Below are 140,507 nucleotides of genomic sequence, written 5' to 3' on the forward strand. Positions count from 1 at the left end.
GAGAGGACAGGAAAGTAACGGGCACACTGCTGGGCACTTGGCGGGAGGGAGTTCCAGTGAGGACAGAGAGAGGGGGCCGCCCACGCCTTCTGGGGGTCTGGAGGCACAGCGGGGGGGGGGGGGTCCCAGCGCCCCAGCTCTTACCTCTAGGAGAAGAGGTCAGTGGCCGTCTCGCGCCTCAGGCTGGGCACGGTCGCTTGCTCTTCCTGGGAGGCCATCTGGGCTGTGGCGGCTCCCTGCTCCTGCTGGCTGACTGTCCCCTGACTCTGCCCATATGGACGAAATGCCTGGCCTTCGCAGAGAAGGGAAATTATCTGTAAGCTAAGGCCTTCCAGTGGGCCCCGCGGCTTTCGGAAGCTTACTCTGTGCCATTAATCCCTGGCTCACGTTCCCAGTTTCTGGCCTCGAGGATAGGGGGATGAGCCAGCCGGAGCCCCGCAGAAGACAGAAACCCACGTGGCGGAGGATCGAAACCACGGCAGGGGAGAAGAGACAGAGCGAGGATGGGACCATTTCTGGAAGGCTCCCCTAGGAACGCAGCTGTGGGAGTCTTGTGGGGTCCTAGGGGGTGACACTAGGGTCAGTGGGGGAATGTCAGGAAGCGGTTCACAAAGCAGAAGGGGAAAGGTCTGGCATTCGGGACTGGGGTGGGCTCCCCAAGTTTGGGAGTGTTGGGCACGCCGGTCACCGCACTGGCTTTACTGGGATGGTTGACCTGATGACTTGAGAGCCTGGGAGGAAGGGTGTCCAGGCTCCATTGTCACTGTGCGCCCCTTGTGAGCAGGCCGCCTGTGGCCTCAGGGAGAAGAAGCAGAACTCAGCACCCTGCCGTCGCCCCCACCCCTAACAATGGTGCTGGGAGAGGCTCTTGTGCTCCAATGACGCCGCCCACGTGAGATGCCAGACAAGCAGCCTCGGGGCAAGAAAGCAACCCTGACCCTAGCCCAGATGCTTCAAAGCCATGTAGCAGGCCAGACGAGAGCAGGCGATGGCATGACCTGCAGGTGGAGAGCTGCGAGGTCTTCACACGTGGCCGAGAGCTGTGGTTGGGGGGTGAGACCAGGCTGGCAGAGAGACCAGGGCTTTCCAGTTAGCTGATGAGACCCAAGTCAGCCCTGGCAAGGACGTTTGCTCAGACCTGGAAAACCCACCCGAAGCCAGCGCTCGCCCCAGTCCCAGAAGGGAAGGCAGGCCTCTTCCCCCAGCACCTTCCCCAGGCTTAGCTCTGAAGCCTTCTGCAGTTCAGATGGAAGCATCGCTGAAAGACTCCACTCTGACATCCCCCTCCACGCCCCCCACCCTGGAGTAAGGAATGTTCCTGCAATTAAAGCCCGGAGCCTGAGAGGCAGAGTAAACGGAGCTGGGTGTAGGGGTCACCAGTGCGTTCTCGGCTCCCATGCCAAGAACACAGCCGTCCCAGTGGGAGGACCAGAGGCCTTTTGCAGCAGGTCAGGCTGGAGAACTCGGGCTCTGCTCCGCTGGGCGCAGTCCTGGGGGTAACTAAACGCTGTCCACGGCTGAGCTTGGCCTCTGCCGTGTTCACCGCTCCCACGCACGTCATTGTGTTGTAACAGGGCTGAAGCCAAGGCCGCTAAGCGAAGGGGGCCCAGGCGCAGCCGGAGGCCGGAGGGAAATGACCGTGGTGGCACTTTTCCCAGACTCGTCCTGGCTTCTAGAATTCTGTTGTCGCCACACGCGTCAAAGGACATTCCTGACACTGGTCCAGCCCCTCTGCTTGGGATGGGAGGGCCAGACCAAGGTGGGCCGTCACGTGGGCCAGGTGAGGACGGCTCAGCTCTAACCTCAGACTCGTCCACGGACAGTGAGACAGACAGCCAGGCTCTGCTAGAGGAGCTTCTCAGACACACGTTTCCAGGTGTCTCCCTGCAGCATCTGTCTCTGAGGTTCTGACAGGTGCCCCCCAGGTGGCGCAGGAAGCTGGCACCATCAAGGGTATTTCACAGGAGATACCAGGCAAGATGGGCAGTGGGTGGGCATGTGCTCTCACATCCCACATTCTCTCTGACCACAGGGCAGCCCTTGCTTATTGGCGCAGAGGAGGGAGACCTGTGTGCATAGAGGAACACTTCCTTTTCCACGATTCACTGGAATGTTCCTCCTCGTCCTAAATGCCGCTCCCCTGCCCTCTGGAGCCTGTACACACAGCACCCACACTTCCTCTATGCTGGGCATGGGGCACACTGCCTGGTCTGGATGCTCGGGTATGTGAGACATCAGAGGCGCCAATGGAAAGGACGAGATAAGTCAGCGGTCACCCTGGCCCCCAGGCACGACCCCCGGGCTGACAGTTCCCGCCCCCACTGCCAGCCTTTGACCACCACCCAATCCCCGGACCCACAGGGCTGGGGGGCAGGGTGGAGCTGCAGGGATAGCCGAGCAACAGGGTGGTAGCAGCCAGGGATAGTGGTCTCAACCTGCCCACACTCCCGGTGGCTGGTCACTCCCTGCCACCACGTCCTGGCTCTGTCCCGCCTCCCTGGCTGCTCAGGTGGGAGGCCCACCTGGGATGCTTCTCTGCTCCAGCTTCCGTCCACCAGAGGGACGGCCCTTACCTAGGAACTCAAGCTCCTCCTGTGTGTTTGCGCACCAGCTGTGGCCTTCACCGCACTGAAGGGCCTGTGGGCGGGGCCCGCAGGGGACTCTTCTCTACGCCTTCTCTTCTCTACGCTCTCACACAGTGTACCGACTGCTGAGTAAAGGAAGGGCCAGGAGTCAGCTGGGTTAGAGGCTGCGGGGGGTGGGGGCGGGGCGGGGGGCAGCTCTGAGCACCCCCCCCCCGATCTTCCTGCAGGCCCAGGGGAGGTGTGGGGTCCACAGGGTGTCTGAGGCTCTGCCCGCGTGAAGCTGGTCTCAAAGGTGGGCTGCTTGGGAGACACATTTGGGAAGAATGCCAAGTGACTCCTTGCTGAAACTGGAAAAATACTTAATTTCCTTTGGGTCCCAGGCTGCTCCCCATCTGCTTTGCTCCCCCAGGCCCCCAACCAAAATGCACTCCCCTCGTCTCTGCTGCCGGCCTGCCCCACTTGCCCAGGTCCACTCCTGCCTCAGTTTCCCTCTGCCCGGATGTGGGTGGTGGCCCGGCGTGTGGCTGCGTGCGCAGAGCGTCAGCCGGCCTGGATAACCACGCTCCCGTAATTATGCGGAACGCCGCCCCTCCTGGATAATCCCGTAAGGCCTGGAGGAGCGGCGCCTTCCTCCTGGGGTTTCCGCGGGCGCAGAGCCTGCTGGTAAAGGCACCCCAGGGCTCCGTGAGTCTTGAGAACGGCCTCTTTGCCCAGAGGTAATTTAGCAGAGAGCCTGGCTGACCGCGGGACAGCCATTTTCCCAGCAGGATCTGCAAATGGCTTTGAGCTCCTCAAAGTGAGTGAGGCCGGCACTGAGTAAACTCCAGGCATTAGAGGTGATGGACAGAACAGCTGGACTCTGGAAGGACCAGCTCTGAGCTGCAGGGCAGGATGAGGTGGGAGGCAAGGATGGCAGAGGCAGCAGGTGACACCCACAGTAGTCTTCCTTAAGTCTCACGGAGGGACACGACCTAAGTAGGCGAGGAGAAAGGCACAGCCGAGCTCCTCAGACAAAGCACTGTTGCTCCCTATTGGCGGAGGCCTAGTATTAAAGCCGAGTCTCAGGAATACGCCAGCCCAGTTGAAGGAGCCACGGAGGCTGCTGCTCCTTCGGATGCCCGACACTGTCACAGCACGCGAGATTGTGCCGGGAGGCCCAGGACATGGGAGTTGTGCGCAGCGGGGGGATTCTGCTTCTTCACATTTTCTTCCCATGAAAAACTCTGTTTTCAATTTGCTTCTCCTTGATGACTTTACTTGAGCATATATATATATATTTTTTTAATTAAATTAATTTATTTAATATATCTATTTTGGGCTGCTCTGGGTCTTCGTTGCTGTGCGCGGGCTTTCTCTAGTTGCAGCGAGCGGGGGCTACTCTCCGTCGAGGTGCGTAGGCAGTGGCTTCTCTTATTGCAGAGCACGGGCTCTAGGCGCACGGGTTTCAGTAGTTGTGGCAAGCGTGTTCAGTAGTTATGGCTCGTGGGCTCTAGAACGCAGGCTCTGTACTTGAGGCACCCAGGCTTAGTTGCTCCGCGGCATGTGGGATCTTCCCCGACCAGGGCTCGAACCCACGTCGCCTGCATTGGCAGGCGGATTCTCAACCACGGCGCCACAGGGAAGCCCTACTTGAGCATATTTTTGATGTTACTGGCCATTTGGATATCTCCTTTTGGGAAGTACCTGATCAGTTGTGTTGCCTTTTTAAGAAAATTGGTCTGAAAATTTTAATATATTTGGATATATCGAAGTCTTTGTTGGGTGACTGTATTATAAATATCTTCTCTCGCTCTGTGACCTCCCTTTTCACAGTCGTAATTTTTTTTTAAAGAACGAAAGTTTTGATTGTAATGTAGTACAACCGATCACTTCTTTTTTTTTTTTTTTTTTTTTTAACAACTGATCACTTCTTTAGGTGTCCTGTTTAAAAATCTTTGCCAAGCCAAGGACGTGAGTATATCCTCCTGTTATTTTCTGGAAAGCTTATCATTTTACTTTTCATATGTAGACCAATAATCCATGAGATACCACTCCACACCACCAAAATGTCTCACATTCAAAAGACTGACAACGCAGTGTTGCTGAAGGTACGGAGAAAGTGGGGGGCAGATGTTCAACTGGTAACGTCCCCTAAAAAGCTGAACATACACACCCCGACAGGCTCACTTCCGCACATAATCCTGAAAGGAACGTGTATGTATGCGCACAAAAGAACAATACAAGAAAGTTAGGGACTTCCCTGGTGGCGCAGGGGTTAAGACTCCGCGCTCCCAGGGCAGGGGGCCTGGATTCGATCCCTAGTCAGGGAATTAGATTCCCACACGCATGCCGCAACTAAGAGTTCGCATGACACAACTAAGGAGCCCGTGTGCCACAACTGACGAGCCCGTGTGCCGCAACTAAGGAGCCCAAGAGCTGCAACTCAGGAGCTGGCAAGCTGCAATTAAGGAGCCCACCCGGTGCAACCAAACAAATAAATGAATTAAAGAAAAAAATTAATTGCAGCAAGATTTGTATCAGCCCAAGTCAGGAAAACCCCCAAATGTCCATCCACAGTGAAATGGAGAAATTGGGGTACGGTGATACAAAGAAATAACACACAACAAGGAAAATGCATGAAAAATTGCTGCCTGTAACATGAATGAATCTCACACACAATTCGAATACATGCTGTACCCTTCCATTTATATAAAGCTCAAAGACCAGGCGGAACTAACCTAGGTTTGGGCATGAGGGGCTCCTGGGTGCTGGCAGTGTTCTAATGTCCTATATCTGGAGCTCGGTGGTAGTTACAAGAGCCTGCACCTGCCCACTGTGTCCACTTTGTGAAAATTCACTGAGCTACGTACCTGTGATTTGCACACTTTTCTATACACCTATTATATTTCAATAAGTAAATTTTATTAAGAAAAAAAAAACTCTTGCCAAATATGTCTGAGACGGGAACATAGAGAACGTAGGATGTGAATATAAAGGGCAAACTTAACGGTTCTGGAAATGAAGTGATTAAATAATCCAGAAAATATCAATTACATTTCTTTCAACAAATTTAAATCTAAGACTTCAGAATTCAAAAATAAAGGACTGTAACATTTAGGGGAGAGGATATTCAGCAAATGGGGAGATTTCAGATGATTCTGCTTTTTCAGTTCCTACCTTTGTCCGACTTGAACAACAGCAGGTCTCCGGGGGTATGTCCCGCACACCAGGGCCTAGGACAGGGCCCTGGGGACACAGGAGGCAGCTGCACGGAGCACTCTTGGTACAGAGCCGCCTCCAGGAAGTGGGAAGTACTGACAGATTCCAGATATAATTTAAAGATTAAAGATAATCAACAGGTCTTCCTAGGTATAACTTGCGACGCAGGGAAAGTGTAAAATACTGTCCTTGCCCTGCCGTCCTGGGTCCAGGGGCTTGAGATGGCTCAGAAGCTGTGAGTCCGGCGTCACCTGCCTGCTTCCCGTTGCTCAAATGTTTACAGCACATTCATGCGTTCCGTGCGTGGCACATTTTAAAAGAGAAAAAAATCAAAGAGCTTCCTGCCGAGACAGAGTTCACTCAGGAGACCTCCCGCCACGGTGAACCCTATGGAATTGTGATGCTTGAGCTGCTGACCTGTTGAATTAGCAACTTCACAGGGTCGGCCTAACGGTCCGAGTCCTCTGTCCCTGGCTGAGTGTATACAGTGGGGTAAGTCACTTCAGTTCTGAGGATCTCTAATTCTTCACAATAATGCATGGATTCTGGTCAGAGCTCAGGGTTTTTAAAAGTATGGCCTGAATTACCTGCTAAAAACTGACTTTTGGGTCTGAAATCTCAATGAATTTGGATTCTCAGGGCCTGAGCCCAAGAATCTGCACAAATTTTCTAATAGTTTACTTGTAATTATGCATTTTACCTCTTAATTTACACTGTAAGCTCCTCAAATGTAGGCTTCCCACGCTTCCCACTTTGCATCTCAGTATCCAGGACATTAAAGGTCTCAGGAGATCCTGACGATGTGACAGCTTTCCGTCGCGTCTTCGTGAACAGGGGGGAATGGGAGGCTGGCAGAATGGTAGTGACTTCTAGTTTCTTTTGGGTTTTCTACTGTGAACAGACACTGATATCGTAGTAAGACAGAAACTGCATTAAGACTGGGGTGGGGGCAGGAGCGAGGCCAGGCAGCGTGGAAAGAGGAGGAGGGACACGGCTTCTCTGCCCCTCGTCTCCCAGGAGAGGCCCGCGCCCTGGGATCTGGCCGTAGGCGTCCTCAGGCAGTCACTTCTAATCCGGGCCTTGGTTCCCCACCTGTGAAACGCAGACCATAACACCCTTCCACTTCCTCGGGGCTGGGGTGGGGGGCGCGGACTGGGAAGACAAGTGTAAACGAAGGGTTAAAGAAAGGTAAGCTGCTGTTACTGCTGAGAGCAAATGCTTTTATTCACTCATTCATTCAATAAATCTTCACTGAATGTTTACGATGAATAAACACTTAACATCTTTCTTAGCAAAGGACTAAGTTGGCTTTTACCTTGAGGGTCAGTCTGGCCAACAGTATGTTGTAGAACTGTTAAAACATTTGCATCAAGAACCTTATTCAGCGTAGCCCAAACACATTCTACTAAGAGCTAGCACATGTATTAGTACCTCTGGTCTTCACAACCTCCCTGCAAGTAGGTGTCATCACCCTCCTTTTTCAGACGAGACCCGAGAGGTAACCCGCCCACGGCCACAGAGTTGAAGTGGCCAGCTGGGACCCACACCGCACACCGCTGCAGCCTAGCGCAGCCGTCTAAGAATCGGGGCGATGAGGCACTGCCCAGGCAACAGGAAGATCAGTTTCTGAGAACACCCTTCTCTGAGGAATGACCATCTCTTCAGTAGTGAGGTCAGCACAATGGAGAAGGGCAGCTGGGGGACGACAGCGGGGTCCACTCTACACACTCCACATAACCCTCAGCGCCCAGGGCGCACCCAGGGCCCTCAGCAAACTCGGGTGAGTGTCCTGTCGCGGGGCAGACTCCCCGACTACGGGGGCTGCGCTGGGCCTGAAGCCTTGTCCAGAGAACTTCACAAGCACAGGTAGATCTCCTTTAACCGCGCTTTGCAGATACTGCGTTTTTTAAAATTGCAGCTCTGTGGCAACCCTGTGTTGGGCAAGTCTATTGGCACCATTTTCCCAAGAACATCTGCTCACTCTGCGTTACACTTTGGTAAATCTCACAGTATTTCCAACTTTTCCACTATCGTTATATTTGTTATGGGGATCTGTGATCAGTGATCTTAGATGTGACTGTTGGAATTGCTTTGGGGCGCCACAAACCACACCCATGTAAGACAGCAAACAATCGATAAGTCGCGCGTGTTCCGACTGCGCCACAGACCAGCCGTTCCCCCCTCTCTCCCTCTCCTCGGGCCTCCCTATTCCCTGAGACACAACAATATTGAAATTAGGCCAATTAATAACCCTGCGATAGCCTCTAAGTGTTCAAGTGAAATGAAGAGCCGCACGTCTCTCACTTTAAATCAAAAGCTAGAAACGATGAAGCTTCGTGAGGAAGGCGTGTGGAAAGCAGGGCCAGAGGCCTGCTGTGCCAGCTATCTGAGTTGTGAATGCAAAGGAACAGTTCTCGAAGGAAATTAAAAGCACTGCTCCGGTAACCACACTGATGAGAAGAGGAAACAGCCTTACTGCCGATATGGAGAAAGTCTGAGTGGTCTGGACAGAAGATCAAACCAGCCACATTCCCTGAAGCTACAGCCTAATCCGGAGCAAGGCCCCAACTCTCTCCAGTTCCGGGAAGGCTGAGAGAGGGGAGGGAGCTGCAGGAGGAAAGTCTGAAGCAGAGGTGGGTTCATGAGGTTGAAGGACAGAAGCCGCCTCCGTAGCACGGAAGGGCCAGGTGAAGCCGCAGGTGCTGAGGGGGAAGCTGCGGCTCAGGTCGTCCACGAAGGTGGCTGCACTGAGCCAGAGATGATCACTGCGGAGGAAACAGCCTGCTACCGGAAGGAGATGCCGTCTAGGACTTTCCGAGCTGGAGAGGGGAAGACAATGCCTGGCTTCAAAGCTTCCAAGGACAGGCTGACTCTCTTGTTAGGGGCTAATGCCTAATGTTAGAGTGACTTCCAGTGGAAGCCAGTGCCCATTTGCCATTCCGAAAACCCTAGGGCCCTTAAGGACGATGCTAAAGCTACTCCGCCTGTGCTCCAGAAACGGGACAACAAAGCCTGGACGACGCGAATCTGCTGACAACACGGTTTACTGAATATTTTTAGTCCCACTGTTGAGACCTGAGGCTCAGGAAGAAAGGTTCTTTTCACAATATTGCTGCTCACCGACAATGCACCTGGTCACCCAAGAGCTCCGGTGGGGACGGACAACGAGATTAAGAGCGTTTTCATGCTGCTAATAACACAACTTCCATCCTGTAGCCCATGGATCAAGGAGTCATTTTGACCTGTAAGTCTTATTATTTAAGAAACACGTTTCTTAAGGCTCTAACTGCCACAGTGATTCCGCTGACGGATCTGGGCAAAGTAAATTGAAAACCTTGTGGAAAGGATTCACCATTCTAGATGCCATTAAGAACATTCGTGATTCTTGGGAAGAGGTCAAAATACCAACATGGACAGGAGTTGGGAAGAAGTCGATTCCAGCCCTCATGGACGTCTTTCAGGGGTTCAAGATTCAGAGGAGGAAGGAACTGCAGATGTGGTGGAAACAGCAAGACAACTAGAATTAGAAGCGGAGCCTGAAGATGTGGCTGAATTGATGCAATCTCATGATAAAACCTGAACGGATGAGTTCTTATGGATGGACACAGAAGTGGTTTCTTGAGATGGCATCTACTCCCTATGAAGATGTTAAGACTGCTAAAATGACAACAAAGGGTTTAGACTATGACATCAGTTTAGTTGATAAGGCAGGGTTTGAGAGGACTGACTCCTATTTTGAAAGAAGTTCTACCGTGGGTCAAATGCTATCAGACAGCATTACATGCTACAGAGAGATCGTTCACGGAAGTCAATCCATGCAGCAAACTTCACTGTTGTCTCATTTTAAGGAACTGCCACCGGCACCCCGGCCTTCAGCAACCACCGCCCTGATCAGGCAGCGGCCGTCAACACTGAGGCAGGTCCCTCCACCAGCAAAAAGATCCTGACTCGCTGAAGGCTCAGGTGATGGGTAGTACGTTTTAGCAATGAAGTATTTTAAAATTAAGGTACGCACATTGTTTTCTCAGACATAATGCTATTGTACACTTAAGAGACTACAGTATAATGTAAACATAACTTTTACATGCACTGGGAAGCCAAAAAATTCATGTGACTCTATTGCTTTATTTCGGTGATCTGCATCTGAACCCATAATATCTCCGAGGTGTGCCTGTGTTCGGAAACGCAATTACTTACTACAGGCTTACTGACTGTATCTGGAACTTTTCTCAGACAGCACGAAATACAGGACGCTATTCTGCTTCATATGGTAACGCAAGTTCAAGCCAAAGGTTTCCTCCACTCAAATCGAAGTGGAGCTTCTGCTGGCACTTGTCACACTACTTTGAAAGCAAAAGACCAAGGAAGACACAATTTTTGGCGGTCCTAAAGCTGGACTAGATCCCAAGAAGTTAATCTTCAAGGGAAAAAAAGCTTCTTAGAAGAATGGGGATTCGTTTTGGAGAAATGCAAAACTGGATCAGATTTTGCATCCCATTCGAGGAGATCGTAAGCATCTTAGGAGTAACAAGTAGTCAATGTTATGAGGATACAAATATCAAAGTTATCCCCTGGACGCGGAAGTGTGAACGAAGCCAGGTTAACACACCACCTATCTGAGAGGTGGCAGGAGGAACACAAACCAACATTTGCTGCCAGGCTTTCTACTGAACCGAAGAAAAAAATCTAATGCTTAAGAGGCACTGAGTTGATGGAAAGGCTAAAGAAATGTCAATTAGTAAAACGAAAGTCTATTTTAAAATTCAGCTCTCTTCATTAAAATTGCTAAAAATCTCCGCAGGGTACGGAGATGAATGCTCATAGTTATTTTTCTGGCTTCTACTTAACAGGATGTCACAAAGCAGCTACCGTGTTCAGACAGTTGTAATGCTAAAACGGGGCAGTTTTGGAAGCAAATATTTTTCTTTTGAAGGCAAAACAAAAAAGGTAGGTCAGAAAAGCTGAAAATGACTACACACAGGAACAAGAGTTTTCCAAACACATCAATCAGAAAAATGAGCTATTAAGTCAAAGCTACTTAGACAGAACTTTTTACACTGAGGAGTCTTAAAAATACCAGATGCCTGGAAAACTTCAATTACTCAAGATTTCTAATTTGCTTTTTATTCCAGGTCAATCTAATTTCATTAGAACTAGCGAAGTCAATTGTTCCTTAGTATACCCATTGCTTTCTGTCATTTACGCCTACCTTTTCACATTTAGTATCCTCAGTTCTTTTTTTTTTTTTGCGGTACGGGGGCATCTCACTGTTGTGGCCTCTTCTGTTGCGGAGCACAGGCTCCGGACGCGCAGGCTCAGAGGCCATGGCTCACGGGCCCAGGCGCTCCGCAGCATGTGGGATCTTCCCGGACCGGGGCACGAACACGTGTCCCCTGCATCGGCAGGCGGACTCTCTACCACTGCGCCACCAGGGAAGCCCCTAGTATCCCCAGTTCTTAAAGGCAACCATTAGACATGGAAAATGGCATTTTTACATAAACCAGTAATTCATCTGTCCCACTCACTTCATGATGGATAGATGCTATGGAAGACAGAAAAATGTCCACCAGGATTTTAAGCATATGGCTGGTTCTAAGGGGATATCGCTACACCACCCCACCCCCCGCCCTCCCCGTTCCCCTCCAACCCCTTCAGATTTAAGTAGGAAAGAGTTACTCAGGGGCATTTTGACGGACGAAGATCTCTTCAATGTACAAATATACTTTGTGTTGCTCCTTTAAGTCTTTTCTAGGAAAAGGCAGAGTATGAGTCCATTTCAGTGGCTAACTGACAGGCTCTCACTTTTATGCTGCGTGGGGAAGAATGAAGACTGTTCTTAGGGCCAGGAGACTGGAGGCTCAGAGGCCACACAGCAAGGCTTGGCGAGGTAACAGGGAGGGGAGCCCAGCCCAGGGCCTGGGGCTCCCCTCAGAGGCTTCTGCTGTCTTTACAAGCACCCAGGACCAGTTATCTGCACTCTGGAATCTGTTTTTGTTTTTTTCACAGATACGTTCCTCCCTTTAGGGTATTTAATATGCTTTCTTTTGAAAACATAAGCCCGACTCAGCCATGGACGGGGCGCCTGGTTCTAGGCTGAAATCCAGACTGGAGAACGGCACATGTTCCTGGGAAGGTGGGGGCATCAAGAACAAGAATTCCACAAAGAGGTGAAAATGAGGGGAAATAAGACTATCCTTGCAATGCCTCCAAAACTAGCCTTGGCCACACCTTTTGTTCCAAACCGCTCTGCCAGTTCCCCTTGACCTTGACCTGGAGGTAGCACACGTTCATTTTAATCCCAGGAAAAGAGAGCCTTTTCTTTTTCATTTTATTTTTATTTATTTATTTTTGGCGGCGTTGGGTCTTCGTTGCTGCGCACGGGCTTTCTCTAGTTGCGGCGAGCGGGGCTACTCCTCGTTGCGGTGTGCGGGCTTCTCATAGCGGTGGCTTCTCTTGTTGTGGAGCACGGGCTCTAGGCGCGCGGGCTTCGGTAGCTGTGGCTCGCGGGCTCTAGAGTGCAGGCTCAGTAGTTGTGGCGCACGGACTCAGTTGCTCCCCGGCATGTGGTATCCTCCCAGACCAGGGATCGAATCCTTGTCCCCTGCATTGGCAGGCGGATTCTTAACCATTGCGCCACCAGGGAAGTCCCAAGACAGCCTTTTCTGTGGTAAATGCTGGAGATAACTCTTTCTTTTTCGAAACAAATACAGACCCATCTGGGACGAGACTGTGCACTGCATTCCACTTGTGCTGGCCCTGGCGTCTAAGTCGAGGACAGTGAAAAGATAAAGTGTACCGATGCATCCATCACCCCTTCATTTGTCTTCCCCACGTGATTTAAAGTCAGCTTAAAAAGCCAAGGGCGAGCGGGATTTGAAGAAAGAAGAGAAAATCTGGTGGACTAGATAAAGCACATCTATTGTAAGCAATGCTGAAATGTTTCCTACTTATTAAGAGAAAATAGTGAATGCTGTGTCATAAACCTTTTCAATAGATTATCCGATTGTTACAAATTTCCTTCATGTAGTCCAAAAAAAGACAGTAGCAAAGGTACAGTTCTCTGAACTCTGCGTGAAATAATTCATGTAAAAAAGAAAAAGATGTAATGGAACCATAAAGTTTCCCCATCAGTTTCCTACGACTGGGTTAAAAAGCTTGACTGATTGTTTCAAGTATAATGATTACAGACAGTGCAGTATAAAACTCCGGGACCCTAAGTTTTGTTCTGCTTTTGTTGCTTCAAATACAAAAAAAATAATTGTTTTGAAGACATAAATTAGAACCATTTGGACAATCACGCAAGTCAGTCAGGAGTCAGGACCGATTCCTGCCTCTTTAAGATAATCTTAGCATGGTTCCACTTTTCCTTTGGTTCCACAGGTTTACAAGCTTTCTGGCTGAGGATTATTACACTGTGCTCCCACCCAAGCTGCCTTCCCAACAATGTTTGTTTTTACCCTTAATGATGAAGGTTTCTCTGGAAACTGTGGCATTATTCCCACGTGTAGAGTCGTGGCAGCTACGGAAGCCTGACAGTAGCGGGGGGGCGGGGGGCAGGGGCGTGCTGTTCGTAGCTGCTGACACCAGCACACAGCTCTCAGAAACTGCTTGGCACCCGCACGCTACGTGCCTGCCCAATCCCAGGTCTGGATGATATTAACTCAAACAGGATGAAAACTCACACGCACTCTCATTTGGGTATAAGATCTGGGCCTTTTTTTTTTTTTTTTAAAAGATAGTTCATAAGCCTTAAAAAGTATTCTCTCCAGGGCTTCCCTGGTGGCGCAGTGGTTGAGAGTCCGCCTGCCGATGCAGGGGACACAGGTTCGTGCCCCGGTTCGGGAAGATCCCACATGCCGTGGAGCGGCTGGGCCCGTGAGCCATGGCCGCTGAGCCTGCGCGTCCGGAGCCTGTGCTCCGCAACGGGAGAGGGCACAACAGTGAGAGGCCCACGTACTGCAAAAAAAAAAAAAAAAAAAAAAGTATTCTCTCCAGATTATAAAAGGTTAAAATCGTTTAATAGGAACAATCTCGGACAAGCAGAAATAGCTTTGATTTAAAGAATTATAGCAACGTACAACTGGGAAGGACTCCACAGGGATGGTCAGGTGGGACAGTCTGTGCCTGTTCTCAAGGCTCTGCATTAGAAAGACGACTGACGGGACACTGTGCCCTCTTGCAAGGCACATGCCACTTCTGAAAACTGTCAGCTTTCCACACGGGCTATGAGAGATTTTATTTACATTTAAAAATAGCTTTTCTTCTTCAGTGTAGCGGAAATGCCCAGAGGCCAGTCACTGAGATCCCTCCCTAACACAGGTGCAGAACAGCTTTATTGATCTCTGGGTTTGTCCAGTCATTCCGAATGTCATCCAGGTGATTATCAAAATCCACGAGCGCTTCATAGGACCGGCTTTCCAGGAGTGATGCCGAGATCCTCTGGGCCTCTGGCCAGTCTTCACAGTAATCGCTACGAGGTGAAACAGGAGAAATCAGCCTCTTAATGAAAACCGGCGGCTTTTCAATAGAGTAAACAGGAAACCAGCCACATGCAGAGTGGTATAAAGGAAGACAATACTGAACACTAGCAAACACGTACGTTTAAACACATGAAGATGTACGTAAGGAATCTGAAACGTGAAAGAGTCACCCTCCACATGAAATTCTGAAAAAGCTGGAAGTAGATGACTGATTACAAACAAACCGAGCCAAATGCCTGGAAAGAGGGTGTGGCTTGGGGAGGGGTGCCCTGGGGTTGGGGTGGGAAGACCCTCGAGTGACACTCAGGTTGTCCTGACTGCTCGGAAACCCTGTAGGCCTCAGCCCTCCAGGGGTCGAGGAACATGCATGACTTCTGTGTGAGGTCTGCACACTCCTCTGGGGAAGACGCTAACTTAAAAACGCTTTCCTGTGGGAGCTGGGTGCCCGGAATGGCACCAGCACACGTGGCACGTGGGCCATCCCGGGAATAGGGCACTCACTAGTGAGGGTCTCGGCAGCGCCATTTGTTTTCGTGGTGTTCGTACACATGGATTGTGGGTACCACGCAGTCCATCGTGAACTTAGTGTTGTCTACCTGCAACGAGACAAAGGACATGCTCGTGAACAGAGCCAGCACTTCTGCTGCAAGTCCGCAGACCCTTCCTCATGGCTCTCCCAGGACCAGTGTCAACACTGCCCGTGGCCGAAACCCCACCTCACAGCGCATGACACCACGAGAGCACGGCCCAGGTGCACTGTGTCATACCGGAGAAACACTAAGTACTTTACCGCTTTTTCACAAACGTGAAGCTTCCGAACTTTACTTCTGCCTTCCCTGTTAGAATCCCACCTGAACTGAGGTTTACAGGCTCTTGAGGAGAGCTACTCCCCTCCCTGGTTCCCTCCCCTGCTCCCTCAGCCGTGCCAGCTAACGTAATCCAACAGTTCTCACACTTGAGCGTGCCTGAGAATCATCTGGAAGCTTACTGAAACACAGACTGCTAGGCCCCTAGAATCTGCATTTCTAACAAATTCCCAGGTGGTGGTGGTGGTGCTGCCATGGGGACCCCGCTGTGAGACATGCTGAAGTGGAACGACCCCCACCCCTGGAACTCCGTGCGCCGGGACAGCAGTGGCGTGCGGTTGGGAGCAGACTGCAAAAGGGGGCCACGGTCCGATGAAGTACCCGCAGGAAGGAAAACCGCTGACATCCACAGATAGAGCTCCACGTCAGCAAGAGGACGCTCAGAAGCCACCCGCACACAGAAGACTCCAGAGCGAGCGAGAGCGACTTACCATGATGAGAGCCGTGTCGCTGAAGCCCTCGGCGATTCTGGAGGCCACCTTTTCTGCAACCTGGTTTGGACTGTGAGAGAAGAACCAGCGAGGTTACCGCATTCTAGTTAACGCCGTTCAACACTGTCTGCCTAAGGCAGAGTGGAGAGCAATGATACAGAGACCAAGGGCACCAGTAAGCTGCCCGAGCTTGTTACACCCGCCCGCTTAAGTAGCTTCTGGTGACTGCGTTCCCCCTGCAGTGACTGGTGAAGATGGGGAATGCTGCGTGGGCCATGTGGGGCCCTTCCCCCACCAGGAAGCCCTGGGAGGGGGTCCTGAGAGGGTGTCTTCTAAATGGAAAGGCTCCCTGGACCCCGGGGGAGAGCGCCACCCAGGGCCTGCGACAACGGTGCTGCTGAGAGCTGCCCCAGGCCAGCAGCCTCCAGGGCCCACCTCCTCCATCTTCGCCCTCAGCCGCTGGAATGGGGTCAGTTGCTTTTCCTTTTTTTTAGTTTTAAAAATTCCTAAGCCATTCCAGATCTTCTCAGTGCTCGTGAGCCTTCCCTGGCTGGCTCTGGCCCTGCGCCCACCGCAACCTTGATAAATGGCAACTTTCCACCTTACGTCAATAGGGTGACTTGGAGAGTGGGTCTCACGCGTCCCTGCGCCCCCTCCTCCCGCCCGCAGGCCCATCCACTCTGACCTCCCCCTCGGGGCCTTACTTAGCTCCCTTCCCCCATAACCAGCCCAGCTCTGATGTCAAATCTGAGTCTTTTCCTTTTTAGGACAAGAAAATTAACCGGTTCTATCCAGCCACGGTCCAACTTCTCTTCTCGCTTTCAACCATATTTCTTCAACCTCTTTAGTAAGCTGACGATCCTGTCCCTGTCACTCCATTTCCTCACTATGCCGTGCAGGCTGGCGTCTGCACCCTCACCCCGGAGGGCCAGCACCCCGAAGCCTCCCCACCGCCTGCCAGGCTCCCAAGGCCCCGCGGCTGGAATCTGGGGCGGCTGGAGTCCGAGGCGGGCAGGCCGCCTTGTTCCCAGTTTCTCTGGCTGAGGTGACCTTTCCCACTTCTTTCCAGCCCCGCTCCAGGCGCCTCCCCTTTGCCTCCTTCATTCTCCCTGCCGCCCGCCCCCTTCAGCCTGTCACCAGAGGCATGCGTTTCTAAAACTGCCTCCTCACCGGTCTCAATTTCCAGGCTCTTCTTAGAAGATAAAAGCCCCCCGTGCTCAGGCTGGCAGACCCAGCCGCTCTCGCCACGGGACCAGCTACCGTTCCCACCCCCGGAGCAACGCTGTGTGCCTTCCATCCCAGGGAACTGTCTGCGCGTCTCCTCCTCACACACCCCTCCTCCCGCTCAGACCTTTCCCGGTCTGGAATGCCCTTCGGCGCCCACCTCTGCTTACTCAATTCCCTCCATCTTTAATGCCCAGAAAACACCATCCTCTCTGGGACGTCTTGCCAGCTGCCCCAGATGAGGTCCATCAGCCCCCTCTCTGAACACTTAAGCCTTGGTATGCAGTTGTCTTTTTCCGCATCTTTTTTCCCTGCACAACTAGAGTCTCAGCTTTCCGAAGCAGGGACAGAGCCATAAAGAAACACACTACACAATTACGATCGTTTCTTTGTGATTGAGGTGAAAAAAGCTGGTTCAATGCTTTATAAGAATAAGTTTATCTAATTACGCTATTTTCACTTTTAAAATTGAGAATTTATAGAGATGTGTGATTATTTACCTGCAGTATCGTGTTAAGAAAAATGAAACAAAAAAACAGTTTCATAGAGAAAGGGCCTCAGGGATTCTTGTCCCTCAGGTCACCCCGGAAGGCCCTCAAAGTGAAGGCAGCGCTTCACAGGCGTAGCGGGACCTGCTGACTCACCCGCCCACTGCGGAGAAGGCGCACCGCGCTCCGAGTCTCTGCGGGTCCTCGCTCACTCACACCTTACGTGTGAAGGGAAACGAAGCCAGCGTTTGCTAAGAGCGTGATCTTCTCCCCAGGAGCATTTGCCACAAAGAAACTGGCAAAATACTATTATCCTAACGTTTATGATTATCACAGTGCTTGGTGACTTTTATTAGGAAGGGGATCGAGAAACATTTATTATGTTTCATTTCAGGTGCCCCCAAACTCACACTTAACACGTGTTCTTTTGAAACAACTTAAAACTTCCAATAGTTAATGAATTGCCAAAGTTTTTCAAAGAACTGCCAATTTTGTTTACCTCTTATTTGTATTTCACACTTAGTCTCTAACACCGACCTGCTCCACTCCTAATGTCAGACTGTCACGTTGTGACAGTCAGGTCAGTACTTTGTTTCCAACCCGGCTGCACAAGTCCTTGTTCCTGTGAACAGTCAGCTGCCAAACACAACAGTGGGGACCCTGGAGACGGAAGCCGCTTGCCACTCCCCCTTCCCAACCCACACAAGACTAGACATCTACCTGTGACTGAGAGCTCACATTTACATCTAAAAGCTCTTTACTGAGCATCTACCTCAGGCCAAGGCACTGGACCTGGTACTGAAATCTACCCCTCATGAAATGTTTATCATGAAGCAAAGCTCCAGCAATTATGAAATGATCAAATGAAACTTGATGGGATAACCTGAAGTTTTTAGGTTACAAACACCTTACAGTTCTTTTAGTTACAAACACCTTATAGTTCTTTTTCTCTGATTAAAACAGTGACTGAATGATCCTTTTTTAAAAAAGGTAATCGCAGGACTAGTAACAGGACCGGCCTCTACTTGGAATCAAACACAAAGTTAATAAGCACGCTGCACGTGGCTTCGCTCTGCCCTCCTCACTACCACTCTCCGAGGGATGAACTCTTTAGCTCCATTTTACAGACAGGACCACTGAGGCCAAAGTGGTGAATCAGTAAGTCACTGAGGACTTGAATGCAAGTCTAACCTGGCTCCAAAGCTTATGCTGTGAGACGATGTGAATCAGCTGATGTTTCTGAAAGAGGAGCAAAATTTTAGCTAGGTGAGGCTGAAGAGAGAAGGGAAGGTTTTCTAGGTAGAAGCAAACGGTACCGAAGAAGGAAGTCAGCATGATCCCAGCTTCTGAGTTTCCTGGCTGTGTGGCTTTGGTGCAGCGAGCGTCTCTGGCTGGAGTTTCTTCAGCTGAGTGCCCTTGTGAGGATTCGAAAGGATGACACCACGAAAGCCCCAGGCCAGGCACAGTGGTAGTGACTGGAGGTTTACTCCAAACACGCTGCGGGGGTGGATTAGATCCCGGAGTATGGCCGAGGCTCACGGGGTCAGAAGGGATCCAGAGGGTTACTGGACACACTTGTCTCACTGCCCACCACACTCTCTACAGATCTCACCAATGGCTGGTAGGCACTTAGACACTGGCTTCAGTGGGAGAATGAAGACCTCCTGAGCAGAGCAGGTGAAGGACCTGGGAAATTCTAGAAGGTGTGAAGAGCATGAAAGTGGTGTCTGAGCAAGATGATTCTAGGCTGGGCTGCAATGAGGTCCGAAGAGAGGCAGGACGATGAAGAGGCCATGAGCCAAGTGAGGCAGCGGAGGGGAGAGCCTGTGCGGGCGCGTCTGGGGGCGGGGGAGGAAGGAAGCCAGCGCCATCCCCTCTGGCCCGGTCTCCTCTCCTTCCTGCGAGAACAGCTGCGGGACAGGGAAACCTTCCAAGGACAGCTCCCCGCTGCTTACAAAAGAGAGAAATGCCTCACAGCCGTCAGGGTGGCCTCACCTGCTGGCGCCCCCTCTGTGCGTGCGCCCCACACTCCTGCCGGTTTCTACCTGGTGTCTGCATCACGCTGTTCCCGCTCCGCACTCTTCCCTCTGCTCTCCACGTCTGCACGTGACAGGACCCTGCTACGCGCAAGCATCCAGTTCAAACGACACCCCTCCCCGGGGGCCCCTCTGGTCACAGCAATGGACTCAATGCCTGCCTGCTACTGCTGGACAGCCCTCTGTACCGCCCTCCCGGCATGGGGCCTGGGGGCCTGCACCACAGGCCTAGGTTTCGGTGCCTTTTGTGTTCAATCCAGCAACTCGAGGGCAAGGCCAAGAGTCCAGCTTGGCTCAGCGCAGAGCTTGGCCCGGGACAGGCTCTTTGTGCCCTGCAGCCTCTTTCGTGTAACAAAGACCAAGACTGACACCGGCCATGAACAGGCCATGAATACCCCCAGCTCATCAGGACCCGGGAGGCAGGGGGGCTCAAGAGGAAGGCGTGGTCAACAAGAGATGCACCTGAGAGAGAGCCCGACCGGCAGCGGGCGGGAAGAGCGTGGGAGCCAGGCTTCGGAGGGCGCCCCTGCGCCGTGGCCCACACAGAGGCTTTCACAGGAGTCTGCGCCCGTGACCCTGTCTCCCTCTGAGTCCCGACTGGGCCCAGTCCTGTAGGGCAAAACGGCTTCCATCCCTGAAGTGTTTCATCAGCTAATTGTATTATGGCCCTAACGCTGTGAGTCCAGCCTCTTCTTGCCTTTGCTGGGCAAGTGGATGTGACTCCAGGAGACACTTCGGTCTGGGGTCCTTCACCGCGTCCCAGGCTGCCTGGCCACGTGAGGGAAGCGTGCGAGGGCACCCTGGCTTCTGCCTCTGGCTTTCGGCTGGTCAGGGTGCTGATTCCTCTGGGACTCGGCCTGTGAGGTCCCATCAGGCTGGCTGCTGGTCGTACCCCTCGACCAGAGGGCACTCTATCCTCGGGCGGGACGTCTTGACCCAACCCCCCTCACCCTTTCTGGCAGTGCAGGTACCAGCTTTTGTCACCAGCTCCAGGTGACTGCACCCCCCTCTCCTGAGTTCTCTTACATACCGTTCACACCTCTGGAAACAACCGCCTTATTAAGTCCTCCACAAATTATCCTAACTACAGGGTGTCAAGTGTTTTTCTGCTGGGACTTTGACGCAGAAATAAAGCAAAGACCTCAGCTTTGCTCATTAGTGAGAATCACAGTGGGTGCAAATAGCCGGATAAAAGAAACTGGAACCTAACATGAAAGCAGCAGCAAACACCGCATTTTCATCAAAGTATCAGACCTTAAGAGCACCACACCTACAAGTTACTCTTTTTTTAACCCCCCAAAAGAGCGGAGTTCTTTCCTAACGCTATGCCCCACATCATTCCCACCTTGGGAATGGGAAGCAAGACACAGCTGAGTGGGGACAGAAACAGGAGGCCCTGGACTGTTGCTTTCATTATATGAATTCCCTTCAAGCAAAATAAAGAAGATACAGAACACAACGTTAATATAAATGTTTAGAATTACTAAAGTTTAGAATTACTGTTGTTTGGAATTACCCATACCGCAGTCCCCCTGGAATATTATAAACAAGCAAGGAGGGCCCAGAGGGGTTCTAACAGATTTTGCATCCTGAGACCACAGAGGTCAAAACGTGTAGCAGAGATCATCTCCCTCACAGTATCATTCTTTCAGACCACAGAGGGGTTTTGCATGGACATACCTGGCATCCTTTACTCGCTCGTTAGCTTGATAATAACCAGCAATCACATAGCTATTATCTTTGCACCATGAATCAATCTGAAAGAAGAACAAAATTTGGGAAGAAAAGGTGAATGATTTTCCCTTAAATATCAAGTCTCAATAAACAGAGGGAACCCCCCCCCCCGGATGCTGGGACAAGTCAGATATAAGCCCTGTATCCTCCTCCCTATAAGAATGAAATGGGGGAGTTCCCTGGTGGCCTAGTGGTGAGGATTCCAGGCTGTCACTGCTGTGGCCCAGGTTCAATCCCTGACTGGGGAACTGAGATCCTGCAAGCCGAGCAGGACCGCCAAAACAAAACAAAACAAAACAAAAAAACAAGAATGAAATGGGTGTTCAGGGGAAAGAAGGTCACCCCAATTTGCTTTCCACAGTCCACGTGAGGCCAGAGAAAGCAAAGAAGAGCCTGGGCTCCAACTCTCACTGAGGTGGGGTGTCTTCCCACAGAGGAGGACCCTGTAATGACTGGGAAGGGTGGGGCTGGACATGAGGAATGACCTCCTCCCCCAGTCCCAGCAGAAGGCCCCAGTGCAGACATATATTAAATGGGTACAGTGCCGCGGGTGAGGTGAGACCAGAGTTACCCACCTTCTCTGACAATATGAAGCACTGAGGCATTCTGGGGCTTGAATAAGCCTTAAATCAATCCTTCACAGATAAGCAAACTAAAAAGCTCGGAGAGGGTCTAAGTTTGCACAGCCAGCTAGCACAGCCAGCCTGGGAATGTAAGTCTGTTTCAAAGCCAACTGCTTTAATACCGTATCTCCGTATTCCTAGCAACACACCACGAAAAATCCATCATGCCGGGATGCGGGGTAAACAGGCACGTGCGTGCACGCGCACACCCTTCTCTGTGGCATGTTTTTAAATGGGAGCATGGCAGCGGATTTTTAAAGTTTTTTGTTTTATAATGCCACTCTTCTCTCATCAGATTTAGCATCCTGCAGGTCTAATGCTATTATTAAAAGCAACAAAAGGTCATCCTGTTTTGCCATAATGGAATTTTAATAATACACTGCTGTAAATTCTATCCTCAGTCTGCAAAAGAAGAGATAAAATTGATCCTCGAGTTTTTCAAAGTAACTGGTTAAAAATGTTTTTCTTTTCTTTCTTATTTTTTTCCTTTTTTAAACATAGCTCTACTGCTCTTTTTCTCAAGTTCTGTTTTGGGTCTCCAACAGTCTCCTTTATGACTAAAAGCAGACATTACAGAATGGTTACAGACTAAGGTTCCCTCGCTCACACAAGGATTAGAATAATAATTCTGGCTTCCTAAGAGCTCACAAATTACCACATTTGGCCAAAACCAGGGCTCAGTGAACGAATTAGACGTTTTGGTCATCCACTCAAAAGACGAGAGCCATGTCTACAAAATATTTATAACGGCTCTTTCACTGTAACTTTGATGCAAATTATTCCACAATTACTTATATTTTGTTTCTATCACCTCTTCAAGGAATGAGTTCTAGAAACTCTCTCTTGCTGCTTACAGCAGCAAATTCTTTCATTTCTTTCTAAATGTATCTCTATGTGGTATCAAAGGGCATAGCCCTGTTCTAAAATTTGGCATTTGGTCCCATTCCCTGAACTCAAACCCATAAGTTAGCCCATCCTTTAGTGTAGCCCTCTCAGTCTTTGTTTCTGATCAAAGACTGGTCTCTTGAGTGTATCCTCACTTGAGGTGACCCTGCCCACTTGGGTGCCCCTCTCCCAGCCCTGTGGTGTGGGCTGTTCTTATAGCCAGAGTCACAACTACAGATGGTATCCCAAGTTTGGCTACTGTCCTGGCTTCCTAATGCCCTTGTAACAAGTCACAAAAACTTAGTGGCTTAATACAACACAAATTTATCTTACGGGTCAGAAGTCTAAAATGGGTCCGCTGGGCTGATTCCTTCTGGAGGCTCTAGGGGAGAATTCGTTCCTTGCCTTTCCCGACACCTAGGGGTCACCCTAGGTGTGGCTGGTGGCTGTACCACTCTGACCTCTGCTTCTGTCACAACTCTTCTCTCTGACTCTTACCCTGCTGCTTCTTACGAGGACCCTTGTGATGACACTGGGTCCATCAGACAATCTAGGATAATCGCCACGTCTCAAGATCCTTAACTTCATCTCATTTGCAGTCCCTTTTACCACGTAAGGTTACACGTTCACAGGTTCCAAGGATTGAGGTGTGGACATCTTGGGGGGCCATTTTTTGGCCCACCACAGCTACGTTTAATATAAGATAATTATTTTCTGCTGCTGCTATCCTGACCATCCCCAGCAGTAGTCCTTTTTTATGGCTATGCTGCGCCAAGCTCATGGCCATGAGCTTGCGGGATCTCAGTTCCCTGACCAGGGATCAACCCGCGCCACGGCAGTGAAAGCCCAGATTCCTAACCACTACGCCACCAGGGACTCCCACAGCAGTCTTTAGTGAGCAGTCTAAGCTCTCCCAGATCCCTTTCCTGGGCTGAAGGTATCGGTTCAGGACTCAATCCTTAGCAAACACATGGTGGCACCTTATACCTGCACTCAGAGAGCAGAGGAGTCACTTGACATGAAGGATGATTCTTGTGACACACACAATGCACACCTCAACTTACACTTTACCTAACGAGGGGTGAATTCCTGTATGTAAAACTCCAAGGGCCTAACCAAATTCCAGCAGAAAAATAATGTCAGGACCTTGAACTTCTAGTAGAACTCTTTTTTAAAAAAATTTATTTATTTAATTTATTTTTGGCTGCACTGGTTCTTTGTTGCTGTGTGCGGGCTTCCTCTAGTTGCGGGGAGCGGGGCTACTCTTCGTTGCGGTGCGCGGGCTTCTCATTGTGGTGGTTTCTCTTGTTGCGGAGCACGGGCTCTAGGCACGCGGGCTTCAGTAGTTGTGGCTCGCAGGCTCAGTAGTTGTGGCTCGCAGGCTCAGTAGTTGTGGCTCGCGGGCTCTAGAGCGCAGGCTTAGTAGCTGGGGCGCACGGGCTTAGTTGCTCTGCGGCATGTGGGATCTTCCCGGACCAGGGCTCGAACCCGTGTCCCCTGCATTAGCAGGCAGATTCTTACCCTTTGCGCCACCAGGGAAGCCCTTTTGTTTTGTTTTTGTTTTTTTGGCAATGCTGCATGGCTTGCGGGATCTTAGTTCCCTGACCAGGGATTGAACCTGGGCCCAGGCATTGAAAGTGCTAAGTCCTAACCACTAGACCACCAGGGATCTCCCTAGTAGAACTCTTTGAAGAGGCTGTCCCCAAAGTGAACCAGGCACAAAAGCTCTGGCTTGGCTTTAGAAACCTTTCAATGATTCAAAAAAGAACGACCAAGTTAAGTCTGGATGCCTGTTGACAGGCACGCACAGCCTGTCCGCAGCTGTCCAGATTCAGACACAAGTGGCCCACAGTTGAGGAATGGAGAACTGGCCATCAGAGCCCACAGAGGGGGCATAAACAAGTTTCAGTAGAACCAGACCTCATCGGTGAGAGTGACCCAGCGGGCAGTAAGAGTCAGGGTGTGGGACGAGGCGAGCAGTGTGGACAGTCGGGAGGGTGGGGGTGGGGCAGGCAGCTCTTGAGGGCCCTCAGAATCCTGAAGTCAGCCCAAATGGCAACTCGCTCCCTCCCAAGTGGGGCCGCACAAGGCAAAAGAACTGAGAAGCTGTCTGACCGCTGTTCTCAACGAATCCGCTTCCATCTTCCTCACCTTGCTGCTAAGATGCCCTACTCCCGTGATGCATCTTGTGAACGATCAAAATGAACAGGTTCAGGACAACACTCTGAAACTCGTCAAGTGACTCTGAACACAGGGTCCAAATCCTGCATTTGCTTATGTAGTTTCTTTTAGTTTTCAGAGGGAAAGAAGGACACTTTCACCTTGGCATAAGTCTGCCACCCTCTGTTCAATGCCCTTTCAGGCTCGTTCCATTCCAGACACATAGGAGAACGACTGAAGGCCCTGGGCCCAACTCATCCGTTCCCAGTTAGACTGCACAAAGAAAGCAGCTTCTCTCAGCAATCTCGCTAACATTTGCACGTATGAGGCACCTTGTAATTTTCAAAGCACCAGCACCACCTCAGGTGGCTATGTAACAGCCATGAAGTAGGCGAGGCAGGGAGCTGATAAGAGCCACCCCCAGCAGGGCGCTGCTCCCGTGTTTGCCACTTACAAGCCTCCCTGTCTGCAGCAATGAGCAGGCCCTGGCTTCTAAAAGTAGAGGGCTTGTTAGTTTCACGAGAAGAAAAGCTCCTTCTCAAGTCGGCTGCTGATCCTCCTCTGGCAGGAAAGGAGCTGGCTCCAAGGAGGAAAAGCTCTGGAGGTAAATGGCATGGGGACAGAGGGTGAAGGTCAAGGGCAAGAACTGAAAGGAGAACCCAGAGCAGCCAGCTTCCCTCTCCCAGGCCAGCACGTTTATGTTCTGGAGAGAAAAAGGGGCAGGAGGAAGCAGGGGGCTGAGCCAAAAGCCAGAGGGGCAGCAGCCTGTGCAGATGAGTAGAGAAGGCACGTGTGGAGGCAGCAGAAAGAATTCTAGACCCAAGTCACAGTGACTAGACCAACCGGCAAAGAAGGAAGTCCTGGAGCAGAATGTAATGCAGAGCAGGTCCACGGCACCAGGAAGCCACCGACCGGGGAAAAGGGCAAAGAGGGCTTAGGGAGACAGCAGGTTTATGCTCATTTCCCTACTGACATTTTATGGATTTTTGCTTTTAGAAATAATTCCATCACTACCTACGTCAAAGGGTTATAAGGATAAATTAACAGGCATAAGTACTTTAAAAAAAAAATAGAAAGCACCCAGAAATGCAAGGATTTTTTTTTAATGGAAAATTATAATGAAAAGCCTTGCAAAGGAATCTGAGGCTGCCCTTTGATGGACTGCATATCAAGTCAGTCTTTCCCACTTATCAAAAATAACTCGATACGAAACTCCCTGAACAGAAACAAGCTGCGAGAATGAGGCCTCGTTTACACAGTTTCATGGAGTTACACGCTTTATTAAAACTGCATCTTCTATAGCTGATAAACCATGGCTCCATACACGGAGATTTTTTCACTGCCTTCAGGTTATAAAGTTGCTAAGTCACAAGCTGAATGATATAAACTTAAATATCTTAATTGTAATACAAAATTTGTGGATGGACTCAAACTGCAAATTTTCCTTTATAACTTTATTTTGAAAGTTATTTAATTTGTACTCAGTTGACATCTTTCTCGTATTTTTCAAATTCTGAGTCTATGATTCAAAGTTTTGATCAATAGAAGAAAAGTAAGCACAAACCACCACTGCTTGGCAAGGATAAAACTTTGGCTGTTAGTTTCTACTGTTTGAAAAGCTAAGCGCAGAGAATCTAGTTTGCACTTAATTTTGCTGGACAGCAGACACAAACACTGAAGGGCACATTTGGGGACATGCTGGAAGGCGAGTCTGAAGTGCAGCGTGCAGTGATGCAGGGGGAACATGGTCAGAACAAGGCCTCAAGCAGTGCCCCTTAACAAGCTGTGGCAGTGGGCCTGCCTTAAGAGTCAAGGGCCCCTCTGGGCATCTTCCCTCCCCAGGTAAACGGTGGACACAGCCCTAATCCTTGGGGAAAATTCACGTAAAGGCGACTCCGAATGCAGCTGCTTACAGTTGGTATATTTAATTCGTTCAAGTATTGCATTTATATCTTGTAATAGGAACATAACCCTTTAACTCTGTAGAGCTTACTTAAGGATGAAAAGAATTAATCCTATTTTGACAATTCCAAGTGAGGCTCAGGTTTGCCTTTAAGATGCTCTTTATTTCTGATAGGATTTTCTAGGGATAAAGCAACACACCTTTTCCTCCTACCCACCCTGGCTCCACCTTGGTTAGTCTGCTGACTTCCCTCCTTCCACCCACCCCACAGAAGCTGGAGTTCCTCAGGTTTCTGTCCATGGCTCTCTACTCATTGCACATAGTCCCAGCCAATAGGACCTGCTCTCATGGTTTCAAAAGTCATTGGGAAGCTACTGGTCCCCCATCTACGTCTCCAGCCCACCCATCTTCTGAGTTTCAGACCCATTTTTCAGTCGTCAACCCTAGGTCATTTTCCCTCAATGAATGGTGCCACTGTCCTTCTGATGCTTAAGTCAGAAATAGAGGTGTGTCACCCTTGCTTCCTTTTCCCTATGTCCCCACACGATTAGTCACGGAATGCTGTGGATTCTCCCTCCTGGCTCTCTCTGGTCTGTCTCCTCTGCTTCCACAGTGCACTTAGTTTAGGCCACCTCTCTGCCTCTAGTATTATATATACTCCCGTTTCCAACATCCTCTTTGCTGCAGGCTGGGGCAATCACTCCAAGACACAAATGTGACCGTGCAACTCTCCTCCAGTGGCTTCCCTGTCCTCATGATGGAGCCCAAACTCCGCTGTGTGATCTGCAAGGTCCTCTAAAATGAAATCTGCCCACTGCTCACCTCTCTCCATGCCAGGTCGCTTTATACTCTACACTCTAGCTCCTCCCGAAATACCCCTCCCCCCATTTTCTCCCGGTCTTTGCACAAGCTACTCCCTCTGCCTTGAGCGGTTTTCCTGCATCCCCTGAAGGAAGGCTGGGTTACGTGAACCTTCCCCACTTTCTGCTCAACTCCTCATACGGCACTTATGCTTCGCTACTGTACTTGTCCGCTTGGTATAAGTTCAACTGCGAAGCAGGTGCAGTGTTTGATCCATAGGCATATCCCTCCCCCAGCACAGGCCTGACACCACTGGACAACTGAATAATCCTGCATTGATGCTACTGGTTGATCTAGTTCCCGAAAGGGAATGCACTTCATGTATCCAATCGCCGCGCAATTCCCTTGATAACAAAATAATCAAGACAGGTGGTTGAGAAGACTTGAAGTAACAGACACATGCACACCCTAGGGATGTATTGGTACTGACAAGCTATTTCTTCAGGAGCTAAAATGGTTGATTTTATAAATATCATTTACTTCTTATCTATCTCCTGCCCCAAGATGATATGAAGAAATTCAGACAATGACTCAGTTTAAAAGGCATTCAAAGATGTGCCCAGTAAGCTTAGGCGAGGACCGTTTGTCTAAAGATACTTTCTGCTCGCCAAGACTTTACATGGGGGTCATAATTAGGTAAATTACAAAATGGATTCATTTTACTTGTTGGGAGGTATAGAGAAAGGACTTCTAGCTACACCTTCTCAAACTTAACTAGTTTTTGCATAATCAACTAATTTTTTTTAGTATCATAGTTTATATGTATATGAAAAACTGCACCTCAAGCCAGGCAAGTCTGAGTCTACAGTTTATTTTTCCCTAAGGTTTCAACTCAAATTTATCGGTGGTCTTTTTTTCCTTTATGGGACACCATACCTCAACAAGCACTGCCTAGGATTCAATGACCAGCCAGTCTATCCCTATGCCACATCTTTTCTCACTGTACTTCAATAGACCGACCAGTCGTGAGCAGACCCACAGAAGTGTGCGGGCTGGAAGGTAAGTCTGCTCTGGCTTTTAAATTCCACAAACCTGCCATCTGCGGGTTTTAGCTTTTAAAACCACGGGTGCATTCTAGATGTCACTAAGGAGGACAGACGAGCTTCCCTTACAAAGCGCTCAGGCGCATTCTCGGGCCGCAGTGCCCGTGAGGCCAACGCTGCCTCTAAACGTGCCTCCACCCTCGGGGTCCGGGGCACTAACGTCGGAAGAACCGCAGCCTTTACACCCACGGCAGACACGGATCCGGCCCCGCGAAGGTGCGCAAAAGCCAAACCGCAGTGTCAAAACTTCTCGTGACTCGAAATCCCAAATACAAACGCTGTCAAATCATCGCTCAGTTAACGACGGCTTGTTTCTATAAAGGATACCGGTGTGAGAAAATTAATGCATTATTCGTCGCCTAAAGCGTCTAAAAACACCCAGGACGGTTAAGATCGCTCCTGCGGCCGCTGCCACTACGAGCTGCCATCTGCGGGGCCTTGCTAAGTGCAGGCAAAGGCCTATGCGCCCTCGCGGGTCGTGCGTTCGTGGTCACGGCTACCTCGGGGGTGGGTCTAGACTCCGGCTGGACCACTGGGAGCTTCCAGCTGGGACTGCTCGGAAGCTGATCGCCAGGCGGTCTCCTGCCCTGCTGATTCCGCGGCAGGACCCTTCCCGCGCTTACCAGGGTGAGGGCCACCTCCAGCATGGGGGCGAGAGCCAGGGTGCCGTGGAAGAGGGGTATACAGTCCACGAAGAGGGTGTGGTGGGCACCCGGGCCGCCCAGAGGAAGGTGCTCCTTGCGCGGCTTCTGCTTCTCGGCCACCAGCAGTCCGTTGACGGCGCAGTGCGGGTACTTGGCGCCGTGCAGCACCATCTTGCAGTAGGCCTGGGTGGTCAGCTTCACCCCGGGCATGCTGAGCCCGGGAGGGCCCCGGAGGCCCGGCGCCGGCCGAGGCCTGGATCCGCTGCCCGGCCGTGCAGCGCCTCGGGGGAGAAGTGGGACGAGGCGGCGGCTGCCTGGCGCGGCCCCGCGGCTGGCGAAGGCCTCCACAGGCCAGGCCCCGCTCGGCCTCGGCTCCTCTCGACGCCGGCTTCCCCCCGGGAGAGACCGATGAGCTCACGTCAGTCTCCCCTCACGCCTCTCGCCGGGCGCCGCCGAAAAGCTGTCTCCCAGCGGCCGCCGGAAAGCAGCCCGGCCCTGCGTTTTACGACGTTCGCGGCGCCCCCCGACTTCCGGTCCTGTGACCTCCTGTGCGGTCGGGCGCGGGGTGGGGTCCTCCTCGATCCCGTGGTGCTCCGCGGCGCGGCCTCGCTCTCTTCCGGTCGTGAGTACCCGGGGCGTAGAGGGCGGTCGTTGGCTGGCAAGGTGAGCAGCGGCTGGCCGGCGGCAGGTGAGGCGGCCGGCGACCGGTCTGCGTCGCGAGGCTGGTGAGGGTCGGGCGCAGGGAGCCGCCGGGCCTGCGTGCGCGCCGCGCGGCGCCAGCAGGAACCGGCGCTGGGCCTCCGGTCCCGGTGACATTGAGGCCGGCCGGCGGGGGCTCCGGGCTCCGGAGCTGCCCGGTGGCGGTCTCTGTGCCTCCCAGAAGCATCGGCCGGTCCTTGCCTGCGCTGCCGCGGCCGCGGGCTGGCTTCGGCTCTGACCTTGGAGCGTCCGCTGGCCGCGGGCGCGCACCCTAGGGCAGGTCGCTTTGCGGGCTCCCGGCCACCCCTTCAGACGGTGCTGCGCCACTGCCCCGGGTGTAACGGGGCTCAGGGGCAGGCGTTCGGCGTCCGCCCACGCGCGGGCCAGGCAGGTGGAGAAAACAAGGGAAACGGGAACGAGTTCAGCCCTGATTGTCATGCTTCTGCCCGTAATGGGTATTTTCTGAATGCGTTTGGCATCCTTTTCGTCATCGGTGGGGTCCCCTGAAATGTCCAGTTTTAAGGGAGGGGGAGGTAGGGGAGCTAGGCATGATTCAGTGAAGGCCCAGGTGAGAGGGGGGTCATCCAGGTCATTCGTTGTCCTGCAGGGTTTGGAAGTGGCCCAGGGCCCTGTTTGCAGCCTTTCTCCCGGGTTTCCCCTTCCTGTCTTGTGTACACATTAGGTCTTAAACCAAATAATGAATGCAGTGCGTGCCACCGTCCCTTTGAACTGTTGACTTTTTTTCTCTGAACAATGGAGCCCATCATAGCACATTCTAGCTTTTCCAGAGTCTCCTTTAAAAATATTTCTCTTTGCTTTGTAAGAAAGCTAATGTTTAAAAGACAAAAGCAGAGAAACGATATGCAAAATAACCCAAAAACCCAGTTTTCTCCGAATTGCCTTAAGTGCATACATATGGTGCTTGGTTTATAATGAAGCTCCGTTAAGACGTGCTGACTGCTGAGAAAAAAAAATCTCATCCTAGGTTAATTTGTGAATTCAGAGTCAGTAATGAAGAAGGGATCAGTTATGTTAGGGGGGAGAAGAAGAGAAAAGAATTGCATTGACTTCCAAAATGCATTGGGGCAAAAAGGAATCATTCCTAATAGGTGTTTACGCTTATTCATAGGGAAGGTACGTTTTTGTCTTTCAGAATGTTGGCTACCAGAGTATTTAGCCTAATTGGCAAGCGAGCAATTTCCACTTCGGTGTGTGTACGGGCACACGGTAAGTGTAACTTTTCTTTTTGCTCTGCTCTGTTTAAGGCCCTGTGCTGGAGTTTCAAACACAGAGGGCTGAGATGGCTAAGCTCCTGATCACGCTGTTGAGGAACTTGAGGGGAGGTATAAATGTGTTAATGGGGCATACTTCTAGATTAGAGAGTTATTTATGAATCATATTGAATTCTGGTCTGAGTCTTTGCTTAGACTGGTATTTTCCCCCTTTTCCTTCCCTTCCCATATTTTCAGGTTCAAGTTCAAGTTCCACCCCTTTTAAGAGATCCCCACTATACCTGACTTTAACACTCTCTCCCTCCGACAAAACTCCCAGCCACTTACCTTGAACATGGTTTACATTATTGGGACAATGGAAGGGAAGGAGCTTGGAGTTCCTCGCCTGAACTGGGTTCAATCTCATTTCTACCTTGGACTAGTTACTCAAGTTTAGGAATCTGTTTTCTCACCTGAAATATATGTAAACAGCTTAGTGCAGTGCCTGGCACATAGCGAGGTTAGTTTTGCATTTATCAAGCACTTCTTTGTACTTGTCACTGGTAGGCACTTAGAATAAAAGAATATGAGATATGAAATCATTCCCCAAGGATGTTTGCAGTCTGGAGAGGGAAGATACATGAAGGCAGCGTTTCAGTAAGAGATGGACCCTGAGGAGGAACATTTAGCCTGGCCTCTGGGGTACAGGGGAGGCTTCTAGAGGAGAGGCCTTGCTCTGCTGAAGGGCTAGTAGCTTTAACCTCACAGCATTCCAGTTGGAGGGAGAACAAGCAGAAGGAGGAAATGCAAGTCAGCATGGCAGGTTGTGTTACTGAGGGGTCGAGGGCAAGGCTTGAGTGGTGGGTGATAAAGTCAGAGAGCAAGGCTTATGTATCCAGGGGCTCAAAAGCTGTTGCCTGAGTTGCTTTGTGTGTGAATTTTTCCTTAAAATTGTGTCCTTTAATTGGCAGTACTGTTGTCTTACGTTTCTCTATATTGCTGGTATTGCTCAGGGTAACACGATGGACATAGACTCTAAAACAGATCATATTAGTAAGAGTATTATTGAAATATGTAATTTAAATGACTAGGTAATGAAAAAAATTAGTTGTTTAGTTAATACACGCAGAAAGAAGCACTCCTTCACTAAAAGCCTGGCAAGTCACGTAGGAGAGAAATTACATTTTGTTTCCATTTTGGTTTTGCTAATGTATTTCCTTAGCTTTTAGTTTGTTTGCTTAGTTTAGTTGGTAGTATAATTTACAGAAAGGAAAATTTATCTTTTCTAGGTGTTACGTTTCTATAGATTTAGGTACACTCACACAGTTGTGTAACAATGACCTCTGTCAGGACATACAATACTTCCGTCACCCCCAGGAGTTCTTTCATGTCCCTTTGGTCGTTCGGATCTTCTGTAAGAAGTCCACTCAAACCTCCCTCGGTGGCACTGGCCGTGACTTATTCTTAGGGTATTGCGTTAGGCAGAGGAGGTCGGATCTAGTCAGTCCCTTCTTGAAGCCCCTGCTGGCTTCTTGTGCCTGGAGTACGAACAGCGCCCAGCCTCTCTGGTCTTGTCATGTCAGACCCAGAGCGGCAGAGAGCAGCCCACACCAGCCCTTCCTGTGGGCTCAGGCTCCCAGCCCGTACGGGTGTGCTGTTCCCCAGATGCCCCGCGCGGCCCCCTCCTGCCTCAGCTCCACAGGTGTGGACGGTTGCTTCTTTCGAATCATCACCCTCCGTGCAGGTGTTGTTTTAGAACAGCCTTTCCTGACCACCTGTCCTGCCTTACCTTGCTTTGTGCTTCCGTAGAGACTGTGGATTTGGGGTAGTTTGAGTGTCGTCTGCTTCTAGAGCACCAGCTTTGGAGGCCAGGGACCTTACCGGGCTTGTTCATTGCCGCGTCTCCAGCACACGGTAGGCAGGTGGAGAGAACTGCAGTCCATTAGACAAGTCTCGTCCTTTAATTTTAAAGTTTTAGTTGTACAAGTCGCACACGAATACATGAACCGGTTCTCCACATAAAATAGCACAGTCTGGAGCGCCATTGGTAGCCCTTGTGGGAAGTTCGGATATTTGTGTGGTGACACGTCTGATTGAGAGGGGAGCTTAGATTCACCGGATTGCCTCAGCAGAGGCTCCCCAAAATCCATCCAGTTTGAGGATACACATGCTAAAACATGCACTAGAATGCAACGTCTTTGCTTTTCTCTCTTTAACAGGAATGCTTGGTGTGTTAACCTTTACGTGTCTGTGCTCCGCACTCCCCTCCCCGCCCCCACTTACTGGGGACCAGGCCCAAACTGCTGAAGAGCCCTTGGCAGCCCTGAGAGCACGGATTGGCCATTCTTGTTCTAGAAAGTGCAATTTCATGCTTAGAGTGCTTGAAGGTTATGAGCATTTACGTCTTTATAACAGCTTTATTGAGATGGAATTTACATAACACATTCCCCCACTAAAGGGTGCACTTGAGTCGTTTTTTTAGTTCATTCACTGAGTTGTGCCATTATCACGCAGTCAGTTGTAGAACATTCTCATGACCCCAGTTAGCATCTATTTTTAATAACTCATGTGTAACCTGAGTGCTTTGTACTCCACTCATCATTTTGAGAGTTTTTAAATTGGAAGGTAATTCTAGCCATTTTCATCTCACATCCTTTTGGGATAAGGTCGGGTATAAATATATAAGTACGCTAGGCATTTGCAAGTCACAGATACGCACCTAGAGAAACTTTACTGTTTTAAGACTCAAGGTTTTATTTCACTACTGTTAACGTGTTTGGGAGATTTTAATCATTGGGACTAAGCTAAGTAGAGGTGAAGCATTTTTGCAGGACTTCATACCTCTAAATCAGTTTGGAACACAACATTTTCTTGCAGATGTAGGGTAGAATTGAACACAGCTTTTTGCAGAGGGAAAACCCTAAATAAAATTGAAGCTATTCCTTTTTTTCCCTGCTGTCTGAACTTTTTTCCTCTCTACTGGAAGAATACATGGGGACACACCCACGTGAAGGCACTAAAATTTCTCACTTTTTGAGCAGAATCATCATTTTTGTCCTCTCCTCTTTCCACTGATAACAGCTTGGGTTTAACTTGCCAGGGGTTTTGTGTGTTTAGTTACACATACCTGTGAGTATCTACATGTAACATAGCTTTTTAAAAAGAAAACATAACCCTGATAGTGTTCTGTGACTTGGCGGGTACACAGTTGTCTTTCCATTTTGGGCACATGGATCTCTGTCATTCATTGTACTGTTGTAACTTGTTTCCTGCCATGCATGTACCACTGGTTCCCTTCCTCTGCTTGCCTTTTTCTTTTTTTTCCAGATCTCTCATTTCCCAACATGCTCTGTAGTTTATTGTTTGATTCCCACTTCTAGCACGTTGACACTGGTAGGCAGGAATGTTTGCGTTGTTCACTGATCACCCCAGGTTGGATCCACGCTTGGCATACAGTAGGTGCTTGGTGAACCGTTGTTGAACAGGCCAAATGGCTCCATGATGGCGTGTTTCTAAGGAGCATAGCTTCTTAGTGCGTCCTTGGTTGGACACAGGTTGTTTGGTACTTTGCTGTAATAAGCAGGGGTGCAGTAACCAGCTTTTCATACATCTTTCTTTCTGAACTTTGAACCTTGTTTCTTTCATGAGTTTTTTTTTTTGTTTTTTACGGTACGCAGGCCTCTCACTGCTGTGGCCTCTCCCGTTGCGGAGCACAAGCTCCGGACGTGCAGGCTCAGCGGCCATGGCTCACGGGCCCAACCGCTCCGCGGCATGTGGGATCTTCCTGGACCGGGGCACGAACCCGTGTCCCCTGCATCGGCAGGCAGACTCCCAACCACTGCGCCACCAGGGAAGCCCTTTTCATGAGTTGTATATTGTTTTTGTTCTTCCCTATTAGTTGGAGTCCCTTGCAGAAGGGCCTTCACTTAGTCGGTCTGCAGTCCAGTCCAGGGAACCTGAGCGCCCCCTCTGAGCTCTACATGAACACTGGTCGTTGCTGGAAGTGCCGCCTTGTTAGCGAGGCCCCTGGCAGGTTTTTGTTTTGCTGTGATGAAGAGCGCTGCTGTTACCCATCTGCCAGCCTCACTGTGCCGTCTGGGCCCTTCGGGACAGGCCTGCTCCCTGTTGCACATGACAGTCCTGTGGCTATTTGGAATGGTGGCCACAGCCCCTGGGGTAACTGAAGTTTTCAGGGTGCACATACACGTACTTACTTTGGTTTTTAGAAGCACCGCCCTGTTTGTAACTCTGAACCCATGTGAATTTTCAAATATTTATCCAATGCATGTTTTAGGAAGTGTTGTGAAGAGTGAAGACTATGCTCTCCCGAATTACGTCGACCGGCGTGACTACCCCTTGCCCGATGTGGCCCACGTCAGGAGCCTTTCTGCCAGCCAGAAAGCCTTGAAGGAGAAGGAGAAGGCCTCCTGGAGCAGCCTCTCCATCGATGAGAAAGTGGAATGTGGGTATTGAAGGGAAGCAAGGGCAGCTTGCGTTGGCCGGGAATTCTGGTCCTGGGCTGCTGCTCAGAGCGCAGCGTGCTGGGGAGGGTGGGTTCCTGTGGCTCTGTGGGGCTGTCCAGGGCCCAGGCCCCTTTGTCCAGGCTTGTTGGCTCCAGCGCCCCCGGGGAGGAGCAGGAACAAGGATGCAGGGCTCTGCGGAGGGCTTAGCGTATGAGAGTAGCTTCTCGGGGCCTCCCTGGGTGGGACTGGGTTGGCTGTAAATTATTGATGGAAGATCAGCGAAATTTCGCTGTCAGGTAGGAAAGAGGCATGAAAGTATTATGGGCTTAAAAAGACCCTTAAACCTTAATCTAAAGGAGAAGGAATTTCACTGCCTTTTTGTGCCCAGAGTAAACTCCATAACTTCATGCATCTCCTTCCTTCCCCCTTACGTGTGCGTGGGTGCGTCCGGGCCTCAGGCCTGTGTTGTGTTCCTAGCTGTATGTTTGCTGCCCCCGTGTTGTGGGGAGGAGTGATGGAGCCCCGCGCTGCGGAGGGGCTGTCGGTCCCCATGGCCCTCTGCGCCTGCAGCGCTGTCCTTTCTGTCCCTAGTGTACCGCCTCAAGTTCAAGGAGAGCTTCGCAGAAATGAACAGGAGCACAAACGAGTGGAAGACGGTTGTGGGCGCAGCCATGTTCTTCATCGGCTTCACTGGTCTCCTCCTCATCTGGGAGAAGCTGTACGGTGAGTGGCGGGGAGAGAAGGGGCCGTGTACCCGGAACGGCTGCATCTTTCGGTGCCCAAGAGTGGGCCATGGGGCCTCCACACAGAATCGGCGCTTCCGTCCTGGGCTCCATCCCCAGCTTGTGTACCGGGTTTGAGAGACTGGCTCGCGTGAACAGAAGTGGTGTAAGCAGAGTCTGCTTTATTCTGAGCGGGCCACGCTCGGTCACGAACGGCTTCCTTTGTGCGGCCCGCCACGTATCCAGTAGTGCTTTCTCTGCTCGCCAGTCAGTTGTCAGAAGAAGGAGTAGTGGAGGTTAGCTCAAGGAGAAGGGAACGTTTACGCGTCAAGGGCTGCTTCTGCCGTCGGGGACTGCAGCTCAGTAACCAGAGTTGTGGGTCTTCGGACCTAGCAGTTTCCGCCCGGCCAGCGTTGCGCTGCCTGTGTGCTTGTTCTGGTGCTGCCTGTCCTGCGTTCTCTCTGTCCAGCCGAGCAGGTATCTTCCCGTGCTGAGCAGGTGTGATCCTGTGTTTGTGGCCTGCCTGTGGACGCGGGTCGGTGACAGACCTGTGACCCTCTGCTCTTCCCCCGCGTCACCTTTCGTTCTGTTTGTGCTCTGTGCTTGCCTGTAGACCCATTGTCTGTATCCTGGAGAGAGGACGCTCTGCTTTTAGCTTAAGTATTTTATTGCTTGCTTTTACAAACGAAGGAATAATTTGGAAATACTGAGTTGTCAGTGCCCAGGATTCGAAATCAGTGTGTTCGCCTGTGTGTGGCTGTCAAGTGGCAGATGACTGTGCTGCTCGGGTTGCCAGTGAGATGGGGGAAGGCCTCCCCCGTGTAGCGCGTTGGCTTGGAAACGCCTGGTCAGGACAGCGTTGCCTCACGAAGTTGTTTTGGACTGCAGTGTACGGCCCCGTCCCGCACACCTTCGAGGAGGAGTGGGTGGCCAAGCAGACCAAGAGGATGCTCGACATGAAGGTGGCCCCGATCCAGGGCTTCTCAGCCAAGTGGGACTACGACAGGAGCGAGTGGAAGAAGTGAGGGCCGCGTTCGCACGCCGGAGCCCCCCGTCACCTCCCTGCAGCTCCGCACGTTTACGGGAGTGTTCTTTCCCAGTACCAGTGCTAATAAACGAGCAGTTTACGTGACGTCCTTGTGGCTGCTTCTTTGATGATAACTGAAGGAAGTGAAAGCGTCGTTCGAAACACAGTAAGTTTCTCTCAGGTGTCCGTATTAAGTACACTTTGGGTATAAATGAACTGGCAAAAATAAGTTTTATTAGGGAATAGCATATAAAAACTAAAAATATACAGTGCTGTGGCATGGGATGTTTTGACAAGAGATTTTTATGAGAGTGAAATCCCCATCACAGTAGCCAGACTGACAGACCTCACCGTGGTCGCTTTTCTCCTGGGACTGTCTCTCCCCTTGAAATTGTGAGGGTTGGTTGGAGTGTGTGACCACGAGATTGGGAAGGGCAGACCGAGTTCTGCGCTCCTGCCTTTTTTTTATCTAAGAAGCAACAGCGAAGCCAGTCGTAGGCCGGGCAGGAGTTAAGGAGCCCTGCCCGAGCCCCCGGCAGGCGTCCTGTGGGGGCTCCTCGGTCTATCCTGTGGTTCTCTCCCCTTGCTCTAACGTCCGTTCCCTTCCCTGGGTCCTGGAGCCCCTGTGTGGGGAAGCAGAACAGATTCCAGAATAGAGCTGGTGCAGAGGGGTCTCCCAGCAGCATCGGTGCAGGGGTGGGTCAGGGGGGAGCTGTGACTGGGAAGGGAAGTTGGTCCCTAGAGCTCGACCAGAGGAATGTCACAGGAAGTTGGCCTCAGATAGGCTTGTGAGAGGGCTTGAACCAACCAGTGTAACAGGAGGGGCAGGTGAACTGTAGCCCCTGATTGCAGTATCTCCCGCTGCTCTGGAAATGGCCTTGCTGGCTTGTTCTCAAGGGCCAGCTGCCTCCCCGGGGGGCCGTCTGGGGGGAGAGGAAGGGCCGGGAGCTGTGGGGTGCGAGCCTGGCTGTGAGGACCAGTGTGGCTCTGGGTGGCTTGGACCTCCCTCGGGCAGCGCCATTTTCAGCTCCTTGCCAGCGAGGGCTCCTGTGGTGGGGCTGGAGTTCTGACCCTTGAACGATCACTGGTGGGTCCCCTGCCATGGGCCAGGCGCTCACCGTCTCACTCCCCAGAACGACCCCAAGAGGAAGGGGCCCTTCCCGGGTTGGGTGGTGGAGCTGAATGCAGCTAGAGGCCGAGGGCTCTGCCTGAGTGGGAGTCGGGGGTGCTGGAGACTGACCCCCGGATTGCTGCTGCCCCGGAGTGGCTTCACATGGAGTCTCCCTGGGCCTGGGGGCTTCCCCCGGCCACGTCGGAACCACTCTTGCACTTGCTCAGAGGATGGCCTCCTGTACCTCAGCGTCAGCTTCCAAGATGAGACTGTTGTCCTCTTCTGTCTCTCTGTCTTTGTGGGTCTATGCCTTAAAAAAAAAAAAAAAATCCCTTTACTGCCATTTTCGTGGAAATTGAGGAGGAAACAATGAATGCTCGATCCAGCCCACCATCCTTAAGCTGGAGGTCTACTGAGCACTTATGCATGGTCTGCATGTTGTGAGAGTAACAGTGAACACGACCCTTGGGGCTCACCGTTGGGGCTCCCAGGAGCACCGAGGACGAGTGAAACAACAGACAACGTAATTAGAGGGTTCGAGAGGGCTCAGGGTGGTGATGGAGGGGGGGTTTCAGCTGGGGGTGGGAAAAATTCGAGGTCGGTGGTGGGAGACGTCCCCGAGGAGGTAGCCCTTGAGCTGAGACTTGATGACTCTCGCCCACCCTTGAGCAGAGGCAGGGACGAGGGGGCACGGGTGGAGACAGTCATGCTCGAAGGACCGTGGACGAAGGCCCTGAGGACGGAGCTCACTCGGTTCGAGGACCTGAAAGATGACCCGTGGGGCTGAGACCATGTGAGGGAGGAGGGGAAGGGTGTGGAGAGCATGGGGGCCCAGGAGAGAGGGCAGGCTGAGCTCTCTTGGGGGGTGTGCTCATGTAGCCGCAGACAGGGCACTCACCCTGCCCCTCCCAGGGTATCTGGGGAGACTGTTGTGGTTCCTTGTGTAACATGAAGTTGGGGCAGGACTTGGAGAAACACCAAGAAGGCTGACGGGACAACCACCAGCTTAGCTCCCCGGAGGCCAGAGGGTCCCTGTCCCCCCCAGGAGTGGAGATTCTTCAGAGTGGGGGGGGTCCCTGACCAGCCCAGGCTTGGACTCTACCTGGGAGCGTTGCAAGGCCCTGCTGGGCTGCTGGCTCTCACCTGACGCGTGGAGAGCTCCTTGCCGTTTAAAGTGTTTCATCCTTTTCTACTCTTCTTATTTTTGCCTGTCAGTCAGCGCTCACCTTGTTACCGGCTGGCAGCTTTCTACCCTGTAGAGCTTAAAAATCACTATGTACAAAGGAACAAGTAACAGCAGACGTATCAAACGCAACCCTAGATGCCAGAAGGCAGTGGAACCATAGTTTCAACTAGAATGATAAAGTCAGCTCAACTATTAAGCAAGAGCGAGGGAAAAAATAAAGATATTCACAGGCGAACATGAGGAGTATTGATTACCAACAGGCCTTTGCTGGCAGAAGCGCTGAAGGACATAATCCAGGAAGGAGAAAACTCGGAAGGAGTGAGCTATAAGCAAGAAGGGGGAGCAAAGGGATTGGAAACCATGAGGGCAGATCCACCCAAACACTGGTTGCCTACGACAATAAAAGTGACCATGACCACTTTGCGGGGGCGCATTCTGGGGAGGTGAAGGCTGTGGTGGCGTACTTTTTGAATTTCTGTGAAACCCCGCATAGAAGTGGTAACTAGAGAGCAAAACCAAAAACCCTGTTGATAATACCAAAAAATGAGGTGAGGAGATATTACTATGAACCGACCCCCGTGATCCCCCGAAGTACAGATGGGTGGGGGCAGATCAAGCACGGCCACAAGCCCTGCACAGTATCCGCTTTGGTGCCAGGGGAAGCAGAGGGAAGCAGGGACAGCTGATGGACCTGAGAGCTGAGACCCCGGGGTAGCCAAGGATTTTGCCAGGGAGGAGGTGTGGTGGGAGCAGCTGATGAAGCTGGGAGGGTTGTCCGGTCCAACAACGAGCGAATGCTGGGGGCCCTCAGTAAGGTCCAGGGGGCAGGAGTACTCTCAGTCCTGACACTGACCCTCCTGGGCTGACCTCTGAGACAGGGACCCACACTGCAGAGAAATTGCTGAGAGTGGGATCAGACTGACCAGGGCAGGGATGGCAGGGCTGAAGGAAAGGTGAACCCCAGATATGTGTGGAGGAACTGAAGACAGGCCCCAGATCTCAGAAGGCCAGTTGCCATATTTTTCAACCCCAAATGAAAACAACCTTGTGAAATTAGAAACGTTATCCTGAACCACACCTCCTTCTAGAAGTTCAGGAAAGCGAACTTCAGCTTCGACAATGGATTAACGTCTGTCCAACATATTTCAATGTCTGGGTCCTGAGACACACAAGGAAACAGGGAAGCGCGAGCAACGCTCAGGGATAGAAGCAGCCAACAAGAGTGGGGGTTGTTGGCCGGCTCTCCCCCCAGCACGTCAGTGTGTGTGTTCAGTGGGTCCGTGAACTAAGCCGCCGTGGTGGCAGGGATGGAGGCCGTGCAGGCCCCATAACCTAGACTTCCTTTCCCCGAGGCTGACCTGCCGGCCACGGATGTCGTGTACCTAACCTGCCAATGGCGGAGACCATTGAGAAGCCCCAGCACGGCACCGGTGGACTTCCTTCGTGCATCAGCGGGCTCACTGGTCCCGCTACCCCTCACCTAGAGGCAGCGGACTTCTGAACACTCAGTGGTGGGCACTTGGGCGATAACGCTCTCAGGGAATGGGATTCTATCTTACAGGATGCAGTATATGCCTTTTTTATATCAGTTTTGCATTGTGGGAGAATATATGTAGCATGAAATTCACCGTTTTAACCATTTTTAAGTGTGTAGGTCAATGGCATTAGGTACCTTTGCATTGTTGTACAGCCATCATCGCTCGCCATCTCCAGAACTTCCATCATCCCAAACTGAAAATTCCATACCTGTTAAACCGTAGCTCCCCATTCTCCCCTCCCCCAGCCCCTGGTAACTGCTCTTCTACTCTCTGTATGAATTTGCAGATGCTATGAACCTCATGTAACTGGAATCATACTGTGTGTGGCCTTGTGTGTGTGACTTATTTCACTCAACATAATGACCTCAAGGTTTGTTCATGTTGTAGCATATGTCAGAGTTTCCTCCTTTCTTTTTTAAGGTCGAATAATTTTCCATTGTACGTATACACCTCATTCTCTGTATCCCTTTGTCCTGTGAGGGACATTTGGGTTGTTTTCTTCGGCTGTTGTGAGTAATGCTGATACGAACATGGGCGTACCTGAGTCTCAGCTCTCGATTCTTTGGGAATATACCTAGAAGTGGGAAGAGCCAGGAAGTAGGTAGCAATGCTTTAACTGTCTGCATGTCGTGAGACCCAAGGGCATTTTCCATCCTCGTCAAGGAGAATGCTAACTTTCTTTCCTTTCATACGAAATGATGCTTTTAATCAGGGACCAGTGCGTGGTTCTCTCTTTCTCTTAGACTGAATACATGGGCCAGGGATCCGAGGTGGAAAGGGGAGCGTCTCCTTTCACAGTTACACCTAATAACACATCGACAGGGTCTTTGTTTCCCATTTGTGAACACTCTCTGTTGGTGTGGAGGTCTGATTCCTTAGGGAATGAATGAACGCTTCCACCAGGAGACGCCACGGTGGGCTCCCAGGAGCTGGAGATTGAGTTCGCCAAGACTGGATGGGCTTCTCATGCCGCTGACCAACAGAAAGAGAAGAGGGTTACTCACTCTGTGGGACGTGTGATCCTGAGTATAAACGGGAAATGGGGTTTGTGTTACATAATGGGGCTGAGGAAAGCTATGGCTAGAACCCAGGGGACTCTCCTGGGTGCCTCTTACTTAGATCTTCCAAGTCCAACAGTCAAAGTCAACATAAAACAGTAGTTCACAGTGACAACAAAGAGACAGGACCACCAAGCATTCAGACCCTATTCATGACCTACGTGAATGAAGGCCACTCCAATAGGTGAAGAACCTCAACCAGCTGAGCCCTGGAGAGGGGCAAAGGAAGCAGAATGGGTAGCAGAAGAAGGAAGTTAGGAATGTTAATTATGGCTTCATGACTGTTTCAGAAGTCAGGACGGCAGCCTCCAGGCGTATTTTCTTCCTTGCTTGTTGTGTGTGCCTGTGTGCGTATTAACTAGTTTTTCTTTTCTGCCTTTCTTCTCCGTATTGTTTTCTACACGTTTGTTGGAGGTTAATTTTACGTTTTAGTCCCTAGGTAACAATATTCAGATGAGACTGTGACTGAATTGAAGGAGCAAGTCACATGGCCCAGGGATGCCTGCAATGGCTCTTGGGACTCATTTTGGGCTGAGGGTGAGAACATCTTCCTTTGTATGAAGGCCGTTTGCATCTTGTTTTGTGGGGTCGTAGAGTCGTCTGATGCTGTATGGAGGTTCTTAAACGTGCGTGGTCACAGAGTAGCCTAAGAGATGGACAGTGCCCGGTAAGTTACTGTCTTGGCTTCAAACCTACCCTTCCATACTGGCTGATGGATGCTGGGGCCAGGATGCTGCAAACTGCATTTGGGCTTGGCCAGCTGGCATAGCCTCTGCTGCTGGGGGCCGTCAGGGAGCTGGAAGGCTGGAGGAGAAAGGAACTCTTCCTGTCTGCCCCTGCTTGCTGTCTGCTTCCTGTCTGCCCCTGCTTCCTGTCTGCCCCTGCTTCCTGTCTGCTTCCTGTCTGCTTCCTGTCTGCCCCTGCTTCTTGTCTGCTTCCTGTCTGCCCCTGCTGCTTGTCTGCTTCCTGTCTGCCCGTTTCCTGCCTGCTTCCTGTTTACCCCTGCCTCCTATCTACCCCTGCTTCTTGTCTGCTTCCTGTCTGCCCCTGCTTCCTGTCTGCTTCCTGTCTGCCTCTGCTTGCTGTCTGCCCCTGCTTCCTGTCTGCTTCCTGTCTGCCCCTGCTTCCTGTCTGCTCCCTGTCTGCTTCTTGTCTGCCCCTGCTCCCTGTCTGCTTCCTGTCTGCCCCTGCTTCCTGTCTGCTTCCTGTCTGCCTCTGCTTGCTGTCTGCCCCTGCTTCCTGTCTGCTTCCTATCTGCCCCTGCTTCTTGTCTGCTTCCTATCTGCCCCTGCTTCCTGTCTGCTGCCTGTCTGCCCCTGCTTCCTGTCTGCCCCTGCTTCCTGTCTGCTTCCTGTCTGCCCCTGCTTCCTGTCTGCTTCCTGTCTGCCTCTGCTTGCTGTCTGCCCCTGCTTCCTGTCTGCTTCCTGTCTGCCCCTGCTTCCTGTCTGCTCCCTGTCTGCTTCCTGTCTGCCCCTGCTTCCTGTCTGCTTCCTGTCTGCCCCTGCTCCCTGTCTGCTCCCTGTCTGCTTCCTGTCTGCCCCTGCTCCGTCTGCTTCCTGTCTGCCTCCCGTCTGCTTGCTGTCCACTTCTTTTCACTTCCTGTGAGTGTCACCCAGCCTGCTGCTTTACCCCTGCAGTGGCAGTTGCTGTCGTAGCAGTAGCTGAGCCCAGCTTTCAGTTGTTCCCACACATGCAGGATCAGCCTAAGCGTATTTCTTGGAGAAGGCCTGGCACAGGTGTGGAGCAGCACGCAGCAAGGCTGGCATGTTGAGGAGTCTCTGCATGGCCTCCCGTGTGGCTCACAGGCCGTCACTTGGGCCTGTGAGAAGCCCAAGGTGTCCCAGTGTGCTCTCTAAAAGGGAGTGTCACCATGGGAGACAGGGCTCATTTTTTTGTGAAAAGAAGTTGAATAAGTTGAACTCTTATTATTTTTTTTAAGTCTTAGGAATCCTTTTCTTTTTAAATTTATTTATTTATTTATTTATTTTTGGCTGCGTTGGGTCATCGTTGCTGCGTGTGCGCTTTCCCTACTTGTAGCGAGCGGGGGCTGGTCTTCGTTGCTGCGTGCGGGCTTCTCATTGCAGTGGCTTCTCTTGTTGTGGAGCACGGGCTCTAGGTGCACAGGCTTCAGTAGTTGTGGCTCATGGGCTTAGTTGCTCTGCGGCATGTGGCATCTTCCCCTACCAGGTATCGAACCTGTGTCCCCTGAATTGGCAAGCGAGTTCTTAACCACTGTGTCACCAGGGAAGTCCTGAACGCTTATTTTTAAAATTTTATTTATTTATTTATTTATTATTATTATTTTTTTGTGGTACGTGGGCCTCTCACCGTTGTGGCCTCTCCCGTTGCAGAGCACAGGCCCCGGACGCGCAGGCTCAGCGGCCATGACTCACGGGCCCAGCCACTCCGCAGCATGTGGGATCTTCCTGGACCGGGGCACGAACCCGTGTCCCCTGCATCGGCAGGCAGACTCTCAACCACTGCGCCACCAGGGAAGCCCCTGAACGCTTATTTTTAATTTATCCTTGGTATTGGTGTTTGAAGGGGAAAATCTGTAGATAGCTCTGCCTTTTGACAGTGACTCTTAGAGAAACTCTTGAGTTCTTGTAAGTCTTTTCTGCTTTGAAAGGCTTCAGAAGTTGATGCCAATATTACCTTATTGTGTCAAATTTCACGTCAGAACTTTAGTTTTTCCCTGAGTGTGATGAGTGACCAGTCCTATTCCCGCAGCTTTCAGACGTGTTAGGTACTGACTTGACCCACTTTCTCTCCAAGTGCTTGGCGGTTTCAATATTCGGAATGAAGTTACATTTTAAAATTATTTTTTGATTCTTCTTTTAACTCTACATTCTTTACCTCCACCCCTAGCTTGATTGATGGATAATTGACGTACATCACTCTGTAAGTTTAAGGCGGTCAGCCTGCCGGTTTGACTTGCATATGCTGTAAAATGATTACCGCAATGCGTCTAGACAACACTCATCCTCTCACACAGATACAGTAAGAAGAAAAGAAAGAAGAAAAAAGGAAAAAAATCCCTATTGTGATGAGAACTCCTAGTATTTCCTGTTTCCTTAGTATCTCGTGGAGCAGTGTTAGCTAGAGTTGTCACGTTGTACATCACATCCCTGGAACTTACTTATCTCACAACTGGACGTTTGCACCTTTTGACCACCTTCCTCCAATCCCCCCTCCCCACACGCACCCCCACTGCCGTTAACCACAAGTCTCATCTCCTTCTATGAGTTTGGATTTTTTTGTTTGTTTTTTGTTTCCTTTTGTTTTTAGATTCCACATGTAAGTGAGAACATACAGTGTCTTTCTCTGTCCAACTTATTTCACTTAGCATAATGCCTTCAGGGTCCAGTCATGTTGCAGATGGTGGCATCTCTTCATTTTATGTGGCTGAGTAGTATTCCATTGTGTACGTATATGTACCACGACTTCTGTATCTGTTCGTCCATTGATGCACACTTAGGTTATTTTCATGTCTTGGCGGCTGTGAACATAAGGGTACAGGTGTCTTTTTGAGTTAGAGTTTTCATTTCATTTCATTTCTTTCATTTCTTCCCAGAAGTGGAATTCCTGGATCACATGGCAGTTCTATTTCTGACTTTTGCAGGATCCTCCATACTGCTTGCCATAGTGGCTTCACCAATCTACTTTCCCACCAACAATGCACAAGGGTTCCCTTTTTTCCACATCCTCACTGGCATTTGTTATCTCTTGACTTTAATGATGGCCGTTCTAACAGGGGCGAGGTTGTATTTCACTGTGGTTTTAATTTGGATTTCCCTAATGACTAGTAACGTTGAGCATCTTTTCACGTACCTGCTGGCATCTTGTGTATCTTCTTTGGGAAGATGTCTATTCAGGTCCTTTGCTCATTTGGAGTTTGGCTAACTCCTTTATCACCCCTGAGCAGAAGTTCTGACCCCAGAGTAGGGGCTCACGTGCCTTCTAAAGGGTTGTCTTCAGCTTGCAAGCATCTCAAATGCACAATTGGACCTGCGTCTTGGAGAGTTAGACTTGGTAGTTCACTGGGCCGCATTCTCAATTCTGCACAGTAGAGGGAGAGCTGAGGCCTCAGGCATCCCGTTTGTAGGGTGGGACATCCAGAAAAAAGTACCAGCACAGTGAGTGGGGCTTTCTCCTGAGCTCTCTAGGGTTGGGGTGCAGAAGCTGAGGTATGGGTGGCACGTTTGTTCACACACCCTCCCCGGCATGCGTCTCTGCTTGTAGCGGTGCTTCACCCACAGGCTGGGCACTTGCAGGGCAGCTTTGGCCAAACCCATCAAAACCAGGCAGTCGCAGTGATGTCCTCTCCTCCAGCTGCCCTTTCTCTGTCCTCGTGAAGAATCCTCTGGCCCATGGGGAGATCCCGCTGCAGACTTCAGCTCTGCAGGCTGGAAACTTCATTTCACTACCAGGGAGATGCTTTGGTTTGACTTGGTACAGACCCTGAAAGCAAAACGTAATTTACAAGGATGTGATGTAGGCTTACAAGGCCCGAGAGCCAGTTGCTTCTGGCATTGCTGCTCCCTGGGTTAAAGTACATAAGGGCTTTATCTGTGAAGTAGGCTGGCGAGGGGTTAAGTGTACCATCACCAGCTCAGACTGCCTGGGTCCCAGCTCTGGCTTACTGCCCTACGTGCTTTATTTCCTCGTTACAGACATGAGGTTATTCTCCCATTTTACAGATTACGGGATGGGGCACAGAGAGGTTAAGTGACTTGTTTAAAGGCACACAGCCGGTAAAGTCAGAGCTTGGATTTGAATTCCAGTTGGGCTGCACCAGAGACCACTCAGTGCCTGATGTGTTGCTGTTTTCGCTTGAGCATCTGTACAACTCCTGGCACAAAATAGGTGCTCAGTAAATGTTTATTAACTAAACAAACATGTCCAAACCCTAGGAAAGGGTCAACCTCTAAGGGTCTTTTCAAGCGATTTCCTCATCTTTTGCCCTGTAACAGTGATTTCTCCCCAACTCCCCAACCAAACCAAAGTCAACAACAAAACCAGCTACACTCAGATGTCCACTGCCCTCCAGCTGACCAGTGACCTCCCGATCCTTCCCTTCCTAGACCTGCCCTGTGGGCAGCACCTGGTCTTGGGTTGGACGTTTCTTGGGGTCTCATTCCTTCCATAAAACTTAGCTGTGCTCTTGTCAGATTCAGGCCAGCGCACCAGCAGGCAGGATTGTCATCCTCGGGGATTACAGACCCTTCGAGAATCTGATGGACGCTCCCACTGCCACTCTCAGAAATGCACGGGGAGGCTCCCGTTATTGCTAGTCTGGGGCAGGTCTGAGGTTGACGGTGACAAACCTATCTTAGTTTTCCCAGGATCGTCCATCCCAATTTTAGCGCTAAAGCCCCGCATTCCTGGTGTCGCCATTTACCCGATTAATTCCACCAATTACTGTGGCAGAAAATAGCTCTAACTGTGGAATGTATGTGTTTTATTGAAAAAAGCTGAAAACAGGATATTTAGGGTGTCCTGACAGACAGAGTCCTTGCAAAAGCAGGGTATAATCCCCAGACACAGGACGAGTCCATGCAGGCGGCCCACACATCCCTGAACGCCTTGGTCCCAGGACGGCTGACAGTGCTGACCACGCAACTGAGGAGTGAGGTTCACTGCCGACGTCCTTCCCAAGGATGCGGAAACCTTTTAAGAGATTAATTAATTTATGTTTTGGCCGCGCCACACAGCACGTGGGATCTTAGTTCCCCCACCAGGGATTGAACCTGCACCGCCTGCGTTGGAAACATGAGTCTTAACCCCTGGACCGCCAGGGAAGTCCCTGGATGCTGAAATCTTTTCAGGAAATTCATGTGATGCAAGTCTTCATCCCAGCGGTTCTCAGCTCAGGCTGCGCTTTGGGATCGCCTGGGTGACTGTGTGAAGGCACTGAGGCGTGGGCCTTATCCTAGGTGCGTCTGCAGGGTCTAAAATCGGCCCCAGGTGATTCAAGTGCAGGTTCAAACCACTGCCTTCATTCCCAAGTTGCCTGGACAACCAGTTGAAAACAGAGACCTCTCTGCCTAACCCAGGGCTGCTGGGCCATGATCTGCGGGGCAGCAAAGCTGGGGTTAACCAGCCCGTGGGTGCTGTTGAGGCCAGGCCGGGGGAGGCTCCACCTCACGCAGAGGAGCCTGTTAACAAAGGGGGGCCCAGGTGCTGAGACAGGCTGTCGGGGGAGGGGTGGGGAGGCCGGGAAATGCGAGGTTCCCGCAGGGACGTAGGAACCCCTTCTGCCAGCAGGCCTTTGCATCTGACATCCTCACAAGCTGGCTGTCATGTCCCAAATGAACACGAGGTGGCATCCAGCCTCCGTGCTTGTCCTGGAGCCCCCAGAGGCAGGCTCTGCAGTAAAAAAAAAATTTTTTTTTCTTTTTTTTTTATTTGTGGTACGCGGGCCTCTCACTGTTGTGGCCTCTCCCGTCGCAGAGCACAGGCTCCGGACGCGCAGGCTCAGCGGCCATGGCTCACGGGCCCAGCCGCTCCGTGGCATGTGGGATCCTCCCGGACCGGGGCCCGAACCCGCGTCCCCCGCATCGGCAGGCGGACTCTCAACCGCTGCGCCACCAGGGAAGCCCCCCGCCCCCATTTTTTTTTTCCCCTTGTCAAGCTTGTCTACTGAATAGTTGGCAGGAGAGTTTGTGCAATCTGGACTGTGGGGCAGTGATCTGAATTGTCCTGCCGCGTACGCGACGTGCCTTCAAAAGTCTTGTATTTGATCGTGAAAATCCACAGAAATTTTGTGTTTTACTCCATGACACTGCTGTGTTTGTTTTAATATAGAAATAATGATTGCCACAAATTCCAAGTAAAATTGCCCCCCAAGGAAGATGCACTGGCTTTTGCAGGCTTCTCGGACCTGCCTCCTGACACGCGCAGGGGAGGGACCGAGATTGACTGTCCCCCCCCTTGGTTCATTTTCACGTCAGTGCTAGCGTCCTGCCGCGGGAAGGACAGGACCCCCCCCATCCTCGGGGATCAGGTGACGAGCGTGTCATCATCAAATCGCCCTTCAGCTGTTGTCCACCTCCACGCTTTGGAGGATGGATGTTATGTGACAGAACTGAAAACCATCTGAGAGATGGTGTAGGAGACTCACTTCAGAAATGGCAAAATAGAAACTCAGGGCGGCGAGGCAGTGGGGTGGTGCGAGCGGGGAGCCGGGCTCTGATCAGGTTCTGGTCGGCCAGCAGCCGTGGGGAGTGTCCTGCCCTCTTCCTGCCTGTTTCCTGGTTGGAAGTGCTGTTGCTGGGGAGTTGCGAGGGTTCCTGAGCAAGTTCTGAGACTCTGGCCACCCCGAGTAGCAGCTCCCTAAATGCCGTGAGTCCCAGAACCCACGTGTCATCCAGAGGCCGTCCAGTGGTGATACGGCCCCCGTGATGGAAACACCAGGTTTTAAGGGGAAAACAAAGTTTCCAGAGGCCTTTTCAGAGCCTTTGGCTCTCAGCACAGAGTGGCCGAGTCCGGGCTCAGCCTCCTTCTGGTAGGTCCCATCTGGAGGGCGGAGCAGTGCCCAGCTGCCCTTCTTGCTCTGGCTCAGCGCCGCCAGGAGAGACGCATTTTCCCAGACGCTTAACAGTTTGGGTTCGTGCTTCTGGCCCTGGGCTCTGTGGACCTCCGATGTGTGTGTGTGTGTGTGTGTGTGTGTGTGTGTGTGTGTGTGTGTGCGCGCGCGCGCGCGCGCGCGCACGTGCGTGTGCGTCTCAAAAGCCACAGGAGTAAACAGGGTATGTTTTCTTGGGGCATCATTTTCACTTGAAGTTTTGGAAAAAGTTTCTTGTTGTTACAAGTAGAAGAAACGTGGATATACCGCAGAGTAGAAAGAGGCTCAAGTCCGTTTTAAAGGTAAGACACACCACTTTAAGGAGATTTGCATGGAGGCCAGCTTGAGCCACCCGTGGAGGGCTTCTCTGCCTAGAGCGACTTGGAGAATAAGTCCATCAACAACACCCATTTCTTGAGCACCTACTACGTGCAAGGCACGGTGCTAGACATGGAGGGGCGGGAAGTAGGAACTACAGCGCCTTCTCCCGAGGATCTTGTGGTCTCCACCATCCTCATCATCACTATTATGACCATCACCACCTCCTTCTTCACCTTCGTAAGCTCCAGAACACCTGTGTCTGCGTTGTTCCCTACTGTAACACTGGCACGTATTAGATACTCAGTAAATAATCACGCTAACGTCTATGTTGTGTATCACCTGGTAGAGTCAGGAGCTAAACCCTGGTCTGTCCCACTGCAGTGCCTGGACATTCCACCTTCAACCATGATGGCCCGAGGTTCCTGGCACAGCTGTCAGGCAGGACGCAAGCTCAGAGGCTGGCTGGGTTAGGGATGGCTTTGGTTTAGTTTCTCTGTTGGGTACTGAGACAATCAGGGTCCACATACCAGAGGGCACAAGCTGGAGGTGACCACGTGTGTCCAGAGGTGTGACCAGCAGGGGGTTTAGGCAGCATTTCCATGTCTGGGGCTTCTTGGCCAGTGGCCACGTTGGCTTCTGGTGCTTCCCAAGCGTTTCTGTACACGCTGTAGCTGTGCCAGGCTGGAGAGGGACTCGTGGGGTTTTCCCTTCGATCAGGAACCTGCTGGGGTCACCTGCAAAGCAAGTCACAAGGTTGCCCCAGAGGACTTTCCCAGCCATTAGGGCTACCACTTCCTCAGACCTCCCAGATGTCCCCTGGAAAACACCAGCTTGGGATCCTCATGAGTGGCAGAACCACTGTTCTGGGGCTGCAGGGGAGATGGGCTGGAGAGACTGAGCACCCACGTCCTGGATGAGCATCCTGGTCCTCTGCCGGAGGGCTTTGCTCATGAATGTGCACGTGACCCACACTGGACCCGCGGGATGCCAGGACTTCTGCTGCATCTGGAACGGTGAGGGTGTGAGTCTGCACCCACGGGGGGACCTGGTTATAGTGAGTCCACCTGACAGTGATGAAGCCAAAAGAGGAACGTGGAGCCAGAGATGGAGAGAGACTTGGGCTTTCTGGATTCAGCTTGACATAAGCCAAGCATCCCCTGGACCTTTTGCTTGCCCGAGCCAATAAATTCCATTTTTCTCCTTTATCTACTCCAGCCACTTTAGGTTGGGGTTTTTTTTTTTTTTGGTCATTCATAACAGAAAGGTCCCAACAGACAGGTTCAAAGACTTTTGAACCCTCTTTGAGAATCCAACAACAGCTAAGAATCCTCTCCCCAGAAATACGTACAAGCGTGCAGATACATACAAGCATGTGGTTGAGCACACGGGCTCAGTGGATCTCTTTCATGGGTCTTCTAGGTACCAAGAATCTCAGGCTGAAATGGATTTGAAAAAAATGCTAAAAAGTTCTTGGAAGCCCACCCTGGGCATCTGAGATCAGAGGAGACGTTTTAACTGTGGATCTGGTCTCCACCCCCTCCCGAATCATAGATGAACAGCTGAGGTTCAGAGAGGTGAGCTTAGAGGTATAAACACTTGCCCGCTCCCCTGTGCACGCACACCTGGCTTTATTGTGCTTTGCTTTACTGGGCTTCGTAGGTGGTGCATTTTTTTTTACAAATTGAAGGTTTGTGGCACCCCGGTGTTGAGCAGGTCTATTAGTGCCATTTTCCAACAGCATTTGCTCACTTTATGTCCATGTGTCACATTTTGATAATTCTCGCAATATTTTAAACTTTTTCATTATTATTTGTGCTCTGTGATCTTAGATGTTACTGTTGTAATTATTTTTTTGTTTTTGCACATTTTTTCAACATAATACTACGGCACACTTAATAGGCTCAGTAGAGTGTAAAGGTAACTTTTACGTGCACTGAGAAACCAAAAGATTCATGACTCACTTTTTCTTGCGTGGACTGGAACCGAATCCTCAGTAGCTCCGAGTTATTCCCTTAAAAGTGTTTTCAACTTGAAGCAATCCCGAAAAGCAGAACCTCAGAATCCAGTGCCACCTGCACACCATCGACACAAAAGGGAGCCGGTGGCCAGATGCTGGGATGCACGGCCTTGGGGACCCGTGTCCTGGCCCCGCTCCAGGCTTTCCCATGTTTACTCCACACAGAGCCTTTCATTGCCAGACTTCTGCTCATGGTGACTGAACCTTGGTCACTGGCCACAGAACCCTCCACGAGTTTTTGAAATAATCATATATATCCCAAGAATGCAAGGATTCTTCAGTATATGCAAATCAATCAGTGTGATAAACCATATTAATAAATTGAAGCAGAAAAACCATATGATCATCTCAATAGATGCAGAAAAAGCTTTCGACAAAATTCAACACCCATTTGTGGTAAAAACCCTCTAGAAAGTAAGCATAGAGGGAACTTACCTCAACATAGTAAAGGCCATATATGACAAACCCGCAGCTAACATCATTCTCAATGGTGAAAAGCTGAAAGCATTTCCTCTAAGATCAGGAACAAGACAAGGTTGCCCACTTGCACCACTATTATCACCATAGTTTTGGAAGTTTTCGCCAAGCAATCAGAGAAGAAAAAGAAATAAAGGAATCCAATTCGGAAAAGAAGAAGTAAAACTGTCACTGTTTGCAGATGACATGATACTATACATAGAGAATCCTAAAGATGCCACCAGAAAACTACTAGAGCTAATCAATGAATTTGGTAAAGTAGCAAGATACAAAATTAATGCACAGAAATCTCTTGCATTCCTATACACTAACGATGAAAAATCTGAAAGAGAAATTAAGGAAACACTCCCATTTACCATTGCAACAAAAAGAATAAAATACCTAGGAATAAACCTACCTAGGGAGACAAAAGACCTGTATGCAGAAAACTATAAGACACTGATGAAGGAAATTAAAGATGATACAAACAGATGGAGAGATATACCATGTTCTTGGATTGGAAGAATCAACATTGTGAAAATGACTCTGCTACCCAAAGCAATCTACAGACTCAATGCAATCCCTGTCAAACTATCAATGGCCTTTTTCACAGAACTGGAATAAAAAATTTCACAATTTGTATGGAAATACAAAAGATTCTGAATAGCCAAAGCAATCTTGAGAAAGAAAAACGGAGCTGGAGGGATCAGGCTCCCTGACTTCAGACTACAGCTATACTACAGCTATACAGACTACTATAGCTATACAGACTACTACAGCTATACAGACTACTACAGCTATACAGACTACTGTAGCTATACTACAAAGCTACAGTAATCAAGACAGTATGGTACTGGCACAAAAACAGAAATATAGATCAATGGAACAGGATAGAAAGCCCAGAGATAAACCCATGCACATATGGTCACCTTATCTTTGACAAAAGAGGCAAGAATATACAATGGAGAAAAGACAGCCGCTTCAATAAGTGGTGCTGGGAAAACTGGACAGCTACATGTAAAAGAATGAAATTAGAACACTCCCTAATACCATGCACAAAAAGAAACTCAAGGGGCTTCCCTGGTGGCACAGTGGTTGGGAGTCTGCCTGCCAATGCAGGGGACGCGGGTTCGCGCCCTGGTCCGGGAAGATCCCACATGCCGTGGAGCAACTGGGCGTGTGAGCCACAGTTACTGAGCCTGCGTGTCTGGAGCCTGTGCTCTGCAGCGAGAGGCCGCAATAGTGAGAGGCCCACGCACTGCGATGAAGAGTGGCCCCTGCTCGCCGCAACTAGAGAAAGCCCTCGCACAGAAACGAAGACCCAACACAGCCAAAAATAAATAAATAAATAAATTTAAAGAGGCAAAAAAAAACCTCAAAATGGATTAAAGACCTAAATGTGAGGCCAGACACTATAAAACTCTTAGAGGAAAATGCAGGTAGAACACTCTATGACATAAATCACAGCAAGATCCTTTTTGACCCACGTCCTAGAGCAATGGAAATAAAAATAAACAAATGGGACCTACTGAAACTTAAAAGCTTTTGCACAGCAAAGGAAACCATAAACAAGACGAAAAGACAACACTCAGAATGGGAGAAAATATTTGCAAACGAATCAGTGGACAAAGGATTAGTCTCCAAAATATATAAGCAGCTCATGCAGCTCAATATCAAAAAAACAAACAACCCAATCCAAAAATGGGCAGAAGACCTATATAGACATTTCTTCAAAGAAGATATACAGACTGCCAACAAACACATGAAAGGATGCTCAACATCACTAATCATTAGAGAAATGCAAATCAAAACTACAATGAGGTATCACCTCACACCAGTCAGAATGGCCATCATCAAAAAATCTACAAACAATAAATGCTGGAGAGGGTGTGGAGAAAAGGGAACCCTCTTGCACTGTTGGTGGGAATGTAAATTGATACAGCCACTATGGAGAACAGTATGGAGGATCTAAAAATAGGACTACCATATGACACAGCAATCCTACTACTGGGCATATACCCTGAGAAAACCATAATTCAGAAAGAGTCATGTACCACAATGTTCATCGCAGCGCTGCTTACAATAGCCAGGACATGGAAGCAACCTAAGTGTCCATCGACAGATGAATGGATAAAGAAGATGTGGCACATATATACAATGCAATATTAGCCATAAAAAGAAATGAAATTGAGTTATTTGTAGTGAGGTGGATGGACCTAGAGCCTGTCATACAGAGTGAAGCAAGTCAGGAAGAGAAAAACAAATACCGTATGCTAACACATATATATGGAATCTGAAAAAGAAAATGGTTCTGAAGAACCTAGGGGCAGGACAGGAATAAAGACAGACATAGAATGGAGTTGAGGACACGGGGAGGGGGAAGGGTAAGCTGGCACGAAGTGAGAGAGTGGCATGGACATATATACACTACCAAATGTAAAATAGCTAGCTGGTGGGAAGCAGCTGCATTGCATGGGGAGATCAGCTCGGTGCTTTGTGACCACCTAGAGGGGTGGGATGGGGGGGGTGGGAGGGAGATGCAAGAGGGAGGAGACATGGGGATGTATGTATAGCTGATTGACTTTATCATACAGCAGAAGCTAACACACCATTGTAAAGCAATTATACTCCAGTAAAGATGTTAAAAAAATATTGATGCCAATATTCATTAAATTCGTTCTAATAAACATTTTATCACAGGTTCACATATTAGACTACTACAGCTTTTCATGTAGTTTGGTAAAAAGCTGAGAAATATGGTCCATACATGGACTACTTGAAATGTAATTTTATAAAGTCTAATTTCCATTCTGGAAAAAACGAAATAATAACAACTGGAAAAAAATATATATAGCCAGGGGCTGGAGCAGTGGAACGCTGAGCTATTTATGTTGTAAGTGAATTATGTACTTTTGTCCATTTGCACAGAACAGATCCTTCAGATGTTTATATAATAACGATCCCTGTGGGTCTCAGAATCAGAAAAGCCAATGTTTGTTTCAGTTGTCTGAGCAGCCAGAAGATTTCTTTTCTTGGGCTTGAAAAATACGGCAGGTTCTCGGAGGCCGGCTTGCTGTGTCAGCGCGGTTGGTAGTCTCCCACGGGGTTCTTGAAAGGGAGGGGAGGGAAGACCTGTTGTAGGGTTAGGGGGCCTCCCTCGGAGCCGGAGGGTGCTGTCTGGCCGTCATCAAAGCCACGATTCCACGGTCAGGGAGGGCCTCGTTCCACTCCTGTTTTGTCTGCTGGAGGCTTCAATCCTGAGGATGTATCTTGGGATAAATCCTGGAGTCCAGTGTCTGCTGCAGAGATCGTCAGCCATTTGCCTAATATTCTTCAGAGTGTTGACTCAGTGTTAGAGAAAAGGCCTGTGCAATTGGGTTGGTTGGTTTGTTTTTTGCTTTAAAATTGTTATGAAATATTTCAGACATAGAAACCTCTGCGCAAGATACCGCAGTGAACCCCATGGACCTGTCACGTGGTGTAAGAAACAAAACATTACCTGGGGCCTCTTCTCAGTTGGCCCCTCCCTCCCCCAGAAGTGATGCTCTCCTCGACACAGGTGTTTTTCCCTGTGGGCATTTTTCTCCGGCCCTTGAAATTTCCTTCCAAAAGGGGTGACCTCAGGGTGAGCCTTCATTTTTCCAAAGGAACCCCGAGACCTCCTGTACTGTAGCCTTCGTGTGGCCTTGGGGGCACTTGGGCATCTGGGACAGTGCAGGGGGACCCTTGAGGGTGAGCGGCTGAGTCCTGGTTCTGGTTGACCCCCCCTCCCCCGCCTGACCTGGGTTGACTGTGTCACCTCCCTGTGATGCTGCAGCTTCCTCCTCAAAACACTGGTGTCACGGCGGGCCCACTTGGGAGGGCTGTCGGGAGGACGGAGGGGGCCAGCTCCCGCCGCCTCGGTACATGTTAGCTGTTATTATTATTGTGCGACCTCTGGACAGGTTTGGGCGCCATTCCTCAGGGGGCGGGAGGAGGGGAGCTGCCCCACCTGGGCCTTGGGGGGCCCCGGGGCCTGTCCTGCCACTTTGGCTGGACGGCGCAGCCTCTCGGCAAACAGACGGTGCTGGATTCCTGCCCCAGAATAAAAAAGCAAAAGAAAGGGGTTTCTTCATAAGCTGTTTAGCAACCCAGGGAGGGAAAAAACAATCAGAGACGTGGAAACAGCTCCGGGGGGGGGTCCGCCATGCGGTGAACCCGCAGAGCCCCCGGCCCCTGCCGCCCAGGCTGTGCCGTCGGGAAAGGGGAACAGGAAAAGCACGGCGGGTTGAGCAACAGGAGCCCAGATTGGGGCCGGGCGACCACAGCCCTGGACGCCACAGCCGCCGGGCGTTTGCACAGGAAGCACCCGCAGCCCGGCTCGAGTGGGCCCTCCTGTGCAGGCGGCGCCTTGGGGTCAGGCCCGGGCCGCCACTGTCCTGCGCCCATTGCACACCAGGAAGGGGCCGGCCCTGGGGGAAGCCCCCCTCACACCCCAGGGTCAGAGAGGCAGGGGAAGAAGGCACCGACCCCATGCCCTGGGCTGGTGGCTCTTCCCTAAATCCTCGGGTCACGCTTCAGCCTGCCTCTCCCAAGAAGTCCCAGAACTCTCCACGAGGATTGCTACCTTATCAACCGGCACCCTTCTCGTAGCTTGTGACTGCCTGCCCTGGGGTGTATGTAATTTATTTCCAAAACCTATACAAGTAACTCTATTAGAGAAAGTTCAGAAAAAGAAAACAAAATTTACCTACGATCCCACCATCCAAACACTACAGCGACTGTAATTCTGGTATGTGTCCTTCCAGACTTTTTTCCTCAATTCATAGTTTTGCATGTGATTTAAACATAGTGTAGACATAATTGGAGAGCCAGCTTTTGACCAAACATAATCTCACGAGCATTTTCCATGCTGCTGTGGTTTTCATAGCTGTCCTTGTCAGCCCTGGGTGTTTTTTGTTTGTTTTTTTTGCGGTACGCGGGCCTCTCACTGTTGGGGCCTCTCCCGTTGCGGAGCACAGGCTCCGGACACGCAGGCTCAGCGGCCATGGCTCACGGGCTCAGCCACTCCGCGGCATGTGGCATCTTCCTGGACCGGGGCACGAACCCGTGTCCCCTGCATCGGCAGGCGGACTCTCAACCACTGCGCCACCAGGGAAGCCCAGCCCTGGGTGTTTGGACTGCTGTTTTATTTGTAAGGTTTTAAGAAAGTGTTTCACTGTGGAAACATTTCAAGCTTGCATAAAAGTAGAGTGAATCGTAAAAGGAATCACTAGATTCTCATCATCCAGTTTCAACGAGTATCAGCCTGTGGCTCACCGTGCCCCCCTCACCACCCCCCCCGTATTTTTTTTCTTATTGTGGTAGAATACACATAACATAAAACTTACCATTTTTAACCATTTAAGGGCTCAGTTCAGGGTCATTAGGCACATTCATATTGTTCTGCAATCATCACCATCATTGTCTCCAGAAATTTTTCATCTTCTCCCTCCCCTGGCTCTGGGAACCTCTATTCCACTTTCTGTGTCTATGAATTTGACTATCTCGGTGCCTCATATAAGTGGAGTACAAATCCTTGGCCTTCTGTGTCTGACTTCTTTCACGTAGCATAACGTTTGCAAGGTTCACTGAAGTTGTAGCAGGCGTCAGCACTTCATTCCCTTAGAAGGCTGAATAATACTGCACTGTATGTGCGTCCCGCATTTTGTTTATCCATTCATCTGTCGATGCACGTTTGCTCAGGTGTTTTTGAGCAAATTCCAGACATCATCTTGTTTTGTCCACAGATGTGTCGAAGTTCTCTTAAAGATGAGGACTTTTAAAAAAAAAAGCATCACAGCCATAGCATGATCCCATGCAGACAAGTTAACAGTAAGTAATTCCCTTGTATTGTCCAGTATCTAAGCAGGGTCCACGTTGCTCTGATTTTTTCTCGTGAACGTCTTCCTGAAGTTGGTTTGCTTGAATTAGGATCCAAGAAAGGCTGCTGTAAGTCTCCTTTAATTCTTTTTTCTCTCTCTGGCCCTTTGTTTGTGGAAGAAACTGGGTCGTTGTGCTGGAGAATGTCTCACATGCTGACGTGGATGGTGGGTCTCTGTGTGTCCCTCTCTCCCCCAGGCTGGACCCGACTCGAGTTCACTTTTTGGCAGGAAGGGCTCAGAGGGCGCCATGGCCTTCCTGTGACATTGCATCGGGCGGGAGGCATGGCAGTCACCGCCATCACTTTATGTTTTGCTTGTTTTTTCTCCGTTACATTTATTGTTACTCTTTACTTTGAAACTTTTTTGAACTTACAGAAACATAGGAGTATTTCAAAGCATTCCTGTGCACCCTTCACCCAGAGACCCCATTCAGGTTTCCCCACAGATGGGACCCACGGCTCCAGCCTCTTGCTCTTGGGGCGCGACCCCATCCAGGATCACACGATGGCCCGTCGCCAATCTGGATCAGTTCTGGGGTCTTTCCTTGGCATTTGCAGCCTCGACGTGTTTGAATATTCCAAAGTAATCTTTTGTCAAATGCCTCTCAATTTGGGTTTGTCTGATGTTTCCTCATAGCAAGTTATGCATTTTGGCTGGAAAATCACAGAAATAATGCTGGGTTCTTCTAAGGGAATGCTGTGTTTGGGGGGGTTGGTTCATGATGGAGGTCTGTCCACGTTTATCCACTGATATCAATGTGCATTCGTGGATTCCTATTTCATTCAAAGCCAGACCCTGTTACTATCATTATTTACTTTCATCCTCAGCTACCCCTGCATTTCTGGAAGTCGCTTTTGTCACTGAACCATCTATGACAGAGCTTGTCCCACAGCAGGACCTACAGACCCCTCCTCTCTGAATGTGGCTTATTTGTCCCATGATGTGACAGTTCTATTGATGGTCCCTTAATCTGCCTCTACCTTCCCCCAACAGCAGTGCGGCGAATATCCCTGTGCAGGGACCTTGTTCCCTGTGGGAGGCATTCTATTTTAGAAAGCTTGAATCACTGGAAATTTCTTCCTCCTTTTGAACCAAATCCACCTCCTTGCAGCTTCCACCTACCCACTCCTGCTGGCAGGAGCCATGAGCTCTAATGCTTGTCCACCCCGCGGGTCACAGAACCGGTGAAGAAGCGCTTGGGTCCCGCACAGCTTCCCGTCTCCAGGTGCCAGCCATGGCCCTTCCAGCTCCCCCACTGCCCTGGCCTCTGACCCCGCGCCAGCCCCGCTCTCATCACAGCCTGGTCTGCGGTGCCAGGCCCGCAGTGAACACAGCCCTCCCCACGGCCTGACCACAGGGGCCAGCAGGCCTCCCGCCTCCTTTCTTTTGGGCCCCAGGCCTGAGTACCAGTTGCTGACCCTTGCATCTGGCAGCCACGACCTACTGCTGACCCAGCTGGACTTCGGTCTGGCCGAGTCTGCAGGGCCTGTGAGAGATGACGCAGCTTTTTTATTTGCACTGTCAACTGAACTCTCTCTGCGACCCTGGAAATAGGCGTGACCACCCACGTTTACAAATGATGAGGTTACCCGCCCCACGCAGAGGGCCCCCTCAGATTAGGGTAGTGCAGGGGCCCTTTGTGTGGCTGTGAGCGGAACCTCAAGGGAGAGTTGGGGCCCCCAGGCTGGTCGCAGAGGAGCTGTCTCCACCCCAGTCCAGAAGGGGCGAGGGAAGGAAGAAGTTTCTAGAACCAGAAGGACAGAGTCGTGTGGCTTCTGTCTCCCTGAGAGGAGCAGGGGTCTCTGATGAAGGGACACAGCCAGTGGTGGGCAGGGGGGCGGGAGGGTGGCCAGCGGGTAGATGCTCGACAGTGCCCTCCTCCCTCCCTCCAGTCTCCTACGGGGCTCCCCATTAGCCAGCCCTCCCCCCATCCCCACCCCCGAGCCAGTGGAGCCACATGGGCCAGCCTTGCCGGGGCAGGGAGGACAGGCTGGGGGGGCAGGTGGAAGATTCTGGCACAGAGGTTTAGTGAAGGGCCTGAGGTCTGAGAAGGAACTGAGGGAGGGTGGTGGTGGCTAACACATGGGTTCTAGACCAGGGGTCTCAGCTCACCCCCTCTCCTTCCCCCTCCCCCAACCACATGCTCTCTTTAAATCGTGGGCGCCCCCAGCTCTGTGCCTGGTAGGTTGAGCCCCTGTCACGCCAGCCCATGAGTCGGGTGGGTGAGTGAGTGACACCCTCTGTGCTCAGCCCGCAGAGCAAGTGCCCAGGGAAGCTGGTGCAAAGCCTGTGGTCCTGGGCCAAGCCAGGGCGCTGCAGGACCCGCCTGTGCAGCATCTCCGCCCCACGGTGCTGGTCTGTGTTCCTCCTCAGCACATGGCCTGTCTGGAAAAAGCCGTCTCTTCTGATGGATGTTGTTTTCCTGCAGAGCAGGTGGCGGGGCCACTCTGCTCAATTTATTTCCTACTTGATCTGCTTTGCTGGTTGAAATGGAAACAGCGTCAGGCTGAGTATCAGTTAGAATTAAGTTCGAGTGCAAAAGAGGATGGAGGGAAAGTGAGAGGAGTGGAGGGAGGGAAGGGAAAAGGGAAAGAGGAAAGAAGGGAGAGAAGGAAAGGGGGAATGAAGGAAGAATAGGGAAAGAAATGAGAGAGAAAAAGAGGTCTTTCACCAGACAGATCATTTCCCATCCACATATTAAAAAAGAAAACTCCAGAGGGAGCAGCTCCAGGCTGGTGTGGCTACTATATGGTCATCAGTACCTCACGCTTCTCCTGTTGTGCTGTTCTGTCATTCCTAGCACAGTGCCTCATGGTCTAAGATGGCTGCTCGAGCTCCAGCCATCATGTCTGCATTCTAGCCAGCAAGAAGGAGAAAGGAGGAGACAGAGCCAGTCCTTTTGTTTTGAGTAGAATGAATAGAAGGGACATAACACTTCGCCTTACAGTTCATTTGTTTGAAAAGTAGCTTCTCTCCCTGAGAGAATCCTCTGCAAGGATGCACGCCAGCTCTTAATGTTGGGCGCCTCTGGGGATGGGGGTGGGGTGGTGCCCCGATTCTCGCCTGATGGTAGACTCCCACGATTACCAGGAGATGCCTCCAAGAGGTGCAGCCGGAGCCCAAGCCAGTGGGGAGTGAGGAGCTGTGTGCATGAGGTGAAGAGGATGGAGGTGTTGACCTCAAGGGGCAGCCCTGTGGGGAAGCCTAAGCCTTGCAGAGGCCGTCCTGCCAGGGAGGAGTTAGGAATTAGACTGGTGTGGGTCCCTGGGGGGAAGGTCCGGGGAGGCAGATTTCAACTCAGTGTTATAAAGCACTTTCACATTGAAAGCTCTGAAAGAGGCAACACGGTGGCTTTTCTCTGGGTGTTTGCGGTTGGGGGGACAACCTCCCGCACCTCTAAGCGCACTTCCTAGAATAGAGATCGGGGACCCTTCTGGTCCACGGAGGAGTTCCTGAAAACTGGCAAGGTGTAAGGGAGTGAAGCCCGGGATCCCGCACGGGGGGGTCATTAACCTTTGTTGCGCGTGCTCGGTCTGTGCCAGGTGCTGTCGCGAGAGTTCCCTGGGCTTGCCCAGTCCTTCAAGCCCCTGCATCCGCAGCCCAGCAAGCAGAGGCTGGCGGCCGTCTGTCCACAGCCTGCAGGGACAGAGGCTTGACCTGGACAGCACGTCCGTCTGGTGGACCAGACTGGAGCAGAGATACGCAGGCCAAGAGTCAGGCGTGGTTTCCACCCCTACACAGACTGGGTGGCCCCACGAGGGTGTCGGCGTAGCTGAAGGAAGACGGGTTTCCAGGGCAGAGGGAGGGACTTGGCCCGCATCTGGGGAAGGGAGAGTCCCAGAGGCCCGGCCCCTCCAGGAGGTGCCCAGGGCAGTGGGTATCAGCTCTGCCCCACAACGTTCTGGGCCCACTGGCTGCGGACGCCCGTCCAGTGCAGGATGGAGGACCCAGACCTCTTAGCTGGGGCTGCGGAGCGTCTGCTTCATGCAGCCCCTGCTGTCTGGCCCTGCGCCGGCCGAGACACTGCCTGTTTATGACCCGGCTTCCCGTGCAGATCCATCTAGAGGGAGAGACTGCACAGGTAACGCTGACAGGCGTCTTCCGGTCCCCCGACACGCGGAATCTTCAGTGACGATCAGTGCAGCAGCCTTCTGGTTTCCCAAGCTCGGCTAGCAAGCCGGGGTCTGCGCTTGATCTGCGTCTTTGAGACTGGCAGACCCTGGAGGAGCAGAATTAGGGGGACAAGGGGACGAAGGCCACCCCAGGAGGCCTCCTGGGGAGGGCTACCTGGTCTCCCCAGCCACCCTGAGGTCCACATTCCAGATCCTTCTCCACAGTGGCACGTGCTGCTGGTTGGGGTATCAGGATGGGGCTGGGGATTCTGGGGGTGGAAACTCCTTGCTGGCATCCCCCCAGCCCTTCTGGAAGGTGGGTTGTCCTTTACGAATAACGAACAGAAAGCAAGTACTCAGCTAGGAGAGTCATGGCAGGCCGAGGCCCTCTGTCTCGGGGGCCTGTCAGACAGCCCCGCAGACACGAAGCAGCCTGAGCTCCTGCAGGCGTGCAGGTGCTGACGCCCGCCGCCTGGAGAAGAAGGAGGGCAGTTCTCAAAGGAAACCCGTTGGCAGCTCCGGTCTGAGTCCCCTTGTGCTGTGTGTTGGAGAACGTTGGTTCTGAAGCCAGGAGGGGGTCTTGGAGCTCCTAATTCAGCCCCTCACGGGACAATAAGCCCAGGGCTTGCTCCTTCCTCTGGTGGGTGCTGGTAGATTTCGCAACCAGCTGGCCTGGGGGAGAGCCCTGATTCCTTAGTGCTGGCCCACTACCATGGAAGCGCTCCCACCAAGGCCGATCTCAAGCTGCCAACGTGGCCTCACCACACGTGGAGTTGGAAAGGAGTGCCCCCCTGTGGGTCTGGAACCCTGATGGACTGGGCTGAAGGTCACTTGTCCTCTAACCGCACACAGAGAGGGGCAGCAATTAACCCCTGTGCCAGGGAAGCCATAAGCAAAAGAAGCCTTTGGGAAGTTTCAAAGGTATCTCTCGAAGCCAACAACCGTGCCTCGCCTGAGGACGCGCGGCATACAGGAGAGCACAGTCAAGGCGGCGCGTGGCCGTGGGTGAGCCACGGAGGAATGGGACAGCTCAGGGTCACTCGTGGCCCCCAGGGACCTGCTGTGCTCTGGGAACCTGGCTGCATCATTGCAATCCTGTTGACTGTAGTTTTGAGTCTTTTCATGTTTTCCAGTGAGCAGTGCAAGAATTGAACGTAAGAAGTGGGTTGCAAAGAGTAGAGAACCACTGCTCTGAGGATTGAGGGCTTTGAAGCCACTACAAAATAGCACTTTGCTGTCAAACCCCGGGCTTTAGAAACATCAGTGGGTGGAGTGGTCTGGAAAGGGCCAACGATGTGAGCTCAGTCCTGTGGCTGGGGGGTGGGGGGTGGCGACAGCAGTCCTGCTGCAGAGGGTTTGGAAGGCACGGTCACTGAGCCTCAGCTGGCTCTTCGGTCACGCGGGGATCGTAACCCCCGCGTCGGAATTGTCGGCAGAATCAAATGCCGGTGAAACGCTCAGCATTAAAGTTGATTTAAAAGGTCACTGTTAAAAGCAGGCTGAAAGGCTGCTGGCTGACGGTAACAGTAGGAGACTTACACCCTAAAAGTCATTTGTAAAAATAGCTTCCTGGCTTTTGAGATCAGTTGAGCTTCTATCCAGACCTCAGAATAAAATAGTGACAAAGTCAAAAATGATTCTGTGTTCGACTTTGGAGTCCAGGCTGCTTTGAGAAGTGGGAGTGAATGCCGTTCTGAGAATTCGTCATGAAGTAAAACGTTGAATAAGGGAATTTAAAAATTTTTATCTTTTGGAGAAAGAGGCAAATTATAAAAAAGGTTGATGACCTTAGGCTTCCAGGGGCCGTCCTGGGCTGGTGTGGGTCCACCCCGTCTCACCCATCTACGGAGAACACTCTTGACTTGTAGAAGCGGAAGTGCTTCCGGGTCCTCGGAAGCCTCATCTCAGGAAACTGCCATGGCGCTTGTGTTGAGTGCGAGTCATCCGTCTCAGCGCCAGGGACTCTGGAGACCTGCAGTTCAGTTCTCCCCTCCCCTCCCCTCCCCTCCCCCTCCTCTCCCTCTCCCCTCCCCTCCCCTCCCCTCCCCCTCCTCTCCCTCTCCCCTCCCCCTCCTCTCCCTCTCCCCTCCCCCTCCTCTCCCTCTCCCCTCCCCCTCCTCTCCCTCTCCCCTCCCCCTCCCTCCCTCTCCTCCCCTCCCTCTCCTCTCCTCTCCCCTCCCTGGCAGTGAGGCCTTAGCCCCCCAGCCTCACAGCTCAGCCTCCGAGAGCCACAGGAGTGACCCACCCAGGTGACAACTCGTGAATCACGGGCTGGATGTGGGTGTTCAGTTTCTTACATGGCCTGGGGTCCCCTCCCAGAGGGTGGCAGCAGTCTTTCCTGCCCCTTGACACTCAGGCCACTGAGCTGTGTTCCCAGGCAGGGAGCTGGGGTGACTCCCTAGAGGATAGAGGTGAAAATAGATGAAACCCAACGTCGGGTGCGAGAGGCAGCTCGAGAGACATCGGCTGCTCTGGGGCTCAAGCATTGCCCCCGTTTTTGACCAACAAGACCCATTTCCCCCCCATTCTGTGCAGTAAGGAGCGTCCCAGCTGGATTGGATCCAGAAAGGAGCTGAGAACATTAGAAAGCAGTTGGTGCCGTGCTGAGTGTACCGGTGAGACCGAGGGGCGGAGGGTTCCTTGCTCACGAAGTGAGGAGTGAGCATTGGTGAGTGTCCCAGGAGAGAGGGGTAAGATGTGATTCGGCAAACACCTGAGGCGCAGGGCCCAGGGCAGCCAGGGCAGGTGAAGCCGGGCGAGTCGTCTGGGCTGCACAGGTGGGAGCAGCGTCAGGGTTTCCCGAGGGGGCCCCGGCGCCCAGCATTCGGCGTGCCTGCGAGGCTTGGTAGGGAGGGAGGAGGAAGTCGCTGGACCTGTCCCCGCGCGTCCCTGCCCACCCTCTGCCCTCTCCTGGAGTCGGGCCCTCTGGGGCTCAGTCTCTACCTCGGTGCCGCCCGCCCCATCTCCAGGGAGTCGGTTGATGAGGACAGGCCTGCTGTGTATGCTGTTGGCCAGGCTCTGCGGGGGCCCCGGGGACGGGCAGGTGGGTGCACCAGTACGGGAAGGCAGATGGCGCTCCAGAAATGAACGAAGAACAAAACAAACACCAGTGTGGTCTTGACCTTGTCCTCGCTGGGTCCCTGGGAACTGGGCTCCGCACTCCAGCTGGGTCAGGCTGTGCTCTTTCAGTTCCCCATCGGCCCTCGTTCCCAGGGCTGCTGCTGCCCAACGCAGCTGGAAGCCTGGCCATGGGGCTGTGGTCCCTGGCCTGCGGCTGGCGCGGCAGCTGGGAGCGGGGCTCTGCGTGCCAGCGCCTGTCCCGGCCTGGATGGGGACATGGGTGTGGCCCGTCTGGCCGTGAGTGTTGGCTCTCAGAGGGCTGGGGGTGCAGGGGAAGGCCGGGGTCCACGGCTTCCCGGCCTGAGCTCAATGCTGTTGTCATCGGGCGAGGCACCAGCCCCTCGGACCGCCCCTCTCTGTTAACTTGGGTGATAAGATCTACGGCACAGGGTCGCTGGGGGGTCAAAGGGGCCGTGTGTGTAAACCCCCTCGCACTATGCACCAGACGTTGACTGTGTCCCCCTTCCCTTTGGAGGTCCCTCTCAGGACCTTCTGGCGCCTCCAAGCCCTCTCCTTCCTTCCCCACGCAGGACACCTCACTGCTCTCCCCACATCCGGGACGGTCCCTCTGCTTCCCTTTGGAGGTTGGTGGTGTGGGTCCCCTCAGCTCGGCCTGCCCTTCTCTCTGCAGACACAGAGCGCTCAACTGGGACCACGTCTGGTGCAGGGGGTGCTCACTACATTGGCCAGATGAAAGGGTCCCAGTGAGGAGTCCCCACCAGAGGGGTGGCTGGGGGTCAGGGGTTTGGGACGCCTTTCAGTGGAGTCTGTCTGTGCCCTCACACCCCCGCCTGCAGAGGGCCACACAGCCACCTCCAAAACTCGGGGTGACCACGGGACAATCCAACTCGTGGGAAGTCAAAGCCAAAAGCTCCCTGCTGGCGTGAGCTCAGGGTCACTGCTTTTACCGACGAGCTGGAAGCAAGAAACAGTCCTGAGTCCCAGGGAAAAGACTCTCTTGCCATTGTCCCCGAGACGTCCTCTGTCAGACTCCATTTCTGGAAGTTCCCCCGCCTGGGCAGGTACATTCACCTCCAGCCCCCTTGTAGCGTGGAACCCAGAGACCAGGAGCCCATCCCCCTGTGGGCAGAGGGGGCATGGGGTGGGGGTGACCTCCCACGTGCACTTGCTGGCCGGGGTAGAGCCGGGGACTCTGTTCCCTGTCCCGTCTCCACAGGGTCCCCGAGGAGAGGGCACGGGCTGGGTTTCAAAGTGCAGGGACAGGCAGCCTCTACTGTAGGTCTTTGGAGTTCAGTGAGCCTCCCCGAATCCTCACGGGGTCCAGGAGACAGGGCTGCAGGGGGCCAGGTAAAGGTTAACACCTGGATATCCAGAGTTACCGGGGAGACCCTGCACCTCACACGGGTGTCCCCTTTCGGCCTTAAGGTTGTAAGTTCTTCCCCAGGATAACAGTTAGTGGGGAGCCCCCGGGTTGAACGCTGCTGCAGCTCCCATGTTTGCTCTGCTGCGGCAGTGGGTTGGAGGGGGTTTGCTTCTGGGCCTGCTTCATGAGAAGCCTTTCATTTCCTTCCCCTCTTCCCACCCAAGGGGATGCCCTCCACCCCTTCAGCCCGGCCACAGACTCCCCAGCCTCCAAAACTCAAGGAAGACCCTTCTGGAAGCTTTCTCTCCACCACTCCCCTGCCATCCGCTGCATCAAATCCTTCTCCCCAGGGCCAGGGGGTGGGGCTGTGCAGGGGAATGCAGGCTGAGCTGGGCTCCGTCCCAACCTCACCGCTCGCTGGAGGGGAGGCGGGGGCTCCTGGGAACGCAGCTTTGCCTCTTCCAGTTCTGTTTTCTCACCTGTCGACTAGGCAGAGTACGGAAGCGCACAGAGCGCTCTGCGTGGATCCCTGGGCCGCTGGGCCGCGTGTGGATGGAGGGGGACGAGGACACGGGAAGCCGGGAGCCCCCAAGCTGGCCCAGCCCGTCCCTCCCTCCGTGTAACCCTGGGGGAGTGGCTTCTTCCTCGGGTACAGAATTTCCTAAGCCTTCGAATGTGGGGATTAGAGACTCTAAGCTCAAAGGTTCCTTCTGGAAGGTGCCGGAATCTCTTAAGTGTGTTGTGAGGGGCTTTGGACGCCGCGTAAGGTATTTCTTTTTTTATATACATAAATTTATTTATTTATTTATTTTTGGCTGTGTTGGGTCCTCGTTTCTGTGCGAGGACTTTCTCTAGTTGCGGCGAGCGGGGGCTACTCTTCATCGCAGTGCGTGGGCCTCTCACTGTCGTGGCCTCTCTTGTTGCAGAGCACAGGCTCCAGACGCGCAGGCTCAGTAGCTGTGGCGTACGGGCTTAGTGGCTCCGCGGCATATGGGATCTTCCCAGACCAGGGCTCGAACCCGTATCCCCTGCATCGGCAGGCAGATTCTCAACCACTGCGCCACCAGGGAAGCCCGCGTAAGGTATTTCTTATGCTCTGACCTCTTCGGCATTGGTCCCTTGCCAGGTTGTGGTCCCCCAACCACCTGTCCGCGCCTAGCTGACCCCAGGCCAGGGATCCTGTTGTGGGCCTTTTGGTGCTCCTGGCATGGATGTGACTTAAAATCCGCCCTATGGTATTAAGATTCCAAAGTCTGTCTTTGAACTTTTATTTTTTTATTTTTTTTGCGGTATGCGGGCCTCTCACTGTTGTGGCCTCTCCCTTTGCGGAGCACAGGCTCCAGACGCGCAGGCTCAGCGGCCATGGCTCACGGGCCCAGCTGCTCCGCGGCATGTGGGATCTTCCCGGACCGGGGCACGAACCCGTGTCGCCCGCATCGGCAGGCGGACTCTCAACCACTGCGCCACCAGGGAAGCCCTGTCTTTGAACTTTTTAATGGCCCTGGACAAATGCTTTGAGGGTGAAGACTTGTTTCTTTCAATTCGAGCACATAGAATTTAAAAGCATTTTTCCCACACTGGGGCAGCCCCTTTCAAAGCTCATAGATTCCCCTTCCCCGGACTCCAGTAACCGAGACAAACCCACCTGTCAGGGGAGGGTGTCCTTTCACCACCTGTTTGGATTTGATTTGAGTCACCTGCCTTTGACTGGGAAGCTGAGTGTCAGAGGCTGCTTCTCCAGGGCAGAGGCGGCTGATTGATTGATTGATTTAAAAACTGTGAACCATGCCATTCAGTTTACTGAAGTTGACTGATTCTCTGCCACACGGAGTGAAAAAGTTTGATGTGTGTATGAAATACGTGTCGTGCGGGTTAAGCTGTGGCTCTTACATTGGGCGATACAGGATGCGTTCCACGTACTCACCCTCCTTAGCCAGGTCGGTGTATGAGCTTCTGGGCGGCAGTGAAAACTGGGCGGCTTAAAACAGCAGAAGTGTATCTCTCACAGTTCTGGGGCCGGAAGTCTGACGGTAAGGGCGGGGCCCTGGTCCCTCTGGAGGCGCTAGGGAAGCCTCCTTCCTTCCCTTTCTCTCTTCTGGTGGCTCCTGAAATCCTGGGCTTTCCTTCCTTCGCGGAGGCGTGGCTCCAACCCCTGGCTCCATCGCCCCATGGCCCTCTCCCCGTGTCTGTGTCCAGGCTTCCCTCTTTTTCTTAGGGTACCAGTCATTGCACCAGGGCCCCCCAGTCCAGCCTACCTCATCTTCATCTGATCACATCTGCAACACCCTACTTCTAAATAAGGCCACATGCACAGGTGCCAGTGGTTAGGGCTTCAGTGTATCTTTTCGGGATGTACGGATTTACCGCACTGATGTACCACATCCTCATTTGTATTTTGATTTGGTAATCAATCTAGCTTACGTTCAGAACACAGTAATTTTGGAAGTCCCATTTAAAAGCAGATCATGGCTTGTTTTATTTATTTATCTGGTTTTAACCATTCCTGTGATAACTCGTGACCCACTTCAGGTCTTCCTAGCTGTCATTCACCTGCGTTTGGCCTCGTATCAGCCTTCGTGTGGCTGTGTGCTTAAGAATGCTGTCTCCTTCCTTACCGTCCTCCCCTAGGACACCCGACTGGGTTCCAGGGCTGGTTTTGCCACTGTGAAGGGAACAGGTTGGGGGGTGAAGTCCAGGGGAACCAGGCTCCAGCATCCTCTCTAGTGGGGTCGCACAGGACGCGCTAAATTCCCCCAGCCGCGAGCTGTGACAGCACGTGTGCAGCGTCGTCTATCAGGGATGCGTTAGAGCTTCAGCGCGCGGGGTCTTTATTCGGGGGGCCGTTCACACGAGCACCCTCTGCCTGACGCGCACCCAAACCCCAGACTCGCAGGAGGACAGCAGGAGTCCGGCACCCCCCGCCCCCGCCGTCTGTACACACAGCTTAGGCACAGGGAGCCGCTCATCAGTCCTGGGAGGGGGGGACCCTCCCCAAATCCACCTTCCCAGACGCCAGCCAAGGGCTGACCTTGGAAGGCGGCCCTTCTGGGGACCCCAGTCTCGAGCCTGCTGTGTTAACACTGACGTTGCCCGAGTCCCTCCCCTGCTGCTTTCCGCCTCCTTGTGACCACAGCACTTCAGGGTTTAGATATTTGAAACTTCCCAAACCCCTCCCCAGAATCCCAGCACTTTTCCCATTACCCCCCATGCTCTGCTTTTGGCCCCCAGAGTCCTCGTAACATAGATGCCCTTGTGTCACCCCAGCATCCGAGTGCTCACTCCCTACACCTCCGTGTTTGTTTTGAATTTTTATTGTTTCTTTATCCCACATGGCAAACACACGGCAGCGTATCATCACTGAGATCCCCCAGTACAGGATTAATTCTATCATCCGCATTAGTGTTTCAAATTTGGGCTTTTAAAAATACAATACATAACTCCAGATCTTTTAGGAATCAGTTGATTTCTATGTACGTGTTCAAAATGATCCCGAACCCACTTCACCCTCTTCAGTTTTGAGGTCGTGGGAGTGTCTGTTCATTATTCTTTGGGTACCGACAGTGGTGTAGCAGGACACACCTGTGTGCGCCGTACAAGCCTGTTCTTGAAGCACCGTCTCTCCAGGTCTCTGCCTGTCTGCTTCTGAGTATTACTGTTTTGACCCCTCAGTTGCACTCTTTGCTTGAATGTTTCCAGATCTAATAACATAGCAAAAGGCAGCTGTTGGAGGGAAGCTGGGCTGGGCCTTACTGACTAACGTGCTCTATTTCAGCGACACGGCCACTTCCCTCTCTGAGGTTCTCAGCCACTCTCCACTTGGGAGCGGACACCACGGCTGTGTCTTCTCTCACACTGTTTATGTGCCTGTGGTTTTGTGAAGGTCAAGCACAGTGTAGGTCACCCGCGGGGCCGGGAGGTGGGTGGGATGCCGGGCTCTGCATGTGGAGCGAGCTGTGTTTAGACCTTGTCCGACAGGCTGAACACTCACCTTTCCGTGCGGCTTCCAAAGAGTTCCCACGTCTTAATTTCAGAGTGTGATAGAAGGATTGGGGGTGGGGGCGGGTCTCATTTCATTGAAAAAGATTTGCCCTGAAAAGAAATTCTGCCAACCCCCAGTACTCTTCGTTGGTCAAGAGAGGTCCGCAGCCAGCGGTCAAGAACAGCTGCTGGACGGAGCCTGTGCTTATACGTCGCTGTCTGATGGGGAAGCAGCCCAGCCCGTTCTCCACATCTTAGGCCATTTGTAGCACAGGACACCGCTTTTCAACCTGAAGGAGGCCTGTGTGCCCAGGTCATCGACGCCACACTTGTTCCTGTAGGCAGTGTGTCTGGATCCCAAGGGAAAAAAATTGTATAATCTTGGAACCGTCGTATTTATACGCTGGCATAACAAACGCTCTCTGCGAAGGAGGTCTTGGTCCTTAGCAATTTTCCATCTAGGCTGCTCTCTCACTCTCCCTATCCTTGCCTTCCATTTCTTCCACAAATATTTATCAAAATGCTTCTATGGGGACTACCCTGGTGGTGCAGTGGTTGAGAATCCGCCTGCCAATGTAGGGGACACGGGTTCGATTCCCGGTCCGGGAAGATCCCACATGCCGTGGAGCAACTAAGCCCGTGCGCCACACCTACTGAGCCTGCGCTCTAGAGCCCACAAGCCACAACTACTGAGCCTGCATGCCACAACTACTGAAGCCCACACGCCTAGAGCCCGTGCTCCGCAACAAGAGAAGCCACGGCAATGAGAAGCCCGCGCACCACAATGAAGAGTAGCCCCCGCTCGCCACAGCTAGAGAAAGCCCGCGTGCAGCAACGAAAACCCAACACAGCCAAAAAAATATATATTAAAAAAACAAACCCCAAAACCCTTCTATGGGTGAGACATGCTGGGCCCCACGCCATAGGGCTCACAAAAACAATCAGAAGCTTCGGATGTGTCAGCGGAAGGAAGACGTGTTCAAAACGATCCCAAACCCAAGGTCTCAGGAAGGCCGGAGCTCATTGGGGATGACTTCCGGTGGGACGAGCCCATTCCGGTGGGATGGCAGTAGTGCCCCCTTTACTCTGAAAGCGGAAACTTTGTGTCGTGCCAGTCTCTCAGACTGCCCAGACCGCAGTCTCCCTCCGCAAAGATGCAGGATTCAAGAATCCAGCACTGGGACTTCCCTGGCGGTCCAGTGGTTAGGACTCCGTGCTTCCACTGCAGGGGGCACGGGTTCCATTTTTGGTCGGGGAGCTAAGATCCCACAAGCCATGCAGTGCCCTCCCCCCACCCCCACTCCCAGGAGAGCGATCCTGGTTACACTCAATCCTTCTTCCTGCCTTTCACTCTCAGCCAGAACCTTATTTTTTTTAAGTTAATTAATTAAATAATTGATTTTTGGCTGCGTTGGGACTTCATTGCTGCGCGCGGGCTTTCTCTAGTTGCGGTGAGTGGGCTTCTCATTGCTGTGGCTTCTCTTTGTTGCAGAGCACAGGCTCCAGGTGCACGGGCTCATTGGTTGTGGCCCACAGGCTCTAGAGTGTAGGCTCTGTAGTTGTGGCGCACGGGCTTAGTTGCTCCGTGGCATGTGGGATCTTCCCGGACCAGGGCTTCGACCCGTGTCCCCTGCATTGGCAGGCGGAATCTGAATCGCTGCGCCACCAGGGAAGTCCCTGTACACAATTCTTAACATACATACCAAAAATCTAAAAAATCATGCAGTTGTGATTCTTTTCTGAACAGTTAGTTATTCCAGTGACTTTCCAGCTTAAAATTTGGAGGCAAATTTTCCTTAACAGGACAGCAAGTACCAATATCTTCAAATATTGATATGCCGTTCCGTCATAAGTCCCACTAATTCACAATTTAATATCATATACTGTACATACTCAAATTGTCCATCGTTCACAGCACATTAACAAAGTTACTAGAACTGTACGACCACGACCAAAGATGTTACTTACAGAGCACACAAAATTCTGACCAGGAGAGCCAAGATCAAGGAGTGAGTGGTTTGCTTTTGGAAAAATTCTACCAAAAACAACATGGGAAGAGAAGTAATTTAAAGTGTTGGCGGTCGGGGTGGGTGGGATGAACTGGGAGATTGGGATTGACGTATACACACTATTGATACTATGTATAAAATAGATAACTAATGAGAACCTACTGTGTAGCACAGGGAACTCTACTCAGTGCTCTGTGGTGACCGAAATTAGAAGGAAATCCAAAAACGAGGGGATGTATGAATATGTATAACTGATTCGCCTTGCTGTACAGTACAGACTAACACAATATCGTAAAGCAACTACACTCCAACAAAAATTAAAAAAAAAAACGTGTTCAAGACATTAAACGCACAGCTGACTCCAACCTACCATTTAGTACGCTTTGTATTAGAGGATAGAAAGGCTACCCCCACCTGTGGAATGTTAAGCTCACACCCAAGACAATCAGAGCCCCCCACATTCAACATCCTATGTTCTGGTTGTACCAGAAAATGAACAACCAGCAAATGATTTCACCTCTTAAAAAAAAATTTTTTTTTTACACTTAAAAAAAAATGGGATGGGGGGGATTCCCCCCTTTTAAAAAATGTTTCTAGAGCTCCTAAAAAACTGGCATTTACAAAACAGTTGATAAAAATATTCCTGTGGGTTGTGCAAGAAGAGAGACAGGGACCACTGATAGGACCAGGTGTGTGATAGTAATGTGACTTGGCTTCTTTCTCTCCTGCTTCATCAAAGGCTGGGCTGTCCTCGTTTTCAGTTTCTCCATTTTCTGCAGGTACATCTTCTTTAGTCTCTTGGTTAGCGGCTTCAGCCTGTTTTTCCTTTGCTCGCCTTTTCCCTTGTGTTTGCACTTTTTTGTCTGAAGATTCATTCTTTCCTGCCGGCTTTTGGGGCTGCGTTTCCACTTTTGCAGGAGCCGGTTTAGCTAGCAACCTCGCCGATATCCTCTTGGGCTCCTCCTTCGCCGCCCCCTCGGTGGAGCCAGGCTTCCTCTCGGGCATCGTGGCGGCGGTGAAGCTGCCGCTTCCTGCCACCGTGCTACATAGTGCGGCTGCCGGGCGACGCGGCGGAGAGTGCCGGCGGGGACAAGAGCTGCGGTGGCCAAGGGGCCAGAGCCTTATATTTGAGCATCTTCAGTTTCTTCCTCTCCACAGACTGTTTCTTCCAATGAAATGGTATAATATCGTGGAAAGGGCGCTTGAACTGGAGTTCAAAAAAAAACTGGTCTCAGGGCTTCCCTGGTGGCGCAGTGGTTGAGAGTCTGCCTGCCGATGCAGGGGACACGGGTTCGTGCCCCGGTCCGGGAAGATCCCACATGCCGCGGAGCGGCTGGGCCCGTAAGCCATGGCCGCTGAGCCTGCGCGTCCGGAGCCTGTGCTCCGCAACGGGAGAGGCCACAGCAGTGAGAGGCCCGCGTACCGCAAAAAAAAAAAAAAAAAAAATTGGTCTCAGAGTTATGAAAACTTTGTAACACAGTATCTGACATCTGGAAAATGCTTGATCAATGTGAGCCATCATTTCTGTGCAGGTGCTAGTTGTGATGATGTAATAAGAGCAGTAGTCACAGTAACAGCGAGCATGCTTTAGCGCGTAACGGGTGCCTGTGAGGTTGTCAATGCTGTCCCCATCTTACAGATGGGGAACCTGAGGCTGCGAAGTTGCAGAGCCAGGCTCAAAGCTAGTCCGACTGACCCTGAAGCCTGTGCCCTCGACCTCTTGCCTTACTACATCTTGGGACTTGTGTGCCACTTGGGACCTCTGACTCTTAGTTACCCACTTAACTCCCATTACTTAAGAAAGCAATCTTGCCAAAATTTGGAAGCATCGAGATGTCTTAAATAGGTGAGTGAATAAGCTGTGGCATGCCCAGACAATGGAATACTATTCAGCACTAAAAAGACATGCGCTATGAAGCCGTGAAAAGACATGGAGGAGCCTTAAATGCATATTACTGTGTGAAACAAGCCAATCCGAAAAGGCTGTAGACTGTATGCTTCCAGCCCTGTGACATTCTGGAAAAGGCAGAACTATGGAGAGAATAAAAAGATCAGTGGATGCCAGTGATTAGGGGCAGGGAGAGATGAATGGGTGGAGCACAGAGGATTTTTAGGGCGGTGAAGATACTCTGTGTGATACTACGATGGTGGATACATACCCTTATAGATTTGTCCAGATCCACAGAATGTGCAACACCGAGAATGAGCCCCAGTGTAGACTGTTGACTGCGGGTGATGATGGCGTGTCAGTGTAGATTCATCAGATGTGATGAACGGACCACTCTGGTGGGGATGTTGACAGTGCGGGGAGGCTGTGTGTGTGTGGGGACAGGGACGGGGGTATATGGGAACTCTCTCTACCTTCCTCTCAATTTTGCTGTGAACCTACAACTGCTCTAAAATATAAAGTCTTAAAAAAGTCTAAGGGACACAACTTAATTGTAGAAATATTAGAGATACAAATGAAAAACGATCCACAGTTGTACCACCCGGAGATAACCACTGTTTAACACTTTGCTGAATGGTCCCTCAGAACCTGTAGATGCGTGTGTGTAGCCATATCAACGTGTATTTATTTTAAACAAAGACAGAATGTGATGCTGCCTCGGCGTGGGAACCTCCCTTTCCTCTCAGTTGTGTGCGGTGGGCATCGAGGGGGCAGCCGCCCAGTGAGTGGACGCCTCTAGTTCACTCAGCTGACCTCTTCCCACTGGCATTTAGGTTGCTCTTTCTGTTTACTCTCCTTTCGGTGTTATTCTTGTCCCCAACATTTTGCTTTAAGTTTTGTTAATCTTTTTATATCCCTCTCTGCACTCCTCTCCCCAGGTTTTCTTTTTTTTCTTCTTAAAGAATCCATGCTAACCTTTATTTTATTTATTTATTTATGGCTGCGGTGGGTCTTTGTTGCTGCGCGCGGGCTTTCTCTAGTTGCGGCGAGCGGGGGCTACTCTTCGTTGCGGTGCGCGGGCTTCTCATTGTGGTGGCTTCTCTTGTTGCGGAGTGCGGTCTTCAGTAGTTGTGGCTCGCGGGCTCTAGAGCGCAGCCTCCGTAGTTGTGGCGTACGGGCTTAGTTGCTCCGCGGCATGTGGGATCTTCCCGGACCAGGGCTCGAACCCGTGTCCCCTGCATTGGCAGGCGGATTTTTAACCACTGCGCCACCAGGGAAGTCCCTCTGCAGGTTTTCTAATCTGCTAGTTTGGAAGATATAGATTGCGTTCCTATTATTTTATCAGGTACCCTTAACTTTCCCTTATTATTGTGTTAATGTTTCACAGAAAAGTGCATAAAATATAAATGTGTCGCTGACGCGTCCCTGGGAAGTATCCCCTCCCATCAGGCCCTCCGTCCCTGGAGCAGCCACTGCCCCGGTGGTCATCTGATCCCTACTTTGCCTTCTGCTCCCCTGGCCTGTGTATGCATCCCTAAATGTTCCATTTTCATTTATTTCCAAATTGATACCAGTGGAACCATATCATATGCGTTTTTTTGGAGGGAGGGGTGGGACTGGCTCCTTTCACTCAACACTCTATTAAAGATTCATCCGTGTCGTGTGTAGCCCTAGGCGATTGGTCTTCATTGCTGTATACTATTCCTTTGCATGAATATACCACAGTTTATCCATTCTAATGCTGATGGACATGTTTTCCCTTATGCTTTGGGAATTACTATATATACATATACATATGTATATATACACATACATACACACAGACACATAGATGTGTGTATATATATTTTTTCACATGTACTCTGGTATTTGCATTTCTATCGGGCATGTACTAGATGTGGAATTACAGGTCATAGGGTGTACGTCGTTGTGCCTCATTATGGTTTTAATTTGTATTTATCTGATTACCAGCGAGGTTGAGCCTGCTTTTGTGTGTTTATTGGCCTCTGGATTTCCTGTAAAAAGTGTCCTCCAGATTTCCAGTCATGGTGTCTGTCATTTCCTTGTTGCTTTGTAGGAGATCTTTATATATCCTGAACCAGTTGTTTGGTACATGTATTATAAATATCTTCTCTCATCTGTGATTTTTTTTTTTTTTTTTTTTAATGATACGCGGGCCTCTCGCTGCTGTGGCCTCTCCTGTTGCGGAGCACAGGCTCCGGACGCGCAGGCTCAGCGGCCATGGCTCACGGGCCCAGCCGCTCCGCGGCATGTGGGATCTTCCCGGACCGGGGCACGAACCCGCGTCCCCTGCATCGGCAGGCGGACTCTCAACCACTGCACCACCAGGGAAGCCCTCATCTGTGTATTTTTTAATGGCATTTTTTGGGGATAAATTATAGTAGAGTTGAATTTATTAATCTTTCCCTTTATGGTTAATGACTTGTTTTTATCTTAAGGAAGGTTTCCCTATTCCAAGTTCGTGAAGAGAGATTTCTACCTTAATTCTAAAGACTTTGTATTATTGCCTTCACATGCAGGCCTATAATTCACACAGAATTGAGTTTTTTGTATATGGTGTGAGGTAGGGGTCCAGTTTCATTTTTTTTCCCATATGGATGCCCAGTTATCCCAGCATGCTTATTAAAATGGAACACAATAGAATAATATCTTCAAAGAGATGAGCGAAAGTAACTGTCAAGCTAGAATCTAAACCAGGCTAAACCATCCCTCAAGAGGAACTGCGACACAAAGACATTTCGGATGAAGACGGAGAGAGGTTTACCACTTGTGACCTGAACTGAAAGACCTTTTAAGGGCTGTAGGCAGGAATGGAGTAACCGCATGCAAGTGGAAGATCTACCCACATCTCCGCCAGGTTCTGCAGGCTGAACCGTCACATTTTTCTGAGGTCATGCGAAGTGTTCAAACAGAGCCCACTGGACAGGCCATGAGTGTGCTGGGGTTTGGTCTGATCGACCCTGCAAGTTATTTTCACCCCATGGCTGGGCAGATGGCTGCTGGCCTAGGCCCAGAGCCCTTGCTGAAGTGAGGTTTTCTTCACCTTCACAGATAAAGGAAACCAAGGGGCATCTGCCTGTTCATGTCCTCCCTAAGTGGAAGGGAGATGCTGTTACAAGAAATAACTTTTTCAGCAAATCCAGTGTATTTTTTTAACCTCTCATTTTTTTCCCCCTGCAATTGTGACATGTCTACATGAAATTGGCCACAGGAAGGAAGCCTCGTTCAAGAAGCTATTTTCTGAACATCCCTCTACACCCTAGGTTTCACAACAGGCATGCCTTTAGGTGGGGAGATGGAGGCTTCATGCCTTCAATGGCAGCGGCAGTTTGGGAGTCAGATGCTCTCAGGAGGTACTCAGGGCTTCTGTGGATCCCCTTGTCTGGTCAGAGAGGGTAAGAATCAGAGGGATCATTAAATATTGCCTTTAGAGAAGGAGGCTTTCAGAGCAGAGCGTCTAAACACTTCTGGAAATGCGCCTGAAGTGAGAGGTCAACTCCATGAGACTCTGCAATGGGGAAGTTAAGAGTTTGGAGAAGGACTAGGAAAAAATAGAGTGACCCAACCACTGGGGGGTCCCAGTGGCCTGTACTGCTGCGCTTTTTCTATATGTCTGTTTGAGTTCACATAACTATTTTGGACAATTCTGTCAAACGCCAGTTTCTTTTCCATCGACCCCCTACACTTCGTCAATGTTAATCCCACAAGTTTAGATAGGTTTCTGTGGAGCTACCAGTCGAAAGCTCCTGGCTCAATATTTCGGGGAGCACCTTTCTCCCAGAAGCAATCAAATACTTTTCCTAGAGCAGTGGTTCTCAAAACCCTCAGAATCACCCAGGGGCCTTCTGGGAAGACTGCTGCTCTTAAAAGTACCCCTTCACGTAAGACGGTAAGCCCGGGGTCACTGGTTTATGGCCTGAGGAATGTGCAGCCAACGTTGGCCTCTTGCGTTAGCGACTCACCTCAGCGTGCGTGCTCATCCGTATAAGTCAAGGGAGGGTCTCCCTCCAGTTTCCCCATGGGTCTGGCCTCTGAACTACGTGGAGTTTGTATCCAGCCCAGCTGCCCTTAAAAGTACTAATGATTGGGAATCCCCTGGCTGTCCAGTGGTCAGGATGCCATGTTCTCACTGCCAAGGGCCCAGGTTCAATCCCTGGTTGGGGATCTAAGATCCCACAAACCATGCGGCATGGCCAAAAAAAAAAGAAAAAGAAAGAGGGACTTAACCTGGTGGTGCAGTGGTTAAGAATCCACCTGCCGGGCTTCCCTGGTGGCGCAGTGGTTGAGAGTCCGCCTGCCGATGCAGGGGACATGGGTTCGATCCCTGGTCTGGGAAGATCCCAGATGCCATGGAGCAACTAAGCCCATACACCACAACTACGAGCCTGCGCTCTAGAGCCCGCAAGCCACAACTACTGAGCCCGCGCACCACAACTACTGAAGCCCGTGCATCCTAGTGCCTGAGTGCTGCAACTCCTGAGCCCACGTGCTGCAACTACTGAAGCCCGCGCGCCTAGAGCCCGTGCTCTGCAACAAGAGAAGCCACCACAATGAGAAGCCCGCTCACTGCAACGAAGAGTAACCCCCGCTTGCCACAACTAGAGAAAGCCTGTGCGCAGCAACAAAGACCCAATGCAGCCAAAAAAGAAAAGAAAGGAAAATAAAGTACTAATCATTTACATTATAGGCATGACTGAAATTGTCTGACTTGCTGTCCTTTGCTTCCCACCATTCTTCTTTCTCCTTCCTGTTGGAGGTGGACGTCTCCACGCACGTTTGCGTTGAAGTACAGATGCAGGTGATAACTGCCGTCTTCAGCACCTGCCAGGTCCCGGCTGCTTCACACATCTCATTTCACCTTCGCAGCAGCTCTTTGAGGTGGATGCTTCTCTCTGCAGTTTGCAAAGGAGGACACGGGCTCAGGGCAATCAAAGGGACTTCGGGGCAGGAGCGCACGGCTGGTGTGGTGGAGACAGGACGTGAGCTCAGTCAGCGTGCTCCGTAACAGACTAGGACCTGTGCAGCGCTGGCTCAAAGGTCATAGGAACTCAGAATCTTCCATGGTTAGGTTGAGTTGTTTCCTAGTGTTGACTTTACATAGCTCTCCTCATGGTGAGTGCCCTGGAGAATCTGTGACGAAATATTCCCGGAGGCATGGAGCGTGACTCCTGCTGAAACCAGAGCAATTATACCCAAGCACCTGACTGTTCCCCAGTCAGGGCTTGTGGGGCTGTTGGACATAATGGACACAAAGTGTCTGGCTTTGGGGACAGGAGAGCCTTTGTTCCAGAAGCTGTTCTCAGCAGCCTGAGACGTTTCTTGCTGAACTCTTGCCAGGAATTAGAAGACCTCTTAGCCGTCAGTGCGCTTACTAGGTGTCCATTTGATTTGCCATCTCGTATATGTTGCCTTGCTGCCTCGTAATACTACCCGATTTTCCTTTTTCAGTTTTTCCATCATTCAAGGAATGGATTTGACATTTAAGGTCCCGTATGAGTTTCCTCTTGCTGCTGTAACAAATTACCACCAACTTAATGGCTGAAAACAACACAAATTTAAGTCCTGGAGATATAACGTACAGCACGGCGACTCTGGTTAACAAAATGTCTTGCGTATTTGAAAGTTGCTAAGAGAGCAGATCTTAAAAGTTCTCGTCACAAGAAAAAAAATTCTGTAGCCGTGTGTGGTGACAGATGTTAACTAGACTTTTGCGGTGATCATTTCACAGTGTGTACAAATATCGAATCATTCTGTTGTATGTGTGAAGCCAATATAATGTGGTATGTCTGTCCTACCACACCACTTTGTTTTCCTGCAGCTCTGGAGTCAGAAGTCTGACACGGGTCTCACTGGGCTGACAGCAGGTGTGGGCAGGGCTGTGCTCCTTCTGGACGCGCCAGGGGAGAATCCTTTCCTGGCCTTTCCACCTTCCAGAGGCAGCCGCATCCCTAGGCTCGTGGCCCCTTCCTCTTTCTTCAAAGTCAGCAGCATAACAGCTTCAAATGTCTCTTTCTCTCTCTCTCTGACTCTGTTTCTGTCATCACGTCTCTTTCCCTGACTCTGACCCTCTTGCAGTCCTCTTGTAAGGACCTTTGTGATGACACTGGACCCACCTGGATGAGGCAGGATACTCTCCCCATTTCAAGACTTATAATCACATCTCTTTTCTGTACTCCCCCCCCCGCCCCGCCCTTCTTTCTGTCACAGGATCTGCACAAGTTGTAATCCTGTATGTGTGTTTTCAGGGCTGTGTCCCCCACTGTTTTAGGAACTCTATCTTGTCCACAGCTCTATTCCTGGGACCGAGAAAGGGATGTTGCTTGAATTATCCTCAAATTGAAAATTTTCTCCTTTGATCCATTCCTATCCACTTGCAGGCCGTGTGTTTGTCCAATAAGAGAGGAGGAAATCCATCACAGTATTCTAACCCCAGGGGCTTTGCAGCCAGTGTCGGGGCATACGCTTAGGTAAGCATCGTGGCCTCCCCAAGTGGCCCGGTGCTGTGGGCAGTGCCAGGCCTGGGGAGCTGGGCGCTGGGGAAGTAAACCCTCCGTGAAGACGCCAGGTAAAGGCGGACCTCGGCTCCCGTCTCCTTTTCTGGTTGCTTTTATTTTCTCCGTGAAATAGCAACAAGATCAAGGGAGTGCTGGAGGCTTGAGGAGAGAGAAAGTATGCGATGGTTGCCAGGAGAGAGGAGCAGGATAGAGAGATGGGTCCAGTTACCGGGCAGCAGGAAGGCGCGCAGAGGACCAGGAACGTGACAAAAGAGAGGCGGGCCAGCCGTTGCGTGCTGTCCCCCGGCCACGTTCCACCGCGGGGCACAGGCAGGAGAAAGGGTGGCGTTTGGCCAGGCTTGGTACCCGCCGAGAGGGTGACACTCTGCGGGTACTGGTTCCCCTTCCTTTTGGGCCGAGCAGGTGGGACCTCCCACTGCGGACAGAGGGCGGGTCTGGAGGTGGGAGTGGCGCTCACGGACCTCCAGAGCAGCCAGGATGTGTCCATCAGGGAAACCCCAGTGTACTTCCCTCCGAGGCTGTCCTTAACTCTGATCTCATGAACACATGGTAGGCGGAGAGCGCAGGGCCCTGAGGCCACTGACCCAGGCCTGACGCCCCCGCTGGGGACTGTGGTCTGAACAGAGAGCTCAGCACACAGATCTTTACCTGGAAACCTGAGTGGCCACCGTGCCCAGCAGGTGGGGGGCAGGTAGTGTAAATCCTCAAGAAACTTACATTCTGGTTGTGATCGATCAGCTGACACCAGAACACAGTTACACGTGATATTTAACTAGCTTAGAAGTTATTTCTCATTCAGACCTGGGGATTATGACCCAGCCTGGTTTGAATTTACCCCTGAGCCAGGCAATAGGAGAAAAAACCAGGGGCCAGGAGAGTTGAAGGCCAAGTTCCTGTCTGTGCTGTGGGTTACTCCTGACAGGTGTGTTCTCAGGGCCTTTTATGGACCACATCTGTGGCTCAGGCAGCCCCGGGGACTCCCCCGGTCTTCTGGTGTGGTAGGTCCCGCTGACGGGAAGTGACGCCCCATCATTCAGTTTCCTTTCACATCAGTTTCTTTTGAATCCTGTTACTCTCACACTTCAAGAAGTGTTGGGAAAAGCCCTTCCTAGGAATTTCTGGTGCTGTGGGCTTTTGCCCCTCAGACTGCCCGCGGGGCCTTGGGTACTGACAGGCAAAGGGTGGGCGTCATCGAGCCAGAAGGCCACCAACGGGGGTGAGGGAACTTGGTGATGCCCACCAGGCAGGTCTAGCCTGCTCCCTGCAGGGCTGGCACTCGCCTAGGGACAGTAGCACTCGGTCATTTTAGAAGCCACTGTGCTCTCCGAGGGACCCTGTGCTGGGTCACTGACCCTTTGACAGTACCAATGGGGTGACTTTGGTTTGGGGGCAGATTTGAAGGCTGGGGAGCAGAGGAAGGAGGGAGTGGAGGCGAAGAGATTTAAAAGAGACTGAAGCAGGGAATTCCCTGGTGGTCCCGTGGTTAGGACTCCACGCTTCCACTGTCGGGGCCCGGGTTCGATCCCTGGTCAGGGAACTAAGATCCTGCAAGCTGTGTGGTGTGGCCTCCCCCCGCCCGAAAAAAAGAAAAGGAAGAAGCATAACTCAGTGGTTCTCATCTGGGGGCGGTTGTACCCCCAAGGGACATTGGGCAGTGCCTGGAAACGTTTCTGGTTGTCACAACCAGAGGAGGGGGTGCGATTGGCATCTAGTGGGTGGTGGCCAGGGATGCTCTCAACACCTACAGTGCCAGGCCGGCCCCACCATGAGCTATGCTCCAGCCCTAAAGTCAGCAGAAGCCACTCAAAGGAGTGGCTGAGGCTGGAGGACAGGGAACCCGAGGATTCCCACCCGAGCCCCTCAGGAAAGACTCATTCGGCTGGGAACTTCTCCAGTGGAGAAAGCTCCTTTTTTTTTTTTTTCTTGAGCTGCAGCAGTGTGTGTGATGTGGCCTTTGGGTTGAATTGTGGACGTGGAAAAGTTGATGTTGGGCTCCGGAGTGTTGATCTTTTCCCTATGAAGCGTCCTTTTTGATTTCCCCTTATCTACACAGGAGAGGGTATCGCCAGTTATTGGCCCCTTGATACACATGATTTACATCTCATGTTGCCTCTCCTTGGATTGTCGCTGTTGAACCTTTCCTCTAGTGGGGACACAGCAGCTCGGGCTGGTTTTAGGAGGTCCTATGCACCTGGGCGTGGCAGGTGGTGCTATTGGTGATGGTTCACCCCAGACCAGCCTTGCTGGGTGCCTTTCCCACTAACCTCTCGCCACCGAGGATGGCTCCTTGGTGGCCCGTACCGGTCCTTTGAAGGCTCAGCCCCGCACAGGCGGCCTTGGAGGTGGAGCAGAGAGGGGCTGGCTGGGCCTCTCTGCCCTGTCCGACTCATGCCTTTTCAGGTGGATCCGAGGACCATCTGTCATCTCGTGATGGGTCCATGGAGAACCCTTCTCTCTTCAAGACTGCCCTTGATGTAAGTGTTAGCCAAGTGTCACAGAAAATGAGGGATGAGGGTGGGCGCGAGCATCCTCAGATCGCTGAGGCTCCAGGTCCGGGATGTACACGGGGGAACGCAGTGTGGAAAGTCCACGCTGACATGGCAGCTGAGAACCAAAACCCCTCTGAGCTTGAGGTCAAAGTTGTCTAAAAAAAGAGAAACCGAGAGTCTTGGGCCACGTGCCCGGAGAGCCACATGGCTGGGCTAGGGGCCTGGCGTGGGGGCGGCATAGGAAAAGCCTGAAAATTCTGCAGTGTTTTGTTTTCACTCACCTAGATTTAGAGGAGTCTTCTGGCAAAACGAAACTGCAGTCTTACTTCCCCACCCTAGCCTCCTGGTGACCGCAGTAATGGGCTTGCTCTTGGTCACGGACTCTGGATGGCTTTGGGGGTTCAGCTTTGCCAGCAGGTAATTTATGGACGGTACACTTCACCAGTTTTAAGTGGACAATTTAGTGAGTTTCAACAAACGTGTACAGTCGTGTAAGCACCGCAATTACGAGATAAAACGTTCCCATCACCCCCCGAAGTTCTCTTATCTCCTTGTGGCTAATCTCCTCCCTCTTCCCCTGGTCCCTGGCAACCACTCATCTGCTTTCGCTCACTGTGGTTTGGTCTTTTTAAATAATTGCATGTACATGGAATGTTACAGTAAGTAGTCTGTATGTTTGGCTTTTTAAACTTGATGTCACACTTTTACGATTCACCCGCACCGTCGTGTGTATCAGCAGTTTGTTCTTTTAGCTGAGTACTATTCCATGGCCTGGCGACACCCCAGTTTGTTCCTCAATTCACCAGTCTCTTTAGGAATGAAGTTTTTAATATTTTATTTATTTATTTATGGCTGTGTCGGGTCTCAGTTGCGGCACGTTGTGGCGCGTGGGCTTCTCTCTAGTTGTGGCGCACGGACTCCAGAGCGCGCGGGCTCTGTAGTTTGCGGCACACAGGCTCTCTAGTTGAGGTGCGTGGGCTTAGTTGCCCCGCGGCATGTGGGATCTTAGTTCCCCCATCAGGGATCGAACCCATGTCCCCTGGATTGGAAGGCGGGTTCTTAACCACTGGACCACCAGGGGAGTCCCCAGTTCACCAGTTAATGGACAGTTGGGTTGTCTCCAGTTTTTGAAGCCTTGAATAAAGCTGCTGTAAACATTCATTTATAGATACATTAATGTGAACGTATGTTTTCTGTTTTTGTGGCAAATACCTATGAGTGGAATTGCTGCGTCATGTGATAGGTTTATGGCTTACCTTTTAAGGGACCACCAAACTGTTTCCCAAAGCAGCTGCACCACTCTACACTCGCGCCAGCAGTGCCATAGTGCCCGTTGCCCCACATCCTTCGCAGCACTTGGCGGTGTTAGTGTTTTAATTTTAACTCTCGTAATGACCATATAGGGGTATCCCTTCGTGGGTTTAATTTGTATTTCTATGATGACCAATGATGTTTTCATGTGCTTATTGGCCCTCTGTTTATCTTCTTTGATGAAATGTCTGCTCAGATCATTTGACTATTTAAAAAAACTGGGTGGTTTGTTTTCTTCTTATTGAGTTGCAAGAGTTCTTTATATTCTAGAGACAGGTCCTTTGTCAGATACACGTTTTGCAACTATTTTTTGTGGTTTGCCTTTTCATTTTCCTAACAGTGTCACCTAAGAGCAAAACTTTTAAAATTTTTGATGAAGTCCAGTTTATCAAATATTTCTTTTTTTTTGTGGTACGCGGGCCTCTCACTGTTGTGGCCTCTTCCCGTTGCGGAGCACAGGCTCCGGACGTCCAGGCTCAGCGGCCGTGGCTCACGGGCCCAGCCGCTCCGCGGCATGTGGGATCTTCCCAGACTGGGGCATGAACCTGTGTCCCCTGCATCGGCAGGCGGACTCTCAACCACTGTGCCACCAGGGAAGCCCCTTTTTTTAAAAAAAAAAAAATTAATTAATTAATTTTTGGCTGTGTTGGGTCTTCGTTTCTGTGGGAGGGCTTTCTCTAGTTGCGGCAAGCGGGGGCCACTCTTCATCGCGGTGCGCGGGCCTCTCACTGCCCCGGCCTCTCTTGTTGCGGAGCACAGGCTCCAGACGCACAGGCTCAGTAGTTGTGGCTCACGGGCCCATTTGCTCTGCGGCCTGTGGGATCTTCCCAGACCAGGGCTCGAACCCGTGTCCCCTGCATTGGCAGGCAGATTCTTAACCACTGCGCCACCAGGGAAGCCCCTCAAATATTTCTTTTATAGTTTTTCTGTGTCCTGTTTAAGAAATCTTTGCCCAACCCAAAGTCACTTAGATTTTCTCCTGTGTTTTCTTCTAGAAGTTTTATAGTTTTAGCTCTTACATTTATGTCTTAGACTTATTTTGAGTTCATTTTTGTATATGATATGAGTCACTGGTCTTTTTTTTTTTTTTTCCTATATGTATGCCCAATTGTTCAGCTGTTGGGATTACCATTAGTTGGAAAAATTATTCTTTCTCTGTTTAATTGCCTTGGCACCTTTATAGAAAATCAAGTGGCCACATCTAAGTGGATCTATTTCTAGGCTCTATTCTGTTCTGATTTTACTGGAAGAAGTAAGATTAAAGCACAGTGCCTCTCGTGAAAACCCATTCATACTTTATCCAATAATGTATTTATCTAGGATGCCAATTAGAATATTTCTACTCCAAAGCTAAAAAGAAGAGTGGATATATGTCTCTGTATAACTGATTCACTTTGTTGCACAGCAGAAACTAACACAACATTGTAAAGCAACTATACTCCAATAAAAATTAATTTAAAAAAAGAATATTTCCATTTCCTCTGAAGAATATAGTCTATTTTTGTGCAAGATTGTAGTGTGTTTCGGTCAAAAGCATTAATATCTGGGAACAGTTTAAATACTGTAACTCGTGGAAACAAATGGTCAGAATGGTCTCATGCCTTTTGAGAATGAGGTGTGACAATCTGAAATGTACACCTTCCCCCTATTTCTGCATTTCTTTATCTTACACAACTCCCAGGTCAGTGAGTGTCCAAGAGAACCTCTGCCTTAAACCTAGGAGGATGGGAGCTGGTTTCAAATACAGGTCCCCATCTTAGTGCACCTTAGTAACGCTTCCCAGTTTCTAGGACTATCTTAAATCTTTTCTGGTTGTTCAGATGTCAGGCATGAGACTACCTGGGTGAGTTTCTGTTCCCTGGCTCAGTAATTAATATGCACGTTCATCAGTTGTAGACAGTCTGGGGTTACACACATGTGTGATCCTGCATTCCCATCTCAGGGTGTGAGGGGGAAAAAGGTGCAAGAGCACTTACATTCTCGCCACCACAAACCATCGTTTTGCATTTGCATTTATTCTTTATCACATGCACAGAAACAGTGATACTCTCACAGCGTGTTCTCCTTTCATGTATGATATGTTTGATCACATATTGATGTTCTCTAGGGCTTCTTACTCTGTGGTGTTTTAAACACTAGCAGGAAAAGAACCCTGTGTGTGTTGGGGGAATTGATGCTTTGATTTTGTTATAAGGTGATTTTCAAAACCAGCTCCCATATGGCAGTGTCATTATTCATAAAAGAAATTTTGGCTCCAAAGGGTGAAGACCGTCTCAGACTGGTGTTGTCCCTGTACCAGCGTCTGAGAACTGCCATTGAGACCCATGGAAAGGACACAGGGTCAGAATCAGGCAGTCTTGGGATGTCAAGGGTGTTCGAGAGGGGATTCCTGAAGGGGAGGAGGTTATGTTAGGTCAGCCCTCCGGTCCTTTCCAACACAAGGAGCGGTTGATTTCATGATCTGGAAAAAACCTGGAATTGCTTCTCAGTCGTCTTGCTCTGATGGCTCAACCCTCATCCCAGGTGCCCAGTTTCCCCAAAGAAACAGATATGTGAACTTAGGGCTGGAAGTGTCCTTAGAAATTCAGTTTGCTCTCTTTACTAAGGGGAGTTGATTTGTCCACGGTTACCCAGTCAGTCAGTGACAGGGACAGCTCTCCTGGGCTTTCTAGCTGCTGGATCAGCCAGCCCAGCCTGACGATGCGGCCGTTCTGGCTGTCTGCTTCCTTGCCAGCTCTGTCCCCTTCTGGGGTTGCGGGGAGTATGGGACAGGCACCACGCCCGGTTTGTTTCCCTCCTGTCTTTTCACAGTGATCCTTAGAGAAGCTGTCACTCCGATGCTTTCTGTTTTCCACCGTTTTATCGCCGTTTCTGACGGGGAGATGGGAACGTGCGCGGATGCCTGTCTGGGTCTAGGGTCTGCGTGCAGGATCCAGGAAGTGCTTTCAACCTCTGAACTGACATTTCCTATGTTCCGATAACAACTAAGTGCTAACTACACAGGATGAGCGCGGAGAGCAAACCGGAGGCGGCTGGCTGGGGTCGTGGCGTGGGGAGCAACGATTTGCTTTCTTCCTTTAAAATTTTCAATATTGCCGAGTCATTAATTTTTAATGAATGGGAAGTTGTGAGAAATACAGAGCGATGTGTATACAGGCGCCGCGCTTTTGTTTTTGAGTTCAGAAAAATGATGCCCGAGAGCAAAAGGCTGGACAGCTGCTTGGTCTCCTACTTGCGGGTGGAACTTAGAAAATAAAAGTGGAATTACTTCACATTGTTTTCGAAGCGTTAGTCATCGCAATTGGAAAAAAGGGAAGTCAGACATATACAGGGTGGAAAAAAGCATCACTATTGGGGGGTGATGTAAGCATATGTGTCATCATATTAATTAATAATTGATATTAATATGAACAGGGAGGTGAGTGAGGTGGCCAGTTATAAAACAGCTACTCAGAAATCTGTATTTTCCCTTTAAACCAATAATGATCACTTAGAAATCGTAATGGAAAAAAGATTTCATTTTCAGTAACAACAAAATGCATTAAAAACCTAGGAAATTTTTCATAAAAACGTGTAGGAGCCAAAGTGAAAAAACTCAAGGACTCTGTTAAAGGGCATAAAAGATGACATGGGTGTTCTTGGATAGAAAGACCTACTATTGAAAGTATGTCAGTTCTTCACGAATTATCTATAATTCAAGTGCAGTTCCAAGCAAATTATTCGTGAGCTTTAAAAATAGCCCCACAATTAATCTAAAGTTTATCTATAAGACCGTACATGGCAGGATGGCTAGGAAGTGGGTGTGTGTGTGTTTCTAGCTTCTACAAAATTTATTTTAAATTTTTCGTATAGTAAGTTTCACTTTTTTTGAGGTACGGTCTTTATGTTTTGACAACTGTGTGGGGTTCTGCAGCCACCAGCACACCAGGAAATGGAGCTGTGCCACTTCCCACCCCACCCAGTACCCCGAGCTGCCCCTTTGTAGACGGAACCCCCCCCCATCCGTAATCCAAGGCAGTCACGGACCTCTCCTCTCCCCTCTAGTTTTGCCATTTCAAGAATGTCGTATAAATGGAGTCATACAGACTGTACTTTCTTATGTCTGGCTGCTTTCATTTAGTGTATTTCAGATTCATCCATGTTGTATGTAGTTGATAGTTTGTTCCTTATTATTTTGTTTTGCTGAGTAGTATTCTGGCTTATGGAAATGTAGCATATACTATACCATCGTAGGGAAACATACCACAGTTTCTTTATCTAGTCATCCACTGAAGGACGTCTAGATTGTTTCTGATTTTTAGCAATTTTGAGCAAAGCTAAAGCTGTAAGTTTTGAAGTTTTTTGTATAGATTTTTGGGAAGACATGTTTTCAACCCTGTAGGGTGAGGGTGGACATACTTGCCTTATTCCTGAATGTAGGGGGAAAGCATTCAGTTTTTCAACGATGAGGATAATGTTAGCTGTAGGTTTTTTGTAGATGTCCTTTATCAAGTTAGAAAAGTTCCCTTATATTCTTAATTTGCTGAGAGGTTTTTTTTTTTTAATGTCATGAATAGATATTAGGTTTAGTCAAATACATTTTCTGTATCTATCCAGATAATGATGTGTGGTTTTTATTCTTTAATCTCCTAATACAGTAGATTACACTGGTTGATTTTCTCATGTTGATCCAGCCTAGAATTCCAGGCTAAATTCTATTTGGTGTTGATTTTGTTTTCTTATGAATGGCTGTGATTTGCTAATATTTTAATGAGGACGTTGGTACCTATATTCATGAGGGATATGGGTCTGTCATTTTCCTGTCTTGTGTGGTATTTCTCTGGTTTTGGTATCTGGGTAATGCTGGCTGCATGGAATGTCTTGGGAATTGTTCTCTTATCTTTTATTTTCTGGAAGACACTGTGTAGAATTTGTATTATTCCTTTATTAAATGTTTGGTAAAGGGCTTGGAGTTTCTTTCTTGGAAGGTTTTTTAAAAATACAAACTCAATTTCTTTAGATATAGGACTATTTAGATGATCTATTTTGTGAGTTTTGGTAGTTTGTGTCCTTGGTCAATTCCACCCAAGTTGTCCAATTTCTCATAGAGTTGTTTATAATATTACTTTGTTCTTTGTTTAATATCTCTGAGATGTGTATGATAGTCCTTATTTTGGTAGTTTTTGTCTTTTTTTTTTTCTTGGTCAGTCTGGCTAGAGGTTTATCAATTTTCTTGATCTTTTCAAAGAAAGAGCTTTTGGTTTTATTGATTTTACCTACTGTTTTTCTGTTTTTAATTTAATTCACACTTGTTCCTGTCTTTATTTTTTCTTTCATTTTGCTTGCTTTGGGTTTAATTTGCCCTTTTTTTTGTTTTCCTAATTCCTTAAGGTAAAGTCATAGATTACTTATTTGAAAACTATCTTCTTTTCTAACCTAAGCATCTGATGTCTCTAAACTTCCCTCTAAGCAGTGCTTTACTGGCACCCCACAAATTTTGATATTTTGTATTTTCATTTTCATTCCATTCAAAATATTTTATAATTTCCCTTGTGACTTACTTTTTGACCCAGGAATTATTTAGACATGTGTTTAATTCCCAAATATTTTTTTGTGGGGAGGGTTCTAAGTATCTTTTTTGTCATTAATTTGTAGTTTAATTCTGCTGTGGTCAGAGAACCTACTTTGTATGATTTCAATTATTTTAAATTTGCTAAGGTTTGTTATGTGGCTGAGGATACGGTCCGTCTTGAAGACTGTCCTGTTGTTGGCTGGCTGTTCTGTAAGTGTTAATTGGGTCAAGTTGGTTGCTGTGTTGTTCAGGTCTTCTGTATTCTTGGTGATTTTCTGTCTACTTATTTGATCAGTTTCTGAGAGAGTGTTTATGTCATTATGTATAATTTTTATTTTTATTTTTTGCCATGCTCCATGGCTTGCGGGATCTTAGTTTCCTGACCAGGGATCGAACCCTGGCCCCGGCAGTGACAGCCCCAAGTCCTAACCACTGGACCACCAGGGAATTCCCCAAAGTATAATTTTAGAATTTGGCCTTCTCTCCTTTCATTTCTATTGTTATTTATTCACGTATTTTGAGTCTCTGTTTTTAGGTGCATCCACATTTAGGATTGTTACGTCTTCTGGATGAATTCTTTTATCATCATATATTCTGAAGATATATATATCCCTTAACATGGAATGATCTATACAATGTTTTGCTGAGTAAAAAAAGGGAAACTATAATGATTGTATTTGTGTAAATTTAATCTAGCTATCTCTCCATCATCTGTCCATTCATTATCTACCTATCCATCCATCCGTCATTTATCCTTCTAATCTATCTATCTATCCACCCATCAATCATTTATCTATCCAGCTAATCTAATCTGTCCAGCTAATCTACCTACCTCCAACCATTAGAATAGCAAGGGGTTTGCAAAGGTGTTATCCAAATGTTGATGGTATTTATATTGAGTGATTTAATTTCAGGGAATTAAATTTTTTTTCCTTATGCTTTTCTACAGCGTGGAAATTTCCTGCAAGTATCTTTTATCTTTATAAAGCGTAAAACCAGTTTGAGTGGGGAGCTGCCCTAAATTAAATCCATAGTGAACATCAGGGAAACAAAGGAATCAGTAAAGTGTCCACAAGCAGTTACAGCCTCACATGGAAAGTGATCTTTATATTTTCTCTCAACTCCTCAAAAATGTTTTACACATATTTTAAAATATATTTTTACATTCAAAATCTATATATTAACATCCAGTTTTTTTCTACACATGTTCAAGGAAATAGCAATTTGATTTTTTCCCCCATCCTACATTCCTTGGTTAGCTGTTGATTCAACATTTCAGAATTGGAAGGTTTTCATTGTCATAAGGTTAATATTTATCATTCAAAGAGTGCATCTCATTCATCTTTTCCTGTTGCCGAAAGTGTTAAAATTTTTTTATTGTGGTAAAATATACATAACATAAAACGTACCATTTAAAGTACTTTTAAGTGTACAGTTCAGTGGCATTAAGTACATTCACGCTGTTGTGCAACCATCACCCACCATCCGTCTCCAGAACTTTTCCATCTTCTCCAGCTGAAACTCTGCCCCCATTAAACCCTGACTCACCCTTCCACCTCCCCCAGCCCCTGGAAAGCACTATTTTGTTTTCTGTCCTTACGAATTTGCCTATCGTTTATGCCTCATATAAGTGAAATCAGACCGTGTGTGTCCTTCTGTGTCTGGTTTCTTTCATTTAGCATAATGTACTTATGGTTCAGCCACGATGTAGTGTGTCAGAATTTCCTTCCTTTTTAAGGCTGAAAAATATTTAGTTATATGCGCAGACCACATTTGTTTATCCCTTTGTCCGTCGATGAACAATTTGGCTTGTTTCTGCCTTTTGGTTATTATGAATTGTGCTGCTATGAACGTGTGTGTACACGTCAGATAATCAATTTTTAAAAGGCAGCACACGGGGGAGGTGGGGGGAGGAGTGGGTCTAGGGAATTCAAGCGCCTTGCTTCTAATCTTAAGCAGAGGATGGACTCAGGCTAACGCACCTAAAGTTAGCCATTCGAGATGCTGGCAGGTAAAAACCCTTGATAAAAATTAAAATACACAGAGGCTCAAAGGCAGAGCCATAACTTTTAAAACAAAGGATTTCAGTTCATCTCCAGTGTAAGAAAAATGATAATCTGCTCGTCAAGCTCTTGGGACTTGAGTGGGGTGTTTGTCTTTCCCGACCCACAGTCACCCCAGTTTGGTCTTGTGACTCAGAAGGAAGCACATTCCCCCCAGGTCACGCTCCGCCTATCCCGGGATGAGCAGGAAGGACCCTAGTTCCTTGCTGGGGCCACAGTCCATGTTAGCGAGGTCAGCATCTTTGGAGCAAGATTTTTTGAGAAGTAACAGTGAGTGTCACATGTCAATAGCAAAAACAAGTCTAGAATGGATTTCAAAACATGATCCTGGAGATCCCCCTACCAACACCATCCCGCCTCCCCTGACCTCCACCCCAGGAACAATCCCAGGAGGCCTTCTGGGAGGTGGTGTGTTTGGCAGATCTTTGCATCCTTGATGATAGGCATGGCAATTACAATAACAGCCTTTCCAAGGGAGGAATTTGGAGCTCAGCATCCTTGACACAATAAACACTGAATTGTAAATGGATCAACATTTGCTAAGGAGGAGTGCAAGTTGAATATAAATTGAAACGGGACACTAGAAGTGTGAAACACGACAAGTGTCTTGGGATCAGTAGATAGAGTGGAAACGGATGAACAGTGGGTGATTATGAGGGACTGGGCCACATCCTTAAATCACCACTTCCTGAAGTAACCCTCAGTTTCTCCTGGTGTCAAGGGTGACCCCTGGCCCCCGATCCCTCGAGGGACTGGCCTTTAGGGAGATGGAAGGACTGCATCCTGCTGGTTTTCTATATGTTGCTGGGACACAGGCCACCACTTCCCTTTCTTTTTTGTGTGTGTGTGTGTGTGTGTGTGTTTTGTTTTGTTTTTTGCAGTACACGGGCCTCTCACTGTTGTGGCCTCTCCCGTTGCAGAGCACAGGCTCCGGACGCACAGGCTCAGCGGCCATGGCTCACGGGCCCAGCCGCTCCGCGGCATGTGGGATCTTCCCGGACCGGGGCACGAACCCGTGTCCCCTGCATCGGCAGGCAGACTCTCAACCACTGCGCCACCAGAGAAGCCCCACCACTTCCCTTTCTGTTCCTAGACTGTATCCATAATGCGACGAAGAGGCAGCATATGCCCCTGACGGGCAGGCTTCTCTGCAATTTTGTTTTGGGCGATTGGAAGGATATTGGGTAGAACTTACATCAAGATAACTGGCATGGGCTTCCCTGGTTGGCACAGTGGTTAAGAATCTGCCTACCAGTGCAGGGGACATGGGTTCGAGCCCTGGTCTGGGAAGATCCCACATGCCGCGGAGCAACTAAGCCCATGTACCACAACAGCTGAGCCTGAGCTCCAGAACCCGCGAGCCACAACTCCTGAAGCCCGGGCACCTAGAACCTGTGCTCCGCAACAAGAGAAGCCACCGCAATGAGGAGCCTGTGCACCGCAGCGAAGAGTAGCCCCCGCTCACCACAACTAGAGAAAGCCCACATGCAGCAACGAAGACCCAACGCAGCCAAAAGTAAATAAATTAAAAAGAAAAAGATAACTGGTACATTTAACTTCTTTATTTGTAGTTCAAATGCTAAGGCTTATAAAAGGCATTTATAAAAATGGATCATGTTGTATGGATCATAACCTTTTCTTTCTTTTTTTTAAATTGAAGTGTAGCTGATTTACAGTGTTGTGTTAATCTCTGCTGTACAGCAAAGTGATTCAGTTATATATATATATTCTCTTTCATATTCTTCCATTATGGTTTATCATAAGATATTGAATATAGTTTCCTGTGCTCTAAAGAAGGACCTTGTTGTTTATCCATTCTATATATAATAGTTTGCATCTACTAATCCCAAACTGCTACTCCATCCCTCCCCCACTCCTCCCCCTTGGCAACCACAACTCTCTTCTCTTTGTTGGTGAGCCTGTTTCATAGATAGATTCATTTGTGTCATATTGTAGATTCCAAATATAAGTGGTATCATATGATATTTGTCTTTCTCTTTCTGTCTTACTTCACTTAGTATGATAAGCTCTAGTTGCATCCACGTTGCTGCAAATGGCATTATTTCGTTCTTTTTTATGGCTGAGTAGTATTCCATTGTACATATGGACCACATCTTCTTTATCCATTCATCTGTCCATGGACATTTAACAACATTTCTTTTCTTTCTTTTTTTTTTAATTAAAAAAAATTTTTTTGGTTACACCATGTGGCTTGTGGGATCTTAGTTCTCTGACCAGGGGTCGAACCCACAACCTTGGCAGTGAAAGTGCAGAGTCCTAACCACTGGGCTACCAGGAAATTCCCTAACCTTTTTTTTTTCTTATAACATGTCCTTGGATATCATGGAGAAGGAGACCAAGAACCCCTAAATTTCCCTAATGACTGCTTCATCACTCATTTCAAAGATCCAGTTCCCTGGGCTTATCAGAGTCCGTTCCGAGAGTATAATCTGAATGGTGGTGAAAGCTCTCCCTCCACCTCAAAGTACTTCCCTAAATAGATCGGCTTATGGTTTTGTCCACATCTGTAGCCACTTGTTTGGTTTAAGACATTAGTGGCCCCTGCTGAAAATGCAGACTTTTGTTGTTGTTTGAGAGAGTAGCCCACCTAGCTGTGGGAGAATGGGCTTTGGGCTCTGATAACCCCGGTTCTCCTCCCTGGTTCACTCCCTCACCCTCTGAGATTGAACAATTTATTCTGCAAAGTCTCAGTTTTTTCCTCTGAATCACAGCGTAGCACCCACCTCACAGGGGAGCTGGGAGGATTACAGGAGATAATACCTAGATCAGCACCGTCCAGTGGAAATACAATGTGATTCCTAGGCCTAATTTAAAATTTTCTCGAAGTCACATTTAAAAACTAAAAAGAAAAAAAAAAAAACCCCAAACTAAAAAGAAACAGGTGAAATCAATGTTAATAATATAGTTCATTTATCCCAATAGATTCCTAATATTATCAATTCAACATGCAATCAATATAAAAAGTATTAAAGAAATAGTTTACATTCTTTTTTTCATGTACTGAATCTCCAAAATCTAGTGTGTTGTATTTTTTATTTATTTATTTTTTTTGCGGTACGCGGGCCTCTCCCTGCTGTGGCCTCTCCCGTTGCGGAGCACAGGCTCCGGACGCGCAGGCTCAGCGGCCATGGCTCACGGGCCCAGCCGCTCCGCGGCACGTGGGATCCTCCCGGACCGGGGCACGAACCCGTGTCCCCTGCATCGGCAGGCGGACCCCCAACCACTGTGCCACCAGGGAAGCCCTAGTGTGTTTTACATCTCAGTTCATACCAGCCACATTTCAAACGCGCAGTGTCCATATGTAGCTAGTGGCTGCCCTATTGGGCAAAATGGGAGTGGACAGGGCCTGGCGGTAACTGGTGCTGTGTGGACTCTTTGCTGCTCCCTTGCCGTGTGAATTTACCAGTTCCAGCTGGCCAAGCAGCTAGCACGCTTGATGGAATGTTACTTGTGTCAGTCTCCTACTGCTGGATAACAAGTTGCCAGAAACTTAGTGACTTTCAACAACACCCATTTGTCATCTTGGTTCTGTAGGTCAGAAGTCCACATGGACCCAACTGGGTTCTCTGCTCAGGGTGTCACGGGCTGCAGTCAGGGTGTCAGCGAGGCTGCGTTCTCATCTGGAGGCTCGACTAGGGAAAGCTGTGCTTCTAAGCTCGCGCAGGCTGTTGGCTGACTTTGGGTCCTTGCGGCTGTAGGACTGAGGGCCCCCGTTTCCTTGCTGGATGTCAGCCGGGACCAGTCTTTGCTCCCAGATACCACCCACATCCCTTCTTATGCTTTCCGTGTGGCCCCCTCATGCTTTGACCCTTTGACTTCCCCTTCTGCTACCAGCTGGAGAAAACGCTCTGCTTTTTAAGGGCTCGTGTGATTAGATTAGACTCACCCAGATAATCTCCCTTTCGATTCACTCAAGGTCAACCGATTTCCTTAATTACACCTGTAAAATTCCTTCTGCCATGTAACATAACATAATCAGGGTGTGAGATCTCATCACCTTCATAGCTCCAGGGATTAGGGTGGGAAACATTGGGGGCCATTCTTGGGTTCTGTCCACCCCATTACTGCAAGTGAGCCTCACTCCGTATGTGGCAGGCTCTCCTGCCCACCTGGTCTGGATGTCACAGGAAGGGTTATGGGGTGCCTTGAGGCTGTGGCTCTCTGGAGGTGAGGAGGGGAAAGTGCTGAAGGGGATGAGGCTTCTGGAGTTTGATTTTGTGCTGACTCTGGTGATTGTTTCTGGACATTCTCTCTTTTTCTCTGAACTAACGATCTTCCCAAGTGTTTGACCAAGGTCAACGGGCGACCAGTCCTCCTGCTAAGTATGCAGACCAGGGGACACTGTGATTTGATGGTAACACTTTTAGTCCTTTTGGGTTTCTGAATGCAGTGGTGATTTTAGGGCCACTTGAATATTTATCTTGAATATTATCTTGACTATTTTGGAAGCAAGACAGTATTTGTTGAGAGACAGGTCATCACAATGCTTCCCCCCCCCCCCCCCCGATTATGAGGATTGGATCCCATTGCGTGGCGAGGAGTGCGGACCCACAGCAGGCTGTATAGATTCACTGTAGGCACAGTTAGGACTTGAGCGGATCCTGGGTTGGAGGCCACCTGGGCCCCTTGAAGAGCCAGCTTTGTACCCATTCCCTGAAATAAAGGTGGCGCAGTGCTCTAGTGTCTTTTACCAGGAAGTTAAATAGAAGATGTTTAACAGAAATGTTTTGTATTTCTTTAGCCCTATTAGAAGTCATTGTTCAGGGTTTCACATTCCACCTTAGTCACTTGGCACTGAAGTTTGGAATTACATTTTAGTCTGAGTGTCCTGGGGAGGAAGCCTCAGGACCCCACTGTTTCCATGGCGGAATGCGTACATGGCTGCCAGTGACAGGTGGCCCCTCGCCGGGCCAGTGGATCTTCTTAAGGAATTCTGATACATGGAACTTGTCTAGTTATCCGGGTTCCTGGGGTGTCTTCAGTTACCAGAGAGAGAGACGCAGAGGTCAGTACAACTGTTTTTTTTTTTTTTTTCCCCAATCCTGTGCATTTCATTATATACGCATTTCAGAAACGTTCTTGATCGCTAGGGAATCTGTATCAGTTTCCTGTGGACGCTTAATGAATCACCAAAAAGTGGGGGGCTTAAAACAACAGAAATGTATTCGCTCACAGCTCTGGAGGCCGCAAGTCTGAAGTCAGGGTGTCGCAGGCTCTGGAGGGGAATTGATTCTGTGCTTTCTCTCTGGTGGCTGCCTCACCCCTGGGTGGTCCTTGGCTTGGGGCTGCTGTCACTCCCATCTCTGCTTCCCTCTGCAGTGGTGAGTCCTCTCTTCTTAGAAGGACACTCTAAATCCAGGGTTGTCTCGCCTTGAGATCCTTAGCTTAATTACATCTACAAAGACCCCTTTTCCAAATAAGATCACGTTCCCAGGTCCTGGGGCTTAGCCCGGGGCCATATCTCTTTGGCGGGATCACCATTCAACTCACTAGGGAGCCCACAGCACACTGGAAAGGGTAAGAACCCTTGTGACCTTCCTAGAGGATTACTGAGCTTTCCTGTCCAAATCTCACTTTCTCATGGTTTTTGCTGCTGTAACTTGCTTGTATTCTTGGCTTGCAAATTGAAAATAACGCCTCCCCCCACCCCCGCCCCCAAAAGAGCTTCTGAACAGGATTAAGTTATGGTGAGGACTGACCTTTTTTTTTTTTTTTACTCTCAAACATTATCTAATCGGGAAAGCACTGAGTGGACATGAGTCAAAAATCTCTCCCACATACATCCTACAGCGTGAAACGTACTAAAGGCTTTTTTGGCAGGAGGAAACTCCCGCAGTGCTTGGGACAGCGCATCTCGGCTCCAGGCTCGTCTACTTCATGTAGCTGTCTCAAGTTCAACACCCACACTCCCTGCCACTTCTCCCGAGACACTGGAAGCCTCTGCTGGGTCGGAGCTGGCTGGAAGTCTTGTAGTTTCCAAATACCTTTCACCCACCTGACTTCAGCCTCCGGGACGCCCGACTTCTCTGCTCTCAGGTCCCAACTTAAATGTCACCTCCTCGGGGCTGTCTGCCCACCCTCTCTGTCCCGAGGTCCCTCGCGTTTTCTCTTCTCTTTTTTCTTCGTCATCCTCTCCTGATGATATCTACGTGGTGGGCAGACAGGCAACTTCAATGCCTAGGGATGACATAATTTTTAAATTTCCTCCAGTCAAAACCAGAAGAGAGAAGTGGAAAACCTTGGGTGAAAACCATGTCATTCAACAACTTAGGCAAAGTAAAATTTTGGTGATTTTAGTTTGAACATTATAATTTTTCTGAAATAGCACAGTAGCTAGAAATCGACCATACTGAGTTTGAAACGCTTCCATTCCCAGGCCCACTACTTTATGTTGGTTTTTCTTCATTTCTTTTTATTTTTTTTAATTTAATATTATTTTTTTTAATCTTTTTTTTTAATAAATTCGTTTTATTTATTTATTTATTTATTTGGCTGCGTTGGGTCTTCGTTTCTGTGCGAGGGCTTTCTCTGGTTGCGGCGAGCAGGGGCCCCTCTTCATCGCGGTGCGCGGGCCTCTCACTGTCGCGGCCTCTCCTGTTGCGGAGCACAGGCGCCAGACGCGCAGGCTCAGTAGTTGTGGCTCATGGGCCCAGTTGCTCCGCGGCATGTGGGATCTCCCCAGACCAGGGCTCGAACCCGTGTCCCCTGCATTGGCAGGCAGACTCGCGACCACTGGGCCGCCAGGGAAGCCCATTTCTTTTTATTGAGTTAGAATGCACACACCGTAAAAATGCACCGTTTTCAAGTGTGCCCTGCAGTGGATTTTAGCACTTTCACAAGGTTGACCCAGGTGGCATTTGGGATGCTTGGCTACTGCAGAGGCAAAGCGTTTTAAATTTTTTCTGCTGTGGAATTTGTGTAGTGTTTATTAAGGGGCACAGAATTAAAATCACATTTAAAAAAATTGAGGGTATGAAAGATTATTGTTTGCTGCACAGAGTCTGTTGTGTTTGGGAGACCTGCCATGGCGGGAGGAAGGGCGACCAGGAAGGGGAGCTGCCACCCTGGAGACCCCCAGGGCTATGGCCAGGGAGACCCACTGCCCATGAAACGTTTTCTCAGTGACACTGTGTGTCCTTCTGTACTGTCGACAGCCCGCCACGAAGGTGTCGCAGAGGCTCCCTGTGATCGAGCCTGGGGACCTTCCCAAGGGACGCCTCGTCTGTGTCCCAGCCCCGCTCAGGAGCCCGCCCAGCACGCCCCCTCCCCCCAGCTCGTCCCTTACTCTCCTAGCTCGAAGGTGGACACCGCCCGTGGGGACACGCCTGTCCCCTGGCATGCTCAGTGTGTTCGTGGTGACACTGCTCTTCTACGCAGGAGGCACCTTCGGTTCCAAGAAGGACATGAGGCTTTCCACGCCCCGCCCGCCCACATGGCCCACGGGTCCCTGGCACGAGTCTTTCTCCTGCTTTGGTCTTTTCTTCCTCCACCTGTGAAAAGCCTTTCTCAACCGTTAAGACCCATTGCAAATGCTGCTTCCCCCACGAAGCCTTTCTTGCATGTTCCGGCGGGTTGGGGGTGGAGGGTTGGTGGTGGTGAGTTCCATGCAGGGGGTAAGCCCCCGCTTCCTTCACACCGGAGAACCTGCGTCTCCTCCTCCTCGGCTCCCGTTGCCTCGCTGCATCTTAGTTTCTGTGTTTGTTTGGCGGGGTGGAATGCTGCTGGCCAGCCGCCCGCCCTGCCTGATGGTCTGGAAGCACCAGGGAGGAGCTTCGTGGACAATGTTGCCGAAATTCGGCCTCTGTGCACCGGTGCTGGAGCAAATCTACGAGACAGAGTTTGGGTGAAGTAGAAATTTGCCAGGCAAAGGGGGGCCCCGCAGCGGGCCAGCACTCTCAAGACTGTGTCCCGCCCTGGAGCGGGTAGTGAGGAGTCAAGGAGGAGGGCGTGGTCAGCTCGCGGACCTTCTTCTGATTGGCTGGTGGTGAGGTCATCGGGAGTCAGCCTCCTCAACCTGCTGGTTGCAACCGGTCTGGGGTCCACGTGCTCGTGGGCGGCACACAGTTAACTTCTTCCACTTGGTGGAGGTTTCAGTACCTGCCAAACAGCTCCCAGGACATGGCGCAGAGTATCATCTCTAGTCCTCGAGGAGGAGCTAAAGGTCCTTGACTTTGTTTAATGGCTAAAGTATTGTTATTTTCTCTTGCTTGACTGTTTTCCTTTCTTTCTACGCTTTCTCACTTCTCTGATTAAATGTATCCTTTGACTGAAGTTTTCTACAGACCAAAGGCAGGTGGAGGACATGGTGGGGTCTATTCTGGGACGGCCTCCGAGGGTCCTGCTCGGTTACAGTGCTCTCCAAGCGCACTGCGTCTGTGTGTCCTTCTCTGTCCCTCTGGATTCCCGCCTCGCTGGCCCCACGCAGAGCCTTCTAACCACAAGTATATTTTGCTTTGAATTATCGTGATTTGTGCATCTGTCCCATCTTCCCCACTCAGTGGCCCCAGGCTTCCTCAGAGAGGACATACGGTTCCTCTTCTCCATCCCTCCTGATTACTCAGCATACCCTGCATGCGTACGTTTTCTAAACAGTGAGGTTAGAAAGTTAGTCTTGGGTGAAGGACCGAGGAAGAATTTTCTCCACATCCTCGATGTGCTCTGTGTTTTGGTGTGAGCGCATGGATTCCTGCTGCCTCCTTCTTTTCTTTTCTTTTTTTAAAAAACTTTTATTTATTTATGGCTGCATTGGGTCTTTGTTGCTGCGTGTGGGCTTTCTCTAGTTGTGTCAGCGGGGGCTACTCTTCATTGCGGGGCGCGGGCTTCTCATTGCAGTGGCTTCTCTTGCCGTGGAGCACAGGCTCTAGGCGCGCAGGCTTCAGTAGTTGTGGCACGTGGGCTCAGTAGTTGTGGCTCACGAGTTCTAGAGCACAGGCTCAGTAGATGTGGTGCAAGGGCTTAGTCGCTCTGCGGCACGTGGGATCTCCGCGGACCAGGGATTGAACCCGTGTCCCCTGCATTGGCAGGTGGATTCTTAACCACTGCGCCATCAGGGAAGTCCTTCATCATCTTTTCATGTGCTTCTTGGCTATTTGGTTAGTGCAGTGGCTGTTCAGTCTTCCTATTTTCTTTTTTAATTCAAGTATCACAATATTTATTGATGGACACGAGTATATAAAATCAGGGCAAGGGCATAACTTCGTAAGTTCAGCAGACTTGATTGCAAACTCTTATAAGAGGGACCAATTCAAATTTACCATTTGTTTTGCACCCACAAAAATGACTTCAAGGACATTAATGATCTCTCAAAACTGATCGGCTCTAGGGGCTTCCCTGGTGGTGCAGTGGTTAAGAATCCGCCTGCCAATGCTGGGGACACGGGTTCGAGTCCTGGTCCGGGAGGATCCCACATGCCGCGGAGCAACTAAGCCCGTGTGCCACAACTACTGAGCCTGAGCTCTAGAGCCTGCAAGCCACAACTACTGAGCCCATGTACCACAACTACTGAAGCCTGTGCGCCTAGAGCCCGTGCTCCGCAGCAAGAGAAGCCACCTCAGTGAGAAGCCCGTGCACCGCAACGAAGAGCAGCACCCGCTCACCACAACTAGAGGAAGCCCGCACACAGCAACGAAGACCCAACACAGCCAAAAATAAATAAATAAAATAAATTAAAAACACAAAAAACTGGTCAGCTTTGTGCAGTTCGATTACGTTTCTTTTAAACAGCCTAAAGCAGTTGCCCAGGCTCAAGGCTATGAAAACTTGGCACATAAAAACCCACTGGAGACAGAAGTGTACGGGCAATACACTATTACAGCAACAACCCCCAGTTACAGCTGAGAATTTTCCCATAACAGCCAAGCGGATAATTAAACATCGCCACGACTCGAATATGAGCAAAGTGCATTCCTGTAGTAGCCACAGTTCCTGTTGCGCTAACTTAAAATATCTGCAAAGACCCATGCAATAAACTACCTCTGCCTGAGAATTTAGGATGGAATCTTTTTTCTTATTGAGTCATAGGATTTCTTTTTATGTCTGGGTGTAAGTTTTTTCCTTGGAAACGTGTGTTGGCATTATCTCCTCCCGGTTTTCGCTTGCCTCTGCACTCTGCATGCTGTCTTTTAATGAACACAAGCTCTGAATTTAATGAAGTCCAGTCTATCTAGCTTTTCTGGTTAGTAATTTCTCTGTCCTGTTTAAGAAACAGTTGCCTACCTCACTGCCATCCCCAACCCTGTTACCTTCTTGACTGTGAGCTTATTTCTTCGCAGATGTCCTGTTTCATCTGCTCTGAATTTCTGACTTACCGGCTGCGCTGACCCCATTGCAGTGATACTCTTCAAAGCCTCTCTTACCTGTGCAGATCGGTGATCTGCTGACAGATAGACCTCTCATTACTCCCTGTTTCTCGGGCCTCTCTCTCTGGTTCTCTGAGTTGTGCCTGGTCACAGCTGCAGCGTCAGTGCCACGTCTTGCAGTTAATGACCGCCTCAGTGGTCTCGTCTCGCCGCGCCGGCGCCGTCTTAAGCGGAAACTTCAATTTAGAGTCAACACGACATGTCGAAGGGGCTCGATTCCATTAGGGTCGTCCTTTATTAGCCTCCTGTGGAAGTATGCAATCTGCAGGAATTTCCACAATTTGCGTTTCCTACGAGTTGTACTTGGAGGACACTGGGTCAGACTGGGGGAGAGGGGAAAACCAGAGGCCTCTTGAGATCCACGTGGCTGACAGAGGCGGGAGCCAGCAGGCACTGCGGAGCACGGTGGCCAATCCAGAGAGCAGATGAAATTGGGAACGTTAAAGCCCAAAAGAGGAAAAAGAGCTTCCACTCCTGCATGTTTGGTATCTGACGAAGTGAGCCTGCGTGCTGGGGCTGGGAGGACAAGGAGTTCCCAGGGGGAGAGAGACCCCTCCCTGGAAGACTCGGCACCCCACCTGATCCGGATTTACTCCCACTGTCCTCCAAAAGCTGGCCTGCAGCGGCTCCTTTGTCCTTAATTATGAGCCCCCAGCCTAGCGAAGCGCAAGAAAACTCAGCCCACCCTAGTTAATGGCAGGTAAATGCACCTGATGAATACAGCCACGGTCTCCTTTGCAACGAGTGTCGCAGGTTTTGCATGTCAAAAGCCCCCTCAGAATTAGGAACACGTGCAGAGGAGTTAACACAGCAGGCTCGAGACTGGGGTCCCCAGAAGGGCCGCCTTCCAGGGTCGGCCCTCAGCCAGTGTCTGGGAAGGTGGATTTGGGGAGGGTCCCCCCCTCCCAGGACTGATGAGCGGCTCCCTGTGCCTAGGCCGTGTGTACAGACGGGGGTGTTGGTGCCGGACTCCTGCTGTCCTCCTGCGAGTCTGGGGTTTGGGTGCGCGTCAGGAAGAGGGTGCTCGTGTGAATGGCCCCCCGAATAAAGACCCCGCGCGCTGAAGCTCTAACGCATCCCTGATGGACGACGCTGCACACGTGCTGTCACAGCTCGTGGCTGGGGGAATTTAGCGCGTCCTGTGCGACCCCACTAGAGAGGATGCTGGAGCCTGGTTCCCCCGGACTTCACCCCCCAACCCCTACCCAGCCTCTGAGCTGATCGTGCTCTGCATGCTCTCACTGTAATAGATCAGCTGTGATGACAGCGCTGTGCTGCGTCCCCGAGTCCTCCTAGCGACCCACTGAACTTGGACGTGTTCTTGGAGACCCCACCTCAGACCCCCAACTCATATATTGGAGCACAGAGATGAACAGCTGTGCTTCCAGCCCCTCTTCTGTTGCTCCGCCTGAGATCTTGCAGTGAAGTTACCCTTGTTATGTAAGGCACCCCTAATTCAGTGCTGTGCTAAGTAGGGGTACTGAACCAGAATAAGATTTTACCCTTCATCTAAAGAAGCGTTCAGTGAAATAGTTCACAAAGGCTACATTAAGTCCCAAATTATGTTGGAAAGATTTCAGTGTGGCTGGAGTCTGGTGTTTTGAAAATGAGGGTCAGTGAAGGCGGGAGTAGGAAAGATGACTTGAGGTGGATGTTAAGGGTGTGGCAGGCAGGACAGTGGCCCCTAAAGACACCCACAGCCTAACCTGCGGGCCCCGGGAATATGTTACCTTACAGGGGCAAAGGGGAACACGGTTGCTGATGGAGTTAAGGTTGCCGATGGAGTTAAGGTTGCCGATGGAGTTAAGGTCAGCCGACCTTAAGGTGGGGAGCGTGTCCTGGCTTGTCCGGGTGGGATGTGTACAGTATATGTGCCTAAGGTGATCTCAGGGTGCTTGAATGTGGAGGAGGGCACACGGGCACACGGGTTCTTGGTACCACCACCAAGCGCCTCCGTTGTCCTGTAGATTTCCAGGGCAGGAGTCGGAGCCCTGCTGTCGGTGACTTTGGTTTTCTCAGGAGAGCTGACACCTGTCCTCTCAGCAGACACGCTGCAGAGCTCTCCTGAACCCCCCTTGCTGTGCTTGGGCTTGGAAAGTGTGAAGGGAGAGGTGGGGACTCAAAAATGGAAACACTGTCTCCTAGGAAAGCTTTTCACCAGTTCCCTTCCCTAGTCGCCAACCTGCCCCAACCCACAGAGCTCACTCAGTCCCCACTAATCCTAAGAGGCAGGAACGATTAGGTTGACCCGTAGGGAACTGTCCTTTCTGTAGATGGAAAAACAGTTGAATATTGGCGATTTCATACCGTTTAACATAATATTATCATCAACGCCATTAGATGGATGAGGAAACTGAGGCTTAGGAAGGTTAAGTCATTTGCTCAAGGTCACACATTTAGTGAGTCAGGGCACGTAGACTTGAACAGGGGCCTGACTCCAGAACGTGCTGTTCTAAGTGTGGTGATGGGCTGCTGTCTCCAGAAGGGGCTCCTGCTGGACGATGGGGAGAGAGAAGGCTGGGAGAGCACGGTTTTCAGACGCCAGGACGAGCACCTGGACCTGCCGTGGCAGCCACGGGGAAACCAGTGTACGACGGAGAGGCTCAGGCTGGGGGGGCGAAGAGTAGGATAAACAGGGACGTGAGGTGGAGGCAGGAAGGGGAGTGAGTCGGCTGCTGCGGAAATCACGATGAACTCTCCCACGAGTGGGAGATGCTGGAGGTAACTGAAGAGGAAGGCGTGATCAGGGATAATTTGTTGTTTGCGTTTCCTGTCCTTGGCACCGCCTCTAGCGCACAGTAGTGGCTCGATAAGTGCTCATTGCATAAGGGCAGAGCTAAGCGGATAAGGTCAGCAGTTGTTCCTAGCAGCGAGGAATTACCCCGTTGAAAATACAGGGTTTCAGGAGCAGCTCTAATGCAAGCCAGGGTGCTGTGAACAGTTCCTGTCATGTATATAGTGACACCTACTGCCAATAATAAATGCTGGGACCCTTCCACCAACTTCTCTATACTTGTTGCTCTTATCTTTTTACTTAAGTGGCGCGTTGAGCGGAAATTTGATCACACATCATTGTGCAGTGGACAGCGTTTATAGGTTAGTAAATCTGGGTAGGCTTAAGGGGCACATAGGTGGAAAGAGATGCGGATAAACGTACATACAGGCTGTTGTAAGAACTTCTGAGGTCCCAGGCGTGAGTTTAGGATGCTTATCCCCCATCATAACAAACATATCAAAATACTCACACATTGTCTAAATACTCTTAAAGAATTTAAGCTTTAAAAAAATAGTTTTCACTAGAAATTATTTGGCAATGGGGTACTCATTTAATTTATGATTGCCTTGACTGCCTGGGAATCGTGGTATTAGGAAATTCTTACCAAGTGATTTCTAACTCACACATGGTTTTCAAATATAATGACATGTTTATCAATAAATTACAGTTATGAAGTTGACATGTTATATTTAAGGGATCTTTCTTTGAATATTTATTCACTTCAGATTTGCAGTGTATTTTTTTGCATTTGGGGCCTAATAAAATTTCTTTTTCAGTCCCACACCTTTTCATAGGTCCTTGAAAAGCCTAATGAAAAAAATGGCCCGATGAACACTGCTGCTTGTGTATGATTCACCAACTAGGCATAAAAGTCAATGAAGAATCTCGCTTTTCTCTATTCTAAGGCTACCCCAGAACAGAACATGGGAAAACAAGTCTTCTTTTCATTTCCAGGACTTTGTTTCTCATTTCTGTTCCCCCACTCCACTCCCATGTTTGCAGTAAGTGCCCGCTGACATGCAGGAGAGGCTGGACGCTGACACAGATACACAGGGGACCCTTCTCAACACAACCCATGTTTTCTGGGGAAAAGAATTTATGATGAAAATTTCCCTAGTTGGACATTCTAGCCTTAACAGCTAGACACTGCCGCTTTTATTTCCCATGTTCAGAGGGCAGTGGTTTCAGACACGTCTTCAGCTGGCCCACAGCAGCTCCAGGAACTTCGGCCACACTAGCAGAGATGGTGGTGGCGCGGGAGCCACACTGCGGGGACCGCTGGCCGTGTGCAGCACCGACCTCAGGGCCCCTACCATCCCAGCCTTGACCTGCGCTGTCAGACCTCCACCTCGGCCCCGACCTCGGCCAGCTGACACCCACCATCCACCGCACAGCCCTGACCTCCGCCATCTGACCCCCTGCCTCAGCCCCAACTGGCCTGCCTTACGCCATCTGGTACCCACCATCCGCCCTAACCTTGACCTGGGCCGACGGACGGCCCCCGCGGCCCTCGGGAATTCCTGCGGACACTCCCGGGACCCCCGGAACGAACCCCGGAAGACTCGCGGACCGTTCGGCCGCCGACGCCTCCGAGCAAAGTGATTTCTCGGAAAGCCGAACGCTTCGAAGAAGGCGGGCCAGGCGCGCCGCTCCCATTGGGCGGCCCCTCCCGCCCTTCCGCGCCTATTGGCCGGCACGGCCGTCGCTCTGCGCGCCGGGCCCGCCCCCGGCCTTAAATTAGCGCGGGCGCCCGGGGCCGCGGCGCATCTCCGGAGCTCGGCGGCGGGCGTGGGAACGCGGGCGGCGGCAGACGGTTGGCGGCGGCGCAGGTGGGCGGCGGGCTGGAGCACCAGGGCCGCGGACGGCGGGCTGGGGGTCCTGGGCCGGGGGCGCAGACGGCGGGCGGCGGCGCAGGTGGGCCTGGGGCGCGGGCGGCGGCGGGCGGCGCAGGTGGGCCCGGGGCCTGGGGCGCGGACGGCGGGAGGCGGCGCAGGTAGGCGGTGGGCTGGGAGCTCGGGCCGGGGGCGCGGACGTCGGCTGGCGCGGAGGCAGCGGCCGTGCAGTCTTGGTCTGTTTTCTCTCTCCTCGTTTTCTCCTGAATCCGAACCGAGCATCCAGGTGCGGCTGCTCCCAGAGATTGGCTGATGGTTTAAATAATCTCGTTTTTCTTAAAATCTGGTTTGCACGGAAAATTTTAGAATGGCTCGTACAAAGCGGGGAAATATTGACCCCCTTGTTATAAGACCTGCTCCTTTCCCGCTCAAATCCTGCTCTTGGAACCGGGCTGGAGTCATAACTGTGAAACTGCCTCTTGTCCAGCCGCGCTGGTGGGGTTAGATTGTGAAGCGGGGCGGGCTGGATTTTTAAATTCTCATCGATGACAAGTAAGATTTCTGAGTGCGGGTGGAGGTCCTTTGCTTCCGTAATAGCCCGGTCGTTCCTGGCAAGAAAGTCTCCTTAGGGCTCACAGCTAAAAGAGCATTTTGGTGTAACATGAGCCCCAGGGCAAAGGGCAGACTTTTCTAAGGTGAGGTGTGCTCCTTACCCAGAGCGGTGAAGTGCTTTGTGAATGGAAACTAGAGACTGGATTTTCCAGAGTTTAAACTACCCCCCAGCGTACGAGGGATGTGACCCACCTTTTCTGAAAGCCAAGTTAGGAGGCAGCCCTTGAATGACAGTCCTTTTAGATTATGCAGTTTCCTCTCGAGAGAATTGGGAGAGGTTTAGGTATTTCAGCAAGATTGGGACCAGAAGGAGAAATGGCTTTTGTGCTTTGGGTCTTATGGGTGTCCGGGGCAAATGACCAGGCGCCCTGAGAGACGTGGGGAAGGTGAGTCCTGCACCTGCACCACCTCTCAGGCCCTTCCTGGAATCCGGGTTGGGTGGGCCCAGGGCAGCCTCTTATCACCTCCTGCCTGGGAAGCCTGATCGCCAGCCGATTTACAGCTAATGCAGATTAGCTCCAGATAGGACTTGGCCATAAAGAGAATTATTACCTAAAAATCAAGGAAGAGGAAGTTTTAAACATGTGACTGGGCTTATAAACGTTTCCTGGCTCTGTATTTGGTGGGATTTTGTTAGTGTTCAGTAAATCGTTATGGATCACACTGTAAGAGAATCTTAGGCTTTTAACGCCACTTAGAATCTTGGAGGGGGGGTTCGGTGACAATTCAGGTGAGCTGTCCATGTGCTGAGATCCTCTCACTTAACCGTGGCTTTTCTCTGCAGGGTGAGTAAAACGAGATCCTGCTGGGGGCCTTGGGGGTTGGGATGTCTCTCTGGGCCTCAGAGTTTTGTCTTTTGAATGAAGCGGGGGCTGGATTAGATGATTTCTAGAGTATTTTCATGTTCTCTGACTCACTCTTCCTCTCAATGCCATTCTCTTACCTTTTTTTTTTCTTTTTATAAATCACCACGAGATTCGTCCTTAACAGTTTGGGGGTTATGAATCCGTTAGAAATCCTGATGAGAAGGTGTTGACCTGCTTTCTAGAAAAATGCCTGTACAAACGAAACTTTGCTTTTTATTTCAGGAGGCTCCTGGAGCACGGACTCCAGTTTATGGACTTTGTACTAAGGGGGTGAGCAAAGTGCTAACGAGTGGGGACATTTCATTTAATCGACAGATGCACAGACACCAGCCTTCTTTTGTGTTCTGACCCCTTTCGCCCTCCTCCACACAGCTCCTTCCTCAAGTGAGGGGAGATGCTCCATCTTTCCTCCAGGAAAGCCCAGTGGGAATCTCTGCCCTGCCAAGTTATTTTCTGGGGTGCGTGGCGGTGTTGTTTCATCTCTCTCACCAGGTGTCCCTCCCACATCTGTCCCTTCCAGTTTATAAACACGAGGGACTGTTTTCAAATTCTGGGACTTCTGAGATCCATGCACTTTGCCGATGAGGAGAGCCTCAGAGAGATGGTCAGGTGACTTTCCCAAGGGCTAGTTAGAGAAAAGCCTTCGCTGGGGTCTACAGTTTCCAAATCGAAGTCTAGTTCCCATTTCACACGCTTCACTCCTTTTGAATCCACAAACGGGCAGCTGGAGTTAATTGGATGAAAAAGTTACAGGTGGCGCTCATGGGCCCTCACCTCCTCTCCTGCTACCTGGGACCTGGACCCCTTCACCGACCGCATAGCCATCTGTGGGGTGGCTGGAGTGTCCAAAACACACACACACTTCTTGCTTTACGGACCAGGATGGCTCTGGATGTGACCATGTTCTTAGGGATGTTATGTCTTGTCACTGGTGATTGTTTCAAATTTGTTGGCCCGAAGCGGTCACATTTTAATCGGAAGAACTGAAATGCTGATTTTTTTGGGGTGGGCGTCTGTCCAACCGCCTAGGGGATTTCCACCCTGTTCTTGTAAACGTGGGCTGTGAGTCGATACGGCACGGTCGCGCTCTCTTTCTCTGTGCTGTTGGGAAAGCTGTCTGCTCTGGCTAGAATGTTCTTCCCAAGGGTGTCTTTGGGCGCCCGGGGTGTTGAGGCCCCCAGATTCTCGTGCATTCTGGGAGAGGCTAGCTTTGCTCTGTTCTGTCACTGCAGTTTTTTTCCTCACTCTTGTCCTCTATCTCCCAGTTTGTCATAAGAGTTCCTGAGGAGGAAAGTTGGGACAGTAGTAACGTGTTGTTTAAAGAGAATCTTCTCAGGTCCAGGCACTGTGTGAGGTGCTCTGTATGTGTCGTCTGAGTCCTCACCATGACAACGCCCGGTATCTGCACTTATCCTGGTGTGTCAGCCAGCGTAGCTGACACTCCGAGGTTAAATGACGATCCAGGCTCACCCAGCTGAGAGATGGTGAGACTTGAATGGGACCCCAGCTTGGTCCCATTCCCAAACCAGCTGTGAAGGGGCAATCTAGAAGGGATAGCCTTGAGGATTTCTTGTTTCTCGGAGAGCACAAATGTCATGTTTGCTCACGCATGCTGGTCCAGTGGGGCATTAAGTCATGGAATTGGCTCTCAGAGCGATGGACTGCTTATTGAGGGCACCTGAAAAGGTGAAAGTGATTTCCCCCATCTCCTGCTAAAAATGGAACGATGAGTGATGCTCTCAGATGCGGCTGTGTTTGCGTGAAACAGAACAGGGGGTGAAAGCTGGAAAGAGCACAGCCAGAGCCTTAGTCGGGGCCACATCTGTGAGGCACAGCTGCAGATTTCCCAGCGAGCTTTCAGTTTCCATTCAGGGTTGGAGGCCCTGGAAGCCGGCATTGTCTTCTCACAGCAGGTGGCCTGGAGTTCCTGGATCCGTGGGTTTCCCCCAAGCTGGCACCTGTGTCGTGATCCTCTGATTTTCCTGTTAGCAGTGCTTGGCTGTTGAGTACCTGGGGTGCTGTGAGTGATTAGACGGCTATGTAATTGCACAGGCTATGTTTTCTCTTTCCAAGGATGTGTGACCGCAACGGTGGCCGGCGGCTGCGGCAGTGGCTGATTGAGCAGATCGACAGTACCATGTACCCAGGGCTGATCTGGGAGAACGACGAGAAGAGCATGTTCCGGATCCCTTGGAAACACGCTGGCAAACAGGATTACAACCAGGAAGTGGACGCCTCCATCTTCAAGGTAGTGGCTTGGCCACATCGTGAGCTCCTGGTGCAGCTGTTGAGTGATTGATGTCTTGCTTATTTGCTTGAAAGTTAATCCAGTTTTTTTTTTTTAAAACAAATGAGTGCCGAATGTGTCTCAAAAAATATAGTAGGTGATTGTACACCTGTCATACGATTTCACCACTTTCCCGGTATGTTGTATATTGTTGGCATTTTCCGATGAGGAAGACGGAGCACTTTCTTCCCTTGCGCTACCATGTCTTTTGCATGAGGACTGGCAAACACAGAGAGAAAATACTTCTTTTACACTGAGACCTTTTCCCCCGGGCTGCCCCCTAAATTCCATTTAGAATTCTAGGAAAGGTTTAATTCTTCATTCTTTCAGAGGTGCTACTTCTGCTTGGCATTGTAGGGTCAGCTCAGATGAGAGAGACACCATCTGTCATCACTTCTGGGACCAGGTCATGTGGGTGTCCTGAACCTGCAGCTGGTGTCTAAAACTGGTCCACTTCCCTTGAGAATCATCAGTACCCCAAGCATGGAGCGAGCTGCCGTGTAGTTCCACCACGTGCACTGAGACAGCAGCACTGACTGAGAGTTTGCTCTGTGCTAGGCCCAGCCGCACGTGTTTGATTTGTTTTCCTCTCACACAATCCTATGCAGTAGGTGCCGTTCCTGTCCTTGTTCTGTAGAGGCTCCAAGAGGAGATGTGACTTGTCCAAGATCTCCTAGCTCTTGGATGATGGAGCCAGTGTTTGAACCCAGGCATCCCAGCTGTGAGCCCAGGCTCCCAACCCCTAGCCGTACCCATCACCTAGATCCAGGCAGAGGAGCCAGGGCAGCCCAGCTCTGCAGCCCAGCCGGGTCATCAGAATCCCCCATCGGTCAGCAGGGTCACAGAAGTGCGGGCTCCGCCCCTTGGGAGACTTGGAGCCCTAGGTCCAGGGTGAGGCCAGGCCTCCATGTTTGCAAACAGACATAGCAGAGGTGATCCGACTCCGAATCTGGGTTGCAAACTGCTGCTACATGTGCTTGTTGTGTGGGCATTTGGGGGCCAGAGTCCAGGAGGGGAGAGTGAGTGAGTGTGGGAAGGAGCCAGGAGGCTGAGCAGGGTGTGGGGGGCGCAGAGCCAGACCCAGGCGTGCATGAGTGAGGGGAGCAAAGGCCTGCAGGACCCCAGCACAGCACTGGACCCTTAGCTGGGACGACTGTCCGCAACACAGCCAAAATGACAGAGATTATACCTTGGCCCCAGAGCAGAGCACTGATAGGTCAGAGCTGGCTTGTGAGGCACTTCAGTCCTTCACGTCTCTGCCTGGTGTTGCAGGGGGGCTGCACGTCTTAGCACTTCTGTTACTGTGTAGCGCGGGTCATAGCTCTTTGACAATCTGATGCCAGTCGCCTGCCCCTCCAAGAAAAGTGGGCGCGTGCTGACGTTCTGCGCTTACCTTCAAGGGGGCTCTCGTGGCCTGGACATCCATCCGGCAGGCTTCTTCCCTTCAGGGAGCCCTGGTCGGGAGCCTGGGCACTGCTCATGCCTCCTTTCTCCTCCTTGGTGGCCTCGTGGATTCCTCTCTCGGAGAAGATTTTTGCCTTTGGCATCTCAGGGAATTTCTCTTGGGAACGGCTCCGTCTAAATTTTAATATTGCCCAAGGTCCAGCCAGTCGATTGGGAATTCTCGATCATAGATGGCTGTGAGCCAGGGCTCCGCCACCCGGGGCCAGATTGTTCCTTGTGTGGGTCCATCTCGTGCACCTAAGAGGGTGTTGGCGGCATCCTGGCCTTGACCTTCTAGATGCCAGTAGCACCCTCTGCCCCACTGTGACGACAAAAAATGCCTCTGACATTGCCAGATGCCCCCGTCCCCATTGAGAAGCCTGCTAGGAGTGGACTGTGGCCAGGATGAACAGATTGAAGCAGAGGCGTGGGGGTGCGAAGGGCACAGTTGGAAGCTGACCGTCAGTAAAACTGCTTCAGGAGGGGACTGGGGGCGAGACCAGTGGCTGCACAGCCCTGCTTGTGGCTTGCCGGCAGAGATGCAGGCCTCTCCTTTCACCCTGCTCCCGCTTTGCTCTGGGGGGTAATGAAATAGAGCCCCAGATTTATACATCTTATGCAATGTTCTTCATGGCCGTTTCAACAGCGTTGAGAAAAATGTGCAAGATTCCCAATGTTTCCGTTGATTACGCAGTCCCTCAGTGTGGCAATCTGAAATGAGTCTACAATCTCGGCAGGAATGGGGGCGGGAGGGAGACCAGGCGCCCACCCAGAGCTGGGCGGCCACCCGAAGGGTGACATCCTGGGCTGGTGGACATGCACGTGGTGGAAGACCTGTCTGGCCTGTCCCCAAGTGGTGCTTACTTCCATCCACCAAGGGGCACGTCTCTGCCCTGTCCACCAACAGAGTTCTGCTGTTGGAAGAAGCCAGCAGTCAGGCCTTGAGCCATCTTGGGGATTTTCTGTTTAAGTAGAGAACATTTCGTTGCAAACATTCAAAGAAAACCTTTCAAAAATGTATGAGTTAAGAGGAAAAAAATGAGCCTGCTTTCCTGACTTAGGGATTGTAAGAAGCCACTTATACCAGAGAATCCTTCATTGTCTGCAGGTGTCATCGTGAGGGCAGCTTCGAGGTGTGGGCCAGAGACAGGAGATTGAAAAAGACATTAGCTCATTTTGTATTATCCCTGACTGTATGATGAGGCCCTGATATCAGCTCATACTTACTCTTAAAAAAGTATTTTGCCTCCTTTTCATAAAGTTGAGGGGGAAGATCTAGTTAACTGAGGGTTACGACTCGTTAATTGTTCTGCCATTGACCAGGCTTTTGACAGGCCTGAATAAATTAGAACGTACTTCGTAGCAGATATTTCCAATTCAGCAGGCCTTCGAGGGAGAAAATCGCATTTGACTTTTAAAGCACAAAATGAGACAGTAATGTTTGTTTTCTGTTGTTTTTAAATTTTATTGAAGTGCAGTTGATTTACAGTGTTGTGTTAATTTCTGCTGCACAGCAAAGTGACTCAGTTATACATATATATATTCTTTTTTATATTCTTTTCCATTCTCGTTTATCACAGGAAATTGAATATAGTTCCCAGTGCTCTACAGTAGGGCCTTGTTTCTTATCCATTCTGTATTTAATAGTTTGCATCTGCTAATCCCAAACTCCCAATCATCCCTCCCCCTTGGCAACCACAAGTCTGTTCTCTATGAGACAATAATGTTAAATGGGGAAGAGCCGGTGGTCCCGGGTTTAACGCTGGCTGCTGACGAGTGCAGAGCAGCGCACGGACAGGGGAGACGTGGGCTCTGGTGTATTCTGAGCCGCTGCGTGGCTGTTGACGGGCCTCAGATCCCTCTGTTCTGTCTAGCATTTGCTCTTGAAGAGTCCTGAGAGGTCACCCAGGTAAGCTGGTATTTTCGAGCTGGCCAGAGAGCCCTGCGAGGGCTCAGGGCAGGCTGGCGGTGGGGCACCCGATGCAGCCCGGTGCACGTCCTGACTGTGGGGCCCTGCTTTGCTCTCTGGATCTGGCTTTCCTGATGGGGTGAGCGTGAGCTTTGAATGGACGAGTGCCCACGGCAGTGCCCCGTGGGCTGTGCAGCTCTGGATACACCCCAGCCGGCCTAATATGGCCCCCAGATCCACGGTCTTCCAGTCCCATTGGTAACGCGGATTACCAGCTCAGTGGTTCTCAAATGAGGATGCGCGTGAGTCATGATAGTACTTCCTTAGGGGACAGTTGGTGGTGTCTGGAGATGTTCTGGGTGTCACAGCGGGGAGAGGGGATGCTACTGACACTAGTGGGTAGACGCCAGGGATGCTGCTGGACCTCCCACCGTGCCCAGGATGGCCCCCGCCCCGAAGAGTGATCCAGCCCCAAATGTCATTAGTGCCAGGTGGAGAAACCGCATTTAACGTAAATGCACATTTGAAATTACTGTTCAGTGTACACAGTTTACACTTAAATTTCTATGAAAAACATAAATCAGTGCTTGGTCTGTGACGCAGTTAATAAACGAAGAGAAAAGGACGGAAAAGGCTTGAAAGCCATTTACTTTTAAACATGTTTCTAAAGGGGAGTCCGGCGTCTGTGAGGAGGAAGTGACTGCGCGTGCTCACTCGTATGAGTAAGGGAGCTTCTCCGGTTCCTTTACCGCGGGTAAGACTGCAGACTCTGAGCTTAGGGCGGCAGCTGAGCAGAGAGCACAGGCACTGAACTTGTCTTACATCGGGGGAAAAGCCAGGGCGATTTTATAAATTTTACTTATTTATTTATTTGGCTGCGTTGGGTCTTTGTTGCTGCAGGCGGGCTTTCTCTAGTTGCGGCGAGTGGGGGCTACTCTTCATTGCGGTGCGTGGGCTTCTCATTGCAGTGGCTTCTCGTCGTGGAGCACGGGCTCTAGGCACACAGGCTTCAGTAGTTGTGGCTCGCGGCTCTAGAGCGCAGGCGCAGTAGTTGTGGCTCACGGGCTTAGTTGCTCCGCGACATGTGGGATCTTCCCGGACCAGGGCTTAAACCTGTGTCCCCTGTATTGGCAGGTGGATTCTTAACCACTGTACCCATCAGGGAAGCTCTACCAGGACTATTTTAAATGGGAATCTGACTCAGGGTGTTATGGAGTTCCTGGCCACCTAAGTCAGAATCACTGGGATGTAGGCTAAAGATACGGGTTCCCAGACCTAACCCACAGGTACCCAAGGAGACTCTTGAGGGGCAGGGCCCAGGAATCGCATCTTAACGAGCTTCCCAGGGGATCGGTATATGCATTAAGCTTGGGAACACCTGCCTGCTGCTTGCTGAAGTAGAAATTCCTTGGGTTGGAAGTCAGAACAGCTGGTTTTTAATCCCAGACTGGGTCACCTTGGGGAAAGTCAGCTCTTAGAATTTCATTTTCCCCAGTGAGGGTTGAGAATTCCCTCCAGATCTCCTGTTATTTTAGGCTGGAAGACATGTCTGATTTTGCCTGACACCAAACGTTAGTTTCACCTGACAGTAGTGACCCTCTGATTGGTGTGTCGGTATTCCAAATTTGAAATCTAAAAACTGTGCCCATCCACGTGTTTTTAATTTTTTTTTTTTTTTTTTTTTAAATACTGCCCCATTTTACATTTTGACTTAAAGTTTCCAGCTTTGAATTTCTGGTCCTAGTTCAGATTCTAAGGTTTGGAGAGGTCAGAAAACAGAGCTGTAAAAAAAAACCCACAGAGAGGGAAAACATTTGTTTGCATTTTAAACAGTACCCTGGGGAGCGGTAGGGGAGAAGGGGGTGGGGAAGGTTAGAATGAACGCCAAAATGCAAAACAAAATTTCTGTTAAAAGTAGCAGGGCAGTGGATGACCACATTCAGACTTCTTTGCAAATGTTCCCTTTTCGTGCTGCGTTGTAGCTAGAGGTTGATTTGAAAAAGCAACAAATTGTTCTTTGTTTTGAACATTCGAGTGAAACCATGTGCAACTTCCTCTTTGCGCTGCTTGACCTCAGGCTCCTCCTGGCCCTCTGGTCCCGGGGAGGATTTGCAGGGGACAGATCCAAGATCCATGTGTGTGTGTCCTTGGGCCTGGGTTCGAGTTCCGGAACCCCCTCCCCCTGCCCCCACCCCCGACCTGGGTCTTTTCACTTCTGTCAGAGGAAGTGGTCTGATTGGGGTCCCTGAACCCTGAAATCCTTGACTGAGGACCTTCAGGAGGGCGAGCAGAGCAGGGCCTGCCCGTGGCCCTGGGTGTGCATGGTCCCGGGGCCAGCTGGGTACTTCATGTGTTTTCTTTCCTTCCTTCAGGCCTGGGCCGTTTTTAAAGGGAAGTTTAAGGAAGGGGACAAGGCCGAGCCGGCCACATGGAAGACGAGGTTACGCTGTGCTTTGAACAAGAGCCCGGATTTTGAGGAAGTGACAGACCGGTCCCAGCTGGACATTTCTGAACCGTATAAAGTTTACCGAATCGTCCCCGAGGAGGAGCAAAAATGTAAGTATCCTTTCTTTATGGGCACTTGGCCCAACGGAGGCCGCCTGGGTCTGGCGTTCGAGTCGCCGCCCACGGGGTCCAGCTAAACAAATAGTTCTCTCCTTTATGTCAGCAGAGGTTGAGGTCTCCTTCCGCTGACCTCACCCACCATCTGCCGACTGTGGCAGCTTCCAGTTGAGAGGCAGCGGACGGGAGGAAGGGGCGGGAGACGGGGTGGCAGCTGGCATTGCTGCTCGCTGACTGTTGGACCAGGAGTGAGTGCTGGGGCCTCCCTGGGGCTCAGCAACGGGCTTGGACGGGAGCAAGGCTCCCCGAACAGTGCCGATGAGGGATTCCTTTTGTTTTCTAGCAGCTCGCGGAGCAGGCTAGGAGAAAATAAGGTGGACAAAGGAGGGATGGCTGATAGGGGTTGAGGGCAGAGTTCTTGAATGAACTTGCAGGTGGAACACTGTTGGCTTCATTGCTGGAGACGGGATATGCTTCTAGATATTAGATCCTGACCGTTGTTTGGGAACCCCCAGCTGTGATAATTCCTGAAGTCTCCTCCCGCTGTAAAATCCCAGGAAAGCAATTGTGAGGAGATTAAAGCAGAATAGCAAAAACCTGCCTCACATCCCCCCGTCCTGCTGTCCACGCTCTGCTCTGGTCAGACATCACTAATCGATCAGGATGTGTTGAGCTCAGATCGGGCCTCAGGCGTTTTCAAAGTGCTGTGCTCTGCAGCTGCTACAGATTAGAGCTGGCCCAGGAGATGAAACCTAATTACCACCCCTAGTTAAAACGTTCTTTCAACACGTTGACTTTCTTAGCCATCTGATGTAGCCGTTAGAATCTTAGCACAGCATCCTTTCCTCGTAGCTGCTTAGTTAGTTGTCCAGTAATGCTGGGAAGAAAACAGAACCCTTGAAAACTGCCTAGGGCTGGGCAGGAATTCTGAGTTTCTGAGAGGGCTCTTCCCACCGCAGGGAGGTTGAAAATGTTGATACATAATTTTTAAAGTTAAAATCGTGACTCTCAGAAATAAATGGTGAGCCTGGGGTGGAGAGTTGTTGAACTCACTAACGAGGGCACCAGTGTGCTGTCACCCAAGACTGCTTCACAGAACATGCCACGCAGGTGCGCACGGTCAGCGAAAGGCAGAAGGCTGAGCCGAACCTGTGAGTGTCCTGCCCGGGCAGCACAACCATAGCTGGGGGCGCTCTTCTCTAGTGATCATTTGTAGCTTAGTTGTCTGTGAATTAACACCTAACTCTACTGAGTCTGAACCCTCATGGATAATCAGTAGGAAGTCAAACAAACTGACCTTCCCCGTGGAGAATCAGATGGCCCTTAGGGGGACACCTCTTAGCTAATACTCTCGGATGCTCTATTGCCATCTTACTTCCAGTTTGGGATAAATTTTTCATCATCGCCAAGTATAATAAATTGTGACTTGAAGGAATAGAGAAGTTTCTCTTAATCCTCCCACCCACAAGCTCAGCCAAGCTTGAACAGGCAGGCGACCCTGGCTTGTTTATAGCTCAGAGCGCAGCCAGCGTCACCTGCAGGCGTGGATGTTACAGAAGCAGCGGTTCTCAGGGGGCAGAGAAGCTTTGCATTTGCATAATGCCTAGGTGGGCGCACTCTCCTCGGTACCTCAGGGCTTTGCTGGCTACTCTGGGGGTGCCCCACCTGCCCCCTGCTTCCCCCATCAGCAGCTTCTGAGTGATTTTTTCAAATCAAAATCAAATCAATATTCAGTCCGGATGAAACAGTGGGTCAGTTCTATAGATGATTGGGACTGATGAATTCCAGCAAACGAGTGTTTGTTGGTCATAATACCTCTCACGTGGATAAATGTAATGGGGTGAGTTTCTGGCTGGGGAAGAGGCCTGAGAGGGGGGAAGGAACTAGCCGGGTCCGGAGTGCTTGTCGTGGGAACGCCTGTGTGCCTTTAGACGGTTCCCGCCGCAGGCGGGTTCCAGCCTGGGCACCCGCGGGCCTTTACGGTGCGCCGCGTGCGTGCACAGATGCACACACGTCTATTGGGAAAGGCCAAAATGAGGTTTCCTGCCCGTTAACTTTAAAAAAAAAAAAGACTCCAACCTGCAAACACATTTTGCTGGGAAGTCTTTGCCTGTCTTCAGATGCCCTAGCTGGTAACTCTAAGCTCTGTCAGGTGCAGAGTAGATCAGACGTGAGTTCATCTTAGATCTCAGCAGATAGAAGGAAGAGACCAATGCTGCCTTGGTCCTCTGAGTGGACGCAGCAGCAGCCCGCTTCCCGCTGACCAGATGACTGAAGCAGCATGGGAGAAGGATTTCTCGGCCTTTCCCAAACCACTGAAGACGCGTATTGGCTTCCGTTTCCCTCAGCCTAGCCTTAAGAAAAAGCCTCTGACTGTGGCCTTGATGACGGTTGTGATGCCCCAGTGCCGGCTGTCACGCGTTTGTCCGTTTTTCCGTAGGCAAGTTAGGCGTGGTGGCCCCCGGTTGCATTAGCGAAGCCACAGAGATGGAGTGCGGTCGCTCCGAAATCGACGAGCTGATCAAGGAGGTGAGCGGGGGCAGCGTTTCCGGAGGTCTGGCCCCGACAGAAGCTGCGCGTGTTCGGTGGAGAGCGGCGGGGAGCGGCACCATCCCGAATGCTCCGCCGAGGCATGCGGGGCCTCGGGCTCTCGCTCGCTCAGGGGTGGGGCGTGAGGACCCGCCGTCCTCGCGAGGCCAGCCTCGGCCCGCCGGTCAGCCCCCTGCAGCTTACAGCCTGTCCTTCATCCCGAGGGCTGGGGCCGAGCTGCTGGCTCTGCATCAGTGAAGTTCCCTCTAAACTTGTCATGTTTTACACGTGTTGAGTGGCACCATACATGCCCCTGCCTCTTCAGGCAGGCCGTCGTGAAAAAGTAAACGTTCTTTGCTGCTGGGGTTGTCGCCATGATACGCATCGTCGTACAGCTCTCGCGCTGGGGGCTGCCTGTTTACTAACACGCACCTCTCAGTCCTTGATGGGTTGGAAAGCCGTATAACCAGGCTTATTAGAATCGTACACAAGCGCATAGTTCATAGGCTGTAAGTGAAGGCTTCATGGGGTCTCCTTAGGCAAAACACGTGGGTTTCTGAATACTAGTTTTAGCTGCCTTTCGCTGCGTAGCTGTGTTTTTTTGCACGTTGCAAGGCCGACATTGCCTAGCCAAAATTATTCCGCACGGCCTTGCAAAAGGGGGTGTGGGTGCTCTCCAGATTCTTCTCAGCGCTCACATGGCAATAATAGAATCGGGAGTGCTTTGAGGGAGAGAACGCAGATAACACAATGCAGCCTCCTCCGGGCTGCCCGGCTCTCCTGCAGATGGCAGCTGGTGAGTCTCTGGGTGGGCTCTGGCAGACACCCAGTGAATTCCTGGCTTCACTCCTTTCCAGTGATGTCCCGTTTTCCATACAAGGCTTTCCAGCCAGCTCAGCTAAGAGAGGGCGATACTTGCGTTGGCACGTGAGGATCACAGCGAGAGCAGGTTTCAGAACGTTTTCTAATTGGATTTGCCAGCCTCCTTTAAGGAATGGGGCAGAGGTGGAGAGTCTAGACGTGGCGCGTGGAGTGAGATGGGCTGGAGCGCGGGAGACTGTGTCTGAGGTCACCGCGTGCTTCCCCAGGGTGTGAGGGCAGCTGCATGACCTGGCCATTCGGTTTTGCAATAGGCACTTCCATGGAAAAGGCCAGTGGACACAGGAGGGGCCCCGCAGAGGCCAGGGCTTCGGTCTCGTGGTTTGACCGCTCGGCCTGGTGGATTTATTGTCTTGGATCTTTCAAGATGCAAAGTGAAACTTTGCTTCATCTCGTGCGATAGAGATGACAGCGTGGTTTCAGTTAAGTCTGGAAACCCAGTGACAGCACCGCTCTCCTCTCTCGCCCCTGCCCCAGCCTCCCGTGGACGATTACATGGGGATGGTCAAAAGGAGCCCCTCCCCGCCCGAGGCCTGCAGGAGTCAGCTCCTCCCGGACTGGTGGATGCAGCAGCCCAGCGCAGGTGAGGGCGCCTCGCCCCCCAGAGGTGTTCCCATGGCTGCCGGCCTTCAGGCCTTCACTCCTTTCTGCTTGGGGTGGGTGGGCGGGGAGGCTACCGTGATCCCTATTTTCCTGAAGGTGACTGAGCCCAGAGAGCTGGCGTGGCTTCCGGGCCCGAGGGCACAGCCCGGCCACGCCTTCGCGCCCCACTTGCCACTGTCCCCTGGAGGCACAGTGTCCTTCCCGTAGGCGGTGGTGCGCCCCGCTGTGCCCCTGGGAAGGGTGGACGGAGGGGCGGGAGACCAGAGGGAAGATGCAGCGGGGCTCGTAGGTCCGTTAGGACAGTCTTGTGATGTGAGGACCCCTGAGAGCCAAGGATAGCCGAGGGCGTCTGAGATGGGGAGAGCTTGGAGCCCTGGATTCGAATCCCATGCCAGGAAGTTGCATATCTTATTCGAGCCTCAGTTTCCTTGACTATAAAATGGAGACACCGGGACCTGCCCCCCCCCCCGGGGTCGTGAGGACTAAGTGAGGCCTTCGCCCTTTTCTTAGCTTCTCATGCCCCCCGCCCCCGCTCCTTGAAACGACCCTCCCTCCGTGGGCACGAGCATCTTTGCCTCCTCCCTCGCCTCTTTGCCCCGCTGTCCCCTGTGGGAGACCGGGAGGTGACAGCTGGCCTAGCGTCCTCAGAGTTGTCCAGGCTGCTGGGGGACAGTGTCGCCCCAGGTCCCTGTGCTGCGGCAGCGCGACCGGGAACACTCGCTGGGCTCCGGGCTCCCCTCCGGGGCAAGGCCTGGGTGAGGGGCCGCAGTCCAGGGGTATTTCAGGAGCAGACCCTGGGGCGGGAAGGAAGTGTGGCCCCGTGGTGTCACGCCGACACACGATCAGAGATCCCACAGCACGGGGGAAGGCTCCTCCCCCTGCCCACCCGTCGGGTTGAGGTCTGGCTTTATGAAACGAGGGTCGCTGTGCCGGGAGGGAGCACCCTGAATGCGGCGGAAGCCTGCGGCGGGGCCTCAGGAGCACGCATGTGCGGCTCCTAAGGAGACTGGGTCCCCGCACACGGCTGGGGGTCTGGCTGGGTCTCACGCTGCTTTTGTCTCTCTCCAGCAGGCCTGCCGCTGGTGCCAGGGTACAGCACCTACGACGCGCACCACGCAGGTACGGAGGGGCTCGGGGCGGGCCGGGGGCGGGCCAGGCGAGCTCTTTGAACAAAGCTCTACGGACCCGTGGGGGCCCACGAGGGTTGCGGACGAGCGCGATCCAGTGTCGGCAGTTGGGAGTCCGATTCCTTCTCCCTGTTTGGCTTGGGAGCAAGTGGTGGTCTTCTTGGGCTTCTTCTTGGGTCGGACCAACAGATCCAGAGAGTTCTTTCTGGGTGTAATTGTGCAGGAGGAAGAGCGTGGGCGCAGACACGCTCGAGGCCCAGCTCTGTGTGACCCCAGGTGGAGTAACGGAACCGTTCGGAACTTCCGGCGCCTCACCTATAAAGTAGGAACAACGGTGGCAGCCCCCTCACCAGAGTGCTCTGAGGTTTTAGCGAGTGTTATTACAGCTTTCTGGTAGGGACACAATTGGTCAGCGTTCCTGGGGTCAGTTTCCTTTACTGACATACCCTCTCCCACGCCCAGGCTTGTAGCGATAGGGATACTAAGGACAATGATGGCGACGACAGGGTGACGGTGTTGATGATGACGGAGGTGGTGGTGGTGGTGAAGCTGGTGCTAGTTGGGTGCCAGGATCCGTGCTGAGACTTTCACGGCCTCATCTCAGTACGGCAGCACCTCTAGGTAGGTGCTGTTACTGTTCCCACTGCACAGGCTCAGAAACCCTGTGTCACGCAGCTCGTGGGCCGCCGAGCTGGGCCGTTCCGTCTGTGCCCCTGTCCCTCGCGGGCAGAGGTGGCCTGGGCCACGTGGTTGTCTAGTGTTGCTGGGGATTCTGGAATTTACATTCAGGCTCATTGGTGGCATCTTCAGGGCAGAGGAAGGCGGTGTCTTCCCCAGTAGCTGCCCTGTTCTGTGAGAAGCGAGCGGCTTGACTCATCAAGGTGGACCACAGGACATTAGGGCTGCGGGCTTCGGGGGGGCCTCCTGGTGTAGCGGAGGAAACGGGGCTAAGGGAGCAGTGTCTCGACCAAGGCCCTCAGGGGACGGGTGTATTTGGGGGGAGGGTGGAGCCAGGTCTCACCCAGGCTAGAAGATTATAAAGAAAACAATCCTCCTGTTCTCAGAGCTCTTACGCATTGCACGGCAGCCCTGCGAGCTGGGGGCTGTTAGAACTCCGTCTTCACAGAAGAGGAAACAAACAGGCTTAGAGGTTAAATTGCTGGCCCGAGGTCCCACAGCTGGGAAGAGGGGGTGCAGGGCTCACACCCAGGCATCTGGTGCGAGCCTGTTGTTGAGACGGCTTTATGCCTGGGTCACAGGGCCGTGGCCCAGGGAGTCTGCTGACTGATGCTTTCTGGGGGCAGAAGAGTAGCCGGGCACAGGGCTGCGGCATCTGGGTGAGCGAAGACAGTTTAGGGAGGAAGTTTCCCGGGTTGTTCCAGAGCTTCTCAGCGCCCCACGTGTGAGGAGACTCACAGCCACTCCCTCATGCCGAGAAAGTCCTAAAACGTTCTTGTAGAAGTTGTGGACTTCGGTCCCTCTGTTTCGTTCACACACCCACCGCTAGGTGAATAAGCTGGCAAGGGCAGAGGCAGTGAGTGAAGCGGACAGGTGAAAGGCGCCAGGGAGCGGTAAGGAGTGTGGCAAAGTGGAACCCCATGCCCACCGCGCTGCCCTGTGGACTCGCAGACCCAGCCAGCCTTGCTTTCCCCGTTTACTGTAGAGAAACCAGAGGTCTGGATTTTTATGTGAAACATCCCATGTAAAACGCTGGCTACAGACACGTGTTGACAGCACCCCACTGTGCTGGCGGACCCACACGCGCCTCGGGCCGCCAGCGTGTGCTCTCGACTGTGTCGTTGAAGTGACCAGGGTCAAGGGCATCGTCTGGAACTGTCAGGGTGGCAGGCAAGGAGCTGGCCTGCTGGGGAGGGCTGGGTCCAGGCCCCCAAATTAGCAGTCGCGTCGTCGGGGCGAGCGCCTTCACTTGTCTATGCCCCGGTTTGCTTACCTGGAAAATGGTGTCGTTATGAACAGTCTCCATCTCAAGGGGTCGCTTTGAGGACTCAGTACGCTAATGGGTCCCCACCACTGGGCTCAGCACGGTACGGCTGTGAGACCAGGGATGGGACGTAACTTCAAGGGTCTTATCTGCGCAGCTCGTCTTTTGTCCCGTTGTCCCAGTTTATTTAACCATCGCTTACGCGGTGCTTACACGTGCTGGACACAAATGCGAGCCCACGCTGTCCTCACAGCTGCCCGGCGGGGTGGGGCCGTCGTCTCCACTCTGCTGACGGGGAGACTGAGGCTCGGAGTGGTGGAGCCGCTGCCCGGGCCACCCAGCTGGGGCCACACGCCAGGCGCCCAGGCTCCAGAGTCCGTGCCCCTGACATCTGTGCTGAGCCGCCAGCGTGGTCAGACTGTCCCCCAGCAGGGCTGTCCTCGGTGGGCGAGTGGCTAAACCGGGCGCAGGACGGGGTTGCCGTGCGGCTCTTAGATCCGCAGGAAGGCTGGCCTGCGCTCCCCGGTGGCCGGGCTGAGGCGCTTCTCCTCCGGGGCCTCCACCGCTCGGCTGGAGCGGCCGCGTGTCCCCGCTCAGGCCTTGCCAGCCCGCGCCGCCCCTCCGCAGGGGCCATTTGCACAGCCCTCCTGGGCCTGTCTGGAGCACCTGTGCAGCAGCCGTTCACACGGCCCAGAGGCGCTGGCATGAGATAAGGCCTGGGCGATGACAGGGCAAAGGGGCAGAGCGGTGACAGAGTCAATCTGGAGCATTTCATCCATTTGGGACAAAGGTCAGAATTGCTCTGGAGCGTGGGGAGCGGAGCGCGGAGCATTAGGTGGTGCAGACACGGCACGTGGGGAGGGTGGTGAGCGGGGGACGAGACGCGGGCTGGGATGCGGGTGCTGCTGAGCCCCCCCGGGCCTCAGTTTCCCCAAATGTCAAGTAAACGCGTTGGACTGGACCACCTGAAGCCCTGACCCACACCCCCGCATGATTTGGGAACGCCGCTGAACTCCGACGTGAGAGGAAACGGAGCCTGGGGTATGGAGCAGGGAGTTGTGCCGTTTGAGCGGAGCCCAGCGGGCGGGTCCGAGGAATCAGGAGTGCACGGCAGCGTTAACCCAGGCCAGGCGGGCTGCTCGCGGGGCCGCCCCTGACAGTGGGGCAGGTGGTGTGCTGCACAGCTCTCTGGGGCACCCGGAGTTGGGCCACTCACAGCCTGTGTGGCTCCAGGGGCAGCCCTCGGCGGGCCCGGGGCACTCGGAAGGTGCCCTGAACTCACCAGGCTCATTGGTAGTGTGTGTACTTCTTGTAGCTTGAGGTAGTAAGATGCAGCTCCCTCTGGGGGTGTCCCTGGACTGCCTGTTGTCTTCACTCTCACCTTAGTTTACAGGTTCCCAAACAAACAGTGGTCACGTGAGCCCCGCCTTCACAGTTGGTTTTCACATCTGGGTACCGCCTGGACTATTATTAATGTCTGACTTTTCTCTAAGTTTCACTTTTAAAAAATGAAGTTTAATTTAAATGGGGACCATCTGTCATGGCCTGTACAGGTGGAACCAGTGCCACTTGCTGTAAGTAGGAACTCGGCGGCCAAAGCAAAGCCAGTGGCAACCAGACACACTGTTCAGAAATCCTGGCCGTTATATTGCCCCCACCCAAGGCCCAGAGGCTCAGGTTCTCTGCCTCGTTTGAAAGGGAGGTTGTCAGAATTACGTGTTAAGGGTCCGTCGGCACCAAACTAGGGCTTTCTTTGATCAGAGATTGAGAGAATATTGAAAATGGAATAACCTCTTCATTTATGTAATGCTGTCTCCCCCCGCCCCCCAGTCATCTTACGTGTGGCACATTTTGGGAAACGTTGCCTTAATTTGAGAACTTTTCAGACTTCTTCCTGAGAACAGGTTTGGAGGAAAGGTTTTGGAGAGATTCTTAATTGGAAATTCAGGGAACCCCAAGGCGACTGTGAATTTGTCAGGAAAAAGGTGACATCTTTGTTTTCACTAACCTGGAAATCAGATCTAGCATTTCCTTCCCTTACGAACGGAGGCAGTACTGTGTGTGTGTGTTTGCGTGTGTACGTATATATGTACGTTCATGTACGTGCACGTGTATATATGTATTATGCATCTAGTATAAATCGTATGCTGTGTACATGATAGTGGTAGAGCAGGGCCTGTGAGATGGAGTTATTTTCCGAAGAATTTAAGTTGTCACAACATCGTTTACCCTCAGCCGTGACTTGTAAATTAGAGACCATCCCCAGAGGGAGGGAGGACCCTCCAGCAGTTTTTGAATCACTGGCTTCCTTAGCGATTCTGTGTATTTATTCATGCTTATAAAAACATCATTTCTAGAAGGGGTGCGTGAACTTCCCCAGAATGCCGAAGACTCCCAGGGTTAAGCCACCCCCCCCCCCCCCCTTGGGAGAAAGGCAGGCTGCGGCCACGCTGGCACAGAAGGGACTGGGGCCCCTGCTCCCGCGGCCCCTGACCTGTTCCCGTCTCCCCACAGCCTTCTCCCAGATGGTCATCAGCTTCTACTACGGGGGCAAGCTGATGGGCCAGACCACCACCACGTGCCCCGAGGGCTGCCGCCTGTCCCTGGGCCAGCCCGGCCTGCCCGGCGGCAAGCTGTGTGGGCCCGAGGGCCTGGAGCTGGTGCGCTTCCCGCCGGCCGACGCCATCCCCAGTGAGCGGCAGCGGCAGGTGACGCGGAAGCTGTTCGGGCACCTGGAGCGCGGCGTCCTCCTGCACAGCAGCCGGCAGGGCGTGCTGGTCAAGCGGCAGTGCCAGGGCCGCGTGTTCTACAGCGGCAACGCCGCGGCGGGCAGGGGCGGCCCCAACAAGCTGGAGCGCGACGAGGTGGTCAAGGTCTTCGACACCAGCCAGTTCTTCCGAGGTCAGTCCCGACCCGCCTCCCTCCCACCTGTGCGTCCAGGGGTGGCCCGCGGAGGAGAGGCCCCTCCCTGCCTGACTCCCGGCGTCTAGAGGGGGTGCCCGCAGAGGGGGCGCCTGTGCGGTTCTTTCCCTGTGCAGCTGTCGGAGGATTAAGGAACTTAGCGCCTTGCCACGTCGTTGGGGGCTGTCCCCGGGCCCTGGGAGCTGGTTACTGACACAGAGTCTCAGGCCCCAGCTCGGGCCTGCGCGGTCAGAATCTGCAGCTTGGCAAGGTCCCCGGGCAGCCGTGTCCACCTCCTGAGACAGTGACCTTGTGCACGCCCGCACGGGAGTGCTGCCCGAGGCTGCCGTCATCCTGGGAGGCGTGTGGCTAGGATCCCACGCCCGCGAGTTCCTCCTGGAAGGTCGGGGCGTGTGAAATCAGTCACTCTGGTCCCCTGAGGCTGCTGGCCAGAGAACTCCCGGGGGCTTTCTGGAGAAGGGGCCCCGCGAAGGGGGACGAGCTCAGGTGCGGAAGCCCTGAGTCCACCTGGCCCAGGGGGTCGCGAGGCCAGGATCCGCCAACACCTTGCCCTGCGCTGGTGTCCCTGCAGAGCTGCAGCAGTTCTACAACAGCCAGAGCCGGCTTCCAGACAGCAGGGTGGTGCTGTGCTTCGGAGAGGAGTTTCCAGATATGACCCCGTTGCGCTCCAAGCTCATTCTCGTGCAGGTGAGAACCGGCGGCTTCAGGGCTCGCGTCCAGACCTTGCAGCCTGCGCGTCTGGCTGGGGACCAGGCAGCAGGGCCCGGGGTGGGGGTGGGGGGGCTCCACCCGCGTGCAGGCTTGGACGAGCGCTTCGGGTGGGGGAAGGAGACGCTTTCTTTTCACCCCTGAACTATCTTCTCATGTTCCAGGACTCTCAGAGTCCACGTTGTTTCCCCTCCTTTTGTTTAGGTCGTTGTTTAAAACTCAAAACCTCCTTTTCAGGAGGAGTCGCCCCTGTTCAGTTGTCTTAAGGTCTAAGTTGACAGATTAGCACTTTGCCAGCCCTTGTTTAACTCTAGTCAAAGCAATGAACTCTAACTGGTGGAATTCTGGACCCTGGCTCGCCAGACTGGAGCACTGCGGGGAGAGTATACAGAGGACTGCTTGCTCCTTCATCCACTGGCGGCCTGGAGGTTCTGATGGATGGCTCCAGCCCGGGGTAATCAGAGAGGCCCACCTCACTCCCCACCTCCATCCCTGACCTTGTGGTGCATGTCCCTCCAGGTCGAGCAGCTCTACGTCCGACAGCTGGTGGAAGAGGCTGGGAAGAGCTGCAGCGCCGGCTCCGTGATGCAGGCTCCCGAGGAGCCCCTGCCAGACCAGGTCTTCCGCATGTTTCCAGATATTTGCGCCTCACACCAGAGACCTTTTTTCAGAGAAAACCAACAGATCACAGTTTAAGTCTCTCTCTCGGGCACCCCGCCCCGCCCACATCTAGAATTTCATTATTACAATTACTGTCGTAATTATTTAAGGATGTGGATCCCTCTGACCTGGGGTGGAAGGCTTTACCCCTGCTCTTCATTTAGTAAGGGCGTCCTCTGAGGACTTGACAGGGAAACAGAGCTGTGCCCCACTTCTGCCGTTCAGGTGTAAGCATCGAAACTCGCACCAGATGCTCTGGAGGCTGTAACGATAACTTGTGATTAAAACATTTATTTCCTGCATTTTTCCCTAATTAATTACCATTAGTTGCTATGATTCTTTCAGTATTTGGGGATACTTGATATTTCCAAAGACCTGGCATTCAATTTTATTAGCAAATAGCTGTTTCCAGAACAGAAATCTGGAGGAGAAGATCAGTTTAACTTCGGTTAGAGCTATAGAGTTATCATTTCATATGCTTGATTCAGTGAAGTGTCTTCTTTTAAGCATGTTAATAAGATTTAAAGACACCTGGATACCAGCCTTCCTTTAATAAGTGAAAGCACAACGCTTGGGTTTTTAGAAGAACGCATCGTCTTCCTAGAATTTGGTGCCAGGAGAGCATTTCCATTGCCAGGTGAACTGGTGTGTTTTCATCATCTTCAGACAATGAAAACTTTCCTTTGGGGCCTTTGTTGCCAGGAAGCTTAGAGCTAAGTTTATTTTTTCATTTCTGTAATTAAATCATCTGACATACCTCTCTCTTCTTCATTCTAAATGGTTTTGACCTGTTTTTAAAATATTTGTACTTTTAATGGCCCTTTTTGAGTTAATTGTCCTATTGTAAACTGCCTTGAATCTTTTTTTTTTATAAAGTGGGCAGGATGTACACCACGAGTTCAAAAAATAATTGTGGATGTGGCACCAGCTTTTTGATCGTGGCTTCGATTCAGTCAATCCATTCGTGGGCCTGCGATGTGGAACGTGGGAGGGCAGCCGGAGTCGACTGGGGAACACGGGGTGAGATATGTCAGCTTCTCACCACTACGCTGGTCCCCTAGCCCCAGTACTCCTTGCAGTCAAAGAAAGATGACCCCACTCACTCAGCGTGGAGAAAAGGGAACCCTCCTACACTGCCAACTGGGGGGAATGTAAGTTGGTGCAGCCACTATGGAGAACAGTATGGAGGTTCCTTAAAAAGCTAAAAATAGACTTACCATATGATCCTGCACTCCTGGGCATATATCCAGTCAAAACAATAATTCGAACAGATACCTGCACCCCTATGTTCATAGCAGCACTACTCACAGTAGCCAACACATGGAAGTGACCTAAATGTCCATCAACAGAGGAATAGATAAAGAAGGTGTGGTACCTATATACAATGGAATACTACTCAGCCATAAAAAAAGAATGAAATGATGCCATTTGAAGCAACATGGCTGGACCTAGAGATTATCACACTAAATGAAGTTAGAGAAAGACAAATACAGTATGATATCACGTGTATGTGGCATCTAAGATACAACACAAACGAACCTACCTGAAAAAGAAACAGATTCACAGAACAGAACTTGCGGTTGCCAAGGGGGTGGCTGGGGGAGGGACGGATTGGGAGTTTGGGATTAGCGGGTGGAAACTATTATATACAGAATGGATACACAAAAGATCCTACTGTACAGCACAGGGAACTATATTCAAAATCCTGTGATAAACCATAATGGAGAAAAACATGAAAAAATATATAACTGAATTGCTGTGCTGTACAGCGGAAATTAGAACAACATTGTAAATCAACTATACTTCAATAAAATTTTTAAAAATTGCGGTAAAATACACATAAAGTTTTTAAAAAATGACCCCACTGCACACCAAATTCTACCCTTCAACATAGTGGGATTCCAACAGAGAAGTCCCAGTTTTAGCCCTGGAAGAACTTACCCTATTTACTAGCAAATAACATGCATCTACTCCCCAAAAAATATATCCACATATTTACCCTCAATCATGATACTAACCAAAAGCCAGATAGGAGCCTGAAAACAATGGCTTGCTTGGCTTTCTGGTTCACAATATCGCACTAACCTTCCAACGTGCAGGATAATGTATCTCTACAACCACTTAAAATCACTTTCGTAATTACAAAGCACTTGATACCGATGGCATTTTTCACAGAACTAGAACAAAGAATTTTAAAATCTGTATGGAAACACAAAAGACCCCAAACAGCCAAAGCAATCTTAAGAAAGAAAAACTGAGCTGGAGGAATCTGGCTTCCTGACTTCAGACTATACTACAAAGCAACAGTAATCAAGTCAGTATGGTACTGGCACAAAAACAAATACAGATCAATGGAATAGGATACGGAGTCCATAGATAAACCCACGCACCTATGATCAACTAATCTATGACAAAGGCAGCAAGAATATAATATGGAGAAAATGCAGTCTCTTCAATAAGTGGTTAAAATCAATCAATCGCTAAGAAAAAAAGGGGATGCTGGGGAAACTGGACAACTGCATGTAAGAGAATGAAATTAGAACACTGTAACACCAAACACAAAAATAAACTCTAAAGACCTAAAATGTAAGACTGGATAGTCTAAAACTCTTAGAGGAAAACACAGACATAAAACTCTGTTATAAATCACAGAATATCTTTTTTGATCCACCTCCTAGAGTAATGAAAATAAAAACAAAAAATAAACAAATGGGACCTAATTAAACTTAAAAGCTTTTGCACAGCAAAAGAAACCATAAACAAAGTGAAAAGACAACCCAGAGAATGGGAGAAAATATTTGCAAACAAAGTGACCGACAAGGGATTAATCTCCAAAATATACAAACAGCTCATGCAGCTCAGTATCAGAAAAACAACAAAATCCCAATAAAAAAATGGGCAGCAGATCTAAACAGACATTTCCCCAAAGAAGACATACAGACGGCCAAAAGGCACATGAAAAGATGCTCAACATCACTAATTATTAGAGAAATGCAAATCAAAACTACAATGAGTTACCACCTCACACCAGTCAGAATGGTCATCGTTAAAAAGTCCACAAACAATAAATGCTGGAGAGGGCGTGGAGAAAAGGGAAACCTCCTACACTGTTGGTGGGAATGTAAATTGGTGCAGCCACTATGGAGAACAGAATGGAGGTTCATTAAAAAACTCAAAATAGAATTACCATATGACCCAGCAATCCCACTACTGGGCATATACCCAGACAAAACTATAATTCGAAAAGATACATGCACCCCCGATGTTCACTGCAGCACTATTTACAATAGCCAAGACGTGGAAGCAACCTGAGTGTCCAGCGACAGAGGAACGGATAAAGAAGGTGTGGTACATACATACAATGGAACACAGCCATAAAAAAGAATGAAATAATGCCATTTGCAGCAACATGGCTGGACCTAGAGATTACCACACTAAGTGAAGTTAGAGAAAGACAGCTATTTACCATATGTTATCACTTATATGGGAACTCTAGTAACAAATGATACAGATGAACTTATTTACAAAACAGAAGCAGACTCATGGGTATCACAGTCAAGTTTTTGGTTATCAAAGGGGAAACATGGGGGGAAGTGATACATTAGGCGTTTGGGATCAACATACACACACCACTATATATAAAATAGATAACCAACAAGGACCTACTGTACAGCACAGGGAACTCTGCTCAATATTCTGTGATAACCTATATGAGAAAAGGATCTGGAAAAGAATGGACATATGCATATGTACAACTGATTCACTGTGCTGTACATCTGAAACTAACACAACATTTTAAATGAACTATACTCCAATAATAATTATTTAAAAAATAAATAAATAAGCACTTGGACATTTTTTCTAAAAAACAAACGTATTTTGCTAGATGGGTGTACCCAGGGGCAGGCCAGGATTGGACAGGCACGGCGTGGTTGAGGACCTGCAGGCTCCCCACTGCTAGGTGTCACAGAGCCTGTGGGTCTGGCCGAGTCGATCCCACGGTCAGTGTAGACACGGGGCAGGTTTGGGGTGGGGGCATTGGTGACGGTCCATTTGCTTCCCATCCACTCCCTCCAGGGTGGGGAGGAGAATTTTCTATTCGTTCTTCTTTCTCCCAGCCTGGGTCACCACCATCCCGGACTCAGAATCTCACGATGAAAAGGCAAGGAGGGGCCTCACCTGTCAACCCTTGTTTTGAGAAGTGAGAGAAGCTGGGGTTTGAGGACATGATTGCCCGAGCTCAGCCAACCCGGTGGCCTTGTGAGAGTCCCCAGTAAAAAGTCTGAAAAGTCAAAGAATGCCGTTTTATTCCTGTTGCCATTTGTACGAAGGTGATGGAGGTGTGGTGTGAGCGAGATTCCATCATAGGTTCTTCAGACGTGCTGGAATTCACATGAGAATACAGGAAAACTCCAGAAGGAGTGGCTTCTCCTCTTGGGCCGACAAAGCCGGCATTACATTTTTAAGGATAATAGACCTGTTTTCTGAAGTTCTGTCAGATAAAAATAGGCTTTAGTCTCTGCTCAGATGACTGTCAGAGCAGACATCTTTAATATGCCGAATTAATATTTACTTTTGCATCCATTTAAAAAGTTTATTGATCTTTATTAAAATAAAGTGCTTTTTAAAAAGCTGCTGTGTTGGTTTTTTTTAAGTCATTGTCAAATCTTTTATCATTTTCATCAGATTCTAGATTCTTCAAAGGGGGGATTGCAAAACGATATTGCACTGTGATTTAAAAAAAAAAAAATTGACTTATTTATTTGTCTGTGCCGGGTCTTAGCTGCAGCACGCGGGATCTAGTTCCCTGACCAGGGATCAAACCCAGGCCCCCTGCATTGGGGAGCGTGGAGTCTTACCCACTGGAGCACCAGGAAGTCCCTGCACTGGGATTTTTCAGGACTTTTTGCTTGTTTTTTTTACTAATCCTCAGAACAGTAGCAGAAAGGTCTGGAGACTTACAGACCGTACAGAACTTCTTGGAGAAAGTGTGGTGTGGGCACACCATGTTTTTACGAACTCTGAGGGTTTTCTCATGCTTGACTTTCCGTGAGCTGACTGGAGAGTAGGCAGGGGTGTGGGGAAGGGAGGAGGCTGGCCCTGAGCACCGTCCTGGGAGCTGCTGGAAATGACCTGTTGGAGAGCCACCCATGATGGGGGAGTGCTTTCTTCCACTCACTCATACGCCCACTGTGCTGGTCCTGGGGATACAGCGGGGACACGGGGGGCCTAGTCCAGCCGTCATGCAGATGTCCTCATGGGACGTGCCCACTGAACCACCCAGGACAGACTGATGGATGGCAGGGCAGAGACAAGCTACCCGACACGCTGTCTGCAAGGCCACGGGCCTTCTCCCTCTGGCTCGGGCGAGCCCGGCGGGATGGGACAGTTCTTACTCTCAGCTCACGGATGAGGAGTCCTAGGCACAGGGCCATGCGTGGCTGCCGCTGGGCCCTTTGTGTCCTGGGGGCCCAGCTCTTGCTGCATTGCTTCAGCTGGCCGGCCGGCCGGCCGACCGACAGCCGGGGAGAGGCAGTGGGCAGGCAAGTGGCTGGCTCTCTCGGAAGCGGGTCGCGTCGTTCCTGCACGCCACAGCCCGGGCCGTGTTTACGAGCAAGTCCTCTTCTGTCCTGTGGATTCAGGGCCACACGTGGATACTCGATAAAGTCTGCTTCTCCCCAGAGTTCGAGACCCTGAGGCAGAGAGTTGACAAACCCTTCCCACTCGAGTTCTTGCAGGAACCTCGGAGAGACAGGCGGGGAGCCGCAAGGGCTTTCCTTTGCGGAGGAGGGAATTCAAGGACGAGATGCTTCAGTATAAACCGGGGCGTCTAGAAAACATTGCTGAGGTCCTAGATGTGAACTAAGTTTTGAGATGTTGACCCCTCTGGACAGTTGGCTTCTGGGACCTTGAAAGGCAGCTCGTGGGAATGGGCTGATGAGACGTTCGGGGAAACAAGGAGCCTTCACTCTTTGTGCTTTAAAATCATCAACAAAATTAAGATATTTTAACACTCACCTTGTGGGTGACTGCCACTTGGCATACTAACTTGCAAAATCCCTCTGTGATGCAAAAAAAATTTTTAAGTAATTTTTATTGGAGTATAGTTGCTTTACAATGTTGTGTTAGTTTCTGACGTACAGCAAAATGAACCAGCTATACATATACATATATCCCCTTTTTCGGATTTCCTTCCCATTTAGGTCACCACAGAGCACTGAGTAGAGCTCCCTGTGCTCTGCAGTAGGTTCTCATTAGCTAGCTATTTTATACGTAGTATCAATAGTGTTTATGTGTCAATCCCGGTCTCCCAGGTCATCCCACCCACACCCCACCCCGGGATGCAAGATGTTTGTTTTCCTCTGTAATGTTCAGATGGATTAATGAGATGATGGACCCCGGGATAAGCGTCCACAGGATCTGCTGGGCCCAGGGAAACCTCCTGAAGCCTGGAGAATCCTCCTGAAAGGGACAGACTGGGCAGGCATCCCTGCGTGCTACCGGGACGGTTTCTCTCCACAAAGAAGCAATTGTGGGAACCAGGAAGAAATTGTTTGTGTGAGTGATTCAGACCCTCCGTGATAGAAAGTTTTGCAACTCAACTACTCAGAAATACTTAGAAGTTCTTGCTAAAGAGTGATCTATAACTAATGACTGTAATTTTAACAGCTCAGTGGGTTGAGAGTCAGGGAGGTGGTGTCTCAGTGGAAAGTCTGGCTGCGTTTACCACAAGTGGGAGAGCAGCAGCAAATGTCTCAGCCCACTCACAGCCGGTATCTTCCTCTCGGACACGTGCACTGTTCACTGGCATTTTAAAAGTTCACTCTCAAGGCAAGAAAGTCGTTTCATGCAGTGTTTCTTTAATTTACGTGCTCCGATATCACGCCTCGCAGTGTGTCTAGGAGGTGGGGCCTCATCCAAGTCAGAAACCTCAGGCATGGAGAGGAAAGTGTGCGTTTTCCTTCCTGTTCTGGTTGGGCTGCCGCCTTCAGACTCGATGGAGTCGGCCTCGCGTGGCGGCGGCTCCACGCGTCTCTTTCTGTGTAACAAGCGACCCACAGACTTGTTGGTATCAAGGACATTTTATTTTGCTCACGGATTTCGTGGGTCAGGATTAAGACAGGGTACGATGGTGTCCATAGCGTCTGGGGTCTTAGCTGGGAAGACTCGAACAGCTGAGGGTGGCTTGAGTGCCTGGGGTGGCATCAGCTGCAGGCTTTGCATCTACGTCTTGTGTGGGCATGGAGAGGGCTGGAGGGCTGGGTACAGCCACGACTGTCCCCTGGAACGTGCTCTCTCCGGGCAGGTCGGGCTTCCTCCCAGCATGGCAGCCCCCAGGCTGTCCAGTGGACACCGGGGAAGCTGAATGGCTTTTTATGACCCAGCCTCAGACACCATCTGGCATCACTTCTGCCACCTCTATTGGTCAGAGCAGTCACAAGGCTGTCCAAATTCAGGGGGATGGGCAGAGCCCCACCTCCTGATGACAGGAGTGTCAAGGAACATGCAGTCATATTTGGAGCCCAAAGCATCTTCTCCTTTGCTGCTCATCCCACTTTTTTTTTTTCTAAATCATCTGCCCTTGCCCTGGAAGCCCTGGCTCCTTTCTGCCCTGATTCCTTGAATCCCAGGCAGGTAGACTTTCCTCACTCCGACTTGGGAGCACGACAGGGTCGCGTACCTTCTTCTGAACGTAGCCCTTCTCTCGTGTGATCGGGTTCACACACCTCTCAACGGACCTACCTCACGGTTCTCAACCCACGGCGCTAGGGCATTTGAGCTACTGTGCAACTACATGTGGCTGCAGAGCTATGTTACGTCAGGAGGGGCATTTCTCAGACTGAGCCCTATGGTTCCTGGCTGTTTAAGGGACACCCACGTACATCAAGCGTCCAGTACATGTAGTTGTTCCCTCCTGCACCTTTGTATCAAACTGTAAGGACCAGACGGTGTTAGAAAGCATAGAGAATCTTGAAAATAAAAATCTCTCAGAGAAACACAAGAGGGAGAGACTCCGGCTGTTTTCTTGAAGAGCTTTGGGGGGGAAAAAAATCACAGTGCACTTAGCAGACCGAGATGTTATCTCTCCATTGAGCATCTCCCTCCCTGCAGCATCCGCAGGGCCCTCCCTTCTGACCCCCTCCCGGCTCCTATGTCTGAAACATGCATTGAGCAATCAGGCCAGTTAGAAATCCTGAGCCCAGAAATAAAGAGACTGTTGCTTTGGTGTCCCTGCACGTTTGCTCCGGGTCCCGACGGAGGCAGAGGGCGATGTGTGGAGGAAGCAGATGGCCTGGCCTACTGTACATTGCAGAACATTTCAACTGCAAGGCTGGCGCCGGCTCTTGCATCACTGGGTCAGACAGGGCCACGGCACAGAGGCGGGGAGCCCTGGGGGCTGACCGCTGGGCGGCAGGCTCAGTTGTCCAAAGGCAGGCGTCGACGGGGGCGGGGGTGGAGCAGAAGCTGGCAGGGGAGAAGAGAAAGGGGGGAAAAGTGCCTGAATTCTTACCCAGGTCCAGTACGGGCCGATGCAAGGGGCACATCTATGGTCCGTGAAGTCAGCTAGACCTGGGTTCAAAGCCTGAGTCGGCTGCTGATGAGCTGTGAGACACTGGGGGGGAGGGCTTTCCTTCCCTCAGTTTCAGTGTCCTCGGCTATAAATTACCCATCATTCCTACCTCATGTGGACGCTGTGAGGATTCACTGCCCTGACTTCGTGGGGTTGCTGTGAGGATTCACTGAGGTCTTTTATGGCGGGTGACATGGGCAGCAATTGGGGACCCTGCTTAGTGGGTGTGGAATCGAACAGAAGGAGCTGAGAGATTTTCCAGAGGGCCTGTCCACGGAGGTGGTGCAACTCTGAGTGGGGACCCACGTGGGCACCCAGCATTCTAAGCTCGTCATGCTGGATGTCTTCCGTGGTCCCCAGTGTCCGCCCTGCTCGGTCTCTGGAAGGCTGACCGCCACAGACCACTAACGGCTTCCCTACCCTCTGGCCTCCGGCCGAGCTCAGCCAGTGGGAGCCCCAGCAGGAGATCAGAGGAAGGAAGGTGGCATTAGTGTGGGTGGAGAAGGGGCCGCGTCTGTCTTGCTTGTTACTAAGTCTCCAGCATATAGTATGTGCTCAAAACAAGAGTTCCCGATGAAGGAGCAAACGCTCAGGGCGCCACAGGAACGGGGCTGCAGGTGCCTCCCAGATCTAAGGCACTGCGTGCCCCACGTGCGGAGCGGGACACGGCCCTGTGGGCTCAGAGGATGGGAGCAGAGGGCGACTCTGGGGGACTGGTGGAGCCCTGACGGAGGAGCAAGATGGGGGGGCCCGTGGGGAGGCACCTCGGGCTGGGGCCTGGAGCCTGGACTCAGAGTGGATGAGAGATGGGGGCCCAACGGAGGGTGTCTGGAGGCAAACCAGGGCCTTTGTGTGGCAAGGGGGAGAACAAGAGACTCCAGACGGCCGCACCTGCCTGGCCCAGCCCAGCCGCGAGGCTTTACTCAAGACGAGCCTGCTTTCCGGAAGTGTCGGGACAAGGTGTGGGACGCGGCCGTTCCGAAACTCAAGGTAATTCTCTCAACTGTGCCTTTCGTTTCCTGATCGTGAAGTGAGCTGGGATCACTTCCCTCCTTCTCAGACGTGAAGAACTGCTGGCACCGGAAGTGATCAGTGACGGCCCCCTGGAGCCGCCGCCCACAGCCGGGGGTGCTGTGCCCCACCGCTGCCACGCCTGATGGTGTGACCTCTCTGACCCTAAGTTTCCTCGTCTGGCAAATGGGTGCGAAGCCACAGTGAGTTGTTTGGTGGAAGGGCCTTGGACGCTGCAGAGTAAGTGGGGAGCTGCGCCCTCACTGCCTGGGCTCGGCTGGGCCCGCCCGGTGCCCGTCAGTGCCCTCCTCTCCCCTGCTGGGGGCAGGGTGTCAGAAGAACAGCGTTGTCCTGACTTTCAGGGTAACCGCTGCCCTCCTCTTCTTTACACTTCTACCCCCAGTAGCCCCTCAACACGCTCCTATTTGGGGATGTTCCACAAGACAACTGTACGTTTGAAACCTCCACGTCTGGCTTCACTCACCCACCTTCAGGCGGGGAGTGTCACCCACTGCTGTGCGTTTGTTCCAAGGCGGTGTCGCGTCCGCGTGTGACAGTCATGACTGTTCCCTCCTTCCGTGGATGGGGCGCTGGCTTTGTTTCCAGTTTGGGGCCCCTGCACCGAGGTGTGGTACCCGCGCCCCGCTCAGGTTTCCGAGTCGCGGGCGCGCGTGGCTGGCTTGGCCGCCCTCCCGCTGAAGCGCGAGCGTTCCCGATGCTCCGTGTCCCCACCAACACGTGGCGCTTTCAGTCGTTCGTGTTGCGGCCATTCGGGTGGTGCTGTGATGCCTCTGTCTGCTGTCGCCGGCATCTCTCTGGTGGCTAACGGGATTGGGCTCCTTGTCGTCGGTTTAGCAGACAGTGAAGGGCTGTTAGTTTGAGCTGTTGCCCACTTTGTCATCGGGCTGTCTTTCCTCCTGGTCTCTGGGTGGGAGCCCACGCCCGTTCTGCGGAGCTGCCATTGGCTCTGAGTGGTTGGGGCCCCCGCTCAGCCCAGGTGTGCTCTCTGGGTAAGTACAAGCCGGGGGCGAACCCAGCGGAAGCTCTGAAGCCGCGAGACGACGCAGGTGCCGCCGAGGGCGCAGAGGGGACTCGCCAGGGCACGAGCTCGCTCTGGCGTTTATGCTGGCTCCTCCTCCAGGTCTTCGAGGCTCCTGGCACCTCTGACGCCAGCCCTGGGCTCCTCTCCACGTCTGCCCGTTGCTGCCCCCCCGGACCGGGCGTCCAGTCAGCTTCAAGCGCAGGCTCCCACCGTCCCCCCAGCTGGCCGCGATCTCAGCCCAGCTTTGTCTGTTGCCCACATCACAGGCCCCTGTGTCTGGCGTGGCAGTGAGTGTCCACAGAAACACGTGATACATGAACTGGGCCTTGAGGAAGAAGAAAGCAGAGGAGCTCATCAGGAGAAGAGGGGGAAGGGCATGCTAGAACAGCACGAGCGGGCACGGGGGTACGCGTGCCGGGGTGACGCGGGCCGGTGCTGGTGTCCTGAGCGAGTGCTGGCGAGGCCTGTGGCCGGAGCCGCGGTGGGGGTGGCCCTGATGCCACGCTGGTGCGTTAGATTGCTCCCCGGACAACGGGCACCATCAGAGGTCGAGGACGCGGGAAGCACCGAGTGAGTGTGGCTCCGGCCCTGAGGCTTTCTGGCTCCGAGGTGGTGCGACTCACCGGCCTTCAGGAGCCTCAGCTTCCGCACTTCTCCCAGGGTTGCCGTGGAGATGAGACGACGGACACACCCAAGGTTCTCAGAGCAGGGCGCTCAGGGACGCTGCCTATCGCTACGTCGGGGCCGGGCGTGCTGGGACACGTGGGTGTGTGTCCAGGAGGCCCCTCGGCAGCGTAGGGCTGCCGGATCAGAGGAAGGACAGACGGGGCCGGAACCCACGCGAGGACCCAGGAGGTGTCCGGCGGTCCACTGAAGGCTCAGGGAGCCCAGGCTTGGCGCTAGGACACGGGGCCAGCGGGGGCACATCGCTGTTTGGCCCCCCTCCCCAGCTCACATCTAGGAAAAGGAAACTATGACAGCGGCGTGGACTAGTGAAGGATGGAGCTGCCCAGCGCCAGGAGGGC

At 51.2% G+C, this 140,507-nt stretch overlaps 3 protein-coding genes, 1 non-coding gene and 1 pseudogene across 12 annotated transcripts; 2 read left to right on the forward strand and 3 right to left on the reverse strand.

Annotated features, from left to right (window-relative positions):
- Nucleotides 1–12,097: 12,097 nt before the first annotated feature.
- EMC8 (ER membrane protein complex subunit 8) lies at nt 12,098–29,646 on the reverse strand. The gene is made up of 5 exons (XM_067720407.1): nt 29,141–29,646; nt 20,989–21,065; nt 15,561–15,630; nt 14,765–14,859; nt 12,098–14,253 (listed from the first exon to the last, which is right to left on the reverse strand). Exons 1-5 carry the CDS (start codon nt 29,369–29,371, stop codon nt 14,094–14,096), a joined length of 633 nt encoding a protein of 210 aa, XP_067576508.1. The 5' UTR covers nt 29,372–29,646; the 3' UTR covers nt 12,098–14,093.
- A 62-nt stretch (nt 29,647–29,708) lies between these two features.
- COX4I1 (cytochrome c oxidase subunit 4I1) lies at nt 29,709–37,388 on the forward strand. 2 transcript variants are annotated; one of them, XM_067720409.1, is made up of 5 exons: nt 29,709–29,849; nt 31,014–31,087; nt 35,366–35,533; nt 36,126–36,257; nt 37,145–37,388. In XM_067720409.1, exons 2-5 carry the CDS (start codon nt 31,015–31,017, stop codon nt 37,279–37,281), a joined length of 510 nt encoding a protein of 169 aa, XP_067576510.1. In that variant the 5' UTR covers nt 29,709–29,849; nt 31,014; the 3' UTR covers nt 37,282–37,388. The 2 variants fall into 2 exon arrangements, with proteins under 2 accessions (XP_067576510.1, XP_067576511.1); XM_067720410.1 differs by having other exon boundaries at nt 29,734–29,824.
- A 4,296-nt stretch (nt 37,389–41,684) lies between these two features.
- Nucleotides 41,685–41,815, reverse strand: LOC137215784 (U6atac minor spliceosomal RNA). Its single transcript, XR_010939418.1, has one exon. It is a non-coding gene; the product is annotated as a U6atac minor spliceosomal RNA (small nuclear RNA).
- A 31,785-nt stretch (nt 41,816–73,600) lies between these two features.
- LOC137215047 (non-histone chromosomal protein HMG-14 pseudogene) lies at nt 73,601–73,988 on the reverse strand (annotated as a pseudogene).
- A 33,737-nt stretch (nt 73,989–107,725) lies between these two features.
- Nucleotides 107,726–129,767, forward strand: IRF8 (interferon regulatory factor 8). 8 transcript variants are annotated; one of them, XM_067718041.1, is made up of 9 exons: nt 107,726–107,805; nt 111,360–111,534; nt 117,298–117,481; nt 119,928–120,016; nt 121,373–121,478; nt 122,567–122,617; nt 127,082–127,468; nt 128,061–128,176; nt 128,717–129,767. In XM_067718041.1, exons 2-9 carry the CDS (start codon nt 111,361–111,363, stop codon nt 128,891–128,893), a joined length of 1,284 nt encoding a protein of 427 aa, XP_067574142.1. In that variant the 5' UTR covers nt 107,726–107,805; nt 111,360; the 3' UTR covers nt 128,894–129,767. The 8 variants fall into 8 exon arrangements, with proteins under 8 accessions (XP_067574142.1, XP_067574146.1, XP_067574143.1 ...); XM_067718045.1 differs by having other exon boundaries at nt 122,570–122,617; XM_067718042.1 differs by having other exon boundaries at nt 107,792–107,890.
- Nucleotides 129,768–140,507: the final 10,740 nt, after the last annotated feature.

Source organism: Pseudorca crassidens, chromosome 20 (assembly GCF_039906515.1).
Source record: "Pseudorca crassidens isolate mPseCra1 chromosome 20, mPseCra1.hap1, whole genome shotgun sequence".
In the NCBI taxonomy this organism is placed as follows: Eukaryota; Metazoa; Chordata; class Mammalia; order Artiodactyla; family Delphinidae; genus Pseudorca; species Pseudorca crassidens.

What these genes read in the sequence shown, in the direction of transcription:
- EMC8 (XM_067720407.1), bottom strand. Translation starts at nt 29,371, where the DNA reads ATGCCCGGGGTGAAGCTGACCACCCAGGCCTACTGCAAGATGGTGCTG. An exon ending in TGGAGGTGGCCCTCACCCTG is followed by an intron (nt 21,066 to 29,140) that starts GTAAGCGCGGGA and finishes TTCTTCTTTCAG; the next exon opens with ATTGATTCATGGTGCAAAGA. An exon ending in GCGACACGGCTCTCATCATG is followed by an intron (nt 14,860 to 15,560) that starts GTAAGTCGCTCT and finishes GTCTCGTTGCAG; the next exon opens with GTAGACAACACTAAGTTCAC.
- COX4I1 (XM_067720409.1), top strand. Translation starts at nt 31,015, where the DNA reads ATGTTGGCTACCAGAGTATTTAGCCTAATTGGCAAGCGAGCAATTTCC. An exon ending in GGTGTGTGTACGGGCACACG is followed by an intron (nt 31,088 to 35,365) that starts GTAAGTGTAACT and finishes TGCATGTTTTAG; the next exon opens with GAAGTGTTGTGAAGAGTGAA. An exon ending in CATCTGGGAGAAGCTGTACG is followed by an intron (nt 36,258 to 37,144) that starts GTGAGTGGCGGG and finishes TTTGGACTGCAG; the next exon opens with TGTACGGCCCCGTCCCGCAC.
- IRF8 (XM_067718041.1), top strand. Translation starts at nt 111,361, where the DNA reads ATGTGTGACCGCAACGGTGGCCGGCGGCTGCGGCAGTGGCTGATTGAG. An exon ending in TCGACGAGCTGATCAAGGAG is followed by an intron (nt 120,017 to 121,372) that starts GTGAGCGGGGGC and finishes CCCCTGCCCCAG; the next exon opens with CCTCCCGTGGACGATTACAT. An exon ending in CACCAGCCAGTTCTTCCGAG is followed by an intron (nt 127,469 to 128,060) that starts GTCAGTCCCGAC and finishes GTGTCCCTGCAG; the next exon opens with AGCTGCAGCAGTTCTACAAC.